Raw genomic sequence first — 137,186 nt, 5'->3', positions numbered from 1 at the left:
ACAGACTTCCAGTGGTCCGAGTTGCCAACAGGATCCTACTGCCAAGTTCTCAAAACCGTGTACAAATAGCCTCAGAGAGAGAGAGAGTTTGCATGGAGAATAAAAGCTTCTGACAATCCGGCATGGACTGTAAAATGAGATTTTGTTCTTAAGCTGCTACTTATTGTGAGATAAAGTAGCCCTAGCGATGAGATTGTTTAAGCGTGGCTCAACATTTGATGACAGATGAGAGTGGGATGAGACACTGAGGTTCTCTCAGTAGAAAAGGATGAACTATCATTACTGTACCCTACAATATTTATACAATAGGCTATTTACTGTTTATTTATTTTGTGTGTGTGTTTTTTTGTTTTGTTTTTTGTATCCATGCAGGATTTCTTTTCCCCCAGAGGTTTTATTAGCTTCCCAAAGATATCCAACAGACATATATTCATTTAGGAAAACTGTCAAACTGTCAAATAAGCTGGTAAATAATCCGTTTTGTGATGTGAATTTGGTGAAAACTGATGAAATGAAATGGGGAAGAATGCAAAGGAGCAGTTCTTTGATGAGTTAGTTGTCAAGTGGAGATAAAACAGCGCCTGGAAGTGGTTTTTATGACGCTGGTGGAGAAGCAGCTTCAGATACTGAGCAGAGCTTGCGTTACTCTGCAGATGAGACAAAGGCAGCGATGATGATGAGGGGAATGAAGGACAGGGTGAGGGACAGGATCAGTAAGAGAAAGAGAAACTGATGGACTCGGGTACCGCCTGCATGGTCTCTCTATCTGGGGTCCCCGCTCTCTGATGCTCTCTCTCCCTCCTCTCATCCATCTATTTCCAGCTCTCTCTGACAGCCTATTTGGCCCACACAGCCTTGTCATCCATTCAACCTGTCAGTCCTGGCAAAGGCGCCAGGATGATCTTGACTGTGTTTGCGGCCGGAAAGGCAGGGCCCACGGGAAGAGCATCCACGCCGTATTTAACAATCTGGCTGTTCAACTTACTTATTTTTCACTTTTATTTTAAAGTTTTGTTTTGATTACTGTTAGTGTGTAATAAGATTAAGGGCATATTTCCCCCTGTAATTTCCTACAGAAAACTAGAAAAGCACTCAGAGAGCGTAAATTTCCACTCCTGACTAGCTTGGTAATCGTTTGAGCTCCTTCCATGTTGTACTCGCATTTATTGTTCATTTTAATCAGAGTTTCACTCCATTCATAAATGTCTTTTTAAAAAAAAGCATGCATGTGAAAGTGTATGTTGTCTCGTTGTAGCAGGCTGAGGTTGAATTCATTTTAAAAACATATTTTTGTTTTTGTTTACAGATTTGCTGTTATATCAGTCCACTATAAACGACATGGGTCAGAACTTAATTTCCCTAAATGGAGAAACATTGAGAGGAAGTATACACGTGCATGGCAAATGTATTTGAATATACACTAATGAATAATCATATTTGTTTGATCCACACTATAGCTGCACTTGGTGCACATATTGCAAAATGACATCATTCTGACCTCTGGAGGTTTTAGAGTAAAATAAAAACATGCGAAGTATAGGCAAGATAAAACTCCAACCTGCCTGTGGTTTCCAGTTCTAGCGTCCTCTCATAAATGTAATAATTGTAGTCACCATAGAGAGTCTATGTGAGGAGATGGGAGACAGATGAGCCGCTTACCTGCGGAATTGTAGAAAATTGTGTCCACACGGAAGCAGGAGTCCTCTCAACCGCTCCTTAATGTGGCTTCACATCACTGACAACAGCGGCAACAGCATCCTACTGAGACCTCTCCTCCTCCTCCTCCTCCTCCTCCTCGATCGCTCTCCCTCTCTCGGGACTTGGCCCACCTCCCCAGAATAGCGCTCCGTTAAACTGACGGTAATACCCGAGATTTACCGGCGCGTCCGAGCATCCTCAAAACCGAAACGCCCCTCATCAGCACCATCGCCGTCCCCGATGGAGCTTCACTATTGTGTCTCTCTGATCCGTCGTCTTTGTCTCTGTCCTCGCAGTTTCCTCGTCGTGTCTCCGCCCCGCGGCTCGGATCCGCAGCCCAGTAAGTGCGTCCTGCTCGGGAAGAGAAGCGCATCCATCATCCAGGACAGGAATACGGGCTGAGCTCCAGGGAACGACCAGGAACAAACCGGGATGCTGGGACAAATCGGGAGAAACAGCAGAAACCAGTTTCAGGCAGCTCAAAAGCCCAAACCCGTTTTCATCTATCTGGTTTAGTTACACAAACGAGTTAATATTGTAGTGACTTGGCAAAATAAGTGTCAAATAATGCCACATTATACTACGGGAGCCGCAAAGTCTAAACTCTAACGATATCCTTGCTGCAAATTACGTTCTAATGTAAGTGCAGCTTTAGATTTATTCTGCTGAGACAGACAGTATTTTATCCAAAGCTAATTTCATTCGGCATTAAATGTATTACTGCGTGGATGCTATAGAGAAAATAAGGCACGCGCATTAAATACATCAATTTATTAACACGCACGCACCCAAACACTGTCAAAACAACCGGATTGGGGCAACTAACAAACAGAGCGCATCAGAATTCGCGCATGCGCAGTGTGAGACTTTCGCCCGTGCAGCTTTGATTCAAACCGCACACTGCCCCGGTGCGCTAACCGGAAATGACAGACGCAATATTTGACGTCATTAAAAAATATCTGTAAATATATTTTAGTTAACGATTTAATGCGCTCAAGGTTTCATTTAAATGGTAGTTAGTACTTTTCTTTACATGTTACTCTCGTAAGCCCCTCCCCTTCCTGTATTTAGAAAGTCCGATCATTTCCCCTCCGTTTTTATTTTACATTTTTAAATTACAAAACGAGATTGGAATCTTTTGTTCCTTCGGAGGAAAATTCAACCAATAATACATAAATAAAAACACTGATAAGTATAAGTAATTCGTTACCGGGGTTAATCAATCAATCCCCCAAACCCCTTTTTTTGTCCACCTACGTTGTACATAGTATGTGTTTTTTTATTTTTAATGTATTGTTATTTTGCAGCAAGTTAGTATTTTAATATTAGTTTTATTTGTATTGTTAAATGTCAATGATTTATGTACTAAGGACTTTCAACGGAAACAAGACTGCAAGGGCTTTTTTGAAATGCTCCTCTTAGACAGGATGTTTCACTGTACTTGTACTGTAATACATGTTACTATTTGACTGTACTTGTACTCTAACATTCTATCTAATACATATATTCATCATCATCATCATCATTGCATAAACACTTTCTACCTTGATCAGCGAATGCTGAGGTTTTGCGAAACGTATAGTGTTCAAATATTGCCCATCATCATCAGCCACGTCAAGACATCTCTTCACGAGAAATCAGGTAAGTCTACATAATTATTTACCTATATTTTATTTCTTATTTTTATTTATTTGTATCCTTTACTCACGACACAGAAAACTGTCTTTCCTCCTTTTGACCACAGGGTGGCGACAGAACATCGCAGATTGTAAGAGCTGTCCGCCTTGTTTTTTTTTAGTTTTGGTTTTCCTTCTCTGCTGATTAATGCATGTTCTCATATCTGGGTGTTACATTATCTCACCAACATAACTGTCACGCAGGTAGAAAGACTCTTCATTTCGTCCACTTTTTGCCAAGAAATAACCTTTTTCTTTTATTCAAAATCTTAAAGTCTCAGTTTATTTCATTTTTAAAGCACAGCATTCCAAACTGTCTCCAAGATGAAAGGTTTGACATATATTAAGCCTTTAACAACATGTTTTTAAACTGTAAATCATACCAGTCTGGAATCTAAGCAGGTAATTGGCAGATAGTTCTCTGTGCCAGCAAAGCGTTCCTTGCATTCGACCCACTGCTTGAGACTCTTTACTCTGATACAGATAAATCATTGTCACGCTTTGCCTCTCTGCTAAAATCTAAAAAAAAACACGCAAACAAAGAGCGTTAGTGGATGGGGAAAGGAGATATCTTCCTCTTCACTTGTAAACTCTTTACAGATGACGGATGGAATATAAACTCAAGCAGTTGGCTGGCAATGCTAAAATCGCCCTTTGTGTGCAGACAAAACCACAACATCTTCCAGCTGATTACTCACAACTTTCCCAAAACAGGCTGCTACAAACAATCAATGAGATGTCGGACCTTGACGGTGTCAAAATCTGCAACATCTCCTGCTTTCTGTCGCGGTTGTTTTGAACTCAGGTTTGTTTGTCAGCATGTCAAGAGGGATGTTTGATGCAGCTCTGCTTTTGTGATGGTTGACTGCAGTGCTTCTCAAACCGGAATGAGGCCCAGGCATTTTTTTTTTTCCAGAGGGCGTCCACACGGGAGGGGCACCGGTCCGATTGAGTAATGCTGATCCACAATGACTTCCGCAGAGTGAAGCCCGAATGCTGGCAATGCTACGTTCCATCTCCTTAGCTACATGCCACAGCTTTTATTTCTGGCTCTGAAAAGACAGAGACACATCTGCTTTACAGACCGAGCGAGGACATGAAACAAAAGAGAACCAAATTCTCATCCGCAGCACGAGGCCAGAACCCGTGTGCGCCAAAATGTTTTAGACGCTTGTTTTAAGCTGACATATTTGCAAAGACATCGCTCCTTCTACACAGACAATAGAAACAGAATTTTTATCCATAAGATTTGATCTAAAGATGCCGGCGAGGAAGTTTTAGAAACAAGACATTTGATAACTGGATATGTTTAAAAACATATTTATTGTTACTTTTTGCAAAGATCCTAAATGTTGTGTCATCATGGGAAAGTCAGACAAGTCATCCAGATTGTTTTTCATTTGCTTGAATGGCCAATCTTAGTTTTTATATCCCTGTCTCTCTATACGGTACGTATCTACATCCCACTAAATGATATGTTTCCCCTTGAACTTCCTTTAAGAAGCTTTTCTGGATGCATCATAAATCCCAAGATCTCATTTTTACGGCTGCAGCTTCACATTAAATAGAACATTCAAGGTGATGTGTTTGCCTTTTTTCCTGCATTTCCCACTGAGTCAGAGCGAGAATAGCACAAGGCATATCATTCATTCGTTCATTTATCACTCTGCAGCACGGGGTATCATAGCACAATGCAAGATTCAGTCAATTTATGTTCCTCACCAGAATAACAATTATATAAATGGACTAATATGCCAATTTAGTGAGTCAATGCAGAGTCTCGCTGCGACAGCACATTTCTTATTTGAAGGTTTGATATGTATTTAGGTTAGGTACTAGCGCTTGTGAAACTGAAATGTTTCACAGCTAAAGGTGTACAATCAGTTGAACAAAAAAAAAGTGGATCTTCATTCATAGTGAGCCATCAAAGAGATATTTTGAGGTATACGATCTTTACACCCATTGCAGTATGTCAAAATACAAAATGATGTTAGCTTTAATGTGTTAAAGGTTCCTCTATTTAAGCAATGTGATCATGTTTAAAGGAGGCGAGAAACAGAATGCCATGCAGGAAGAAGACCATTCTAATACACACATTAAACACCTTCATATAATCATTTTTGAATATAAGACACAGATTCATGTGACGAGCTGAGCACAGATGCAGCTGCTGTGCAGCTGTTTTTCATGCTATAACTGAAACCCCCCCCCCCCAAAAAAAACCATCATCTGCAACTGGATCATCTCCTCTAACTGGATTACATGCTGCAGTCATGTAAACAGCTATGCACATCAACTCCTTTTGCATGTAAACACATACTGCGGCCCACTTCAAAATTCAGACCTTCTTTGATCGGGCTTCAAAGGATTATCCATCCGCGCTCACCATGGAATCGTATTCAAGGATAAAACACGCCTCCGTTCTAAAGTCTGGTTTTTGTAGTTTAACGGAATGTTTTGCAGGTCGCCGCCAACTGGCCCCTCCCATCCACGCCACAAGTAGAACAGGGTTGACTTAAGGCTGATGGAGGAGGGAATGAGATGGAAATGTGCCTCTCTCCACTCTCCATCGCCATCTTTCTTTCCTTTTGCTCCTGCTCCTTCCTTGCAGACATCCGTCACATCTCTCCACACATCCTCCACGCCGGAATAACCGATGACAGGGACGATTTGGCATCTGTGTGACTCACATGGATTCAGTGATAATCCTCTCGGGAGCATCCCTGATCCTGTTTGGGTGATATTATATGGTGTTAAATGTCAGCCGTTCGATGCTGGACCACGTGAAATCATTCAGAGGTGTGCTCTTTCGGGTCGTAAAGGTAAACAGCTGCACTTTAGAGATGGGTATTTAAGGCCTGTTTACCTCCGGGAGGCCTCAGTGTTGTCCTTTCCAGTCCAAATTCTTTAATAGTCTAAAAGATTAGGTCTTAAATCAGCACTGGCACACCTGCCTTCACTCATCCAGTCACGCCTTAAGGAGCTGCCATATTCCATTTCACCTCACCAGCATTGCACAGCCCTGCAGAAGAACATGACGTCGCACCCCTGACGGGGGAAAGGAATAAACATGATCACAGCTGTCATAAACTCTAAGAGTAAACCAACAGTTTGCAGTCCCGAAGGGAAGCGGGGAAAGAGCCATGCAACGTTACCGTGAGACTTCCGTTGGTTTCTCCACAGTCGCTGTTAAGTTGCTTGTTGTCGTCTTTGACGTGCACATATCCGTGTTGAGCCAGGCATGTGCTGCTCGAACCTAGAAAAACACATCCTCCACTGTTACGCTTTCAATTCAGCAGGCGGTTTCTACTTTACTGCAATGATCTGACCTTTACCTTTAATACTTCTTCATACTATGCCAAACCAGCTGGGGACTGAAACTGAGAAGAAAAAAGCTTCTGACCTGTAAATGTTAACGGGGTTTATTTTAATAGACTTTATTGCATTTTCAAATCCCACTTCTCTATTTTAATTTCAAAATGTACTGCCCTTAATAAAATTAACTTAATGCCACTCAGTTAAAAGTAACTAGAGTAAAATATGTACCAGTGAATTGCCACAGATTGTCCTCTCGTCACCCGGGAGGATGCTTGACATTCAATAAGCTGTTTTCCCCCCGGTGTACGGTCAGACAAGGCAACGTAACGTTGAGCAAAACCAGAATTTGTTCGGACATATGGAGCGTTTTAAAATAATTTTTCCGGTCAGAATAAAATAACAAACTTTTCCATGCTGGTCTTTATTTTCTTCCAAGACATCTTCAGTGAACTTCCATCACTTTGCGCTTCGGTGGCCTCACATTCATGACATATGGATTTGATCACACGTGTGGAAGTCTGACCCCTCAATCCACCAGCCCCCAGCACAACACAGAATGAATCTGTGCTGAATTTGTACTCGGGTTTGAAAACGAGAGGATATCCTCCAACTCCCATGTGATCACATGTCAAAAACCAAGGTGGAGGAGATTACAGCTTTCTTCACACTGACTCAATAGTGGGATCCCTTTACACAAAGGAACAGAACTGATCTTCACCGCATGCAACCTGAGATACAAAAACACTGGCAGTCTCCAATAAACCCAAAACATCAGGATGTTCTACCTTTTTTATGGGTGATTTTGTTATAAAAAGACGTGAAATGTTCAAGACTGAAAATAAATTTTGCGAATAAAATACTGGAAAACATATTTTTGTTGGTTAATACAGATCTATGCATCATGTGATCTTCAGTTTTCTTTTGAGTTGTTCTAAGAATAATTCTGAATTTTAATCGCATTGATCTCATGACCTTCTGAATAAATCCAGTCTCATCTTTCGTCTATTATTTGGATCCGATTTGCAGAATAAAGCTTTGCTCAGTGTCATAGAACTTCAAATCACCAAATCACGAACCATCAAAAGCAGATTTGAGCATTTATTTTTATTGTACACTTACAAAAATGTCAGGTAATAAAAAGTAGTTGCTATTCATCCTTAAAAACAATATAGAAAACATTGTGTTTGCCATCAAAAAATTAATTACAGTATTTTCGTAAAGAATAAAGGCACGTGTTGCTCCCTTGATGACCGACGGCTGTATTTACACAAGAAAAAAAATAATTATTTTCATGTGGTTGTGATTTGTTTTATTTGGTTGACACCCACTTGTGTGTATGTACATGTACAATAGCCAGGACCCACTTTTACACACATGAACATATGCAAAAAAATAAAAATAAAAATAACAATCACATTTTCACTCTGGCAGTCGCACAGACATCAAGCACTACCTCTGTCGCTTGCAGTAAATGAAACTTGAGTAGCTTTTTACAGGGACAGAAACAAGATTGTGTTACATTAAACATCTATACTCAATAATGGAGCCAAATTTTAACCAAAGGTACGAGCGAGAAAATTTACCAATAGGCAAATTATTTCTATATACATTTGACTGAAAGTAAACTCTAATGATATATGCAGATGATATTATTTTCTATCTTTTAAAGGTCTGAGTTGTGAAGCTGTCTAGATGGGGCAATTGTTTCACAACATTGTTTTTGTGCTTGGATCCCAACCTGAGACATTTATATTTACCGTCTGGATCCAAAGTAATTCATCGTTTGATAGAAGGGACAAACATTCTCGCATAATTATTGATGGCCAACGAATGAGAAGAGCGTTTGTTTGTCTGTTATGGGCTCCTATAAAAGTATAAATGCATGGGTGTATGTTGTTTGGAGAATAACTTGAAAATCTGAGCACGTGATAACTGATAAGTGGCTTAAAGTTCTTCAAATTTTCAAATTACAGATACCAGGGCAACAGGATATCAGCACCACCTGTATGACACACATCTTTACTTTAAAGAGCATCTGCTCAGCTGGAAAAAAAAAAAGAAAAATCACAGCTCTTTGTTCTCCATCTTTATTTTTAACCCCCTCCCCAACCAAGTCCATTTTTCCTTCTCTCCTTGCTTGCGCTTCCTCTCTGGGATTGTTTCTCAGGCTGGGCTAACAGGAAGTGAGCACAATGTGTCGGCTCGCAAGAGAGATAACACGGACAGGAAGGGGCGGGCACAGCGCTCCAGATGGACAGGAAGTTGCCTCGGCTGTTTGGTTTAGCTGATTAGGAGCAGAAAAAGCAGGACCCTGCTTCTGCAATACGGCGAGGCAAACCAGGAGAGAAGGAGTTGAAGGAGAGTGAGGTACGTAGGAACCCTGGTGGAAAGCGTTGAGAGGGCTTCCAGCAATTGTATCCAGTTATCAAATGACATTCCAGTCAGGCCACCCTTTTTACGGAACAATATCAACAGAATAAACTGGCGATTAAATAAACTATGCCATCTAAACTAACATGAAATTGCCTTTAAATAAACAGATAGACACATTTCCGGAACGTTCATTTGCGCACAGAGCCAACATGTCTTTGATTCAATCTTGTTTAAATGCAGCTGAGCCATTGACGGATTGATCTTGTTTGCTGCCGGTCAAACAATGCCTAAGATCAATATCCTCTCTAGTGTCAGAGGATGCAGCTGAAAGTCATTCGTTTCAATGCGCAATCCTGGCAAACCGTACAGATGATTGCAATTGGCTATATTTCTAATCAATTGTGTGTTCTTATTTTGGGACAATAGATGGAAACCAAAGCAACAGTCTTACTGAGATGTTGGACAAACTAACTGAAATACACCTAGAATTAACAGATTTGTTATTTTTAATTAATAAATCAATGCCAAATCAATAGGTCTATGCAAGTTTGCCTTATTCTGGAATGATGTAAAACTTTTAAAGAAACAGTTTCAAGTCAATTAAAAGCCAAATATGCTTATAAAATCAACCAAATGTAGGATTACAGATTATGACCTGACAGAAGCCAAAAGGACGGGAGGTTAAAGTTATTCAGGCCACCTACGAGCCATCACAGCTGCCCAACGAGCTGCCGATACCGCGCACCGTTTCCTGTGTTGTCTGAATGACTTTTGTTCTGGTAGGCCTCTGAGGATCGGCCTTTCATCTCAACAATAAGTGGTGATGATGGGTTCTGTCAAATAAACCCTGGGAACACGCCGTAAATCTGTCTGAGCAACAGTGGTGTCATTTCCCTTATGTCTGTCTCTTTTCTTTTTTTCTTCCCCATAACAGAAGATAACTGTGGAAAATGGGCAAAACAAGAAAATTGCTCCTCATTTTTCTTCCATGGTTGGTTTTGGAGAAGGTAAGGGCTTTTTTTTCCCTTTTCAGGTTTCTATCTTAGAAAACCAGCATCAGTGCTGAAAATAAGCAGCTGCGTTTTATATTTGAGTTTTTAGTTAACTTTGCTGACTAACAAAATAGGGTTTCACAAAATAGCACATCACAAACTGACTGGAAGTGATCATGGCCCAGTTTTTGTTTTTTAATCAATGTTAGAAGAGATTACAGGCCATAAATATCAAAGAAAATACAATATAATTGTCAAAAGTCTTCGATCAATAGTCTTCTGCTTCAACAAACTCGACTTGCAGAAATTAGCCACTGTGCTTAAGTGATGTTTATCCCGATGAGGATATTAGCCCAAATAAAGTCTTAAAATAAAGTTTTTAAACACTGCTTTTGTTGTACATGCTTGGTTATGTAGTTGTGCACTCAAATGACCAATTTGTTAATTTTACAAAGCTTTAAATGCAATATAGTAGGTGGAGCTACAGAACGGCGCTGCATAAAGCAGCTGAGACATTTCTAAATTCATAATGGAATCGATAAAGCATTTAAATAACTGAGCAGCATTTCTGGCCAGCAGGGAACAAATGAAATCGGAGTAGAGTTTTTTGTTTTTACCTTGATTCGACTTCCATGGTGGTCGAGGGCGGAATGAAAGGAATGTGCCGTACTTGGAAATTCATTTCAGTATTTCAGGAGGAGGCAAAGGGCTCTGTACCTCCAAAAGGTAAAAGAGTTCTGAAGCTCTAAATTACTGACTGGTATTGAACATAGCAGGGAGGCTCAACACGCTCACCAAATCACACTTGATAGCCGGCGAGTTAGAAGCAATGAAGTCCTTGGATAAAACGTGATTGACTGCTAGACTGCTAGACTTCTTGTCCATAACAGAAAAAAACAATGAAGCCATCAAAGCTCGGCTCTGTGTGTGTATTTGTGAAACTCTTTTGGCATTGTGTGAGTGTGTGTAATGGCTATTGTTGATGTATGTGTGTGTGTGTATTTTGGCATCTTTACACGCTAAAAAGCAAACAGGATTCATCAGTATTGATGGTAATACTCCGGTTCGTCGACACCGTACAGTTCAGCCAGGGTCCTGAACCTCGGACCCCAGTCGCTGAGGAAGTCGTAATCCAAGTTTGACCCGGTGGAGGAAGTGTCCAGGGAGCTGAGGCTTCCGGCTAAAGACTCGGGACCCTCGTAGCCGTAGATATGGAGCGTGTCGTATGGGAAGCCGTCTCTGTCGTGATCCGCCTCGTCTTTCTTCATCTCGATCATCACGGCCATGTCGCCCTTACATGCGGTGGGCTGAGACTGATGGGGGGGCTTTTGGACCATGGCGTAGAGAGAGGGGTGGGCGTGGTGGTCCGGGTGACGGAGTAAGGAGCCATCTTGGCAAGCGGAGGACAGGATTGATACATCATAGCTGAAAGAGGAATATTATCCTTTAAGTCAGCCGTTAGGGGTACAGATTTGATCTTTCTCAACAGAGAAATCATTCAAATATCTTTCAATCTGGCACATGTTTAATTGTATGGGAATGGAAATGTCAGATTACTTTCTGCTGCTTGTCTAATCCTTTATTGACTCTGTTTTACCTCCTGGAATTTGCAAGTGTTCATTAATTCACACGAGTCATCACGTCTTTCAGATCAAATTAAAATGTAATGATTTATTTGGGAGGAAACTGGGTCGGCAAATTGATGGTTACGGCAAAGAAAATACTGCACACGGGGAGAGTTGATGGACCGCGTAATTCTTAATGAGGTCTAAAGGGTGCAAAATCAGTGGAACATCGGCAGGAAGAAAGCAAATGAATGTGTTTATCAAGATTCATGCAACATAAACAGAAATGTGTAAATAATTAAATAAGTGCGTTTGCTCTTTTGCTGATTAATGATTTCACCATTAATGGCCTTAAATGAGTTCTTACTTATCAGAGAACTAAGCGGCAACAAGACCATCCATGGCCCCACATAAAGCCCGAGTGGGAACGTAAAATGTAGAATTCATTCATCCAAAGATAAAGGTTCACATGACTTCTTTAATGGGGATCCAGGTTCTGAATTTCAATTTGTTGTAAATCTTTGAAACCCCGGAAAAGTGCAAAATGTTGTGTTTTCATGTCACCGTTGGTTTGTTTGTCTGTCTCAAGATAACTCAAAAATGTTACTGCAGATCGATGATATTTTCAGGAAATGTTGGGAATGGTACCCGGAACAGATGATGATCCAGAAGAGATCATGGATTCTGGACCACTTTGAAATGTTCATTAACATTGCAGTGAGTGGAGCTTAAAATTAGTTCCCAAATTTCTCGATGGATTATTGACTAATGTTGATGGGATTTGACACAGTCGTGGTGGGGGCCTCTATCTCCCCACCAAATTGCATCTGGATTGAATCCAGAATGAGGTCAGAAAAAAATATTTCATTTTAACATTGAAAACTCTATTTACGGGTTCAGAAATCAGTTAGAAATACAATCCAGATCACAATGTGGATGGTGTAAATCGAATTAGGAGGGGAATGAGCTGCTTGGAGGAGGTCTGTGCTCTCTGAGTGCTTTCTTCTTCTGTACGTACCCGTTGGTGTCCATCTCGCCTCCTCCCTCCTCATCGTAGGTGACCAGCTGCTCATGGATCTCCCCGCTGTTCTTCATACTAGCCAGCGAGTTCTTCTGGTAGCGCTTCCTCATCACAAACAGGATGACTATGACTGAAAGAAAAAGCTGCTCTTAGGACGTGTTCATTCTGCACAGCTGTGTGGAACAGAATTGGACAAAGCCCATGCATTCAGGTTACATGTAAGCGGTGCACATCTTTTCTGGTCAAGATATTAGTGGTTGTCTGGAAGATTTTAAACACAGTCGCCGACAGAATTCCTTGCCGTCTTCCCTGCTGAAAGGAAAGGAACTTCTATGAATTCAAAAAACCTGAGAGTAAAAATTGGCTGGGAGAACCACAACGGTATAAGAAATGGGGCTGGAAAACAAGGGAGGAAAGTGAAGCGCTAATGAGGGACTGAGACTAGAAAACATTGCAAGGAAGAGTGGCTGTTTAAGGTGCCTGAGATGTTTGCCTCAAGCAAGAAATCCTCAAATGAGGCCGCTCGATCAGAGACGAGCCGAGAAAAGAGAAGGAAAAGGAAGTCTAATAAACAGGAAGAGAGAGACTCGAAGAGCATAGGAGAGGAAGTGGAAACGAGCGTAAGAACACAATATGAGAAAGGGAGGAAAAGGAAGAAACATTGGACGTGGGGCGGTTGAGGGGAAACCGAGGAGAGGAAGGAAGGACAATGTATGGATATGAGTCTTTGGACGTGGACTCATTCAAACATGCCCAAACGCCGATTTATTCAACTTCAGGTATCTCTGTGAGGATTATGGATTATGTCCGCCAGGAGAAAAGATGGAAGAAGGCTGTGGAAATTAACTGGGTCGTTGTAGAGGGTACGCATCGCTAAGCCTCGATCAAATCAAATGAGAAGTAGTCGTTTCTTAAAAGTACGGCCACAGGTTTACAGCAGAGGAAATCACACTGAGCTAAATCGGGAGGCCGAAAAGTGATCATGACCCTCTGAAACAAACACACAGCGAGCAACAGGACGTCAAAGTCGTAAAGGTCAAAGCAAGGTTAGATCTGTCTTGATGCCAGATGGCGACCATTGAATGGCAGACAGAATATATGAAGACGGTAGAGATAGTTCAATGCCTTTGTGTTGAGTTTTTTTGGTCTAAGAAAGAAAGCGAGCTGAAAGAAACAGACTAAGGTTGTTCATTTAAGTGGTCAAGGTTGTGAGGAAAGGTGACCAGGAAGAGCGAAAGAAAAGAGGAACAAATGAGGAGCGCAGCAAGCAGTTTAGGGAAGAAGGAAAAGGAGGGAATGGGAGAAGTCGGGGTTCTGGAAATCAGGAGAGCAGACGGATAAGGAGGAGGATACGTTTGACATTAGATTAGGCCCCGAGCCTCGGTCCCGATATGACCCTCTCTCTCTCTCTCTCTCTCTCTCTCAGTGGACAGGCAGCATTAGCCATGCTTTTTTGTCGAGGGCGAGCGCGACTCATTTAAGTTTGCCTGGGAAACCGACAGATTAATCTTTTACAACATATGCTTCACAGTTTAATAAGCTCCGGCGATATCAGACTTAGAGGGAGGAGAGAGGAGGGGAATAAAAGGAGAGACTTTCTTTGTACGAAAACGACTGAGAAAAAATTATTTTCGTGTCAAACGGCGACTTTTTTTTTTTTGTGTGAGAAAATGCATTGGTGACTTGGGAGGGCGGTAAATTGCTTTGGGCCCCGGCAGATAATGGCAAGTGCATTAAATAGTTAATCGGGTTTGCGTTGGAGGGGGGTATTTGATAAAGAGCAAGAGAAACCAAAAGGGGGAGAGAGGGCGGCGAAGAGAGAGAGACCCAGAGGGAAAGAGGAGGAGGAAGATTGAGATGAAGGAAAAATGGAGGGGAAAAGACGCGATAGTGAAGGAGTGTATTAATAGTTAATAAGTCGAGTTTTTTGTGGCGTTTGATAAGCAGGCGGCACCTAAAGACCCGATAAGCTCTCCTCATTACCACTCCTATTCTTCTGTTGCTTTTCCCACAATTCTCCTCTGTAGCCTGTTTCTGTCTGGCTCTGTCACTCATTCCGCCTCACTTCTCCGTCTCGCCAGCATCTCGTCTGTCTGCCTGCTTCACCCCCCCCCCCCCATAAGTAAGACTAGATAAAAGTTTCTGCCACACCGCCTCCGTCCCTCTCAGTCTTTTAAGTTTGTCTTGTCTTTGCCTTTCTGCCTCGGTACTTCTCATCCCAGATCCCTCTTGTTTAGCCAACTATCTCTGATGTTTCTCCCACATAACTTGACAAGTGTCTCCCCCCAAAGTGAAAAAAAATAAGGAGCAGGGGGCGAACATATCAAAGAGAATATCAAGCTCACACAACCGCAGGCATCATTTCTACATCCGTCATTGCATTATTCATAAAACCAACAATGAAGGGAGGAGGAACGCTCCGTATGAAACCCCATTTATCACAAAGCAGGGACAAGCAGATCCGTGCACATGCCCCGATCATGGCTGGCTTCCTGCTTCATGCCCCGATCATGGCTGGCTTCCTGCTTCATGCCCCGATCATGGCTGGCTTCCTGCTTCATGCCCCGATCATGGCTGGCTTCCTGCTTCATGCCCAGATCATGGCTGGCTTCCTGCTTCATGCCCCGATCATGGCTGGCTTCCTGCTTCATGCCCAGATCATGGCTGGCTTCCTGCTTCATGCCCAGATCATGGCTGGCTTCCTGCTTCGTTGAAGCGTCACAATTTCCTCTTGGAAAAATAACTTTGGAAATTTTTCGCTTTCTTTTTTTTGTACCTGTTGATAGGCTGTAAAAGATGTCACCTAAATATCAACAATTAATATTTCCCTGTAAATGTCAAGCAAAAAATAAAGCAAAAGACGCCATCAGTTTAGGATCCCTCTCCGATTTCTTCAGACTCATGCCGAGCAGATAAACGATGATGCAGCAGAACCTTTCCCATTCTATGCATTCCTTCGACTCAATAGTCATTAGCATCAACATTAACCACAATGAGACTTGACCACTGTGTCCAGCATTCAGATGCAATATGTGGGCTAATGTAGCGAGGCTGCACGATGAGCGCGTTGCGAGTAATGAACGTTTCCACCAAAGACACAGGCTATGGAAGAACAGAAGAATAAGTCCATGAAAGGAAGAAAGAGAAAGAAAGAACCTCCGAACTCACCCAGGATGGTCAGAATGCAGAGCAGGATGGCTATCAGTGCGTGAACGCTCATGCCCATCCTCCGGGCGCCGGCTTTACACTGCGTGGCAATCCGCCTGGCGTCACACCGACATGACTGCAACAGGGAGTTCGTGTTATTTCACACACAACGAAGGCTGAATCATTGTTTGCCAGACATTCCCTTTGCCCCGTCTCCACAGATAGAAAGCTGGGGCTCAACCATACTTTGTCTCTCATAGGATGCAGATGCATGCGGTGTTCTCAGAGGTCACCATGACACTCCCTGTACTCCGTTTCTTCTGAGCCCGGGTGTGCCGTATAGAGCCGGTCAAAAAGAGCCGACCCTCATCCAGACTGTGTGCGTCAGTGAGGCTGGTCAGTTGCGAGTTTGTCTTGGCTCCGCGTCCCGGGTGAGATTGGCGTATTTAAATGGAGGCTTAGACAGGGCGGGGTTGGCTACTCCAACGCTCGGTTCCACGTTGACTGGGATGTACGGAGGAAATGTGCTTGGGTTCATGCGTACGCACGGTTTCATACATCTGGATTTTTATGTGCGTACGATGTTTTCGAGATTTGAGCGTTCGCCATGTTCCAGTAGGAAATCCACGGACGTCTTTGTACACGAGCCCCCATGTGTTCCCTCTGGGTGTTCAGGGGGGGTGGAGGGGGCTGTGTGGCGAGCACTTGGTAACAGGTCTCTCACCCAAGAGGTTTATGGATAGTGGGCGTAGTTTTGCGCCCATAATGTTTTGCCGCTCTTCTTAATGCATTCTTGATTTAGCAACTGAGAAGGGACGAGCAGTGACCCACATTTGCCTCCGAGTCATTCCTCATCCTGCCACGTTACTGCCATTGAGTTTTTCTTTTCCTCGAGAACATGTATGTATCCTATAACACACACTTGTTGTTTTCTGTATTATTACTTTATATAACATGCTTTTATTAGTTTGATCAAGATTGATCAATGAAGAGGAACACTCCCTGTACTCCGTTTCTTTAGACAGATAACGGGCAACCTGCACTAACGCTTCGTTATGAGATACAGTGATGATTGGATGCTCTTTGTCCTCGTATTCCTCACGCCCCTTCCTCATCTGTTAACGTGGCTTTGACAAAAGGATAAAGAAAACTAATTTTGCGTTGCATGCAGGTCCTAAAATAATCTCAGTTTAGTGCACAACCCTCACACAGACCTTTATTGCCAGTTTGGTGATGCTGGTCTGAATGGGCCTTCCCCCATCAGTGATGCGCACGTAGATGCTGTAATCCTTGGGGTCGTCCAGGCTGAATGGCCCACTCCTCACAATGATGTCCGCTGTGTTGTCTGAAAGGAGAAGCACGTCAAAACAATGGGCGGTCGTACAAAACGGCGCTGTCGATCAAGAACAAGTTTTACCTCGCCTGCCTCCCAAAATATCTGTCTAATTTGTGTGACTCATCGCTTCATCTCTCTAAAGCTGGTCTAATGTTCACCTGCTTCATCTTTAAAGTGTATTTATAAAAGCGAGCGTCTCACAAGAGTCGTTACATAACGGCGGACGGATCATTTGCCATTATCTGTCAGCGTGGTGCATTTCGGATTCGAGTCCTTTGAGATAAATAAATAAATAATGGCAACATCATAAAAACATGAATTTGTGGCATCCTGAACAAAAACCCACAAATTTGCCAATGTTTTATATAAAAGCACCGGCATCCCGTTCTCCCTGTCGTGACTAGGATTGCCCAGTCCAGAAACAACATTCCCCCCCCCCCCCCCCCCCTGTTGATGGCAGTGTATTAAAGTCAAGAAACAAGATACCAATAAGCGAAACATCCAAAAGAAAGGAATGAGGGAATTGAATGAAACGGCGCAGAACAGAACAATCCCTCTTCAGCAGAGCTGACCAACAATGCAGTCATTAGTCAAATCCTTGACAGGCACAGGTTTCCTGCTGAGACGCCGGGGAGAGCGCCCCCCCCCCCCCCCCCCTCCCCCTTACATCCCACCGTTGGAGGAATTTCAGAGAACACAATGACAGGAAGGAGTTTTGTGAACGCGCAAACATACCTTCGAGACGCTCTGTTGAATGTTCAGGTTTAATGGAACATTTAAATAAAAACAGAGCGCTGCTGACATTCAAACACAAATTATATCGCCGTTGGTAAAGTGTCTAAAAGCCAATCTCTTGGCAGGGCAATTTAATCTATCCTGGGGCCTGTTTTTTTTAAATTAACTCCATCGTTGAGGCCTTAACGCATAACGGCTTAAAGGGATTGCTTCTGTGTAACTTTCTCACCAAAGTTGCACAAAATATGTTTTATTGTTGAATTTCTTCATGCATCCAATTGTTTAAAGGCAGCAAAGTAAAAATCCGTTGTTCATTCATAAGCTAATAATGCAAAAAGCGCACCCAGCCAGTGGAGGATTGATGTGTTTGTGGAAAGTTGTCTGACACTTAAATGAGTTTTCATATATCAGGTCCCCACCTAGAAGACAACTTGATGCCACAGAGGCTCTATGTGTGGGAGGACATGGCTGCAAATGCCGCTTATCTGACTGAATAAAAGATGAAAACAGCTTCTGTTGTCCTTCATCTCGTCCCTCCTCGCCGCGTCCTGCTCCGTCTTTGTTTGAATTCATTCGTCATGGGTTTCTGTACATTTCTCACTGTCCTCTCTGTGCTTCTTTTGCCTCATCTCTCTCTCTATCTCTCTCTCCCTCTCCCTGCATCTCATTAGTCATTTTGTCTTCATATCTTTGTTTTTCCTCCTTCTCCTCTCTCTTGTCTGTCTGGTATTAATGCGGCGAGCCTTGTGTAGCTGCCTGGTCTCAACACAGAGTCCTGTCACTTCGCTGTGCAGCTACACTGGACTCCTGGAAAGTGTGTGTGTGTGTGTGTGTGTGTGCGTGCGTACTTGCGTGGTCTGTTTCTAATGAAAGCATTTTTTTTCGACAAGTTTTAAAGAGCTGGTAGTTGATGAATATTTTAATAGCCCTCACTTTGCAGCTCTTGTTGCGCGCGCGTGTGTGTGTGTGTGTGTGTGTGTGTGTGTGTTAAGTGGTGTGGGATGCTGTCAGATGATTTTTTTCTTTTGGAGGGGGGTACAGGCCCACAGGAGACAACGGAGGTTCACACTGACGTCCAGCACTTAACAAACAACTACCCACCTCCTCCTTTCCCGCATTCCCTTCTTCACCTCTTTTCTGTGCCGTCTCTCCCCTGTCTCTTTCTGTTTTCCTCATTTCGAGCTTTCGTTTGTTTGATGCCACCGTTGCTCGTTTTGCCACTCGTTCTTCCCCTTCTCTCATCTTCGTTCCCCTTTCCCACCTTCTGTCGAGCCTTCACACCTTCATCTTCCCCTGTACCCCTCTTTTCTTTCTATTCTCAACTGTCTCGCGCTTTAATATTCATCGCTCGACTCCTTTCAGTCGCACTCTCAGTTTCTCTATTTATTCTCGTGTTTATCCTCTCTCGCGCTTCATGTTTGCTCCATCACCCATCTTCCTCAATCCTAATCTCTTCATCTTGGCTCCTTTCATCTTTTCTTCCACCTCTGCCTCGTCTGTCCTCCCTCAACCGTCAGCCCCTCCAGGCATGAGCAGAGGAAATAGGCGAGGCAAGTTTCTGCCTTTTTACCATCTGTTTATCTTCCTTTCAGTATGTTTCATGTTTCACTTAAATTAAATAGCAACACTTCACCTCAATCTTTCATCTGACTACCGTAGGCTTTCATCTACCCCCACTTTTAATATTTGACTAGAACAGTTGGTAACACTTTTCTCCGGGCTTTCATTTATTATAAGGGCATGTGATGATCAAAAATTAAATTAGATTAAAACTGTTTTATTTCTGCCCCTTTTTTGTTCTGTTCTTAAGTTGAAAAACCTAAATAGACTTTGGAAAATCTGACGTAACGGAGGACCAACCTTCACCTAAATATCAATGTCTGGATCAAAGTAAATGACTGTAATAAGTTGCACATCGTTGTATCTGTCATTGTCTTTTCAAGTCTCTTTTATTTTTTTCAGACTTTCACTTTTATATCTTATATTTACTCCAACTGAATCTGTTGACTGGAGATGCTGTTTTGATGACAGAATAATTATAATAGTACGTTTGCCTTCACATTGATTATGATGGAGCTGGCAGCAGCCGGTTGCTATGGTGATAGATTGAAATATAGCTTTTATCTGGGCATCGCTGGCTTTGTGCAATTGCGGCTTCCTGAAATGGCATGCGAGACCGCCACCATAATATATGTAATCAGTAAACAGAACAAACGGTTGTCTTAACCACGCTAACAATCTCTCAGTCGATCCACCGCTTTGGCCTATCCAGAAATGGTAATATTGCTGTGAAGTTTTTCATTTATTTTCCAACAGGGGATGAATCAAAATGATTATTTGGTGATCCTTGGAGACTTTAATCTATCACCCAAGGCTGCTCAGAATTAATTATTCCATTCAGTTATTCATGGATATGTTTCAGGATTCACCACACGTACATCTTATTCAGATATTTATGACTCACTATGGCGATGCATGAATATTTGTTCTAGTGGCCCCATGGTAAAACTTGCCTTACGTGCTAAACATCAGCACATTAGCATTGTTATTGAGAGCATGGTAGCATGCTGGCATTAGATTTAGGCCAAAGCACCACAGTGGGCAGATACAGCCTCCCAGGGCCGCTAGCGTGACTCTTCACTGCTTGTACAGACAAACACATAACGGCCATTATCGGTGCTGGAGAGCAGTGAACTACCTGTAATTAAAGTACTTAAAGTGCCTTTTATAGCAGTGTGTTGGTAGTTGGTAGAGCTAAATATTTGCACGGCAATTTAATTAAGCGAATCATTTTATCTGTAGGAACTGCAGAAATTGTTGGGCCATTAAAGGAGATCAACGATTTCCACTTTCATTTCTTTTCAACAAGCGCCGTACCTCCTTCCATTCAGCCCGACGGCAGTGAAAGTAAAAATTTATTCAAACATTTAGATCTATGTTCAAGTCAAAGTTCAACGACGCGCCTCCTTACTAAATGGTTGACCTCTTGATGGATTTTTTTTAACGCACTACTGTCCTTTATTTAAAAAAAAAAAAAAAAAGCCTGCAATAATGTGCGACATCCTCCTCTAACATTCTCTGCAGGGATGCGTTTTGAGCACACAGAGGAGCATCTGTGAGTCCACCGAGGCACTTGCTCTCATTATTCACAGTATGTGCCGTTGTACACTCGAGACAGCACTTACGGTCCCAGACAGGCTCTCTAAATCCCCCCCATCTGGCCTGGAAAACCAAAGCATGCTTTGAGATGTTAAAATTATTTCAACTTTCAGCAGGAATGCACTGCCCTCGAAAGATGTTTCAGTGGTTGCATAGCAACAAGTGCTCAGTCCAGCAGTTCCCCTCAGCAGTGTTCAGAGCAGCAGCCATCAAAAAGGAAGGTAAATCTGTTTTCGGTGGACACAAAGACTTACTGCCATAGTCTTTAATGGAGAAGTTGGAACTCTCACTGCCCAGGCTGAAACTGAATGAAGCTGGCTGGTCGTCTTTATCTGCAGCTCTCAAGGATCCTATCACCTAAGGAGGGATGAAAATAAAATGAGTCCATCCCAGACACAGCCTTTGTTCATATCGAGAGCAGAGTAAATACATTTAGCATACATTAGCATACATTGCATTTGTATAAGCATTGTCAAACGTCTAGCGTACAGTTTGAGCTGGAGATTGTTGGCCCTGGATCAGTTTGCATTTTTTCATTTTCCTGTACTAAATATAAAAACAGCTACAGGTCCAGGTTTGAAAAATGCTTCTATGTAACAAAATCAACGTGTTTTTGTTACCGTATTAGTGACGTCGTTCTCACACAGGAAGATGTCATCCACGACCAGTTCAGGCTTGTTATCATTGATGTCCTGAACTGTGATGTTAACTGTCGCGAATGACTCCAAGCCTACAATGTGTGGAGAGAAAAACATCAGCCGCAGCGATGGGAGCTGGTTACAGGAGCTTTAGAGACTGCAGCACTTACTTATCTCGAGTCTCACATTGTGCTGACAGTGGAAAGAGTCAAAAGAAATTGCTCTGAAGACACCTGTAGTGTCTTTAGAGCTCAAGTACTGGGGAATGGAAAAGTCTGTCTGACTCATCATGTAACTTTATTTAATGCATAATGCAAACTGGATATGGAGTTGGAATTAATCACCCTGTTGGTTTTTTTATATGATCTTTGCACTTATACAGTCACACAGCTGCTTATCTTTTATTTTGTATTTGCGTCTGACTGCTTTGCCGCGATTCAGATCAGATCTGTGTTTGCTCAAACTGATTAAGGTCAAGTGACGAGAGAGATTTATATTTGTGAGCCTGTGTTTGACTTTTTTTTTTGTCACATTAAAGCAGCTTTGCATTTATTTCAGATCAGTGATGTGTTTCTTTTGAATGTGCATCTTTTGGATGAATGTGCGGGTCTCTTGCCTGTCTCCCGTGTTGAGGTACTATCTTTAGTACAGTACATGTACTGTATATCGGGGACCTTGTCAAGCTCAGGGGAGCATTGTGTTCCTTTAGCATCTTGACAAGACGCTAAAATAGATGTCGGGATTTCATTCATTTCTGGTCTAAATATACAAAGTTTGATTTCGGAGCTGCGAGTGAACAAAAAGACCCACTAATGCGATTTTCAAGCGTGCGATCTCTCATCCTTGTGTGAATCACCCAGGTGTTGTGGCAAAATAGTAAAGCTATATGAATTCTTATTAAAGCCCGACTTTCGATAAATACACAAGAGCTGCACACTTGACGAGGGAACACAGTGTTTTTGGGCATGTGTTTTGCTGTTACACACGTGGCATTAATTTTAAAGGAGGTTTGATTGCGCAAAAGAGCTATAGGATTAATAAACCACTGCGTGACCTACCGCTTGGCTCCTCCTGTGCCTTAACTTGAAACACATGTGTGGCCTCCAGTTCCCTGTCCAGCCTCCTCAGGGTGGACAGCTGTCCCGTGAATGGGCTGATGCTGAGCGGACAATCCTTGTCCAAGATGGAGTACCTAACCGGAGAAAGCGACAGGATCGGTACAACAGCTGTCTGTTAACGCTATTCGTTCTTTGCGGACGTCCAGCATCCTCGTACCGTATCCTCGTGTCGGCTCTATCGGGGTCGCGGGCTGTGACTGTGCCGATGTTGTTCACAATGCTTTCTTCCACCACAGTAAAATAGTACACGTGCTGCGTGAAGACCGGTGGCTCATCGACATCCAAAACGTTGATGTGTACCTGTGAGTTTTCAAATATTCATAAGAAGAGAAAGACAGGTTTGGTAATCAGTGGGAATATAAATGGAATGGAACTTCTTTGTTCTTAGTTTTGCAATTAGTGACTCTTAAATTGGACGTACTTCAATTTGACTTGTGGCCGTGGTGCAATTTGTTACTTGCTTTATGAATTTAATGAAAAGTAGGATTCTATTTATTCCTGGAGGGAGACAGGAAGGCTGCAGTTGTCCTGGCTGATAGTTACCTGGGCTGCGGTGACGGCACTGTTCATATTGTCAGCTGGGAAACGTAGATTTTCTCGCACCTGGATGCTGAAAGTGTAGCTGCTTGTCTTCTCGAAGTCCAGAGGCTGTCGGTAAAAGCAATACATGAATGTGAATGCAAGCCAAAACACGCTAGAATTAGCAATTCACTTGGCTTTTCATTTAAAAGCGAGCATAAACCACAATTTTTGAGTTCCTGTGGGGCACAAGTGAACTCTTTGGTCATGATGCGGCACTAAATATACTATGATGTATGATGATCGATGGATTATGTGGAAGGCTTTCCCTTATTAACACCATGTCTTTGAGCCTTAATGTCTGGACTGTGTGATGCTGAGGTGTTTCCTATTAGGATTTATCCTCAGACCTGTGCTGTACTCTTGTTTTTAGTATGGAGGCACATTTGTACTTCATTTTCTCTGTGCTCAAAACATCTCCTGTCCTTATACTCACTGCATTTACACCTGCATCACTTCACCGAGGACAGCCGTTTCTGACAGGTGTAAAAAGGCACTAAATTTCACAACTCAGCTGGAGCAACCCTGGTAAATTCCTACTTTGGATTTGAGAAAACATTTAAATGTCTTTTTCCCTCCATTTAAAACATGTTACCAGGCATGGGAATAGCTCCTTGCTTTCACCTTTTCAGCATTGGCACGTACTCAGAATTGTAAAGTGATGTGGACACATTTTCCATTCAATTAATCTGAGGCAGCAGGCACTGCCTTCTGTCAGTTTGCCACTTAACATTCATTTCCCCTGTATTAGAAATAACCTGCCGTTCAGTTAAATGTTTCTTTGATTTATTTTTTATCTGTTGACGGTACACCACAGGTAGATATATTCTTGTAACTGGATTACTCATGGTAACAGGTATGCTCAGTCGCAGTGCATCAAAGGCATGTTTAAACAGCTTAACAAGAATAAGACCTTAACCGAAGTGTGGCTGATAGCTGGCTTAGTCTGTGTGTAAACACAGTTGGCAAGAAAGAGGAGAGGGGCTGCAGAGCAGAGAGATGATTGGTGCATTCCGGGTCGGCGTGGGCACAAGGTATTACAGACCTAATTTCGTGAAAATACATTTTTCGTTCTCTGATGTTGTAAATACTTTCTCTGAAGAGCACAATCAGTAAAGCAAACCTGTGAGGATTGCATGCGCAAATTGCTCAAACAGCTATAAGTTGTTAAAAAAAGATTTTGAGGCGCAAATGTCAGGGGGGGTAAATGGAGATACAGCCTGGGTTTATACCTGTGGTGTCAATTTACCCCTAACAGCTGTGTAAAATACACTAGGCTTGAACCTACTTCTGATATAAAGCAATCAGCGTTGGCATAAACAGATCGGGAATATCTGATGGAGATTGGAGGTTGACTAGATAAGCTACAGACCAGGATCTGTTTTCTGTGAGAACCGAATGGCACTGATTTGTGCCAAAAGTGGCCTTCCACATGTATTTCGTGTTAAATTATAGCGGTCCATTTTTGCTCCCTCAAACACATTCATACCTCCATACATGGGCAAGGTGTGAAGTGAGGCAGCTAGCACCTCAGATTGAGCAAAGTAGCACACAGGTTGACGTTGCTGCCGTTCTATGTAGAGATGTTGTACTGCAATTTTTAAAAAGTGCGCAGTTGAAGTCCGTTCATTGCTACAAATAAAAGCCAAACAAGGAAAATATTATATCTAACCATAAACAAAATGCTCAAAAATGAACTACCAATCGAAACGGTATATGATTAATAAGGGAAAACCAACACAGAATCTTAAGCATCACCGCATGTCACTGATTAAATCTGACATGACCTCAGTCTGGTGTGATACCTTCACCAGATGTGTTGCGATTGAGCTTGTTTCAAAAAGTAGTAGTCAGCAAGCAATAAGCTAAAAGTTATAAATAAGTGTGAAATGTCCTGTCTGCCACTTCTGAGGTGAAGCTGCAGCATGAATAAAAATAGAACCAAATATCGAACAAAAGAGGAAAGACAGAAAGCCGAAACACCAACAATTCCACAATAGAAAAGGAGCAAATTGATTCATGTATATGCCAAAGATTGATAACAGCCGGTGTTCTCTGCTGCGGAATAATGAAACCATCACATCTTCCAAAGAAGTAAAACAAACAGGTATTTCAATCCATTTGAGGAGGGGGCGCCGAAGACAAAACAGGGTTGGGAGCCACCGATTGGGCACAGCAAACGCGGCAGACAACTCGCTGAGTGTGGAAGAATAAAGCATCCAATCAATATTCTCACACAGACGCCAACAAATGCCAGGGAGCATTTAAAAATACAAAAATGTCTCGATAAAGAGTTAGCCTTCTTTACCAGCAGAGCCTCCTACCTTTTTTAGCATGAGGTTGCCGTCCTTGATGGGGCTGAGTTCGATATCAAACATTTTGTTGATGTCGCTCGGGATGATGAAGATGGGTTCTTTGTTCTGGACCTGGTCTCTGTCCTCCAACTCCAGAGTGCCTATCTTGTCATTCACCTTATGGTCCTCTGGAACATGTAGTTCATACGTTCCTGCATATGTGAAACAGATATTTAGAATCATATACAGTACTGTATATATACAATAAGTTTATAGCAAAATGCAAAGATTTGATCCTTTAATACATTTTTAGCATGCAATTTCTTACGTCGGGTGAAGGAAGCTATGTTGTCATTGGCGTCGGCGATGGTGATGGTGACAGAAGTGGTGGCCGTGCTGCCAGAGGCCATGCCTCTCATGTCCTGAGCTTTAACCACAACCAGATACTGACTCTTGGTTTCACGGTCCAGAGTGTTTGTCTTGCATCTGATCACACCTGTGGACAAACGGTAGTGAGGCCGCTACCTGTGAAGTCGGCTGAAAGTACCAATCGGCACATCTAACACCTAAATTAACACGAGAAAGTAAATGTTGATGCAGGGCTACGGCTCGGACGTCCTACCTGTTATGCTGTCGATTTCGAAGGCAGAAAGGTCGTGGGTCAGAGAGTACCTGAGCTCTCCATTAGCAGTGGTGGGGTCATCAGCGTCGGTCGCCTTCACCTCGATTACTTTGGTTCCTGGTTAAGGGTAAATGCAAAAGGGGTTCTACATCATCAATAAACACCAAGCCACAGTATAAATCACGATTACGTGCTCAACACTCGTCTAAATCAGCAATGCACCTTTTCTCACAGATGGATGTGCTAATGAATGCGACAGGTGCTGGCAGGTGTTTCATTTTCCAAAGACCTTTCACAGTCCATGTATTTTTAATGGAAGTCATCACTGGGGACTAAATTTAAAATGTGTTCTTGCAGTGATGGAAAAATTTGTGCAGCAAGTATTTAATTTTGCATTTATGATTTTGGCATTGCAATTTGGAGTGGTTTGACCACGATGACTTTTCCACCCCTATATAGACCACCATACAACACATACTGCCTGTGATACGCTGGCGACTCACCAATCATTGATCTCTCCATAACGGATCCATTATATGCTCTTGGGAAAATTGGAGTGTTGTCATTGATATCAGTCACGTGGACGACAAAGTCTCCAGCGTCCTCTATCAAGTTGTCGTTCCCATCGAACATGCTGGCAGTCAGACGGTATGAGCTCTTCTCCTCTCTGTCCAGAGCTCTAGAGACAAACAGGTCGCCTTTGCCATCTACCGTAAAGATGGTGTTGGCTCCTTCGCCTTCTATTTGGAAATGTTTAACCTTCAGTGTCTGGCTCGACTTTAGCTGTGAAAAGAAAGAATAGAATAATAGTGGCTCCTATCTTAACTTGAATTTTCTGAACTGAGTGTGCCATCAAACATGCCCAGATTATTTCACCTGCCGGGTTCAAAAGGACTGCTGATGCTAACCTACCCGTCCTATCTTGTAGGCAGCAGGTGCAGGTTTTTCTTCCTCCACGTACATAAAGTTCCATATCCAGTCCCTCTTCTGCCTGAACAAGATAGGATGAGACTCCTTCTTCACAATCTCAGAAGGGTCTCGCTCTGCTGCCTCCACCACTGGAGGGACAGGATCTTCAGGAGTTGCAAAAGAGATGGGCAAGACTACAGTGGCCACGAGCCCCATAGTCCACAGCTGGAGCCAAGCCATTATCTAGAACAGAAGGGAGCAAAAAGAAACTGGTAAAAACATGAAAAAGGGTGAGGGAAGGAAGAGTTGAGCACAGAATAAGTGATGTGAGGAATAAGGCATGAAAATGGAGTGAGAGGAAATGAGAGTGGAATCAAAAAAAAGAAGAGCGAGGAGATCACATTAAACCCACTTATCAGTCATGGACAGACTCCTTTGCTGTGCCAGGGTGAGACTCAGAGTGAAGGCCAAGGACTCTCTGTCCCCACGCCGCCAGCTGCTGAGCTTGAGTTCTATAGCTATCATTTAGGAGCGGGGCTCTTAAACCTTTTCAGCCCGGGTCCCTAATGAAACATTTCTCATCTTGGGACCCGGGCTGAGGAATACCACTACTGTGGTCACATGGGAATCTATTAAACATGGGTCTGTGACCCATTTTGGGTCCTGACCCACCGCCTTAGCATGAGAGAGAAAGTCAGAAGCAGAAAGAACGAGACAGAGATGGAGAGAGGAGCTGACATTAAAACCACTTAAGATGTCTCTCTTTATCATCCATTAAGAAAGGCCGTTTGTCATAAAGGGACGATTTGACATTTTGAGATCTTCGTTGGTATTTCTTTTCTCCCATTGAATACAGCTCATCAAATTGTAGATAAAAGAGAAGGAGTACAACACAGTGAGAGACTTGTTGCTGATAGCAGTTCTTGAAATCTAGAATAATTGGGTCAGTTTTGCATATTCGATTTAAAGTCCCGTTCCATCGTGCTCTGATAGACGCTAGCAACTGTAAAAACCAAACCGCAGCTTCCTCGTGCGTTTCAAATGCATGGCTGCATTTGCATGAAGATGGCTCCAACACAGCCAGCTCTGGCAAATCCAGTGCATGCCTTCATTAAGCAAGAAAGGTTTCCATTTGGCTCGGTCTAATGCACAAATCTGGCAAATCTTATTCCTAATGGAGCAACTGAAATGGAAGATGAAACGCTTTTTGATAAATGGCTGTGTTTTAATACCAAATCTGTCTTTAAAATAATCGTTTCTTACTCCAAATGCGTGTTTGTTAGTTTGTTTTTGTGGCAGTGCTATTTTTGCTCATCACCATAAATAAATAAAGAGACAAGACTAAGACTGTGCAGCCACATGAGCGTCTCGGTAAGGCTATAATTAAAAGAACGCTAAAGAGAAATAAACCAACGTGTTGGACGAGCTTAAATTCAACCTGATAGCGTGACAGCAATCACCAAAACCGACCACACGTGGAAACACAAGGGATCACCAAGGTCACTAATCAAACCTCGGTCGCCCTCGGAAACCCTGAGCTTTCCAACCATTTCTAAGTGTCATTTATATCACACTGCACCAGGGCCTTCCTGAGGCTGGGTCTTAACAAGGATCCCTGACCCACACACTGAAAACTTTAACTTAACAATCCACTTTGTTGGAAACGTAAAAAATGATGACATGCCCAAAACATACTTCGATGTAAGTTGCCTTGCAAAGTCGGCGCCATTGACAGACACCGGTGGGTGTTGGGCCATAAAGAAAATGTATGTGGTTCTCCGTGTAACAACGAAAACAAATCAAGCACCAATTTGATGGAATCGCAATTTAAATGTCAACGAAACTTGCACCTCTTCTGATTCGTTGGCAACGAGTTCGATGTTTCACCGCCTTGCATCAGTTGCTCCTGCCTGCAAGCCAGCTCTGCTTGACCAAAACAAAATGCATGTGACTGCCTTATACATTGTCATCGCCCCCCCCCCCCCGTTCTATCTAATAAAACAGAAATGCCAGGGAATTAATCTTCCAAACATTTTAGTCTATCTGTTCTCCAGAAGATATCTTAGCGCAGCCCCATCGACAGATTAGTGCATTTTATTGTCTTCCAACCATTGGGGCGGGGGAGAGATTACGATGAAGGGATTATGCTGGCACACTGTCCTCCCTCTAATGGCCTAATCTCGTACTCATCTGACCTCTGGCCTCTTCACACAATCAGATCAAACAAGAACACAACAGCGTTTTTCTCCGTTTAGTCCATCTCCTTTCGTTTCGGTTTGAATTTATTGTATATTTCTTTCCTTTGGTTCGTTTCAGGACTAGATTTATGAAAAGAAAGAAGTACTTCAGTAGCATTTACTCCTGAATGGCAGGTTCAGTGGGCACAGATAGGACAGCGCTCGGAGATATATATATATTTTTTTTTTGTGGACTAATACCTTGATCTCCCTTGCCTCTCTCACAGCAACACATTTTTCTTTGCAGGAACTTGATAAATAAGCACTTTTTGACATCCATTTTTCATATTGTAGAATTTAAACCTTCATCTTGTCTAGATGGCAGAGATGTAATTGAGCCGATAAAATGATTCGCTTTTTTTTACTCTACAGAAACACAACCCTGAAAACCATAAACTGGTTAAAGTGAATACTGAAATGTAAAGGAGAAGGATTTAAAAAAAAAAAGAGTTTTCTTCTTTTCACTCAGATTCACTTTGTGTCTTTAAAGTTAAAATATACAATGATCAAATCGATACTTTTCTTGAAACTAAGGCCAATTTGGCTTCTTCAGGCTCTTCCTGTGAGCTGCTTCTGGCCACGCGTGTTTCCTGTCAGCATCCTGCGCCGTCCCACTTTGTTTTAACTGAGCACCAACTTCTATCCTTCCTCTCAACGTGAGCTGCACATGTATGTCCTCACGCAGTGAGTTCTGAAGACGTGTACCCACATGAATTCTTTTAGGACTTCTAAGGAAAACAATGATAGATGAGCAGAGTCTGTGATCTATGTTTATTGAAGATCTTTAAATTCATATGCGACAAGCCTTTTGTTAGTGTTAAAAATTTGTATTTCATCCAAACCGAGACCTTCTTATTTTTCTTTCGGATTGTCCCTTCAGGGGTCGCCACAGCACACTTCACCCTGTCCTTTGCATCGTCCTCCCCAACACCAGCCACTCATGTCCTTCACTGTCCCTCCGCCACCTGTCTTTTCCTAAAATAATTAGACAAAAAAAAGCAGCCTAAACAAATTTACATTCTCATGAAAGTCGCTGAATTTGCACTGGAACAGAATTGAAGCTGGCCATTTATCATGCATGCAAGACCTTCACGGTTGATAAGATGATCATGAAAGAACAAAAATAACAGGCACATAAATCTATTAAGCAAACGTTGGCTGTCCCGGATAAAATATTATGTATATAGTAAAATATGTCTGTAAGGATAACGGTAACACTTTGACGAACAGCTTGACTCAGAATGTCGCCAACGCTCGCTCCTCGCATGTACGATAACATCCTATGTTTGGGTTTGCACGACATTTATTTTTGTAATGACAAATCCATGGAGGGTGTTTTTCCCCCAAAAAGGGCATTTTTTCAAAAGTGCATTTCCTCCTTTAGTGAGCAGCATCTTACTCCCTTCCTTTTATCAGTGACGGGAAGCGTAAACACAATGCCTTCTGGGAAATGCCATCAGCTCTGCTAATGAAGGGTCATGATTAGCGCGCAGACACGCCCTTCCTGGTATTCATCTCCCGACTGCTTGAACATCTCACTTTGTTTTGTCCTTTTTTTCCCTTTGCTGCGATGGCGTCCCTCGATGCCTGGCACTCTATCTTACACTTTGTCATTCTTTTCAAGCAAGTCTTTTTTTTTTTTCTTAAATGCATCCACGCCTCTCTTGTCGAATCTCTCAAGGTGAAAACTGCATCTTGTATTCACACAGTCTATTCCAGTCTCCTGTCTGTCATTCCTAGTTTTCCTCTTCTCACCTTTTCTTCTTCACCTCTCTTTCTCTCTCTCTCCCATCCGCCCCTTAAAAGCAGATTTTGCACCATAATCATGGTGGTACAGAGGATTAATTGACTGATGCAGCTGGACTTTAAAGTCAAAATGCAATTCTAGCTTCATGTTAAAATCAACAGAGGCTGCAGAGGATGATGTATGGAAAGTGACAGGGGCACTGTGTGTGATCAAGAAGATGTAAATTAAGTTTAGACTTTTCTTTATACACTTGTTAATACCTGTCATTTTTATTTATGCCGTATTCGTTATGTTAATCACCTTTTAATTCCCCTCTCTAAACAGCGAGCGCTCTGCGTGGAAGTTATTTATGGCATCATCTATCAAAAGCCTCTTTCAGAGTTACGAGGAATAAATATCATTCTGGAATATCAGTGGATCCACCACACATTGGCCCCCCCAGGCGAGGGAGTGTGCGAAAGAGACAGAGGAGCAGAGATATATAGTTGTCATTCTCAGGAATGTTTTGTGACTGGCAGACAGGTCTGACCCAATTTCACTCAACCAAAGGCTAAAACATGGAAATGAGCGAGCAGAACTTTATAATGCCGGCGGTTCCTGAAGGGTGGTTGAAGTTCACGCATGAGGATGGTTGCCATTTTATGTTCTTTATAGACAGAAATAAAAATCCAGCTCAGCCTTTCATGGTGAAATCCTGAGGACGGACAAGGTCTACACTTACTTGTTTTTTTTATGATCTGTTATTATATCATACCTTCAAACCTGATCGTCATCTCCTTGACCAAATAATACGCACCTGATCCCACAATAACGGAGAATTTAGCATGAATGAATACGTCTCAGTACAACATACATGTATGACCTGATATGGAATATCAAGCTACAAGCTCGATCCCTGCAGAATGAGTCTTTTTGGACAATATTCTCCCTACAGATGTCAACATTTCAAAAAAATAATTGTAGGAGATGATAGACTTTATAGAATGCAAGCCATTTCTGGAACCATTACACTGGTGTGACAGGACGGGGGGGGATGTTTGCTGTGCGTACCACCAATCAGGAGATTAGCAAAGCAGCTAGTAGCGGTTAGCAGCTAATTCCATGATGAAGAAAATTAACCCTAAAAAAGTCACTGCTCATCCTTTGAATTTAAGACAAGACCTCCCCCCCCACCCCCACCCAACAAGATTCTATTGTCTGCTGTCTGTGTAAAAAAAAAAAGAGGCTATTCTTAAAGCCACTCATGGTCCCCTGGGGAAAAACCCTGCTGACTTTGGTGGTCACATGACCTTGTCTTTAGCGCCGCTCTTAAATTTATACATGCCTGCCGCATAACGGAGCAAGACCGACTGCCCCAATATCTGCTATTACTCCCCGGAGGCAGACCGTGTTTAAATTTGATGACTTTAAAAGAGCCATCCAGAGGTCACATTCACAAAAGGCAGGGCTGTGCGAACAACAAGAAGAAGTCACGCCATCCTTTCTTGTCAACAAATTAGTCCCTGTGAGTGCAAGAGGAGCCCGGCCAAGTTTTGATGAAGAAAACAACTGTCTCAAAATCCAATCCTTGACAGTTCAAACCCAACTGAGGTTACTTTTATTGCGTTGTTTATTTGTCTGTTGGTGCACAGGAAGTGATTCCACAGCCTCAGATCTCTGTTCCACTGCTGAGCACTATTGTGTGTCTGTTGTTTAGATTAAAACAGGTTTAATCACTGAGCAGCGAATTCTAACAATCTGTCTGCCAGCCACACCAGACACTGCTACCACACACACACATGCGCACACACACCCCTACACACACACACACATGCTGCAGTCCTTTCCTGTTCTGATTGATGCTTGTGAATTTTCTAGTTCTAGTATTTTCTTTCGCAATCACATAAATCAGATTTTATTAAAGCAGGCAAGTAACGGATGATGTCGGCCAGCTTTAGAACAGACAGTAACGACATTCATCTGAAACTAATTTAAAGCCCGGGGCGTTTTCCACATCGGTTTCGGCTCAGCTGTCAGACCCTCTTTCTGCTGAAGGCTACGTTTTCAGCAGCACCCCCTAAAACTGAACGGTTATAGGATTCGAACCATGAGGGACTATTTTTTCCTGTTCTTATAGAACATTCTCAACGATGGAAATGTTTAAATGCCCCCCCCCCCCCGCCTATCCCCTTAGGTAGCGTCACCATCTTCAACCAGCATATCGCCGAGTTAATTGAATTTTGTTAATCAAGGCAGTCTGCAGCAAGCCTCACTTTCTCCATATTGAGCAGAGACGGGCGGGGGGGCAATCAGGTTAGACTTCAAGCACTTAAGGCTATACTAAAGCATTCAATTTCAATTTCCAGTTAACTTCAATAGGATGATTCAAATATGCAAAGGACTGAGAAATCTGTTGAGTTTAATAAGAAAGAAAGAAAGAAAAAGCAATCATTCAACATATTGATGGAATTAATTAAAACGTGCTAAAATGCAACAGTGCATTCTGTGAAATGCAGAATACAAGTCGGTCACCAAAAAAAAAAAATCCACACTGGGCTTTTCACATGTAATCAGCGACATCAGCTGAGCTCACATTGCCACAGCCAGAAGGCTTGTCAACCACGCTGACATATATCTGAATGAATGGCTCTAATCAGTGTGTGTGTAGGTGTGTGTGTGTGTGTGTGTGTGTGTGTGTGTGTGTGTGTGTGTGGTAGGCCGAAGTCTCCCAGATGGCACCCAAAGGATTTTCCCTGATAGCTCCCTCTCCAGGAATTAGACCACTGGGTTTAGTTGCACCAACGGCTTTCCGATGTAACGACCGAATCAAATCACCTCCGTCACCCTGAGCCGGAGATTCCGAACCACAGAGCACAATCCTTCACGACAGAGACGCTATTGTCACCAGCACAAGGCAGACAAAATAGCAGCAACCCTTCACTTGTGTAATGGAATCTGGGACAACTTCACTGCAAACTTTAAAAAAAAAAAAAAAAAAACCTCTCAAACAACATCTGGACAGATTTTGTCTTCGCTTAAAGAGGTCGATCTATTGTGGTTTTACTGGAAGATGTTGCTTCACACATCCTGCCTGCTGTTTATTATGAACAGATGGGGGAGAATAGATTAATAAAGCTGTGTATTTGCAGCAGAAATGACATCAAATGACTATTTTAGATATTTTAAATGGCGCCATCAGTATTTTATAACCACTCCGGCTTGACATCAGTTTGGCAGCTGAAGGAACAAAATATTTTTCGGCGCATGGTACACGAGCACATGAAGACCTCCTTGTGGAATTGCTCTGCTTTTAATTTCGCCCGCCGCCATCCACAGATCATTCTGTATCGCCTTAATGGCCGCAGCCGTCTGTCTGCAGGAATGACAGTCCAGCCGCTGGGGGTATGGGTGGGGGGGGGGGCTCGTGAGGAGGGGGCTGCGCTCAATTACAGCATTCAAATCTACGCTGGGCTGTCTGAGATCATTGGCATAACATATGTGAACAGTGACGGTGGTCGACAGCCAGTCCTTAAAGCGGTAATAACCATCATTTCAAGTTATTTTGGTACTTTCTTCTTGACAGTTTGTCTGGTATTCATGAGCGTTTCGCCCCGGAGTGACTGAGAGAATATAGCCTGGAGCGTTTTCATCAAAGATCTGGGTTGGATTTCCTCGCTATGCTGCTGTACACCGCTTTTACCAATTAAGAGGAGATGCAAATTCGTACACTCCCGCTTGCTGAAAGGCACGGCTGCATCCGTGCTTTTCTAGGTATACACACAAACACACCTGTGCATTTATTAATGAATCATTGGGTACAAAAATAAAACTCACCACACTGCAGACACAAATTCCGGGTCAGGCAGAACTGTTCAGCCCAAATACAGTCGGATGCGCTGCTGCTCCCTTAAACAGGGGCTATACTTTATTAATGTGGCAGGTGAACGGCTGGTCGGGGTCGGGGGGGGGGGGGGGTCCTACGCTCCACAAGGACTAAAACCACCTTCTGACTCAGCTTTGCTTCTTCCAGACTCTCCTTTCTGTCCGCTGACGTTGAAAGAGAGAAGCAGGTGTTGTTGTACAGGCAGGGATCAAGTCCCCTTCTGCGTCTATGAAATATGGGTTCGCTCCTCTCGAATGAGAAAGTATCCCACTGTTGGGTCTTCAAAAAGGGAATTTCTCAGTCCGGAAAACCTAAGAACAAAAATGTCTTTTGTTCCCGGCAGGTAACCGGGGCGATATCGCTGTTTTTCTCCAACAGGTAATATTTCTGTATTTTTTATTTTTTTTATGTCCTTATCGCCTTGTCTTACCTCCTCAAGTTGACGAGCCTTTTCTTCTGGAGTCCAACAGGTTTTTAAATCTGTCTTGGTCGTCTTCCTCTTGCCTCTGATGTGGTTTTTGTCTCAACCAGTGGTCAAAAGTGCTGAACCGCAGCCCTCTCTCACACAGGTCACTGCCCACTTCCACTTCCTGTTATTGTGGTCAGTCTTCTTTGCTGGTGCTCCCTGCTACCGCTCCTTTTCCTGTCCTGACAGAGGAAGGCGAGCGCTCGAGAGAGAGAGAGAGAGAGAGAGATAAGTGGGATTGGTAGAAAGAGAGACAAGAAAGTGGCGTGGAAGCAAGGAGGGTGCACATATGTCAGAACGGCTCAAAGACCCTCGGCGAGGCAGAGAAAGCAGCCGGCTCATGTTCAGGAGGCAGATGGAATGAATGTGTGAGAGGCAAGAAGGGAGGGAGATGATGGGGAGCAAGGTGAGAGAGGCGTCACTTTGCAGAGAGGGAGGGAGAGAGAGAGAGAGAGAGAGATTCATCATTCATGTGTGCGAGATGAGGATTAAGTTAAACAGGTTATTGGGGATAATCCTGAGAGATTTCTCCACATGAAGCTAGTAAATATTTCAGCCCTCAGTGGGTGATTGTGTGGACGCATGTGTGTGTCAGAGAGGGATCTCGTCTCAGCCAGTATATGAGATGAGTCAATCGGCACTTGCACGCACACACACACACACGCACACACACACACACACTCAATCCCCTCCGTGGCTGAACTGGTCGTCGGTACTGAATTGGACAGGGAAGCCGGCTGGGTGTTTACAAACCAAACCTCTGCAGTCTTGTATTTCTCCTTCACTTCCATCCCTCCCTGCTTCTCTCTCTGTCTCTCTCTCTTTTATTATTTGCAGTTTCGGTTCTCTTCTTCATACATTTTTTTTATTGGAGCTGAGAGCAGCAGTGTTTACAACGAAGCCTCTTGTCTTTGTTCTGTCGCCGTGTATCTACAGAATCTCACTTTCAGCAGTGGGATTCATCCGGGTCACGGTGTTCAACAAAATGCACGATTTTTCAACACAAACACTCCAAGGAACATAAAAGGTGTTTGTCAAAGCCCTTCCAAGCCACCGCTAGAGGCCGTGGAGTTTAGGATGAATGCACATGCATGAATCTGTGCATGTAGGTGACGTGTGTCCATCCTTAATGCTTCTTAATGCATCCTTGTAAACTCCACTTTTCTAAGTGTCATCTTGTTTTTGACAGAGAACTAACATTCTACTGGAGGGAACATCTTTAACTTTTGTGTGTGTGTGTGTGTGTGCGCGCGTGTCTGTCATTTTTGACAGATAAGTGAGAGCAAAGTTACTCTGATATCAGTTGAACACCAGAGAAAAAGAAAAAGCCTGAAGGACAGTGACTAAAAATGAACTTCCATCCATCAACATTATTCTAATCAGTACTTACTACACCCTAATTAACATTCTGCGCGTCGTGTACATTTCCATCACGTGCAATACATTTTGCACATCGTATATGCCAATAAATAACTGTAAGTTAAATCTAATATATAATCTGACCAGCAGAGACGGTGATGCATGTGTGGATTTGTGTGCAGAAAAGGGAACAGAGACAAAGAGAAAGAGAGGAAGAGTATTTGTGTCAGCTGTCTGTTTTCTTTTAAAAATCAATGACATGGGAGACATGTACATGAGCGATGGTTGTCCCGCAAATAAACAAAGCAAAGCGTCACAAACATGATGGAAATTCTCTTGCATCCTCTCCCCTCCTGTGGTTCTCTGTCATAACGTCTTTTCAAAAATCCTCATGCTCTTGGCCTACTTTTCTGCAAAATAATAAGAAAAAAAATCCCATTGGCACTAAAACTTGCAACCCCCCCCCCCCTCCACTCATCATGGCATGCAAAGAAATAGCTGATATCCCCCCAACTGTGTTTTTTTTTTTTTGACTGGAGAAGCATCACGGGGAACCAAACATCGAGGATGGGAAGAACGAGCGACAGAATGTCTAGCGTGACAAATCTTCTCTGCTATAACTGCCTTAAGGCGCCGCTTTCATCGTTAGCACCTCCAATGCTTCTGTCATAAGCATAGAGAGGACAGGCGGTAGTAGGACAAGGACAACAGCAGGTCGTTTCCTACATCCGACCCCTGGCGCTGGATCAATGAAGGCATTCATCAGCTGAAAAGGGGAGACAAAGGAGTGGTGTGATATTGGAAGACATCCAAACTAAGAGTCCACTTTTTCCCCTTAATAATCCCTTAATAACCCCCGCCCCAACCTCGAAACAATGTGAAAAGCCTTTGCCATCTATGCCTTTGTTTGGTCAAAGAAATGTGAATAGTTTTTTTAGCTGAAGAATTCTTTTTCTATTGATTGAGACAAAGAAAGAAGAGGGAGCAGCGAGTATCATTCCGACTGGGTTGTAATCTACCAAAGACGTGCCCCCGGTCTCCAGCTGAATTAATACCTCTGCATTAAGGACATATGCCACACTGCAGCTTCAGTCACCAAATGCAAACAGCAAACGGCAGCAATTACCATTCCACACATTATCTAACAGCACCAGGTGGCAAAGCCTGGTGTAATCAATACTGCAACAGCCTGCAATGGTAAAATATTTCTATCAAGTCAATTGGTATATTGCACCGAATTAAAGCGAACCTTTAATGATCCAAGTCTCAGTTTTACCGCTACTCTGTTTCCAATTGACTAATCAAAGGCTCTGTATTTCCTCACCTAATGTATCTGATGAATCGGAAAACAAGGAAGACCAAAAGGTTTTGCTGTTTCCTAATTGTCTGCTCAGTTTCTCAGTCTGATCTGGTAAATCGAATGATTCCAGCTCTCGGGGCTGAACTGCGTTTTTCTTGCTGCCGTTTGGCGTGAACTTGCATCATCATGACAGTGGGATATAGAAGCTTTTCATGCTTTAGATTAGAATGTGTCTTTGATAAACAATTCCATTTGACGTGCAGGCTACTGTTGGCATTTGAATTTAAATGCCAGAATTGAACTCCTGATGACGCTATCAAGATATTTGTTTTGTTTTGTTGCATCTTAAATAGTCCGCCAAATTGATCGGGCGTGATGATGACGTGTGAAGAGGTGGTGCACGTGTGCGTGTGTGTAGGTGTGTGTGTGTGTGTGTGTGTGTGTGTTTGCAGGCTTCGCTCCACTCATTGTAAGATAATGTCTTATGGAAATTCAGGTTGTTCCAAAAATAATTCTCTTCGTTTGACTTTTCTTGTCCACCACATAAATATCGCACAGCAGCTGCGTATGGTAGACTTTGACCTTGCAGTCTATGATTTTAATATTCATGTCGATGACCTGCGTCAGTAAAGAACTGAGTAACTGTGGACTGATTTAGCAACAGAGCCCACACACCATAATCTAGGCATTTCCCCCGCACCGGTGTTGAGATTTATAAGGTTGCCATGACGGATGCTGATGCTGTTGGGGCTCTCTTGTTTTCTGAGCATCGCTGCATTTACTTTATTGTGGGTATTTCTGTGCAAATGTTTAAACGGGCTAAATCACAAAATGGATCTGCAAGTGAAAACATGATTATTCATTCAGGCTGTCTCCTCCGCACTTGTTCCTGACTCGGTCTGAATCCATTTTCTAGTGGATAATTTCATCCTCAGGTAAGAAACGAGTGTCACTGAGAAGTGCCACTTTGGTAAATATTGAATAACAACAAGAGTGAGAAGCTGAATACAAATACAAATGCGGAGGGGGGAGGGGGGGGGAGACAACTCGGCAGGTCTATTAAAAACAGACGTTAATTAAGAGAGACTTTGCATTTTTAATCTCAATCAGATAAATTCAAGTCAGATCCTTTTGCCTGACATAATAAAAGCAAAAAAAAAACCCCACAAACAATAGTAATGAATTTTCTTTGTGTGCGGTGGACAGGCTGAAAATCCCTCCTGAGGCTATGCAATAAAACATGAAATACATTTGTCTTGCTCTCCAAGCACAAAGCTGTGAAAACTGACAAGCTTTCACTCCCTCCATATCAGCAGCAGTTACTGCGTCCACTCGAATGCACAATACAATCTTAGCCCATCAACTATGAAACCTTGGAAGAAATTGTGCGGCATCTGAAATCCTTCTCCTGTGACCTTGATATTCTTAAGTGTTTGAACTGCAAGGCACCAGATCTTCTATACAAATAATCAATACGTGTCTGCTTGGGCGCCCTGAAATTATGTTTGTCAATCCATTCTTTAAAAAATGCTAACGTTCAAACAAGCCCAGCAATAGACGCATTAACGGTAAATGAACAATCTCAGAGAGAGTTAACAGCGCGATGCTGCTTTTCTCTCTCCAAACTGAAAACTGCGCCTGCCTTCAGGGAGGTCGTCAAAGCTTCCGCCACACCACCCATTAACACCCGTCCTCAGCAATCCGATCACAGGTGAGCAGCTCCGGGTGCGAAAGCGAACGCACCCGAGAGGCGTCGAGGACACATTGAGAACCGTCAACGCGGTTGAAGAGCACTGAAGGGGCCGTCCGCACAACCGCGGTGTCGTCTGTAATTACCGATAAACACGCAGTCGCATTTCTTTCGGTTCGCTTTAACGCAAATTATGTCTTTGGGGTCTTTTAACTGTCGAGGTGAATCCTCTGTTCAAAATGGTTTCAGCTATGGAACAGATACGGCAAGATCCCTTTTTGATTAAGTAACCACCAGAGCAGAATGGCCGTCGCGGAAGTCTTCCTCCGACATGTTGGCTTCTCCCGCTGGTGCGGCGGTTAGAAACGGCACATTTGCTCGTTGCAGTCGTGAAGATGCACGTGTTTCGTCTGCATGTGTTTCATCTGCACGTAGAGCATCTTTGTGAGCTCCTTTTCACTCGTGGTCACTTGAAAAACTTGTGGAGAAAGTGTGATATAGCTCCACTTGCGTGATGACGTCACACAAGTATCCACGTTGATATGAACAGCCAGATCAGTAGGTCTGAGAAAGGCCACAAGTCGGACTTGAACCCCGTGACCTTCCTGCTGTGAAGCAACAGCGGTTACCGCTGCGCCACCAGTTTGCCGTTTGAATTGGCTGTAAAGACTTGCTTGTTTTCTTTTATTACATTAAAATGCCTTCCCATATTCTCTTGAGCTTCTTCTGTCCTCTGTTTTATGGCACTTTTTCTTAATGTCTCATTTGATATTGTGTAATCGCACTACCTTGTGCCTTTTTTGTTTTTCCCGTGCACCTTTTATGTATTTTACGAATAACTTTATTTTCCTTCATCTGTATTCTTGTCTTTCTTACATTGTACTTTGTGAATCCAAGGTTAAGCGCATTATTCTAATGAACTGGTTGGGTAAATTGGTTTGTTTGTTTTCACCTTGAAACCTTTTGCACTCGACGTGCAATTCATCCAAATTTGAAAAAAAAATAAAAAAAACCTGTTTTCTACATTTAAGACTCAAATTTTATGTAAATACGGAGAAGCAGCTTTAATTCATGATATTCTATCTACACCCACCTGTTAATCTGATGGGACAGATTAACACATCAATCTGATGGGGATTTGATAATGAGCTCCAGCAGGTAAAAACCACTACATATAATAGAAAGAAGAATCTGCTAACAACAAACCATTTATATTTATATTAAGGAATAAATAAAGTGAAAGCCTATAATGGCTCTGTGCAGCATCTTATTTATATCATTGAATATATGACAAAATCTGAACTGAACTGGTTCTTAGAATTCAAAGCACTCTGGAAATGATGTGAAATGGAGTCATAGAGAAAGAAAATATTTACAAAAAAAAGTCATTTCACTGTTAATTGTTACGACACACAGATCCAGAGAGATGGGACATTAATCCATACCGTGTGTGAATACTTTAGTGTGAATTTGCAATGCTTGCTTGTGTGTCTGTGTGTATGTGTGTCTGTGTGTGAGCGTGTGTGTGTTGTGTTAATAGACAAATATCCCTGAGGACAAATGACGAGGAGATGATATCTTGTGAAGTGTGCCCTTTAAAAATAGCAGGGTCGCTGTCCACTTTACTCCGGCTCTTTGTGTGTGTGTGTGTGTGTGTGTGTGTCGAGGGGAGGTGTTGACACTCCTGCAAATCACTGTGATGCATGTGTACATGTATGTGAGTTTCCTGCGTGCGTGTAAACAGGTAACATCCATTAGTATCTGTCATAATGCATGACTCAGTGAGTACTACATGAACTGTGTGTGTGTGTGTGTGTGTGTCTCTAAATATGTGTGTCTGCAAACAGATATTAGGAGCATTAACCAAAGCCCCTGTGACTGATGCACATGGTAATGTGAAATACAGCTTCAGGGTGACACAGACAGAGAGAAAGATAGACCGTCTAATGCTAATAAAAGAGATGATGAAAGAAAAGAGCAGTATGAAACAAAGAGCATGCACATTCATTCAAATGGCATACATATCACGTAACCTAATTCATAATCTTTTATGATTAAAAGTTAGTCTTATACCCCCAGGCCATCAGACTGTTGAAAGTCTGTCTCAGTCTAAGTCGCTCTACTTGTTTGGAAACTGTTAGCATCTCCCGGCAGTGGCGTTGTCGTGTGTGGCGTTTGTAAAAAGAAAAAAAAAGGAAGCAATGGCATTCTATATTTTACTTTATCTTGTCTTGTGCTTGGAGGATAAGGAGTTTGACTTCACATATGTGAAGACAATGTCTGTTAATTTTTAACTTGACTACTAACTTGACTACTAACTGCTGCTAGTGAACACATCGTATGACACCAGAACATCACATCCTGCATGCCTCGTGATTAAACGGAGGCGAAACAGCCCAGACCCCCCCCCCCCCATCACACCTTCATTGCATTAATAAAGAGTGGGTGGAGGGAATACAGGTGCATCAGTCGAGTGCTGAAGAATTCGACAATGTTGGCAATGTCATATTAAACACACACAGTTACAACATTAGCTTACATTTTCAATGCCATGTTGTCACTGTTTTGACTCTGTTATGACACTTGCACGTTGCTCCGATGCTTTACATTACGTAATGATAAAATGGATTCAGAGGATGGCCACCATTCAAGTGGCAAAGCATGACCTGAGATGAACAGGTAGGCCACCATCAGGCCATATATATACATATACAGTATCTGATGAGATATTTAAGTCTGGACTGAGAGACGTTGTCACCTACACTGTAAGAAATCACTCAGATGACTGTAGATAAAAGATGGCGTCTGAGTAGAAAGGAGACGAGAAGGTGCAGAACATTTGAAAGAATTATGGAGATGAAGAAACTCGGAGAGAAGAGAGGAGCAGATAGGATGAAGGAGTCGCTGAAGGACAGGCGGAAATCTCTATTACACACAAACACACACACACACACACACACACACAGAGACACACATTTCATATGCAACACCCCCATTAAAATCTAGAGATAACGACCTACAAATTTCTCCCAAATGGACTCTCCACCCTGCTGCCTCATCTTGTTTCACTCCCCCATCTCTCCTTGTCTCTCCCACCTGTCTATCTCTTATTGCTCCTCTCTTTCATCACTCCCTCCGCTCTATGACCAAAGCCTATCGGAGGTTGAATCAATGACGAGATGTCTGAGGACGTCTCTGTGTGTCTTTGGGTGTTTTTGTGCATATAGCCTGGATCTGTTCATTTCCCCCCCACATTATGCAGATATTTTTTGATTGGGTGGTTTGATGCGCTCCGTCTAGCTCTCTTCTCAGTATTTCATGTATCATAAAATGGGGGAGCACATTCATAGTGAGACTGTGCATGTGTTTGTGTGTGTGTGTTTCCTTGAGGATGCTAACTAGTGGATGCTAAATAATGCAGCGTTCTGCTGAATGCCTCTCCTCCCTAACAACATCCCCATTAGTGATTCGGGGTTTGAAAATGTTAATGCTTTTTACACAGTCGCTCCTCATTCACGTCAAACTGGAGTAGATACAGATACCACGGATGCCGCAATGCATGCAACAAGATATGCTAAGACACTCAGACGAACATGGACACTGACACATACATGTTAAAATATAGGCCAGAAGCACAGCTGGCTGAGAAAGAGGCTTAGGAGACGGGCCTTTTAGTCTTTCTTCATTGTACTCACAACTGTCTCATCTAACAATGTCTTGTTGATTTCTAGGGTGCGTTTTTTTTGTTCATCATCAGCAGCTCACACAGGAGTACGTCCTCATAGAATAAATGTTAAAGGGAAAAAAAGAAAGAAATGATCGATGGTTATTACAATCTCAAGATTCACAATTCCCTGAGTGTTGCAAGAAGGAAGTACACAAACCCGATCCTTTCCGCAGCGACTGTTTCCGAGCGCGGCGTTCCAACGATCACACCGAAAAGTGCGGCTTCAAAAGATCTGATCTCACGCCAACTTCCCCCTGCCGGCAAAGCCCGTGAATGTGTTATGAGATTTTAGTTGAAACAGTTTCACTCTTCACTCCCCCATTAACCTACATTAAAATACATTTTCACATTACAATGACACATGTGGCCAGATTTCACTATATGACAATTAAACTACTTCACAAAGGGTTAATATTTACAGAGAAAAGCTCGTTTCATGTGTGAGTGTGTTCTGATCATTAAGTCTATGGACCTTGGATTCTAATGTTGATTTTGTTTCCCGTGGTCCAAACAATTCAGGAGCAAAACTGGCTTCCTTTTGGGAATCTGCTCCAACGGGGCTACCAGATGATTTTAGTATTACACTAAATATTAATATCCAATAATCACCCGTCCAACATGGTGGCATTTAATCAAATGTGGAGATGTTGCTTTACACAGGCAGCATCTAACAGCGGCGAGAAGCGCAGCTCGGGAACTGTTTGCAGGCAAAGGGAGCGATGCTAGGCTTCCGAGATGAGGCAAAAGAAACCCGACTCACACTGCTGCATCGAGTATTAAAATGCAGCACCGTGAAACTGGCATTCCTTTTATTCTCACTCGTTTAAATTTTGGGCAGCGCTCAGCTCACAAGGTGAAAAGAAAGAGCCCCTCATTTTATATTCTGATAAGAAAAAAAAGAGAAGCATAAGAGGAAGACTTTATTTTATTTTTTTCAAATGATTGAATTGCAATGAACTCACAGTGCAACAGAAAATGTGTGCAGTTTAAACTGCCTGAGGAGGAAAGGGAGAAATAAATATGCTCTGCACGCCTCCTTTTGTTTTTCCTCTCCCTCATTTGGATTGGAAATGGAGCATCTTTAAAGGACTTCTACATGTCAATGACAGATTCATATATATAAAGATGTATGGCAAATTTGTATTGCTTAAAACACATTATTTATTATTTAATATGCACTATAAGCTCAAAGCACGATGGCCTGCAATTCTCATTGATCTGTTGTTGCTTTTAAACCGATCTACAGGTGTAGAAGCACCGTGGTTGTATTTCTGGGAGCGATGAGGTGCTGTCGGGAATCACCGCAGATCCCTCTGGATTGCACCATCTGCTAAATGTGTCCCGAGAAATTCTTTCATTTTCAAGGTCGCCACACTGTCAGATTTCCAGCCATGCGGCCTGTGATATAGAAAACATCAAGGTTAAACTGTTTTGATGGTTTCCGTAGGTGATCTCCCTCTCTCCTCGTCTCTGATGATGCAACCTTTCCTCACTCCTTACCAAATGGCGATAACTACTGCCCAGACTCTGGCCCCCTCTCGCATGTCTATTTTTTTTTTCTCTTCTTCCCATCTTCATTGGGGTGTTTTTCCCGCTGCATGGAATCCAAATGCCCTCCCTAGAAGCGAGAGGAGCACTGCCAAATGCAGGCCAAACAAATCTGACTGAGTTGTTTATCGCCAACGCTTGAATGTCATCTTGGCAGAACCTGCAGCTAGAGCTGTTGTGTGGAGAGGAATGAGAGTAATTACACAAACTGACAGACATAAACACACACACAAAGATCGCAGGAGATGCAACAGCGCAATCAGAGACGCAAACACGCCCTCCACTGTTTTCCTAATGATAAATAGACGGAGGCGATGCTTTCATGTCCTTTTCATGTTCTCTCTCCTTTCTTTTCTCTCTCTTTCTTTTCTGCATCCTTGCAAGTTCTTGTTTCCTCTTCCTCCTCTCACCTTTCCATCTTTTCCTTACTCACTGGTTCAATGATTGGAGACAAATTGCAGACAAGTTTCATCATAACCCCCCCCCTCACTCTGCATCTACTGGCCTTGTTGCCTCCTGCCAAACACATGTAGGCGCACACGCAACTTGTAGTTCGGGGTAACTAGCAACCAATCCGTGTCAAGAAGAATGAGAGCAAATGGAAGGGAGAGAGAAAAGGAAGTTCACGGTTCGTATTCGTGTATATAAATGTTCTCATTCTGGCAGCAACCTGACAACGCTTCGCACAAACACAACTTGAATATCTGCAAATACTCATTTCAATCCAATTTAAGATAGTCGTTCCAACATTTAAACACAGATCTCCTCCTTGCTTTGATGAATTGCAACGCAGCTTCGATTCATCCGTTCATCCGCCCAATCTGATTAACCGGCTGGTCTCGCCAGTGAAAAGTCCTCCTAGATGCGAGGAAAGCGATGAGTGTTATGCCTCCGAAAGTGGCTTACTTAAACAAACACAAGATGCTCTGAATTACCATCTCCAGTAATGTCTGCTACGGCTGAAGGACATTCAGAGTCGCACATTTGGAGTTTGTGCAGACAACAAGCTGGATGTTGTGATCAAATCCATTCTGAGAGTTCAGAGGGGACAATATTCACATGGCTGATATTTTAGAACTCAGTGGATGAAATGAGATTCGTGATTTTTAAGCAGTTTATGCGATTCTTAAATTATACGGTATCTGAAGCTGTAGGAAAAAATTGTGATTCTGCAAAATACAGAATCAATGCGATGTATCATCTTGGGGGGAAATGGGCAATAATGTGTTATCTCACCTTCGGAGACTATCTTGTGAAATTATCATGGATTAGTGCTTTTGCTTTTGAGGCAATACGTGTTTAGACTTTGTTCCGTATAGACTTTGGAGAAAAGGTTCATCCTCTGAGGAGTTTCAAATACTTTCAAATACTTTTTTCCTTTTGACATTTGAAGTGTATGTCAGTTTGTGTACCTCGATGTACCTGTAAATGGAGGTTGCCTCTTAAAACATCATGGGTTGTCTTCCCGGGACCATGAATATAATAATCAGATTGCAGGAAAATCTTCACAAACCACCGTCTGACCAACAGCTGCGTCCCAGACACTCGTTCAGTCTACTCTTTCATGTTACCTGCGAGGAAATTGGTCACAACGCTGACGCATGGTGTGAATTCATGTTGCGACATTTACTGTCACACGCTGGTCAGCCGCTATCTTTAACATGTGACGCTGCCAGTGAGCAAACGTCAAACGTCACTCCCATAAAAGGATATCCTCCCTGGTCACATCACTGTGTGTTTGTGTGTGTGTGTGTCTTAATCTCATCTAGCCAATCCTTAATCAGGTCTCTCCAGTTTTTCCCCCGGTTTCCTTAGCAACAACCTCTCACCATTCAGCCTCACATCCTCCAAACTGATGTGTGTATGTTTGCAGACATGTTTGTGTGTGTGTGTGTGTGTGTGTGTGTGTGCATACTTGTAACCATTGTCCACATTTCCTGTTATTATGAGTTATGGTACATGTGTGTTTTCTTGCATGTTGGTTTCACCAACTGTTTCACTCTGAATTTCAGGAGAGTTTTATGCTGGAAACAAATTCTACCTCTTTTCTGTTTGCCATTGGATTAAACATTTTAAATGCAAAATCTGCATAAAAATTAATTAGATTTCATCTACCTGAGCCTCCCTCACCTTTTGCTCGCTTCCCAAGCATGAAGGAGAACCAACAGTGACAAAGGCCCTCTCTGTTTGGTTTGTTCCTTCTGGGCTCCTGTAGAGAACATGGAACTCGATACGCCTATGCACTGCATACACTAATGAGTACATTATGAACGTTACACTCCACATAATTAGGACTTTAATGGCTGATAGTTTATCTTGAGGTTTCAGCAGATCTTATGAAAAGTGACATAATTAGTTATTGTACGACCACAATAATCAAAATCAATCAATTGCAACATGACCGAATAACATTTATGAAAAGCTTGAGCGTAGTTGAACGTGACTCCAGCATGTTGCCGTGCACCATGTAGGAGTCTTTACAGTGAGGTTTAAAAAAGCTGCTGTCCGACTGGTCAGAAGTTTCCATCGGTTCAACAGGAAGGCAGAGGCTACAGGCCTCGGACTCCGTGCACGAGTGTGTGATATATTCTGCTACTGTTTCAAAGGGAGGAAGTTGGAATGACCCTGGACATTAGAGGGATTGCTCTGCTCCCAGCTGCAAAAAAAAAAAAAGATCAAAATATTCCTGATGGTCACTGGTGCCAGTAAAGGTTGCGTTTCATCTTGCTCAATTCACGTTATTTAGTTTGCATGTCTCTGCTGCTCAGTAGGGGTGATTCACGAGGGAAGAATGAGCAGCGGAGTCATCCCAATGAATCCTTGGTGAGGGGAACGTTGCAGACTTTGATCTGCTGACTGCAGCAAACTGCCAAAAGACGTGGAAAACGTTGCGGAACATGCAGAGGCGACTGAACTTATACAGGCAAAAATAATAATCAGCAAGCAAATATAATATTGTTTAAAGTGAAAGATGGACATTTGAACATTTGATCGACTGATTGACATTTGGCTGGGGGGTGTCATTGCTTCGTCTGTTTCTCTTTTGCATTTAGCATTAACAACGTTTCTATAGTTGGAGAGCAGCTCCATCAGTTTTTATGCACATGTGATTCCAGATGTAGGCATTGGTTCTGATCAGATTTCACTTATTATACTTCAGGGGACACTAGTAATTGGATCAGGACTCTAATCGAGATCTCATTAGTAAAATTACCCAGATGTGATCGGGTCACAGATTCATTATTAAATATTTGATTGAATTAAATCACCATGAATGAATTTTTTGACCCTAAAACATAAATTGAATAAAAGCAATGATGCCTGTATTAAATTATTAAATACTTGTCCTATAGTGCCCCTGTGAAACGAATCCCCCCCTCCTGATACTTTCTCTTCTTCTTTCTTTCTCACTTCTGTTTCTCTAAGAGATGATTCCGCTTTGTTTTTCTTCTGTGAACTTAACGAATTCAGGTCAGGAATGCTGAGTTTTTCCTTTCGATGTGTCGCTGGATTCTTGCTCTCTCGTGATTTGCCAGGTCGAATGCTGTAAAATAAAACAGGCTTGAATCTAACGGAATACAATAGATTCATTGGATAAAAACAAAATCCATTTCTTTCTAATGAAATCTCTGTATCTATTTGCCGTGTCCTCCTGTAATGTGATTGACTTTCTCACGTGAGAGTCAGAGGAACAGAGCCAGTAATTTACAGCCGACGAGCGGACCAATGGGATTACATGCAGCTGCAGATTTGAAAGCTCCTTCAGTTTCACACTGCATAATCTCTTAAGGACTCATCCAAGCGCTGGAGGACAGATGCATATTTCTCTTTCCATTCTGTTGTTTTCCTACCTCCATTAAATTCTGCATATGTTGCTCGTTTTTAGCAGCTTTGATTGAGCCGCTGCCATAAAAGTTTCTAAAGAAAACTAGAAAAGCACTCGGAGAGCGCAGACCTCCGCCAAGCAGCTCACTCCCCTCCTAATTGGATTTACCCCGTTCACTTGGTGATCTGGATCATCACCAAAATGTTCTAAATTGTTCTTGGTATCTTTATACACCAACCATAAAAAGTAAAAGTGAATCAGAGTTTATGTGTATTTTATAACAGATTTTTGAATCCATATAATAACGATATAATATTGTGTTTTGAAAAAGCCTCAATTATAAGTAAATGGAAAAATCTGGATCGCGACAGTATCTGCAATACGGATCTAATCTGGATGAAATTCGGTAGTAAAATAGAGGTGGTCACCCTGCAGCAGGTGAGAACCCAAATACACGACAGTAGAGGGAAAATCCAGAAACTGAGATTTATTGTCAAAAACCGGGTAGTCAGGCAAAACGAGCAGACGACTCAGAAGAGCGGCAGGCAAAGGGGGAGTTCAAGAAATCAGGCAAGGGTCAAAAACCGGGTGACATCAAAAACAGGCAGGGCAGGTACACAGGAGTCCGGATCAGGATCAGGATCAGGATATGGGAATGACGGCGCGAATCACGACAATCTGGCCAAAGGTGTGTTGTCTGAGCAGAGAATATGTAGTGTCCAGTGAGCACAGGTGACTGATTGACTGATTGCAGAAGGAGGATGTCATCTCTGTCATCGTCTCTCTGCCTTTTTCCATTTTTCCATTCATGTTTATACTCTTTTTATTACTTAATTCTATTTAGCATGCTCATTTTGTTGTTGTGTTACTCAGCTCAGTTAAATTCCAGTTAATCATCTTCTTGTATTATTAGAGTTCAATAAAAATAATTAACTTAATGTTAGACACACCCCTCACAAATGTCTGTCTGTGTTTGACTTCTATGAAATGCAACTGAAACACAGCGGCGAGTAATTCATTCTGATGGGAAGAAGATGTAACTTACCAAAATGCACAAGTTCAGAGGGAGTCCACAAAGTTTTGGTAAGAGTGAGCAATCATTCCTCCCCCTCACATCTGTCAATGTAAATAAAAAAACGGCTGCACAAGAAGCGACGGTTAAGACGACCACGCACTAGTTGCCTGAGAAGGTTTGCAATATAGGGTGCGTCCAGATGGAGTTGTGAGAGGTGAAAGGTTGCCTTCTGTTCATGCATGCACGCCATGATTTGCTGGTTTCGGGAAAACTGAGACCAAAAGTTCACGTGAGACATGATGTTACCGATGCAAAGATAAAATGCTCCGTGTTTTATAAACGCATCACAGTTTTAATATGAGCTCTGGAAGACAGCGAGCAAGTCTGTCTCTTTAAGTATTGTGTTTTAGCCTGTTTTGATGCTGGGTGGGCTTCGCGAGTCCCGAGGGGTGTATAGCAGGCGACCGGCATGGGTCAAGGGTCACTTCTGAAAGACGCACCCTACTCTTGTTTCACTTTCCCAAAGCAAATATACACTCAGATGTCGAGTAACTCGACGATTATCCTTGCGATGTTTAATTTTGTTTAGTTTGGTTCAATGTTTAATGAATAATTTTTTTGCTGAGTAATCGTTTGAGGTCATTAGACTAATTTGTCAGGACTCCAGGTAGTGAGGTAAGCCTGTGTTCTACGCAGTACACAACATGAATGCACACCACTACTTGAATGATGCGTTTGGGTGTCTGCATTTATTTAAGGAGCGTCACTCTTCCCCATCGCCATGGCTACAAAAAGGTCAGAAGAAGCCTGCAGGTACGATGATGACATCCAGTCAAAATCAGAGGGGATGGGGGGGGGGGGGGGGGGGGCTTTACCCCAGGCGACAACAGCATCTGGAGTGTGTGTGTGTGTGTGTGTTAATCTGAGCAGAGTGTGTTTAAAGCACATTGGGATGATCTGCCCTCATAGGGGAGAGGAGATGAGGGGGTGGGCTTAAGCTTGTTATTAGGAACACCAGTCAGATCCTCTGAAGGGACAGGAAATCCCTTCGTGTCTCCGTGATTGTCCCTCCATCTCTCTCTCTAGATTCGGCGTGTGTACCCCCCCACCCCCACCCGCAGCCCATCTAACTCCCTCCACCCCTCCAACTGATGTAATATAAGCAGCACTCCCCAGAAAGCAACAGAAAATTGATTGTGATAGGGTTAAGCCGGTGGTAATGTCCACACACACACAAAACTCCTCATCCAAAGGAATGGGATTATTATAAAGTGCTGCATGAGCTGTAAGACCTGCTCTGATTTTCATTATCTAGAGACATGGGATTCAAAAAGCAAACAGTGAAGAGATTTTAAGGTTAAAGGACAATTTCAGCTTTTGTTTGTTGTTGTTGTTTTTTTACTCAAGCCTATCACACTATTTGAAGATACCAGAAAATAAACTTGTAAACACTTTTCTCTCTTGCAAGTGATTGGAACGACCATCTGGAGTAATTTTAACAATACATCTTTGCACACCGATGCAATAAGAAGTGATTATTACAAGCTTCAACAAATGTCTGTCCTCCAGGTGACCTTTTCTCACAAAACACAGTAAAAACTAATGAAAAGACAAGAAAAAGATTCTAATATTATACGGACGCTGCACAGAAGAATGTTTTTCTTTGTTCCAGAATGCATTTCTACATCTGTCCAGTAAAAGCACAAAGGGGATAAGAACATAGCCCACCCACAACTGCCTGAGAGGAAAGGAAAACACGGTCGAAAGACGACAACAGAAAGGCCTTGTATATTATAATGTATATACCAGATTGTTTTTACTTTAATGACCTCAAAATCTTTGCAATTGTTACTTTCTTCTACGAAACGAGTCATTTTTGTTTTTACCACTGAGACAAACAGAAGTAAAAAGACAACAGGTAAAAAAAAATGCTGACAATAGAATAAAATAAAAAAGAATGTAGAGAGGTACAGAGGCCAAAAGGCAATATTCCCTTCACATAAAAAACTATTTTAATTAGCTGCTATTTGCAACAAAGCGGCTCACAGCAGAATCGGAAGGATTTGATTTCAGCTAGTGACTGAGCTAAAGGCTAATCAGACAGAAGAAGCATTCAGGCATGACGAGAAGGGAGAGCAACACACACACACACACGTACAGGGATAAGACTTCAGTAAGTAGCTTGGGGCAGCAGTCATATTTGATGCACGATTAACAAATTAATCTGCAGTCCTACTCATTATGGATTAATGGGCTATAAATAAGACATTAATCTTCCATAGAAGTAATAACATTAGCATCATTAAGAGGATCTCCATAGTTAGCATCATTTAGGCTTTTGCTAGTCCACTGCCCACTGTTTGTGTGTGTGTGTGCGTGTGTGTTTAAAGTGACGGTCGTTAGTTTGGTGTGATTAATTGCTTACTAGAAAGTAAGGTATAAACGGCATGATAGGAGGTTTTAAGAGTTAATACACGAAATGTCAGGCAACTAATTAAAAATGTTGAAAATGTCAACTCCTGTACGTTTCGTCGCAGCAATGTGACGAGTGACGCCGGGTCTCCGGCTGCTGATTCAATGTCAGTTTTAATGATCGTTCATGGATCATTTCAAGCCGGACGACAAATGAATCTGTTTAATGTGTGGTGTAAAAAACGATTCAAGCATCATTTACTTTAACAAGCAATTTCTAGCCAGTTGTCCAATGTCAATTACCCTGTGTGTGTGTGTGCGTGCATGTGTCTTTTTTTTTCTTTTTACCTTGACGAAATCTTTTTTGGAAAATTAGGACATTTGGTGTTTCAGGTCTGGCGTTTGGTGTTTCAGATTTCTGATTGACTTTAATGTCAAGTCAGGTCCTGCCAAATGTTAATTACAAGAGCTGCCATTAATTATCAGCACAATTGTATCGTATCTGACACGGGAGTGACGGGACAGATAGTGTGTTCACACATATCGTAGCAGTGGGGCGGTTAGGCTAACTTAAGGTTAGAATTGCACGTGTATATTGTTACCATACTGCCAGCTCTAAAGCGTCTTGTCTGCACCGTTAGTCCCTCACCTTCCCTAATCAGCCATCTACAGCACACACCGCTTCACCAGCAGTGCACAGCATCCACATTAGTAAATGGGCTTCCCACCATTCCTGTCCGCCTGCTATTGTTTTATTTTACACATGAGTTAATCCAGATGTGCTGCAAGGTGAGAGACGTTGTCCACGGTTTTACTATTCCTTCAGGACTCGTCGGTTTCTTTTACAGATCCATTGTCACCATCTTTATTTGGTTGATTATGAAAGTCTCAGCTTTACATTGATGCATCTTTATGAGCTACACAAACATGATAAACCATCATCAAGATGATTGGCTGTAATATTGGTTGCGGTCCCCCCCCCCCCTCCCCGTCCCCTTATTCTAGTGTCATAAATTGTTTTACAGACAACTGCAAACTGGAAGGGACTATGTTTACATGTTCCCAGAGGAGGTTTGGCATTGAGTAACCAACTAATATGAACCAGGAGGGGATTTATCTTGATGGATTTGTTTTTTTTATGTTGTCTTTTATGTTTTTGCTTAATAATGGGGCTGGAGGATCAAGGATTAGCATGCATGCGCTAGCCAAATCAGGATCGCTGCAGCACAGAGCAGCAACGCTGTAGCAGGAAATCCGCGATATATGAATAAATGTGTTCTGCAAGAAAACCTGCGATAGTGAATCCGTGGAAGGTGAACCGCGATATAGCGAGAGATGCCTCTATGTGCTTTTCACTGGACAGTAATGGATTTTCTTTCCACTTTTGCAAAAGCCTGCTGTGATTGACACAAATAGCATAGCAAACATAAATGATCAGTCCACATCCAAGTCCCCTTATTTTCCTCCCCCAGACTTTTACTCTCTACCAGGCATGAAGTCTCCTCTGGACTGACGGCTTTTAAATCTGCTCTGTGGTGCAAAATGTCAGAAAGAGGAAAAAAAGAGCTCTGCACATTGAATTATTGATTTTCAAACCTGACATTTGTCTGGTTTTGCTTCGATTATTACATAAAGGAAAAAATATGAAACTTTTGGCCACTTTTCTGTGGGAATAAGAAATATGTTCTGCGATAAATAAGAAAATAGACCCCATAATGCAAAGCAGAAAACATATTCCAGTGGAACCCTGAGAACAAAGCGGTGAGGAAAAGGAGGGATGACATGAAAGAGAGAAAAATAAGAAAAACCACTTAAACACAGGCATCAGTGAAATGTTGAGTCATGACACATACATGAGAAACACATTCGTCCACACCCAGCCGCACACACTTTCACTTTCCGCGCTCATGTTCCCAGTGAAGATCACCCCTCCAGCCCTCGCTCTTGATCTCTCTCCCACTCACACATGCTTTTGTTCCAGCTGTGATGAACACAGAGACAGCGTCCATGTCCTCTAATAGAGGGTAGTGGCCTTACACAATCGAGTCACTGCATGTGCAGATTACTTCAACAAATCAAAAAAAAAATTAATAATCCAGAACAGTCCAGAAGAACAAAACTGCAAAACATCAACTAATATCAGCTCTTTTTAAAAAGCGCACTGTGGACTGTCTGTTCCTGAATTCAGATATAAGGAGGAACGTTTTATGTTTGTGTTTTTTCGATAAGTTTAAAAGATGAAACTATAGAAACAAACAAACAAACAAAAAACCTTAAACAATCATTAAAATCCATTTGAAGACCTCTGAGATTCTACGATCACACAAAGCCAACAGACAAATGGTACTGAAAACATAAATTCCTTAATGGAGGACATGAAGAGGTTTAAAAAAAAATGGAGAAAAACAAAATCACCTTCCTGTATTAAGTGTGTGGCCCAGAGTTTCTCCAGAAGAGTGTGTTCTGCTTTGTGCAAACTGGACCTTAAACAGTCACTATTTATTGGTGTGTGTGTGTGTAGGTGTGTGTGTGTGTGTGTGTGTTTATGCTCTGGTGTTAATAGGTTTAATTATGAACAACCTCTAATCAGTAAAACTAGCAATGTAGGTCAATGTTTAGTCTGCATACAGACGCATGTGGCATGACGCACACACACATTCCCTGTGTTTCACATGATCCTTAAATTTCAAGCGTACATGGCACTGGGGTCTCTGAGGCCGCTTAAGCCCCATGGCCATAGAGGGCCTCTACACACACACACACACACACACACACAGTGAGATCATTGGTGAACGAGTGACAGCTCCAGGAAATGAAACACACCTCAGATTACAGTTGAGCAACATTAACTAACACTTAAAGCATGTGGCTTCGCCCGATCGCTCTCTCCACGTCGGCCTGATTGAAACCTTTCCCTCTTCTGTCGGCTGCTCTAACAACAAACAGCAGAGTGAGAAAACGTCCCCCAGAGAACACCCAGGACTTCTGCTAATGGTTGACTGCTTTTCGTTTCTTCGTCATGCATTTGTAGCAGATCTTGTAGCTTCACCTCGCAGTCACATTCTCGCTGTTGATCTGTTGATGTTCGCACGCGCTCTGAACAGCGAGTGACATCAAGGCTTATTTCATGTCCCTTCCAGAGAAACCATCTGCTGATCATTTAAAAAAGAAATCACGTTTCAGAGCCAAGTGTATCATCATCGCAAAACACAAGTTTCCACATCACCGCACGCGATGCTTCTTTTGCTTGCTGTCTCTCGCCGAACATCACAAGAGGTTCGAGTTCTCCAACAGGAAATGCATTGTCTTTAAAAGGATTGTGTTTTCTTGCAAACTTTTATTGTTGCCTCCATGCAGTTCCTGAACGGAGAAAAAAGCTGAGTGTAGGAGGGACAGTGCATCCTGCTCGCATTTCTCCGTGACCCATTTCTAAAATATCTCTCGCGCAAAGACGACATCATTTCTGAGAAATGATTGCCTTTTCTTAAAAGTGATGGTCCATAAAAGAAAAAAGTATTTTATGTATGAGATGGCCTCTTCTAGCGTAAAAGGGCTTGTCTGCTCCTTCATTGAAACAGAAATCTGTGTTTTAGTTGACGGTGTTTACTATGGATTCCCATAATGCCAAACTTTCAAAGCGGAGAAAGTATCAAACCCACTCAGCATAATCCACAATCCCACCAGTCATGCGTAGACGCCGTATGGTCTAAATATATTTCAGCCAGAATTTGGCTGAATGTACTGCCTTCCTCTTGATTTACATGCAGGACCCTGCAGCACAGCCACTGATTTACTGTCAACCAGACACAGACGGACATAAATGGGCCGTACTGATGCTAAGATTCTTTGAAACAAACAAAATAATTGCTGTCTTAACCACAAAACTTGTCACAAATCATGACTGGAGTCCCCGAGTGGCATTAAAAGGAGTAACATTATACTTTTGTCTTTTTTTTTTTTTTTTACATTGGCAGAAGATCATCAAAATAGATTTTAAATGTGTTGGAATGAAGCCCTTCAGCTTTGGTGCAGGATTTCCAACAGTCTCTGGGCTCAGATCCAACAGGTTTGCCTTTTTTGTATGTTTTTTTTGTACACATATCTTCATATCATCAACACAAGAGCATGTCCAGTTTGGGCGATATCATATATTGGCATAAAAGTGCCGCCCAATCTGTCCCACGCCTTGTCCTAAGATGCTATGCTAACTCTGCTAGCGGCTCAGAGGCAAAGCAATGATGCCGCCCTCCCACCACTACCGCTTTGTGACATTTATACAGAACATGGCACAAAACAACTGCAGCTGTCCCACCTTGAACGGGCTGAATAACAGGGCTGCTAGTTCCTACATTTCCCATAATGCACCCCCATTGCATCTTTACTTTTGCAGAATTCCCTCTTCTCACTTCACGACTAATGAACAGGCCTGGAGGAGCAAATTAACGGAGCGTTGTCTGGAATTCATGTGCAAAAAAGGAAAGCTAAACATTTGCTCATATTTAGTGTGAAAAACTTCAGAGGAATTTCAGCTGCCTTAAAAACAATATGCTGATGATGGGAGTCGGTAATTGTTCAGCCACAACAGACTGCATGACAGACGCGACTGAGTTTGCTGCAGTAACTTTTCAGAGAAGAGTGACATTAAGTTTCCATCTAAGATTTATTCTGCATTATTTTCACACCATTATAAACATCTGTATTTCTTATTTATTTTTTGCTCAATTTGTCTGTATTTTTCTCCTTATTTTCATCTTCTAACAGAGTTTGGGGCATTTTCGGAAGCATTCATAACCCTTCACTGAGAGGACTCATTTGGCTTTGCTCCCTGAATATATCTGCTTGCAAATGGTTTTTGATTTCTTGCCACGGGTGTGTAATGCGAGGTGGAGAAGGGCAGGGTATTCTACAGGGTTGTCATTGTGTCAACTCTTGGCAGGCTGGTGGTAAATCACAGTGAATGTAGTGGATGATGCCATGTCATATTTTATCACAACATTTTTTTTTAAAATACCAGAATGGTAATATCATGTTAAAATTTATCCTCTGGTGTGTTTGTAGCCTCTAAATCACCAAAACAGTCCCTGTGCTTTGATCTGAGACGTCCCTCGGATTCTGTTTAAGTGAATGAGATTATAGATGTACTGGATCACAGCCCCAATGATGCCTGATTTCATTGGTTTTATCAAATTAAGAAGAAATATGCAGCATGCAGATTTACGTATATAAGCTTTCCCACACCCACCAGATAAAATCTTCTCCTCTCTCTGTCTCATAAAGTCCAGATTATTTATTACAACTCATCCTGATAATCCAACTAATTATTTGCCTCCAGTTACAGTATGACATGGCGCCTCTCATCACAGCACAGGAACACGTCCAAGTTCACAAACAAAAACTCTTGTTTTTTTTGGTTTAACGCCCCTTCAACATGCATCACATGTGTATCTGTGTAAAGATGTTGCAGAAACCTACAAGAAACCAGTATGTGATATAAACCCATGCATGCAATTTATTCCCTTCATTACAGTTATTAAATTATGTCTTTGACTTACTTCCTACTCATGATGATTAGATGATATTAACTATAATGTATCACTGCAGGCTGTTAGACAGAGAGAAAACAAATTTGCTATTTAGCGACGTGACTAATCCAACCCGTATGTGACCCAATATGTTTGATATTTTACCACAGTAAATACACAAAAGAATTAAAACATGAAATATGTGTTCAGACTCTGCATCTCCACCTAATTAATCTGTTTGTTTTGTCATGTTGTTGCATGATAGCTCAGCACGCATTACCCCCCCCCTGCCCAGAATAACCAGTACAGCCAGCTGCGCAACATACTGGCTGCGGAATGAAAATCCACCCATTTATACAACCAATCTCTGAAAGTGTTTCCTGTCACTTTTTCTGTCAGATGTTTCTGATTTTGTCTGAAATTAACCCACAAGTGCACAACATTTTACTCATTTTGCGAGTCCACCTTTTCTGTGGTCGTGCTTCCCCCTGCTGGACACAGTCCGCAATTACAGCATGTGGATTTCGTACTCTGGCAGTAGATGTGCTCAATGTAGACGTTTGAAAAAAATATTAGATTTAATTCATTCATTGCAAGACATATTTTCTTATTACGCTGTGGTAAAGCTGCTGGGTTTTAATGTGAAGTTCATGGTGGAAGTGGATGACGGTGAAGCGATTTTCCTGTGAGAAAAAGGAAGACAAGGAGATTTGGTGGTCCAGATGATATCCAGGGTGGAGGCATGGAAATATTAAGGAGAAATGACAATGGCGTTTCATAAATCTGATTTTTTTTTAATTTAGTAAAACATTGGAAACTGAGAGGATTCCTGAAGCGCGTGGGAGGAGGAGGAATATGAAAAAGCACAACAGATGTCAGCACAGACTTAATGTTGCTAGAGAGGGAGGAGAGAAGGCCAGAAGAATTTGTAATGTGTGTGGATTTCGAGAACGCTCAGTGTGACGCTCTGACGTGTGCAGTGGGAATAGCAGATGAGTTCAAGGCGGAGGCGGGATGACATCCAGGATCGGTTATGAGACGTTCCTCCTCTGCAGTGGTACGGGACAGGGTGGTGGATGAGATTGGACAGGAGTCTTCATGGATGATGATGTTTGCTGATGACAATGTAATCTGTAGCGAGAGAGAGTTAATGTCAGGTTCAGACTGACATTAAAGGTTAAATAGTTCAACCAAAAATGAACCCATCATTGCCTCTTCACTCTTAATTCCCCTGTTTCCTACTTCATAAATTATTTACAGAACTTCACTAAACAGCATTTCCCTGAACAGCTGGCAAAGCTTCAAATTTTCAACATGAGATCTGAAAACCAATTAATACACCTCCTTTATATAAATTTATATACAAGCCTTTTTGGTTTTTTTAAACTAAAACCTTCACTGCAGCTGCTGGGCTCACCAAACCTTTCATCAGCATGAAGGGTGAGCAGATAATGGATGCATTTTCATTTTGTGATTAATTAAAAATACCTCAAAGCAATTACCTCTGGTCTCCCGGCGGCCACACGCCCCAGGACGGTTTCCTGTCTTGATAATCTTGACTTGATTAAAGTAGGCACTCTGTTAACCCAAAGGATTGGAGGGAAGCTGGGTCTACTGAAAGCAGGCGCGGTGTTTTTGAATGCATCGCAAAGACAACAGAGAGGTCAGAGGACCATGGCTCATTTTGAATGATGGCTCTCCACAGACTCTCCCTGCATGTAGTCTGAGTGGCTGCAATATAAAGCCTGTTAATCCAGCATCACTAAAAGCACGCCTCAAAAAACATTCTCACAGTCCGTTTCATCTTTGACATTCAACAACGAATATATAAATTAGCATTCTGCAATGTGAAACTGCGCAGACCTGCAAAGCAAACGTCTTCAGAGACTCTCTATTTATGTCTTCTGGTCCCTCTGGATGTTGTCTGACTGATGAACTCTGACTGCGCGACGTCAGGCCATCACTCATGATGTCATAGCTCCCAGAAGTACAAAGGTCACGGTCTGACCTCACAGGAAACGTGGAAGATACTTACTATGTCTGTCTCTGACACACACGCTCCTCAACAGGAGGGCAGTCAGAGGTGAGGAGATATTACCCGAGTTCGTCTGAACCCTGGAGGCAGAAACAAGCTCATGAACTCTGAGACAGAGTGCAGAGAGATTCCATTGGTTCCTTCCTCAAGTTGTGTTCTTTTAAGATCTGATTTTATGGGTTTAATTTGACTTTAGCTGAATGTTATGATTAATTGCTCACCAAGACTGTTATGAATGTTGCTCCTTTTGAAGGTCATGTTGGGGTGATTTTATTACCTGATACACTTTTATTTCTATAACAAATCTAAAAAACAATGGCACACTCGTGATACTCGTTACACATTTCTATGACATATTTCATATCAACTCGGTATGTTTAGATTTATTTTTTATTTTGCAGGCACTTTCATTTCACACACAAAAACAAACTAAGCAATTAATCACATCCTTTTCACGATCATGGCATCCAAGTATTTTTGTACAGATGAAAAGGTGAGTTTACGAAACAGACGGGGTTCTTACACACTCCTGAAATAAAAATCTGCTAGCTTTGTGAAAGGCTGACATTCGTGACAGTTTGTGGCTGCTTCTGTTTGCACTGCGACACACTTCAGTGCTTCAGATGTAAGAACAATGAAATAAAGCAAGACAGTATAAATACAAGTCTAATCCTAGGCTTCACAGGCCAGTTCACAACTATCATAAATATCATTAATTCACTTTAGTAAAGAAATATAAAGGCTCCGTGGGTTCTTCCTTTGTCTTCCAGAAGTAATCCAGCTAAAACAGCAAGGCCGATCAGACTGAGTAGTGCCAGTTCTTCTGTGTTTAACTTCTATTTCCTTTCAGACAGGAAGCATTTATTACATCTTGGATTTACTTCGTGTTCATACAGCTTATCCGTGCACATTTTGACACTATATATTTCAACGCTAGATGAAAATCTAATTTCAAAGGCTGGGGACAAAGCACATTGATTTGTGGGATCAGAAATGGTTTGAAGATATCCTGGTTTGTTTTTCAGCTTTCAAAGTGAACATCATCTTTCGATGAAAGCCCGTACATGCAAAGAATAATGTTCACACTCATTTTATAATACTCTGGGGTTAGCCATACGTGGAGTTTTAGCATCAACCGCTGCCTGGCATATTTATCTATGTTGAGGATCTCAATCCTTTACAGAACCAGCTCCTCTGAAACTCTAATCGAATCTAATCTACAAGTATGAAGCAGAAAGTAAACACTAAGAACGGGACAAGCTTTTATGTGATACAAGCAGCTTTCAGCACTACAGTGAGGGAATGACGGGGAAAGAGAGAATGTGCAGATTGAGATTATAGCTCATAGGGGTTATTTTACATCCTTCAAGAGCTCTTGGCTTCAAAGTAGGTCTGTTCGATTCGCCTGCAGAAGGAGAGCAGGTTGCTGTTGCTCTTGATCCTCTCGGCCAGCTCTGTGTTGGTCAGTCTGGTGGTGAGTATAGTGAAGAGGTGACCGAACACCAAGGCATCCAGTTCTGTAGGACTAAAACACAGACATTCAAAGACAAAGATCTACTTTAGTTAATTAGTTGAAAAAAATGCCTTCACCCACTTCTTCAAGAAGTTAAAACTGCAACCGTAAAGAAATCACGACATTAATCATCTTAATGCATAGTATGCAACTAAATCTATTTTCTACAGAAGTTTAATTCACAGATTGGAATGTCATAGCTGTTTCCCACCTAAAGGTGGTGCTAAAGTCAAGGTAAAGTAGTTGATTTTTGGATTGAACGCTCACAATGTCTGCTGCAGAGCTGAGGACTCTGAAGAATCTCCCTCCTCACGATGCTATCGTGATCTATTGTAATTCAGCTGCGATGGCAGACTGAGAAAAAGACACTGGATAGATAGAGACCGATACGTACTGTTTGTTAAAGAAGTATGGTTGTGTTCCGAGCCTCTGGGAGAGAGCCTGGCAGCACTGACTCACATTCTCATAAACCTAAAACACACAAGACAAAAAAACAACTTTGAATGATGCACCTGGAACAGCATGACCCACATTTCTGAAGCATGTCAAACATGCTAACCTGCTCCAATGTTTTTCCTCCCCAGCCAATGGCGTTCATCTTTCTGCGAACCTCCCACTGTTTCTGATAGGCCAGGATGTTACTGAGAGGCCATGAGTAAGGGCTGCTATATCTGGGGCGGGATATCTAACGAATAAAATTAAAAAAAACACATACGGTACATACGATTAAGGAAAATAATACAAAATCACTGTCAGGTTTTAAGAAGCTCAAGATAAATATGCTCACCTCAGCAGCCGTAGCGTCATCACACCACTGGATGTACAACTGAAGGGGGAGACTTGAATTAGAGGATATCAAGGAGAACTGTAAACAGCTACGTTGAGGTTCTGCATCTTAGTTACATGGTACTGAGTGTGTGTGTGTGTGTGTGTACCTCAGCACTAAGCAGCATGTTGTTGACCAGCTCCATGTACGCTTTCATTTCAGCTCTCTGAACATCATCTAAGCCGTCGCTCAGACAATGACCCTGAGAATGCAAAAAAGAAAGAAATGTAGCTTACTTCTCATCTTAAATCAAAGCTTTTATTTTCTAAGTAAGGAGTCGGCTGATTCACCCACATGGGTAATAAATCTAGAAAATGACATCCATGCTATAGGCTGGTAATAAAAAGTCTTAATAGATGTAATAAAGCACACCTTAGCTTTGGTGAATTGTACTATTGGCCCCAATTCTGAAACGACCTGGTTCCCTACGTGGATAAAGGGAATCCTGCCTACAATGATACAACAAAAAAAACCATTAGAAATCCGGCATATCCGGTCAAATCATAGAATTCTGTGTCTCCAGGGAAGCACGGCAGGGAGGCCGATCAATAAACATGGACTGAGAAGTTCAAAGTCATATTTTATAATACATATATTTAGTTATTATTGTCAATACATTTGGCTTTAATTCTTTTTGCTATATGATGACATTCACTCATTGAAAACAACAATAGCGCAGACCGGAAGGTGACATGTATTCAGCATTTACTCTGCTGACCACCCGCACAGGTAGGCCGCACATCCTGAGGTAGGCCTGTACAGGTGAGACAAGGTGATGGTCAGTTAGTACTGCCAGTATTCATTCATAAGCAAGTCGATTAACTAATCTAAAATCCATTCAGTCTTTTAAGACGCGTCATTAAATTTATCCGAGTACAGAAGGTCACCTGAACAGCAAGAGATGACGCGCAGTCCGACAGTAGAATCTGATCCTCTGTCAAATACAGAAACAAAATAACGCACATAAAAAACAGTCATTTCATTATAGCGGCAATCCAGAATCTTCCTCCATTTTGGAAAAAATATTCACTTACCCTTCAGGGGTTGGTACAAGGTTGCAGTTTCCGGCCAGGGCTCAGCAGCTGTCAATGTCAAACACAGAAGGGCACAAGTCCTGCTATTTAGCCATGCATAGCTTTTCTACTTTCAGTTGGGTTAATCAGTGCCTGACAAATTTATAGCGATTAGATTTTTTTTTTACATCCATGATATGCAAGTAAACTCCATACAGCCCGTTTTAAAAATCCAGTCTGGCATAAATGGTATTCTATTTCCAAATGTACTGTTGTTGCTGATGGACGGGAGCTGTCCCACGACGGCCTAGAGTAGTTTTACCAGGCTGTTGTTGTTGCAATACCCCTTCGCGCCACTGGTAGCAGCCCTGAGCATGTTGGTGCTGACGAGCATTCATTGTTGAGAGAAGAAGAAATGGCTAGAAGGCTAGTAGCCACATTTCATTTGAGGACTAAATAACTCTAACTCGGAACCACTCTTATCGATATGACCCCCCCCCCCCCCCCCCCCCGAACTGATCCTTCTTATATTTTATACCTTCTTGTTCTTGAAAAATAAATCCGGTAAACTATATTATTAGCGTTAGCCTTTATATAATCTAAACGCTATGTTAGCCATTTGGGAAACATAGCGAAACAGTAGAAACAGAAAAAAGGTGGACAATCACGGCACTGTTAAATGGCAACGAGGATGATATGCGTTGCTGAAAACAATAGCTGATGTTAAATGGCTAAATGCAGCTAAAATACAATAATTGAAACACTGAATCCAGTCGACGCTTTACCTGCCATCTGGGACACGAACGCCTCTGCCGCAAGAGACATTGCTCTGGTGAAATAGCAGTAATAATAAGACGAGGTCGGGTCCACCGCATTCAAGTGTAAGGGCAACAGCTTGCTCTGCAGACACCGACTGGTCCGACCGCGATTGTTGTCCGGAGGAGTAAGTGTGTCTGAGACTAGTTCCTCTTCAGCTGGTCATAGGTGGTACATTTGTCTGAGCTTTACAGCGTGCAAATTTCTCTCCTGTTTATTTGTAGGGTGATCAAATATATCGTTTGCCGACAGGAAGAGCCCATCGTGGAATCTGGTATAATTTAGACAAAGCGTTAAGCCTGAAAATATAGGCTCCTGAATTCAGGGATCTCTCTTTTGTAATCTTGCAAACTGTTAGAGTTGGGCAGGTATTGATCATTTACTGATACGCTTTTAATGATATATTCACTTCACTCGAAATATTATCATGAAGATTGTTATCCTGATCCTGTTCTAAAAGAATAATCCGGAGTTTTGTCTTCTGAGCTGCGGTACTTACTGCCATCAGCAGGGGGCGGTCTTGCTTTACCACTGGTAAACAGCACAAAAGGCAGGCGGTGATGTGACGTCTGAGGCAGGCAGACATTAAACCCATCAAGATAAACATCTCCATCATGTTTACCACACAACGAGTACAAGTCGCAGTACACAGCTGATGGCAAAATATTATTTTAGTTTATTAGCTTAGTTTATCTTAGTTTAGCTTAGATATTAATTAATTAATTGATGAATTAAGTAAATAATATATAGATTCATTAATTACACATTTATTTATTTATGTATATATGTGTGTGTGTGCGCGTGCGTGTGTGTGTGTGAATAGTTGTTGTTGCGCACATCAGGCCAGTTGCTGCACATTTAACCCTGTCTCGACCGGAAGTCACCGATGAATGCCTCTCATTTCCCCTGCCCTTAACCCCACACGCCCCACCCCCACAATCACGCACAAAGACAAAGAGAAGGATTTATTTCATAGAGGCAGAGTAAGAGAAGTCGTCCCAACCCTGTGCGTAACCAACGCGTAAAAAGCGCGCATAATTAATAAGATCCGGCGTGTAATGCCTGCTAAAACAGCCTTGTTCTGAACACCAGCAAGACCAAGGAGGTCATAGTGGACTACAGGAGGTCCAGGAAGACTGAACACGCCCCCCTGTGCATACGAGGGGAAGCAGTGGAGCGTGTAGAGAACATTAAATTCCTGGGCATCCACATCTCCTCTGACCTCTCCTGGACACTCAACACCAGACACCTGGTGAAGAAGGCCCAGCAACGGCTCTTCTTCCTCAGGAAGCTGAAGCGGGCTGGACTCTCCTCTGCGTTGCTTGCAAAGTTATACCGGGCCACGATAGAGAGCATCCTGTGTCTCAGTGCGACCGTGTGGTACGGCAGCTGCACGGCGCAGGACAGGAAGGACCTATCACGGGTGGTGAGGACAGCTCAGGGGATTGTGGGTCACCGTCTGCCTGATTTGGACTCTGTTTACACCTCCAGAGTCCAGAGGAGGGCCAGACGCATCTCCACAGACCCCACCCACCCGAGCCACAGACTGTTTGTCCCGCTTCCATCAGGGAAGCGGTTCAGGACAATAAGAAGCAGCACTACGAGGCTCAGAAACAGCTTCTTCCCCCGAGCTGTGAAAGCAATCGTTCCCTTGTAGCGATCTGGGACACTTTATGCCGGCCCTGTTGCTGCTGCTGCTATTTTGCACTTTATGCCGGCCCTGTTGCTGCTGTTGCCATTTTGCACTACTGCCTGTGATTCTCACAATCTCTGTGTGTATATATATTGTTTCTTAAGAGAGAGAATTTAGTTTGTTATGATGTGTGCCTTAAGCCGTGGGCCTTCTCACGATTTTATTATGCTCGCATAATGACAATAAAGTATCTTGAATCTTGAATCTTGAATCTTGAAAATGTATACGTATGTAAAATAATTTCACACAATATAATATAATCTTCTCCGCTTCTAAATGTCTACCGATATTTGACACACATCGCGTATCAAATATTTTCTGCCTTCAATGTTTGGTAATCTACTTTTATTCAAATATTCTTATTTTCCTAATTGCCGATCTTTGAGGCGAATGATTCACCACTTTACATTTCATTCACGAAACATGTTCCGCGTAATTCTGTACGTCACTTCCGTTGATAAATTCACAACAGACACAGATGGTGTGTGTTTGTGTGTGTGTGTGTGTGTTCGACAGAGTGAGGGATAGAGACGACAAAATAATTTTGTTTCGGTGTTTGAATTATTTTCCTTTTTCATCGTCTAAGCAGTTTATTAAACATTTCCACATATAAAATTCTTACGTGATTTTTTTTCGTTTATTTTAAACACATATGTAAAAATACAAAAAAGAACAGAAATGTTGCTCACTACAAAGTATAAAATGTTCTTCTAAACAACAGATAAAAAAATAAGCACCGGCGTAGGCTGGAATAGAAATCATGCGCATATTATTACATATTCTTAAATGCAAAAAGCCATCAAGCTATTTCAGACGGGATCAATTCAAACCTCTCGTTGCTGAATCAAATAGTAAACGTGTCAGAAATCTTAGTTCGATGAAACCCTGTAACCCTGAGAAAATATTTCCGCGTCTTGCATCAATAAAAATTACATTTAAAAAAAAGGTCTGATTTGACATTTCCTGTAAAAATGTATGACTTCCTCCCTAAATTATTTAGAAGTTTATTCATACTTAAAATAATTTGGAAAAAGAAAGATATGGCTACTTATCCTATCATGTTTGGATGATCCTTTATGTACAAAATTAAAGCTAAAACGTTATTTGTCAAACCATTCCGCAATTCATCCGCGAGCAAATCCAGCTCCTCTGTTTGTCCTTTTAAGCGCCAGTTCGTGGAAACAACTTTTTGGTGATGTGCATATTTATAAGTTATAGGCTTTGTCATCTTTTAGGTATAGCTATAAAACCCTGTATATGTTTACCCTGTAAAAATAAAACCCTGTTTTATCCAAAAGACGCGATCCGTTCACCACACAGGGTGCCGTTTGCAACTATAGGCACTCTTCTGTTGCGCCTTTAATAATGGCTGACTAATAAAGAAAGATTTTCCTAACGGGAAATTTCTCTAAAAACTCGAATACATTCATGAATTAAATATTAGAATTGGATGCAGCCTCACAACAAAGTTTGGAAAACCAAAAGTTCAAATATAAGCATAATAAAATTATAGATAATAATAAAATAAAAACTCATTCAGGCTGTATGTTTAAAGCTGTTAAATGTTTCATCCTGGACCCGTTTATCAGAACCGCTCTCAGCCCGTTCTCACCGCCCTCCCGCCGTCGTCGCTGTGAATGCTGTCCGTTGTTTTCTTGTTCTTGCTTTTCCCTTTGGTGTTCGGCAGCTTGTTGTCTTTCTTCCAGCGCATGCGCCGGTTCTGGAACCACACCTTCACCTGCCGCTCGGAGAGACACAGCGCGTGGGCCACCTCCACGCGGCGGCGGCGCGTCAGGTACCGGTTGAAGTGGAACTCCTTCTCCAGCTCCAGGACCTGCTGGCGCGTGTACGCCGTCCGTAGCCGCTTCGGCTCCGGGCCCACGTGGTTCGGGTTAACTGTTAAAATCAAGAAACGAGAAAGATATTAGGGAGGGTATAAAAGGATTGTATTTTATTTTCAATAATAATTACTATATTAGACAAGTGCAATTACACAACTGTAATTAAATTAGAATAAATATAGCCTAACATAAATGTCCTGTTCGTACCAGAATATAATCTCGGTTTATTTTAACGTTATTTTTCTTATTTTTTTATTTAATAATGAGGCGATTATCTCCATTTGCGATGCTCTGGGAAAAAGCTCTAAGAAGATGTTTACTTTCATGTTTGCTGGCTGCAACGGTGCACATGCACTAACGACACGCAATTTCTCTCTCGCGCACACGCGCATACACATGCGCCGTGGCGGGGCCATAAACCTTTATAGGGGTTGTAATTCTCCCTGACTCTCACTAAGATCATAAATAACTCAACAACAAAAACGGTGCTCACAAATGGACAAAAGAAAGAAAGAAAGAATGGAGGAAAGAAAGGAGAGAAAAAAAATAAAACTCAACATGCACCATCGGGAATCAGATCAAATGAAATGATAGGGAGATTAAACGATTTAAACGGTTGAAGAGCTTATCTCACCGTGAGCGATGTGCACTTTCTTCATCCATGGGTAGACAACAATGGGCGGCTTGTCTCTGCCCTGACAGGCCGCTTTCCTCTGCACCTGAGCGGCTTTTGGACAGGTCATCCACGCCTGGCACTGCAGGTCCCCCACAGAAAGCCTGTCCTTGCAGGGCGCGTCTGGCTCCCTGCAGCCTGGGAAGGACGCACCTTGGTGCTGCTGCGAGGGGACCTCTCCATCCTCCCGGCGGTGGCCCTGCAAAGAGGGGGGACACCCGGTTTGTTGTGGCGCGTATGGAGGTGGAGGGGGCTGCATGGGCTGATAGCCTCCTCCATAACTACCGCTGTCCTGTGGGCTGTTGTTGTAATACCCCCCTTGGTCACTAAAATTACTGTAATCTTCTTCACAAGGCGGGAACTGCGGCTCAGCATATTTACAGCTCACCACGTAGGACTCCATGATTGATTTATAGCGAGGCTGGTCGGAGAATACTAATTTTTCTTCTCTCCCTTCTCTCTGTCTCCTTTTTTCCCCCTCTGGCATCAAGCCATCCTGCGGCTGTCAAATAGACGGACGGTCGCGCGGGCCACGTGACCCCGCGGCTAGCCAATAAGGTACGACACTTCGGATTGTTTATGTCAGACCTAATGGGATAATTTGAAGGAACAAAAGTGTTCAAGATCGAGCTAATGAAGTCTGCTGCAGGGAAAATGTTAAAATGAGAACAATTATTATTTATGGATTGTTTATTTTACTTTCTATCTATCTATCTCGCCATCTAGCTCTCTGTCTGTATGTCTGTCTATCTAATACCCAATAGATTCGGTGTTATAAATTATATTGGTTCTTTATGGCCCCGCCCCCTCCCACACGCAGCACCTATTGAAAATCAATGGCTTGTAGATTTATGACTTTGGCTGAATGGCTTTCACCCCCACACAGATGGCCGGAGCTGAAAAAATAATCTGGTCCATATTGAGGGGCCGCTGGTCCATATTTGGCCTTGTGGGGAGTCAAAGGTTGGACAACAAAACATGGCCGGTCAGAAAGGCCTCCAATAAGAGAATGAGATAAAAGGTTCCCAGACAGTGACTAGTAGTTGGCTTTGTTATAGGCTGGGGTCAACCTGAGGTGTCCCGTTCCCCACCACCAACACAGCTTTAAAAAAAGGGGAGGGGGGGCACGGCTTGTCTTAAAAAATGATCTTAGATTAAACTGAATAAGAGAAAATGAGACAAGGCTGAAAAATGAAGGGGTAAAAAAAAACTGAAAATTGTGAAGGAGATAAGTGAGAATATGCTAAATGCTAAGGCCTCACATGAAGAAAGTGTCATGGTTTTGTTCCCTGAGCAAAAAAAAAAGAACTGTTTTGTCACCCCCCCTCCCAAAAAAAGCTACTTCCCAATTAAATAATAAAAGAAATCTCAGCAGTGAGGAAAGATAATAAATCCGTGTTACATCCATGCATGGGATTTCATGAGGATACAGCTGCTCTCTGAGGATGAAGATCTGACTCGCCTCCAAAACAGGTTAATAGCTCTAATAGAGAGGAGGGGAAGAAAATTATTTTGCTTGGCTGGAAAGAAGCTCCTGCAGAGGTTGCAATGGGTTTGAAGATTCTGGCATCGCTGATAGAGTGAAACTGAACTATAGCTTCTGTCTGGCCTCATGGGTCATTCCTTCAGATGAGCTCATCATGAATTGCTGTGAAGGCGGATATACCAGATCAGTAATCAGGTGGAAAAATGTCTTCTGTTTTTGGTCAGGTTTAGCATCTTTCCCTTTGTTTCCTAGACAACCAACGTCCACCCAGTAAGATGCAAAAAAAATTCATGCCGGGAATATTTGCGTCGATAATTGTATTTGAAAGAAAACAAAGCAAATTTGATACATTTTTTCCCCATCAATAACTTTTAATCACTTTATAACTAAAGCTCCATTTGAATCCACATAACAACACGTTTATTGTCTGCCTTGAAGTATCACCAAATGCAATCATTTATGATCATATAGAGGGCAGCAGGAGTAAAACCTTCATCGTGTACCCAAGACTGTGTTTAAACTTATTATGGAGAGCGACTTTTACATTTTTATCATTTGATCAATAGTCAATTAAGCAGCATTCAGCTTGGTGCAGCCAGAGGACTTCATCAGTGTGATCCTATTGAACGAATCATCCTGCTCCGTCTGTGCCATCCGATTCGGCCGGTTGCCTTAATTGAATGTTTGCATCAAAAGGGCATAAAAGAGAGCCAAAGCGTAAAAGCGAAACACTCTTTCTCTTCTCCTGGCTTTTGATCGATGGTTAGTCATCGCCCATAGACTCCCCTAGAACCCAATCTGTGACTGAGGCAGCTCCACACACATTCGGTTCTACAGGGTATATATAGGCGAAGGCTGACTTCACGGCCGGCTGCTGATGACTTCTTTCTGTTGCTGACAGTGATTTACACTCAGGCGCTCACACATTTTATCACGACTCTGCATCATAATACAGCCAAAGCCCCCCCCCCCCCACACCCGCCCCTTCGACCAGTCCTCTCATCATTTTTTATAAAGAAGGGCATGCAGCCACGTCATTGTTTAATTTATTGAAACGATTAATGGTGCTGTAACGTGTAGGCTTTCGACATCGATATCTCATTAGGACACACTACATTAATTCTGATACATAAGTGTAATTACTGTACGCACACAAGGCCCTCTCCCAGGAGGCTGCATGGCTGGAGGCTGCAGCGGTGCACACTGTTGGGACATCTGCATGAAATCTATCTGGTGCCGCGGCGGCGGGAGTGATTTACAGGATTCCAGGAGGGTTAGCTTGCTCTTCCACTGCAGCTAAAGTTGAGTTATTATTTTACACGGTGTAACAAGTGAGTGAACAATGACAGAGGACCAGCATTAGCAACAGCGGTGGATGAGGAGTGTAAAATGTGTTTGCACACGACTCTCGTGTCATAATTCATCATTCTGCTCTGCACCACGTGCACGCGTGACCTTTGGTGGGACGAGCACCCACGAGGAGCCGTGTTAAACTGATGGCCTCCTGTGGTTTGAGTCTTGAGTTTGTCGTTTCTGTAAGATTTGGAGGGTTTTCCAAAGTTCGGAGCATTTGTTAATGACCTCCGGCGTGTAAAAGCTGCAGCATAACAGTTTCTCTGTCGCTTCTCCCCTTACTACAGCAATGTGTAACTTTACTGTCGTTTTCAAACGGCTGTACAAGTAGTAGTGAAGAGTTGCTTTTGAGGAATGGACCGTCCATTTTGAGCATGTGACGTGCTTTTGCAGGTTAATCCTTTGCAGTTTGCACTAATTGTTTTGAGAAATGCTGTGCAAATGTTGATGTGAGAAAAGCGACTGAGAAAAACTGGCATCGAATGGCGATTTGTGATTTTGGCACCTGAAGTGAAAATTCATTTAGATCTGAAATGAATTTCTAACAGTCCCACAGCAAGAAGTGTTAGAATTCATCCACCGTGCAGCGTGGAAGAAATGAAATAAAACGTTATCAATATAATGGATGGATGGATAGATAGATAGAGAGCTCTTTTCTGCTGACTGCGTTCCCAGGCTCGGAGAAAACCATTTGTTGCTAAACTAAAGCATTGGGTTGCTTGGACAGAGAGGAGCAGCTCAGCTTTCAACTCAAGTGAGAGTGACTAAATGTTAAACAAGAAGGATGAACACAAAGGAGCATTTTTTTTAGCTTCATTATAATATTTCTAATAGATTGGATTTGAATAATGAAACTGAAGGCACCGATCAGCGAAGCACAAATGGTCTCAAATCCATTCTGTCTGAGGACGATTAATTCATTCATGTCTTGACTAAATAAAAAAAAAAGGGGGGGGGGGGGGGGGGACTTTGACCTAAAAGTTTCATTTTTCACAATTATTCCAGCCTAAACCCTCCCGCTTGAATGGGGCTCTGGAAACTGGAATGATTAGCTCACACCTTTAGAACTGATCCCTGAACTTTGGCGGACTCCTTTTAGGGACAACAACAACAACAACGACTGAGAGACGCTTCGCTTTCTGAAAGAGCATTCTTCTCGGAGAATGTAGCCTAGCTGCCATCAGGTCGGGAGAGGGTCAATCAGAAGCGTTGACCGCTGGTTCACCGTTCCATTAGTCCTGGCGCTGGACAGGGCCACGCAGGGCCACGCAGGGCCACGCAGGGCCACGCAGGGCCACGCTGGGCCACGCAGGGCCACGCAGGGGCTCGCGCTGGGGACCATCCAGAGTTCACGCGAGCCCATTGTTTCACCGCTTCTCTCTCTCTCTCTCTCTCTCTCTCTCTCTCTCTCTCTTCTGCAGATAGATATGTGAAGGCTATAGTTTGCAATTAAAGGTTTGCGTTTAAACATTACTTATTATCAAAAATAGCGAATCGATACGGGTTTTTTTTTTTAAAGAGATGAGAATAAATGTTGATTATTTCTATTTACGACCGTTTAATCACGTCCCTGAAAGCCTTTTCCATTATTGGTTTGGTATCGACTCACGAATTTTCCTATTTGCTAAACAGCGAATGATTTCTGGATATTTCAGCAGGCGTGCCACATTTTGAATCTATTTTATGGGGCTTATTTCTTTCACGTTTATCATTTTTGACCAATCGATTTCTCGTTTCTGATTCCAGCTCAGAACTCCGACCACAAACTGCAACAACCGTTCACGTAATCCCTGAGATTAAAATGAATCCGTCTCTTTTCCAGAGCTGCATGGGTCGCTGATGTAAAGCCATTCAAATGTGGCTTTTCTTTCTCAGGTCGTTTCACTTTTTCATCTTAGACAGGCTGACCGCTGGATCACCCCTCCGCCCCCGGCCCTGTGTCGGGTCAAAGCCGAGCTGAGAGCATCTTTAACCCGGTTTAGACATTAACTGCGACCTCCAGCCCTGGGAACGCGCGCTCACGGTCTCGGAGTGTCCGGAGCAAAGCGCGGGGAGAAACGTGAAATTCTGGTGGAAAGTAAGCCAGATGAGAAAAATCAACACAGAAAAATAAAATCACGACTGCAAATATTTTAGAATTTATTCGCATTGGATTTCACTATTGTTGCAACAATAGTGAAATCCAATCACCAATTGTGTCGGTAATTTTAATGAATTGAAACTGAAATCTGGAAAAACTATACACCAGCGCCGCGTGTTTATGAAGGAAAATTAGATACGTTTAAAAAATGATAAAAATAAAATTAAAATAAATCGAATGGAGAACGTGTTATTAACGGGGTATTTAGTTATTCATCCGGCTTCCTATTTCTGACGGCAATCAGGCAGCTATACTAAAGATGAATATTTCACTGTGATCCCCGAAGGCGCTGGAGAGGATCCGTCTTATAGGCCAAATTCAAACTTTTGATTGTCACTGCTCGCTGCTGGGCTTCAGCATTTTAACCAAATAATAGCTTTATAACTGTCCCCGCCCCTCTTTCATTAATTTAGCACAATAAAACAAGCTTCACTACCGCAAAAGCACGCGTGTTTATTTCTTTCCCATCTCGTTTTTGCTCAAACCAATTAATAAAATCACAATACCTGCCTCCAAACCTGAGATTTCCACATGAGCCTCTGAATATTCAGATGGTTTGAAGGTTTGATGTCGGTGCGGGTCCTGGATTCTTTTTTTGGGGGGGTCCCAGCTGCGACTTTAACCAAAATGCTCTCCCTGTCATAAACTGCGTTATTACACTCCCTGCTCGCTTCTGTTTATACCAGTGGGGCTCGTAAAATGTAATATGTGAAGAACGCGCCATAAATCCCCCAGAAGTGTGTTCACATATACAAACATCCATTATACTACCGGGATAGGAAATCACTTTGACTGCGGCAAACAACGCCGAAGAGTCGAGACTGTATCTCTATAGGCCCAAGTTGTCAAAGCAAACGCGCACTGAAGGCGGGCAAGAACCAAATCTAAGATGCTACAATTTGTTTCGAGTTTCCTCACAATGACGCAGCTCTTTAAATTATTTTTCCGTTATAATTGTATCCTTCTTAAAAAAATAGAAAATACCAGCGATGGCAGAAGCATGGACAATCCTCACACAGACGGATTTAAAGAATGTTAGCAGTGAAATAATTCATTGGGATCCTAAATGAGTGTAAAATTAATACATTTTTTTCTCCATCTCTGACGACAGTTATACATTATTTTTGACTGTTTGTGATCACGTTGCATCTGACACGAAAAGGTCGATATAAGACCCAGAAAGGAGTGAACATGTTACCACTAAAACACGCTCAAAGCTCAAAGAAGGTGGCGTCCGAGTGTCCAAAAGAAAAAAGAAAAAAGAGAAGGACCTCTGCGTCGCGTTAATTAGATTATATGTTGTGCTACAGGTGGATATCTGGAGCCCTTCACTGACTTCAGCCGGGGGCCCTTTGGTGCTCCCCGGGCCACAGCTTTAACACACCCTCTACATCTCCCCCCCCACAATTACCCATTGGTATCATAACTCCATATGTGTGCCAAATATGAAAACAACACACACTTACTGTTGGCGCGCTGGTCTTGCGTTAAAGCACGAAGCCCCGCGCTGTAAAATCCGGTTGGAACGGACCGAAGCTGACCGCTGGAACCGTCTCCGCCGGTTCTCTCAGCGACACGAAGCGCATTCTGTTGATTTCGGACAAATATCAGCCACCAATCCCATCTGGCCGCCTGTCGGCTATTCTGTCTGAGTTATATTTTGGGGCTTGTCAAGCCGCAGGCAATAAAACACACTTTATTACCGTCACGTGTTCGGTTTTTTCCCCGCTACTCCCACGCGGGTTTAATAAATTATTAGTGTCCTCCAATGAGCGTCTCTTTATTTTTATCTCTGAGGGTTTTGTCCTGCAGAAAATAAAATATATTTTATACTTTTAATATCCTCCACCAGGTGTGCGATTTGTTTATTTTTTGTTGCGCTTTCGGTCTTATTTGTTGCGCTTTTATTCGTTTTCTGTGATTTTAATCGAGTTGTTTACTTTCTCTGATTGAACCTTTTCTGAGTTTGACAACAAGAAAGGCGACGAAACCGTTTGAATTTGTGTGCGTAAAGCAGAAACTCCACGTGGGGCGCGCCTCGGGGTCGTTTCGAGTCTAAAACAAATAGAGACTAAACGCTCTGTGCGTTTTCCGGATGTTTCTGGAATGCTGTTTAGGCGCATTTGTTTCCTGCTTTGATTTCCGTAAATGGGGCGCAATAAAGCCATAAAGCGGCTCTGTGAAAACACGCTGCGGCTCCGTGTGTGCGTGAATGTCTGTCAGCTCCGCGGCTGTTGTGCACATTCAGCCTATTACGCATTTAAAAAATACATACTTTGCGAAGTCATAATAATAATTTAGGAATGTTGGTATTTAATTTATTAATGCACATTAATTTGGTCTTGGATTTTACCAGCAAAATTTATTTATTTATGAAATGATTTATTATTATTATTATTAGTGTTGTTGTTGTTGTTGTTTGTTGTCTTCTCATTTAATCTGAGCTCATGCATGGAGTGGTTTTAGTATGAGTTGAATTTAATTTAATGTTATGTCTGATGTCAGCGCGTTTTTGGAGACGCTCCACGTTCAACAACCGCAGAGCAAAGCAACCCCCCCCCCCCCCCCCCCCCCCCCGTGATTAACAGAGTGTCACCGCCGTTTGGAAACCACAACCCACTTGAATCTGTGATTTACGGCGCGTTGTCTTGGCGTCCTGCCGAATAACGCCTCCTCGCTACTGTAATATAAAACCAGAACGCCCGCGGTGCATTCACGGTAACCGGAAGAACAGAACTCTCATGACGTCCAGTTGCAGAGTGAGGGAAATCCAGGCAGAGCCTGGGTTAAACCAAACCGTGTTTAAACAGGGGTGTAAAAATGCTATCACTGAATCTGTAGCGCCATCTAGTGCTCAAAGAAAGACAATACAGCTGTAACAGCCAGTGACGTCAGGGTATTAGTATTAGAATTATCTGGTGACGTTTGTGGTTTCTAATGGACAAGGAGGTTTAATTAATTTAAATTATTACTTTATCCAATGTAGTTTGTTTGTCTGTTTGTTTGTCTGTTTGTCTGTTTTTTGGCAGGATTACAGAAAAACGGCTGGATGGATCTTGATTAAAAGATGTGTCTTGGTCTAATTTAGATCCCATTAAAGTTTGAGAGCGATCCGGATACCTTTATAGATTAAAGAAATAATAATAATATCTTGTAAAATATGCATTCAATTCGCTCACCAAAAATCACAGTCATATGTGCACTATTATGCGGTGCAAATGGGGGGGAATGAGCTACTTGGCGGAGGTCTGTGCTCTCCGAGCGCCTTTGTCGTTATTGTTTGACGCTCATTATGATTATTGTTATGAAGATGTGCGTCTTCCTGCATGTTCTAAACAATAACAAAACAAAATTATTTTCAAATGTATTTAATGTTTTGGTTGAAGCAAAAAAAATAATTAAAAACTGCGACTGCAGCAATCAGCAGCAGTCACCGATTCTTTTCCTCCCCCTGGTGTTTCCTAATGGTATTAGCATTGTTGACAAAAACAGCAAATCCCGGCACTCGAATGTCAACCGGTTCATCCAGTAAATCACTTTAAACTCATATAGCCACAAAATCCCAAAATAATTATGTGACTATTTTATATTCCACGCAGTTAACTTTGTTTTATTCTATGTATTTCACAAAAATGTAGCTTTATTGATAAATTGTCATTCGAAGTGTTTGTTTTTCTGTTTTTCTATAATCACCTTTTGCTGATAGCAGCAGCTTTACTCTGGCTTGAACCCTCACGCTGTGATACTTCTGAAAATCAAACAAAATCAAACAAAATCAAATAAATAGCCGATAAGAGAAACAAACAAGAATAATTAAACATGCAGTGCTCAAACAGGAACGATCGCTCTGCCAATTTCTAAATTCTACTTTACTTTTCAGTCTTTTGGTTATTTTCAAATCAAACCAGCTCATATTTGCTCAATAAAAAAATCAGGCTTTTGGGACAAACCTTCAGGGCAGTTTTCCTTCGTTAATGTCGTGATGAATTTAAAGTCTCCAGACAATCCTGCAGGGACAGAGATAGAGAAGCATCTTTTAAAAACGCAAAAGGAGATTCGAACACTTCTGTCTCAGACTCCGTTTCTGTCTGTCTGCCTTAAATCTAATGTTCGTATAATTCTCCACGACACTGTTTATCCCTATCACCTTTTGTCTCTTTGTCTCTCTCTCTCACGCATATTGACACATAAACACACGCACGCGCACGCGAGAACGCGCGCACAGATCTGCTGCTGCATTGCAGTGGGTTGTAAATACTGAGTGCGAGTGAATACTGTCTTTGTCTCCTTCTATCTCTCTCAGCACCTTCTGTCCTCACAAGGGAAGAAAGACATTCAGAAAAGGGAGAAATAACGTCTCTCTGTCTCTTTGTGTCTCTGACACTTCGACTGCCCTCATAAAAATCAATGTCAACGAAAAAAACAAACATAAATCAGTGGAAAGGCCATCTGTCCAAGTGCACGGAGGCGGGTTCTCAGAGAACATAAAAGTTTTCATATTAAAGCCGAGTGAGGAAATTATTTATTTATTATATAAATAGAAGTTTATATGAATTTGCACTTTGAGAAATGGTTGCATTAACTTGCCTTTATCTAAGCACAACACAATACATTCTTTAATGCATATGTATCTATTTGGAGGGGAGGGCATCCTATAGGATGGTGTTCTGTTCCATTCCCCCTTTTAACCCTTTCCATTCGTTTTATGACTCCATTGGATTATTTGCAGTCAAAGGAGAGCTCTCATAATTAATGCAGATCTGTTTGTTTTATTTAATCTGCAGCTGAAAAATACAATTCTGACCGACGAGAAGTTTGCAAACTGGGAAGGTATTCCAAAACCATGCAGGCATTATGGAATAGAATATAATAGAATAGGATATAATAGAATAGAATAGAAGAGCACTTTATTGTCATTGCACACGGTGACGCAATGAAATTAAACAGGCTTTGCAGTGCAAAAAGTCACGCAGTAGTTTGTCAATTTAGACATTTATACTTTTATACATTATGTAAAACACAATTAAAACCTATATGCTCCGTGGACATGAATAACACAACAACCAACAGCACGAGTGTATGAATCCAATCTACGCGCACATCCATCTATCAGGCGACGAGCGGCTGCAGTTCAAATGTCACACCTCACGTGTTGGTACCTGATGATGCAGCAGCCCGATGGACTCCATTTCCCGCTGCAGCATCCGGAGACACGCAAAATCAAACTCGAACACTCGAACCGACACGCAATCATATTTTTCTGCGTGAAGTTTGGAGGCCGGTCGAAACAAAAGAGAAGATAAGCGAGGCAAAACAAACGCACCTTCACGTTTCATGTGTGTTACAGTTGAGCAGTTTCTGTACGTATCAAAATTTAAAGCATAACATTTAACGAATAAATTATGACAAAAATTAAAAAAAATAAAAACGAGATTTTAGGAGGAATCGCCTGAACCAGAAAGGAAAAAATAAATACGCAGAGAAAACCGAGCGAGTACCGAGAAGCAGTTCTGGGCGACGGGAGCGCGCGAGGCAGGACTGCCCGTGAGGTTACGCGCACACATGACCGTCAGCGGCCAATGGCTGGCATTGGAGCCTCGTAAAACGGTTTTATGACCTCTCCCAGTGTGTGTGTGTGCGCGCGTGTGTGTACGTGTGCGTGTGTTTGTAAATCACACAGACAGGACGGGAATCGGTGAGAGCTGCTCTCAAGAGAAAACCGAAAGCTATTTCCAGACAAACAACCGGGTTGGAAGCGCGTGCGTTCACGCGGTGAACGCGTCAACCTGAATTTGAGTTTTTTTTTTTCTAAAGGCCAGTTTTGTCTGTTTTGCTTTTATGTTTTTTGCAGACAAAGTGCTATTTGAAATCCAGGCCACACCAAAAACGACATTACTAAATGGAAAACATTATTTTTTTTAAACTGAGATATGGGGAGTTTTTACTCATGATCTGTTATATATTTGCTACTTGAGATCGATATCAGCTGAAACAATAATATAAATGTGTTTTAAATAAGAGAGAGCAGGTTTCTTTCGGCCCAAACCTCACGTTTTCACCCTAACCCCCTCACGAGCTTGAGAAATAAGATAATTTCATCCTTAAAGTCGACTAAATAATAATGACACAGAACAGTTTCAGCTGCAACGTCAGTAACTATTTTTATTCCTCTCTTTATTACTACGCAGAAGCGTTTTGGCTTCCTGTGGCGCCCAAACTCCCACCGGAGTCTTGTGTAACTAAAAATGTCCTGGAAGCGCGTCATGTGTTTAAAGTCACGCCTCTTCTTCATGGGATTAAAAATGAGCACGTGGGCTAAATAGAACGGGTCGGGTGACGTAGACAGTGATGCTAATTTATATATATGTAGTTTTACTAGATTTCTATATATATGTAGTTTTACTAGATTTCTCTATATATGTAGTTTAACTAGATTTCTATATATATGTAGTTTAACTAGATTTCTATATATATGTAGTTTAACTAGATTTCTATATATATGTAGTTTAACTAGATTTCTATATATATGTAGTTTAACTAGATTTCTATATATATGTAGTTTAACTAGATTTCTATATATATGTAGTTTTACTAGATTTATATATATATGTAGTTTTACTAGATTTATATATATATATGTAGTTTTACTAGATTTTGGGAACCCACAACGTGTTCGACAATCTGACATGGTGATGACATGTTTTATATTTGACCTTGATCAGCTGATTTGGAGTCGCGTATCATTGGCTGCTTTCTGTTGGTGATGACCAGTTGATGTGGATCGATTTCTACACTTTCTTTTTATTATTATTGGGTTTTTTTTTACAACGTTTCCCTGACAACAGCTGCCTGTTGCGGCCCAAGACGATGAGAGCAAGCCTGAACCAACGCAGTAAAATTCATTGTATTGTCATTTGTTGCGCCGCTGCCTTAAAATACACCTTCTAAGCATAAAAAAAAGATGTAACTTTTGTTTGTTTTAATATTCGCCCTTCTTTCATAAAGAAAAAAGCTAATATTGATGATAATCCAGTTCTTTTTTTTACATAAATAATCGTGTCAAAGATATAATCATTTCGCTTTTCTGCGAACTCAAATTCACATTTAAATTATTGACGCCTTTTAGTGGCTCCACTCAAAGAAGATGCTTAAATAAACCGCATACTCGGAGAATACATCATTTACCTGCATTAGCACAAATTAAATCCATCATTTAGCGGATATGCTGTCATTAAACTCATCTTGAGTGTTGCCCAGTCTAAACGGTCATCTTCAGCCCCGTTCCTAAATGTAGCCTCCATTAAAAATTCGATTCTCACTCATTTCCATTTTTATGACAACCATATTATTTTAGGGCAACGTGTTGACACTAATTCAAGTCTTCTATTTATTTCATGCCTGCTGAAAAAGATACGGTGCATATTCTATACTTTACCCTTTAAAATACTAACGTTGTATATCTATTTTAAAATATTAAATTTTCTTGACGTGAGGAAGGCTCGAAATAAAAAATCTAATAATATATTCATCATCATCATCACTTATATTGTACAGAGAAGAGGTTTTTCCCATTCATTTTACAGCAGTTTGTTGCTTTTGTCGGGTTAAGAGCTGATGCTTTAGCGTTGTGCTTTTATTTTGAAGCGTAACATCGAACACAAAACGCTTCACGCACCTTTTCGAGCTGAACTTCCCCGCAGACGCCTGTGATTTTATTTGAGAACGCAGATTCTACTGAGATTTGATTGGCTGCAGCGTTTCACTTGCAGCGCCACAGCTCCCCCAGGCGGACAGAGTTAGCAACTACATGGAAGAAACACGCTGATTCCCGGTGTTGGTTTCGAGTCATCCTGCGCCCCTTTGAGACAAATAAACAGACTCGGGTTGTGGATTAATAAAAGTATAATCAGGCTGATTTTGTTCCACCGTTTCTCGTTCATTTTTTACCTTTAAACGAGCCGCGTATTATTAAATTAATAACAGAAGATTATCATTAGGTTTGTGTTGCTTCCACCTATAATTAATCAGATATTGTCTGCATTTGCACGGAATCATTCTGCAATCGTTATTTCCTCAGGAAGATAATCCACGTTACCCGTTATTATTGTTATCCTGTTCTGACTGGCAGCCTCCAGTACCACTGTGTATTCATTTTATGTGCCTGCAGACGTTTTATGAACGGCGCCATAACAATAATAAATATCCTATTTAATTTGCTCACACAAGCCGACTATTCCCGAGCGCGGGCGTCCTCTATTCCATTTGCCGATATGTTTTGATTTCTGCTCGTATTTTCGGAATTTATGAAATGTTATTCTCTTCCTTTAAAATCTCTACAATTGTAAATACACCTTTATTTAAACTAGACTCATTCCTGTAGAGCATATTTAAAGATTACATTTAATCTACTTTATTCTGAATCGTTGCTACATAAAGCCAGCTATGGACGTATTTAAATCGCGCAATTTCTGCAATAAACGGGGATATTTTTAATTAAAAAAAAATCTGAATGGCGCACTTCAATAAAATGCAAATCTTCTTTTTTTTTTTTTAGAATGTTGACGCATTTTAGAGCATTAACCTCAGTCTGGTTTTTAAGACGTGGCCGTTTACACCTTCCTGAAATAAACAAAGCTTTTCCAGCAAATGTGCCTTAAACATTCACAAAACCCCGTGTTTTGACATTTCCTGCGCTCCGCTCTCTAGAATTTGCGATTGAGGCTGTCTGGTCTCATCTTCAGACAATGACTTTAACATTTAGAAGCACCGTTGAGGCCCCGAGGCAGGAAAGGATGTACAATAAAGCCATTTACCCACGATGACTGTCTGGGCTAAATGACTTTATGGCACCCCTCTCTATGTCTCTGCGCTGTGAGTGTGGGGAAAGTCACGTTTATTCTCCAAATGCACGCTGTTGGTTTATGACCCTGCAGTATCTGAGCGGATTATACGGCCGCAATAAATGAGGGAAGCTACGAGGCGCTGCACTGACTTTGACAAAACCGGCAGGAAGGGGAAAAAAAAGAAAAGTCTCCTCTCGGGCTCAAACTCTGTCGACGCACCTGAGATCGCGTGAGAAACACCTTGACGTTGGAATAATATGATCCAGATTTAAAAAAGAAAATAAACAAGCAGTAAATATTACTGGAAAGTAATCCAGCGAGATGTCAATTATTATTAGACAGACTTTTGTAAAAACAGACAAAACTAGGATAGGCGCTCGGGCCTAAATAGAGGATAATTCTCCGTGATCAGAACCACCGTAAATATTATTATTATAGTAGTTATAATTATACTGCAGTAAAATATAATATTGGCAATCTCCTCTGTTCCATTCTAGAATATAAATAAATGTAAATGTATTTTTATTATATACACATTTATTATTATTATAGTAGTAGTAGTAATAGTAGTAGTAGTAATAGTTTTTTCCTCTTCCATTTTATTATGCCTAAAAGGATCTAGCCGTTCTTAAATTGTTTATTATCGTTATTATAGACAATTCGTGAATTCAGTAGGACTAGTATCAGTAGTCGTATCAAGTGGTATTTATACGACGATAATGTTTTACAATTATAAAGGAAAATACAGATACTACAAGTGTCGCTATTAAAATGAAAGATGCAGATGTGGATGATTTTAAATAATTAAAAACGGATCATCGTTGTGTTATTGATACAGCTACGTCAACAAGTATTATCAATATCAAGTAAAATCTAAAAACAGCTTAATATCACGTGACAAGGGAATCCCATGAAAACACCAACGATGCTCCAAAAAAAAGAAAATAAAAACACTCGTGAAAATATTGATTTAACAATGACGTAGATAATATTTTATTTCATTTTTTAAAAATCCACCAAGAGCAGCACATTTCGCCTGAACGAGCGGATGAAGGCCTCGTTTCATTTCATCGCACGTTGACTCGAGTAGGCTAACATAGCCTGTTGTGTTTCTCTCCTCCCACAGACAACGTGTTGTCTTTGAGTCCATCGCTTCCGAGAAGAAAAGCCGCTAATTTGCATTTGACAGGCCATTAATATATTAACACCATGTTATCCTACGCTCTTGAATGCACCTTAAAGTGTGCGTTGTTTCTTTAAGTATAGTCTTACAAGGACAGTTTATTTGTACAGAGTGTGTGTGTGTGTGTGTGTGGGGGGGGTGATTAGAGGAAGCACAGGGTCAGCCTATAACTGCACATCAGACCCACAGCAACAGATACATTAGTAATAAACAACAACAACAACAACAACAACAGGACACATAGAGCTACATGCACAGGTAATAAAAAACAGCAAAAACAAAGAAGCTTCTTCTGTTTTGAGGAAGAAAATATTTGAAGTTCCTTGTAAATATTATTTCAAGTGGTTTTAACACAGATAACAACTCACCTAACAAACCTCTCTGACAGCCAAGGCCACAAATTAGATAATTGTGAATGACTAAAAAATACACAACTTGTATTTTTTATTGTACTGACTTCATGGTTTCACTTCATTTTCATTATTATTGTTGTTAAACTCAGAATCCTGGCGTGAATTTTCTACACAAATCGGAAGAAAATGAAATCCACTTTGCGTCACACCTGCAAGATGCGGGTAATCATCTCTCAGGCCCTGCGCGTACACACAGCGTGTAGCAAATGTACTGAATATAGATATCTTCTCCTGCGTGACCTTGGACGGCTAACAGAAGCAACCTTTTCGCCACCCTCCCCTAATTTAATGTTTTTTCTTCTTCTTTCTAATTTAAAAGAGCATTTTCAACACAGTAAACACAAAAAAAAAAAAAAAACATTTAACGTGTTAGAAAGTCACATTCAGTGATGACGTCACACAGAGGTACACGTGGTTTCCTTATATCACATGTGTGAGAACAGCAATTGCGCACCTAATATTTTGCGTGAACTAAACTTCTATGTAAAGTATTTAAATCTATAACAAAATTGAAAGCTCAACATAAATTCTTCATATTCACATGTTTTATATAGATGCTACATCTTAAACACAAAACCTATAGTCCTTGTTTGATGTCGTCTCTTCCGCTTGGAGTTTATTCTTAAAGTCATGATAAACACTGTAAATATTCTTCAGGCCAAACAGACAGCTGCTCAGCGATATACGATCGCTCATGGGATCTATATATTTCTCGGTCGCCTCGCAGCCTCATCTGGCAATCTGAAAGCAGTTTTATGAGGACAATCGTTTTAAAATCATAAAACACGCGGTTTGCATCTTGGCTGAAAGCAGAGACGATTTATTTGACGTCAACTATGTGCCATTGGTCGTCTTATATATACCTATAAGCAAACGCAGATGTGTTTGAAGAAGACTGATATCTATCTATTACGTTTCGTTAATTTACGCATTATTTTGAGCATTATATTTACAAAAGACCCCCCCCCCCCCCCCTCCCCTCCTCCCCAGGTTACGTTTTTCACCGTCTTCATCTGACGCGCAGATGAAGCGATACGTGAAAAGGAATGACGATATCCACTGGAATATTTTTTAGGAAAAAAAAAGGAAAAAGAAATGTCCTTCAGGACGTTTAGTCCCCTACAGATTTATCAAGGCAGCCGAAGTTAGCGCCAAAATCCATTGCTTAATAAGAGCTGACTGTGCGCCAGCTGAGGTCAAAGTTGTTGGACATCCTTGGAGCAGCTGTAATTCTTCTATGAGCTACAACCGCACCTCCTCCATGCCTAAATGCCCCAGCCTCATTTATTCATACTCCTCCTATCCCGGGTCATCAGCTTCTTCATCTTCATCCGTCTGTTCTGGAACCAGATTTTGACCTGTCTCTCCGTCAGATTTAAGAGCGCTGCCACCTCCAGGCGCCGGTCCCTGGTCAGATACATGTTGAAGAGGAACTCCTTCTCCAGCTCCAGGGTCTGGTGTTTGGTGTAGGGGCATCTCTTCTTCCGTGTGGACTTGGCGTAGATCCAACTAGCTGCTGGATTCTCTGCTGAAGAGCGCACAAAGGTGGAATAGATGATTACTTTTACGCACGCTGGTGCGTTTTGCTGGTTTTAGTGCATCCGACACGCAAATATCCTTTTAGCTAAAAATGTCTGGATTATCAGGAAAAAAAAAAGTAAAAGAGTTATACATTCATTTTAAAGCAACATTACTGATTAAAAAGGTGTAATGTTATTTATCCTCTGGTTTTAATGTGCTTTTCGTGTTCTGACATGCGCGCGTGCACCTTTCCATGCACGAGGAGAGGAGGCATCAGTGTTACAGCAGAGGGTGTCCAAGAGCCCGAATCTCTTGACTGAGAGCAGAGCAGATAAACTACCAGACCGAGTCTCGTTTTTAGAATTATTAAAATGCAGCTGGGGAGAGATACTCGAACCTTTGACTTTATTGGCCACTTTAAAAGCATAAAGCAGCCAGACAGGGCTGTGAAATTATAGTAAGATGGACAGCCAGCAGGGAGCAACAAGTATGTTTGGCTTTGGTATCGTCGCACAGAGAACTGCTTCATCTTCTGAGTTATTGATTTGCTGATGAAGCCTTTAATCCCACAATAGATGGAATATTTTATAATCTGACAGGAAAGCTCTGTTGTGTAAATATTTTAACAATGAACAAACGGAGATATTTCAAATACAACCTCATGATTATTATTATTATTATTATTATTATTATTGGCTGTTTTACTTCGCCTCGCCTCGCTCTTTCTTCTTCTCATGAGTTCAGACACAAACACTAAATCCTGCGCATCCTGGATTACGAACCAGAAATCTGTGTCGACGTTAATCCAGCTGGAACCGACCCTTATTGGAACCATGCGGCGCAAAAAGCCTACCTGTGTATTCCCTCGAGTGACAAATTGCTTTGGCTAAATAACAGCAATAGCACCTTAATTATTTTAATGGACAATAAAGTTTTATATTTTGTCGTTTACAAGACATTTATAGGGCTATAAAAGTCACAGACACTTACTTAGGCCACGTTCTCCCTCTCTGTCACGCACACACACGCACCTTTTTGCACAAGATAATAAACATTCATTCGGTTTACCGGGGTCGAGCTGCGTTGGTCTCTCCTCCTCCGCCTCCTTCTTGGGCTCCGGTTTTCTTCCCAACTCCTCCACGGTCCCGAGCCGCTCGAGAACCACCTCGTCCGGGCTGCCGAAGCTGGAATCCGTCGGGCTGTCGCGCGCCGGCGGCGGCGAGCCGTCCGGTTTAACCTCCTCGAACCTCGGGCTCGGGTTCGGGTTCGGGAGGTCGTTCTGCGCGGAGAGACACCCCGGAAAGCCGTCGGGGTTCGGAGCGACCCCCTCCCAGCAGCGGACGAATCTGCTGACGGAGGCGGCCGAAGGGGCGAGGTGCTCGGCGTGGGTCTGGCTCTGGGCTCCGTAATACTGGTGGTGATGGTTCAGCAGGGGGTGTGAATGGAAGAGGCCCCCGCTCGACTGCAGCTGCGGAGACGAAGATGAGGAGGACGTGGAGTTGGACCAAGGGAAGCCGTTTAAGCTCGTTTGCTTGTTGGAGAAATGGGAGAAATCCGGAATGTGTGAGCCGAGGGTCGCCTCCCCTTCCTCTGCTCCACGGGCTGGCTTTGCGCAGCTGGCCGTCGAACCCTGCAAGCCTCCCGGGATGAAATGCGCGCCGTACGGCTCCTCGGCCTGGAGCCCCATCATGGAATAATAATTCGTTAGCGACATACTTATTTTATTATTTCAATAAAAAGACACTTAAGTGCGACTGTAAAAACGTTAGATGGGCTGTTGCTTACATCCTCCCCTAAAATGGTAGTATTTTTTTTTCTTGTCTACCTTTTTCTCGGCTGCCCATTGGCTACGCTATGGATCACGTGGTTAGATTGTATTTACCCAGTATGGGGAATTTAAAAAAAAGCCTTTGTGCTCAGAAATGTGATAATCCTGGGTCTGAGTGGAGAATAAAGCTTTTAAAAACTCGGTTCTTAAAACATCATTTTACAACCTGAATAAAAAAAAGTAGCGGGGAGCCGTTTACAACCTCGTTTGAAGTCTCTCTCTCTCTCTCTCTCTCTCTCTCTGTGTGTGTGTGTGTGTGCGCAAGGGGACTGGATAGAGATTGGTTGCTTCTCTCCTTCGTCTTCATTTTGTAGTTCAAATCAAATTATTGTCCATGACCTAAATTCTCTCTCGAGGTTCACGTTGAACATTTATTTTTTTATGTGCGCAATTACGCACGGATTTTACATTCTCAGAAATTCCTTCAAAGATTTTTTTGTTGTAAAATATGACAATCGGCCCATTTCTTTGGATTATATGAGAAGCGCAAAGTCAGGCGGGATGTTGAGCTCTTTATGTTTAGACCCCCCTCCCTTGTTCAGTAGATTGGTTCAATCCTGTCCTATTAAAGTTGTGTTTATACATTTGTTTTACACTAAAATATTGAATACTTTTGCTTTAAAAAATGTGGAAGTATATTTGCCGCCGTGTCGGTTTATTTACAAGCTTCCCATTCAATCAGTTCTAGTGAATATGCAAATGTTTCCAAATAAAACTCAAAGTGAGTTGATGCTAATTGAATTAAAGATCAAATCAGAGCCTCTATCTCACTAATATAATAAAGTGAATAGTTTACATCCAGAATCATTGAACTTTGAACTCTATAAAGGCCTGTTGGGTCAGTCAATAATTGGGGGGGGGGGGTTAAGGTGTGTACACAAATCCTCTATGTGGGACCTATTCTTCCAATTTGTTATAGAATATTTCCATTTGATCCTGGTTGAATTTTCCGACGGGCTGGTGGAGTAGCAGTCTGGTGCCGGTTGTAGAATTGTTTTTATGATTTTATATTGACCGTCAATGTCTCTCAAATAGTCTGGTGGCTGACTGATGTTTTTTGTTTGCTTGTTTTGCTTTTGTTTGTCTGGTTATGGTTTTGTGTTTTTTGAGCAATTAAAATAGAGATTTTTTTGAGTCTCAAAAAAATCTCTATTTTAATTGTCAATATTTCCTTTTCTGATATTTTCTTAAAACTGCCAAATCCTGTATATCTATATATTTTCTCTTTTGTGTGTGCTCTGTAGCCATTGAGAGAGAAAATCAGAGCAAAACAAAACAGCTTAAACACCATCATTGTGTAAACTTAAAAGGACATAAAAAGGACAAAAGAAAAACTTCTAGACTGCCTGAAACCACCTGGGACAGAAGTCCGTGTTTGACGACATTGGAAAACCTGCTATATTAGCAGTGACGGACGTCCAGCAGCAGGACATGCAGATTTACTTTCCTTATTCAGCACATTATCACACAACTTTGTCTGGAGGTCCAATTGCCTCCAAAACACATGCAACAGCACTTCCAGTTTAATTGATCCGGACCCTTGGGGGGGGGGGGGGGGCTCGGGCCAGATGGATGTTGCTTCACTGAATTCCTTGAGGTGGCAGCGTCTGTGTGAGCTCCTCTGGTGGTGGTGGGGGGGGCAGAGTGCAACCTGCTGTTCCAGAATCTGGAGTGTTTGGTGCGTGTTTGTGCGACAGACTGCCGCAGATATCATCCTTGTAAATGGTGCTGCTCCTTGCACTAATATTCCTACTGCTGCAAATAGCAGCACAACTACTTCTAGTATACTGATATACTTCCAATGCTGATGCAATGCTATTCAGAGATTTCCATTACCGCGGTTGTAAATTATTAACGACTCTTTAATTAAACCTATTAAATTACACTGTTGCTGCTTCCTCTGCTAGTTTAATGAAGGGAGATTGATAAATATGTGACCTAAGGTGGGACCTAAATTCAGATGCTGTTTGAAACAATGCACCAGAAGGTGTCACACCTGGCCTGTAAAGGGAATGGGAGTTGACACGGTGCCTTACTTTGTGTCCAGATTGTGCTAGCAGAGCAGCAAGGCGGCATTTGTGCAGTCGCCATCTACCTTCGTCACCCAAGGGGTGTGACGGCGACACTATAGGCGTGTTTGGCCTTACAGGATGGAGAAGAAGCATTGCTGCTGAATCCAAATGTGGCCCAGAGACCTTGGAAGTTGTCTTTCAAAGGCCTGCAAAATGTTCACACTCACTAAGTTGTACACGATATGAGCATCGTTTGAAGATGCAGCTACTTTGACACCAGATCCAAAACCATCTGAAGGAGGTTTAGCTAGACTGTTGATTAGTGGCGGATCTTATTCCTGATAGCTCAAGGCATATCTTAACGTTCCGGAACATCTGGGTTCCATTTATGTGAAATTTGCACGCACACATCGGCGATTAAAACTAAAACAAAACTTTTAACAGTTGCTGTGGCGGCTGCACGGGAAGGCTAGGAAGAAGAAGAATCCCAAAAGGGACCTGGCAACGGAGCTCAATTCCTAAATACTAGTTAGTCAAAGAGAATCCAAAGTTCTGAGGTTGAGTTTATTGTAGGTCATTAGGTTGAATGCCTTTAGTTCAAACCAGTAACACAATCTGTCCTTTCATCTACCACACACACACACGCTGCAGACTGTCTCTATTGCCCCAATAAAAAGTCATCAGGTTGAGGAAATGACGGCTGTAACAGCACGCGGTTCAAGGTTCATTGCAGCCTTGGACTCATTGTCTGTTTCTGCTGTCTGGTCCAGTGTTGTTCAAAGTCTGGGTCAGAACAGGAGAGAATAAATGGCAAGACGTTCAATTATTTTTACAGATTGGCACTCCTCACTTTTGATCATTCATTATATGTGATACTTTCCTGGGGCTGCAGTCTTCTGAATATGCTTCTTACGTTCATTTGTTGCTGTTACTTCGAACCGACTCAGACAGCACTGCAGCAAACCTGCAACTCGTGTTTCATGAGTGCAATTATTATTATATTCAGGGACATTTTTATTTCTAAAATAAATTTGTCTGGACTGCTTTATGACAAAGCTAAGAGGCAGTAATTAAAATGCTAATGTTCCTTTTATGTTTTCCCAGTCAGACTAAAAGTAAATCTAAGAAGAATTCAGCTTGTTTTTTGTTTTAAAAGGTTGAAAAACGTTGCCGATTTCAGAGTGGCACAGGAAAGCCTTTTTAAATCTGATTGTCAGATGAGAGAATGTCAAAAAAGATGTTGATTCAAAATGTAAAGATTAGATTTTTAGACATAATACAATTTCCAAACCAAAACAAATCAATGGTTACATTGCCAAATATTTTAGAGCTTTGTCTTCAAGTGTATGAGGTATAGAATATGAAAGTATAATATCTTAAACTTTTCTTTAACAGTCTTTAGTTTTAAGTTGAACATTTATTTCCCCCTATACACACAAACACACACACATTGATTACATTCCACAACAAATATATATTTCTTATTGAGTTTTTATACACTTTTGCAGTAGAGCACATAAGGAGAGAGAGAAAACGATACGAACTTCACGCATATCACAATAATGAGGCGAACACTGATTGGCTTTGCTTGCCTGAAATCACATTGTAAAACTTTATGTTGTGTTAAGTATCTTTAGTTATAAACCCCGAGCAGCTGCAGCAGTCTGGCTTAAAGAAAAATAAATCCGAGCTCTGATGCAGACTTTTTTAGAACTGAATGAATGGCTTTCCAGAGTTTTGTGTCAATGGATGGAAGAAACTTCAGAAGTTGTGGAGAGTACGACGATTTTGCTAAAGTTATTGATCAGGAATTGAGCATGTTGTTAAATATATATATTATTGAAGGAACCCAAAAATATTTTAAAGCCTTGACTTTTTAACATTGTTCAAATAATAGGAACAGAGCTGACGAGTCGAACCAGAACCAGAACTGTTATGTTCTTATTAGTGTCCTATTTAATCAAAGCACTTCACTTAACCCTGAAGTTGAAGCTGAATAACCCGGTGGGGCGGGGGCAATCATCCTATCCTGCACCGTTTTATTTAGCATGACTGAACCATAACTGGACCAAAATAGTTCCGTTGCAACAGGGTTCCTGTGTGCCCCATCAGATCAGCCGCTTGTATTTAACTTCTGCACGAGTCAAGAAATAAGAAACTGGATCTCTATATGTACAATTATCTATGTGTGTGTATGCAGGATGTAAATCCACAACAGATATCTGGAGCTAATTTTTTCTTTTGAACATTTATGTGAAACCAATTGTTGCCATTAAATGTCCGTATGGAGTAAATATTTTCAAAGGTTTTCCATCTCTGAGATCTTCCGTTGTGTCGTTAGCACACACACACTGAGTCCATTGTAAAAATGAATGAATAAGAAAGCCGCTTGTTGTCTGATTTGATTCGCCATTTCAGGCTAGAAATGAACACACGTTACAGAATGGTGATGTGTGGTAAAAAATAATCTGCCGCCAATGGCATCACGGTACAACAGTGTCAGAATTACGTCAAACTTTTACACACATCATTTGTCATGCTCAAGTTCTGTCTCTGCAGCAATTACATCTCTGAAGACTATTTCATAAAAGCATTGAAAATATTTAGATCTGTTTATTTCCATAGCGAAGCATTAAATAGATCAAACGTTGTGACAACTATGGCTATAAAGTCGCTTTAAACACTTTCAGGGATCATTAGACAAGTTATGAAACTCCATAATCAGATTACCATTAGTTTTCTACACATGAAATTAATGTCTCATGAATAAAATATATAATTGCACCGACCAAGTAAAAAAAAAAGTACTTTGAGGCTCTTCAGAGAAAACATATTCGCATTTCAAACTCAACTTTCCCCAAAAACATAACCTTCAAAACTCCTAAAAACAAAGTCAAAGTAATAATTTAAAGGAAGGCCTCAGGACGAGGAGATGGACGCCTTGTCTCTCCCCTCTCCTCATTATTTGGCCCGTAGAGCCTCATTACCTCATCACACTCTGCAGGGCGAAGACAGCAGACACCAGGGTGAGGAGGGTGATGCTTGCTGGATGGCTACCATCTTGTTAGAACATCCTTTGCCAGGAGTGTTGTCCTTGAGTACGTGTCCACTGTAAAACTTTGCTGTAAATCTACAATGAAATCTGGACAGCATTCTGCTGTATTAGTGTCAAACTGTGACATGCCGTAAATGGCGCGGCATTCGTGCTGTAAATAATACATGATTACAGCACGTCAGGGCAATTTAGTTATTTCTAACTGTGTTATTTGAATGTATACTTGTTGTTTTTCTGCTACTATGTAATATTGTTATCGTTGGTCGTGGCAGTTTTGCAGTTTGGAGTTACTATAGCTCAGTAGACGATAGTGCATTTAATATTTGAATAGCACAGTAATATAATTGTTCTTTATTTCAAATACAGTTTGCATACTGCAAATGTGCAGTTTTTTTGGAGAGAACTGAGTTGTAAATGTGTAATAATTAAGTTATCAACTGCTTTCCTTATTTCCAAAACAGTATTTTAATTTTTGAAATACATTTCAGAAACAATACAATATACTTTGCGGGTGAATCTGCTGCCATTGCAAATTTACAATCAAATATTTACAGTGTAGGAAATATTTATATCCTGGCCTATAGCGGTTAAAGAAATATAATGCAAATGTATGATAATGAAGTAATGCAGTCTGGTAATGTCCTCATATAGGCTCTTTTTCCCCACACAGGAGACATTTTGAAATATCACAGGGGTAAATAATAAAACGGTGTCTGAATTTGAATCAGCTGCTTGGGATTCAGGGCATCCTGCTGGCTCTGTCACACTGGGACACTTTAGCCCCGAGCCATCATGAACACCTGAGCACAAAGACTGGAATTTTTCTCCTCTTCTGACCAACACTGTCTTTGGTTCCTCAGCAGGCGCTTGATAGGCTGGAACACAGGAAGTGTCTGATGCTGTCACAAATACAGTCTGCTTGTTTCTCTCATGTTCATGGCTGCTTCTGATCACAGTCGATGGTATCATCCTGTTTACATTTAACCAAAAACAGGTACGGTATTATTTATGCCAACAGATTCTTGGGTGGGTTAGTTTGAGTCTGGTTACATTTTTACTTTATGAGTGGCAGAAAATTACAGATGTAGATTTAACATGACTGTTTTTTTTAGATTTAGGCAGATGGAAGTACTTTCCAGAACGAGGCTACACCAGGAAACCCTTGGGCATCCTGCATTGTAAATACCAGAGGGGCTTTTCCCCTTTATTGCATAATAAATATTTATGACTTGTTAAAACACATTGGCCTGATGCTCAGCACAGCAGCACCTGAATGAAACTTTCAGGATGTATTCGGCCTGTGTCAACAATTCCTCCAATATTTGGTGCTACTAAAGGCCCAGACTATAATAATATGTAACCATACTGTTAGTGACATAGTCAGAGATTTACACTTCACTGAACACATGCTCTGTAATATGCACATTTTTTGTACATCAGCTTTGACTGCTCTGTTTTCTTCAACAATGCAGGGTATGTAGAGAATAAATGAGTCAAGATGAAACCTTTGCTGATATTTTGCTGGATTTTAGAAATAGATTCAGTCCATATTAAAACATTAAAGGTACATATTAAATAATATATTAAAATAATCTACATATAGAGAAAGGTTTATGTCTAGGCCTGCGAAAACTACGGATAAACAGACCTCTAACGAGAGGAATAACAAAAATAAACAAACAAATAAAAACAAAAAATAACATTTACGTGTGATATATATTTATTTTATGATTTTCTCTGCCACTGAAGTTTAGAACCATTATTATTATTGTTATTATTATTATTATTATTATTGCTGTTGTTGTTGTTGTTGATTCTATTAATCATAATACAATCTGTTTTATTAGTTTTTATTACTGTTGCAGTTGCAATAGTGACTGTAAAATAATATTATTAATGCTAATAATAATAATAATACAAATAATAAGAACAGTAATGGCAACATCATGAGAGTAGTTTTTGTTATTATTATTGTAATTACAATAGTAGATGTAACAGTAACAGTAATAGTAAGTATTATAGGCCTGTATTAATGATATAATCCCAAGTTTATTTATGTTTAAGTGTGCAATAGCTCAGGTGGACTCGGTAATAACTTATCCTTGCTTCCTTGTCCGTTCAGATCAAAATCAAACCAAAAACCTCCCCAAATATAAACCAATTAGATATGTATTTATACATTATTTCCCTGTGTGTGTGATACACGTCATGACGGGCTAAATAACTTCCTGTAATCAACACCGGCTCCGAGTTGAAAAGGACCTCTGTCCATGTCTAAAATTGTAAAGTTGTAACGTTGTTACCCTCAGACAGTAAATAAAGCAGTTTAAGAGTAATCCGTCATTATATTAATAAATATATTTGCACGGGAACATTTTCATTATTATAACAAAATCTTTCCGTCAATAACTACAAATGGAAATAAGATAAAGATAAAAGCGTGTTCTAATAATAGTCAAATCGGAGAAACAAATAATCTCAATTAGATTTTTGTAAAACCTAAAATCAATATGCTGTATCTGCGGCCTTGAACAAAATTGTCTGGCAGGTTCAGTGACGTTAAGGAGGCTCAAAACCTGAAAATCAATCCGATTTAGCAAATATTTATTAAGAAATGCTCATCAATGTAATCAGATTGTAACCCCAAAACCTAAAACAACTCTAGGATTCAGAACGATTTGTGTCTAAATTAAACCTCCAAGTCTGCATCTGGCTTGGGATGGGAGCAGCGAAACGACTGAGGGGGGGCGGCGGTAACGGGGCAGCGTCGGTCCGTTCTGCGTGCGCGCGGCTTCTGTGATCTCAGGTGTGTCGGCGGAGAAGCGAGGGTCCCGCCTCAACCGGATTGCGTCCACCGGGCTGATTTGCAGATGAAAAGTGGCAGAAATATGCTGCCGATCAGTTTCATTTCTTGATATAAGGGCGAAGATTTCGAGATGTTTTTGCGGTCCCGCGCGCGCGCGCCATCCGCCTTGACTGTCCGTTTGATTTAACGGAGAAAGGCGACGCATGCGTCTCTGGCATGGTCCGAGCGGCGGCTGCGCCACCAGGGGCCAGAAAATAAACTTGGCACATCGTTTATGATATTTGCATGCAGCTTGCTGAAGGCTTTGTTTTGTGTGTGCGTGCGCGCGTGCGTGTAGGATTTGAAGATGCAGGCCTGTGTCCGCTCATGTAGGCCTCTGCAACGAATTTTGCTCATATTATTTATATATATTTTTTATTTTGTGGAACAGATTATCAGTCACCGTTGTTTTTTTTTTTTTTGCGTCAATTAAGATGGACTAATGTTTCTAAAGACACGGGGAGCTTTGAAAAGAAACAAAACATTATTTGATTTAACTTTTCATTAAAAATTAAAGCATCTGGCTGGTTTAGAGGGAAAGTTTAACGCACCGAATTAAGGCATATACATAAACTGAAAGGAGCAAATAAAGATAAGGGCGCACACATAAACTGAAGTACGGGTGAGTAAACCAGCGCCCACGTATTTTGTGATTTAATCACTGGATAGTGAAATAAAACAGAATCCCGAAGAATGATTAGGGCTTACCTTGTTAAATTAATGGGAGGCCGAGCAGTTGAAAATACGGAGTTTACAAGTTGTGCGTCCCCAAATCAGGTGTTTCCTATTTTGACAAACACAAACACTGACTTCCAAGTCCAATAAAGGGTCTTGGGGCGACGGTGGCCGGGCTGGCCTGGGCAACGCAGGTGGTTAAGCGGGTCGTCCTTTGACCGAGAGGTTGGCGGTTTGATTCCTGGCTCTGTCGTTGTGTCCTTGGGCAAGACACTTCACCCACATTGCCTGTGTGAATGTTGTTGTGAGATGTGGATGTAATGTAGTGAATGTCGGTGGTGGTCAGGAGGGCCGATGGCAGCCTCGCTCCTGTCAGTCTGCCCCAGGGCTACCAGTTCACCAAGGAATGAATGAATAATGCGCAATGTAAAGCGTCTTTGGGTGCCTTGAAAAGCGCTATAAGACCAATGCATTATTATTATTAACGCCCCAAACGAAAGTGTCTTTGAACTATGTGCCCTCCACTTTTTTCACATGGAAATATGTGAGGGGTTCATTTTATATCAACACTAAGATCGTCGTGCAAACTGACTAATACCAGGGCTATAATATATATATAATATAATATGCATGTAAAAAGAATACATCATTGAAAGCAATATAAATTTTCTTGTATAATGCATTTTTTTAAAATAGCAAAGTATCAGTTTTCTAAACAAACTCACCAAATGATTAAATACAAAAAAGTGAAAACCCACAAAACCGCATCCGTCTAAAAACACTACGTTCACCGTGCGTCAACAATAACAACAACAACAAATAAAAGCACACATAAATCAATTTTGTTTTTCACATTTCTTGTTGTCACACACTGAATTGATGCTATCCCATTTGTCCACTATAACGCGCGTGTCTGTGCGCGCGTGTGTGCGCGTGTGCGTGCGTAAGCCACTTAGTGCAGGATAAAAAAAAAAGGCTCTTCTTTTGATTTTCATTAACCCATAATTTATTAAGGGTTAATGAAACCGTAATATCACCGGCATGTGGATTATTCATCAACTTTAATATACATCAACATCAAATCTTATCTGTGTGTGTGTGTGTGTGCGCGCGCGTGTGTGCGTGTGTGTGTTTTATGCGCTCGCGGGAGTGTGAGCATGCACGTGAGGGAGGGAGGAACGAAGGGGGGGAGTTTTATTAGGCCTATAATTCTTTCGAGTCCAGAGGAAGCTGCAAAGCATTAAAAAGGCAAAATCTCTGCACATGCACTGCAGCCTTTAATGTTTCACAGTTTCTACAAAAGTAGCAACACTGGGATACCGCAGGGATGTATATACGTGTCTGAGGAGTTGTGCTGAGCTGCGTGCAAATCTGTGACGATGAGATTCAGCCGCACACTCGCACACTATTATTATTATTTTTGGATAAATAAGTCACCTTCACTCAAAGAAAAAGTACAAAAAAAAATAATCGAAACTTACATTTTAATGCATGTGTAAGATTTGTATTTGGATTCAAATGCCCGGCCTATACCAGAAAAGAAATAATGTCCTTTGAAAAGTGCAACACACTATATGGGTCTACTGTATTAGAATATCCATATCTAGTGACATGAATAATGGCAAGTCTGCCATCGATTGATTAAACATATGTCATCTCAACACAGCTTGATTACAGCCCAATAAAACCATTATTTACCTGTACATCTTACATTAACGTTGCTTTTAGAAATCACAATAAAACAGCGACACCTAGTGGGGAAGACCTTCCGTGCACCGTGACGTTTCATGATTTCGCAGACTTTCATAAAAGGTGGACTAGTTTAATTGATGCTTTTGCAAATTCACTTTTCGACTTCATGCTTTCATTCTTAATGACTAACTTTCTAATATTCAACTCATATTTTTTTTTTTTCGAAAACCGGCCTTATCTTTATTTGAATGTAATAACTGTCTTTTAAATGATAGCAGCGTGTTTTTAGTACTGAGTATTTCCATTCATTTGAGGTAAATCGTTTGAATGAAAAATGCGTCAACATGTTCACATATCGACACATGCAACGCTTGTCTCACTCTTAGCACTTAGCACGTCGACGTATCCGACTCGTTTTTCCCAGAGGCCTTTGCATTGTAGTCTTTTTAAATTGTGAAACCGTGCGTTGAGATGGTGCATTTCCAAGATTAACAAGATCCACTATGGCAAAAACATATCCTTCCCTACACTGCGTATGATTGGATAGTGTTTTTGTGTTTGTCGATTTGAACGGCTATGTTTAGCTGTAAGAGGTAATGATTGGTTAGAAGACGTAGAGACAGACTGTCTGCCAGCCAATCATAGTCTCGGTCGCGTTTGTGATGACGTCGCCATAGTAGGATTCATGAATTTGGACGCATTGAGCTGCTCGTTTAGATAACAGCTAGCTTGGGGGTAAATGTATGCTTCTGTGCTAGCTTGAAAACATGACCACTTAACAGAAAACGCCACTTAATGTAAGTGCATTCGAGAGATGTTTAACTTTCATCATTTCGCCGGTGAAGTAGATACTAGTCTGATAACAAGTCATTGATGCTGTTACGCGTTGTTTAATTCACGTCAACGTTATTAAATTCAGGCTTACATTACTCCATTGTTGTCGCTGTATAACGGTACTGTTGCTCGCTAGCAGTAGCATGCTGCTGCTAATGTTATGACGGAGTAGCTAACATTAGCCTACATTTTGTTAAGCTAGCTTGAAACATGATATGGCCAGATATAGTCTAAAAGTATATACTGCGTGCTGAATGGTTGCTCGCTGTCACTGTCGGGCTATAGAGCCCTTTGTTTTGCTTACAAAGTTTAGAGCTATGAAACTTTCTACTTTAAGTAATGTAACTCACTGAAATGGTGGGAGTTAAATAAAGCACACGAACCAATAATAGCTACGTCGAGGCAAAAGGTGAGTCATTGATGGGTAACATCACAACAACAACAACAACTATTGTGTAAATGTCGCTCTTTAAACGGAGATATAGAACTAGAGTAGTTCAGGATCCACAATAACAATAGTTAGCATTGTGTTCAGTCATTCAGGGTTATGTGAATGGATCATAGCTTGAATGTGGTCATTGCAATCAGCGACATTAATTGTCCAACTGTTTCAACAAAAGTTATTTTTTTTAAAATAAATGTATTATTTTCTTATAATCTTTTTGATCCACAGTGGAGTAAAGTAATCAAGGAGACAGACGGCCGCTGTAATTTACAGATATGGGCGCCGTAATTTCTCGATGGAAGGTAAGTGGATGAGAGAGGAGGAAGAGTTGAGTCAAAAAGGCACAAAACGTCAAGAAATGAAAGTAAAATGTAGGCTGATTTAATATTACACCATGTCAACAGAAATAAGATAAAAATTAAGATTATTTGCCTTCTTTTTAAGAAAGATATTAGTTGAATAAAAATGTATTAAAGCAGTGCAGGTCTTGGTTTTGCGTTATATTCATACAGATGTAGATAAATGGTGCATTTGATTATTGCTGCATGCTTCTAACAGATATTCAATTGTTCCTAGAACTTACAGGTGATGTGTATTTACAGAGAAAGGGTTGATCTTAATTTTTTTCTCCAACATACCTGTCATTGACTGCAAATGATGCGCAAACGTAGAGTCTGTGGCAGTGTGAACTGTTTAGACAAACCTGTTAATAATTGTTTTTATAAATCTTCACTGTCAATCTAGACGAAGCCAACAACAGTTGAGCAGCTGGAGAACCTTGACAAGGTACTGAAATCAAATTAAGCACATTTTATATACCGGTACTCTAACATTGCTTAGAACCTAGGATATTCACAATATGTCTTTTTTTTTAGTCATAGCTTACATTTTGGATTACATAGTGACAATACATGATACAATACAAGCTGAAAAGGTAACTGATGCTGGAGGCCGATGACAATTAACAATATATTTCAAGTAATATTGAACCTGTGCATTTCCGTTATAGGAGATAAAAGATTTGGAAGAGTTCAGAGCCAAAAATCAACGTCTACAAAAGGTAAAGTTCCCAAAACAGCCAACACCATCATCTAGTTACATTACTCCTAAGTTGTGTGGTCTTTTTCCTCATCCGTGCTTGTGTGTCTCTTTCTGTAGCTGTGGGTTGGCCGGTTGCTGTTCTACTCCTCGGTCCTATACCTGCTGACGTCTCTGATTGTTTACTGTCTTTACCTGCCTGAACAATGGCTGCAGAGGATTGTCATGGCTCTACCTTTCTTCATATACCCTGTGCTGTGAGTGGCAACATCCAACACAAGTGTCTTCAAATAGTTAAAACATGGACATGGACGGCTAATGGACATGTTTGAATCTCTCTTTTTCTTCCTCATGATCAGCGTTTGGCTCATCAGGAAGATGTTGATCTTCCTTTTTTCCAAACGCACAGAGAGAAACAGTGAGTTCTCTATCAGTTACTCTCCAAGCTAACTTAATCTCTTTCAGGCCTGTGTTGAATCGTAGAACTTCAGCTGTGCGGCGTTTCAAGAGCAGTAAATTATCCTGTCAATAAAATAACAAGTAACTCCTGTGATATCCTAGTTTGCTCTAAAGATGTAAATAACATCAAGGACCTATGTCTCTAATTATCTGAAATTCATCACTGCAAAAACATACGTTAATAGTACAATTTGCTAAGTATGCTGTACTGCATGACCAAATGATTAAAATAAAGTGACCGGCCCTAATTTGTCTTTTTCCTTTTTAGATGATAAACTAGAAGATTTAAAAGCTTCAAAAAAAAAGATTGTAAGTTTCCACTCGTGTCTTTTACTGATGGTTTAAAGATGGTTTTTATTTTTACAGTAGGAAAAAATGTAGTCAAAATTATTTATTACATTTTTCATTTCTTTTTTTACGGCATGAAATGTATTTTTTCTTGTCGATGACGTGACTCCTTAAATAAGAGTTTCTGTTCCTCCATTCCGGCTTCTTCCCAAATTAGCTTTGTGCTATCGTGTCCATTTTCAAAATGTAGATTTTACTCTGAAATAAACCATTTCATTACTCGAATCAAACCTGAAAGTTAGAATTAAAGTCTCCACGCTTCGTGTTTCCAGCTCGAGGACGTGATGGAGACTGAAACATACAAAAACGCCAAACTCATCTTGGAACGGTTCGATCCTGAAGCGAAGAAGAAATCTGTGAGTTCTCTCTGTTCGGTTTTAAATGGGTGCTTGTCCAGATTTTCCTCTTGATGCTTGTTTTCTTAGACATGTAATGGCTTTGCTTCCTGTGGTGGTGATGTAGGAGCTGGAGTCCACTCCGGTTCGATCACAGATGACCCCAAGGCCGGGTCAAGGTACGACACGTCACACTTGCTGGAGCTCACCTCAGAAATCTGAAAGACGAGAGATGATGAATTTCTCTCCTGTGCAGAGATTCGACAGAGAGGTGTGGCAATGAGACCGTTGCCAACGGGAACCCCGCCCGCATTGGGAAGGACTCTGGTGGGAGCGCCGTCCCCGATGGGCCCCGGTGGCACCCCTGTGGGTAAGGGGCCGCAGATATATGTGACCGTGATGTAGAAGTATGTGGCTGTTTTCAGTTGTGTCCGTCCTCGCTCAGCTCCAGGAGGACCGCCAGAGAAATCTGCTCTGTCTCCGTCGGTGCTCCATGGAGCAACACCCAGGACCCCCTGCTCCCCCATCCCAGGTGTCGGTACGTTGTAAATCCTGTCGATGTATCTCGGCGTTCCAAAATGCTGCTGTGTTAAAGAAACGTCTGCTGTTTAAACTCCAGGTTTGTATTTACTGTCCTGAATCCACAAGTGGCTGTTTTTTGGCTGTTTTTGCAGGTATGCACCCACCAGGCCCCCCATTAGTGAGACCTATTCTACCCAAAGACAGGGGAGCGGTGGACAGAGTCATCGAATACCTCGTAGGGGATGGACCACAGAACCGGTAAAGACTTCTGAATGTAACTTCATCTGGCTGCGTAGTCTGCACTTTTTGTCCTAACAGGAACAAAAGTGCTGAATTTTACAGGATACTACTGAACACTCTTTTTCTTCCTCTTTCTCTTTCTCTCCATCTGTTCCTCCTTTCCTACTTTAGATATGCTCTGATCTGCCAACAGTGTTTTTCTCATAATGGAATGGCTCTCAAAGAAGAGTTTGAATATCTAGGTAACAGCAGAAGCACCATTGCCTTTAACGAATCATTGCATTGCCATCTATCTATAAATGAATATTGTTTCCCTGCCCCCCCCCCCCCCCCCCCCAGCATTTCGTTGCGCATATTGCTATTTCCTGAATCCTGCCAGGAAGACGCGACCCCAGGCCCCCAGGCTCCCGGAGTTCAGCTATGAGAGAAGACTGAGAGCAGAACCAACTGCTCTGTCTGGGTCTGACACCGGGGAGAGTGCGCCCCCTTCTGGAGGTATTGAAAAATACAGATAAATAGACTGGAACCAACTAAGGCCAAAACTATTTTGCCTCAGATTTACTTTACAAAAAAGCTTTAAATTAATTTCACGCAAACAACTGCCAGGCTTTTGTCTGTCGACAGATGGAGGTGTAGGGCTAGCAGCATGAGGCTAATTAGCTCTTCCTTTTTTGTTGTGCTTCGTTGAGAGTTGTGCAAATAAATAAAGACACATTTCTACTTCAGTCACAAGAGATCATTTCAAGTTGGTGCCGGGTAAGAGTCTGTCGTATTTTACGTGCTACAGTACTTTGTTCTTGACAAGCTGACATTTACCCTGATAGAATTAGCTGTTAGGATAAATGAACAGTTTCTCTATTGATTTCAAATTAAAATCATATTCACGTGGGCAGAATGCCTTGATCTCATCAATAACTTCATAACACACAAGTTGTGTGTAAGCAGGAATCTGGTGATACAATACTTATGATAAAGATGTTGTGATCAAGTATATACTGCAGTACTCTGAGCGATATTTAGGGCTGTGTACTGTGCTCATTGTGTTTGCACTGATGTTGTGCACCAGCATCTTCCTGGTCTGAGCTGATATTGTTTGACCGAGGCAACGAGTAGGAAGGGTTAGAAATACTGAACATAAGAGATCCACACACACACACACACACACACACAACTATCTGTACGTCTTTTTGCTGCCTACTCTGTCCTAACCACTTGAGTTAAATCCTCTGTAGCCCATTTCTCCTGTTGATCTCATTTGTTTTCATCTGATTCTTTTCCCCACTTCAGCATCAACGTTTTATTATATTAAATTAATAAATTGTTAGTGAGCAGCAATCCAGGAGGAGGAGACACCACCACATTTCGTTGTCATGGTAGTGCAACACAATCTAACGAGTAGCTAAACCAACTGCAGATAAAAAATACAACTAAATAAAGCTAGTTAGTTAATTTGATTCTCATCATATGACTTTAACCAAGCAAGTAGAACAAAACAGCAGAATAAATGGATGAAATAATCCCAGCCAGCGTCCTGTTGGTTCTTCAGCACAATTCCTCCGACCGCCTTGTGAGTGGGTTTAACTGTGATCTTGCCTCTAGCCACGGCTACTGCTCCGTGGAATTTGGTCCACAGTTTCCAGATCCGACAGAGTCCAGTGAGCCCTGAGAACCAACTTCTGCAGAGTTCAGGTTCCCCTCCTCTTCCCCCTGCAAGGCCTAATCTGGCTCGATCTCAAATGATTTGATCTAATTACCCAAGAATGGCTCAAATCTCTTCACTTTTAAATCCGTCATTTTGTAGAAAGCAGATCAGTGTCAATCACAAATCAATAGCTCCAATCAAACTAAGTATCCTGAATAAAAATGATTGCATCCACTGCTTCGACCTTCTCTGTTGTTATTCCAACCCTAGTTGTTGCTAAAGCTGTGAAATGAAATGTTCATTAATTCATGGCTGATTTTTAACTCTCGACAACCAATCATTTGCCGAGTTGCACACTCTTCACGTTACCGCTCGGTCTCGCCACCTTGTCATTGTCTCTTACGTACTCATCCTCTCCTCAGACGAGAAAGAGTTGGGTGAAGAAGAAGCAGCCCGCGAGGCTCCGTCAGATGAGCAGCCCCGGCGGCGGCCGGACGAGGACGAGGGAGAGGAAGTCGTGGAAGGAGAGGAAGGAGAGGAAGGAGAGGAAGGAGAGCAGAGTCGCAGCTCTCCGTGCGAGGCGGAGTCTCAGCCGTCGATCTGATCGCTCCGGCCAGTGTTGACATCCAGGTCGTATTTCAAAACGGTATTAGTGGGCGAGGACCGTCAACAACAAAAGCGCGTCACTGTCTTTCTTCCTCGCAACCGAAACCTTCATCAGTCTTTCGTGTTTCAGTTTCCCATTTCTTTCCAAAACTAAATTTGACGTGATTTTTCATGGTCATGAGAAAGAGGAGGAAGTTAATGGGGGAATGTTCATCACATTTCATTGTACAATTGTCCAGTGATTTTGCTAAAATAATAATATGATGGCCTTAATCATTTCATTGGTTACCTGGTGAGGTGTCAAACTGATGATTGCAGTTTGAATCATATTTATTGGATGCTGATGAGTCTGTTTGTGGTGACTGACGGGATTCTATGATTTACTCGATAATGTTCTTTAAGATTTCAAGTCGTTGGGCTGCTGCGTGATTTTGAAATGAACAGAACTGCAGGTTCTGTCTAAAAAAATTGTCTTCAAATGCAGGAAAATTAACTTTCTTAATTCTAAACCCCACTTGGTGTGCTTTAATTACATTTAGATCAATTTCAGCAAATTCAAATGCATTTTTCAGCGACCCACCGTCTCATTCAAGTGAATCTGAGCTTGCTGCTTGTTGGTTCGTGTAACTTACTCGCATGAATCCATGGAACATGCATGTCAAGATGGTTTTTAACCTGAATTGAGAACATTTATTTCTTAATGCATTTGAACAGACCTTTTCTGCAAGGAACAAACGCTCCATAGTCATAGGATAAAATAGGTTGCTGGAAATGTTGCGCTCTCCGGATCCAGGATGAACCTTGTGGCTTTGCTTTATGCTCTGCGTTCTAATTTTCCAAGCTTTTGTCTTGTGGGAAAAGAGAGCCTTTACAATGAAATTGAAATGATTGTTTTTATAAAGTCCTTTTTCGGACAATAACCTTTTAGACAGGACAGCATTTAATATTGATTAGCAATGCGGTGAATGAATAAACTCAGCCATTAAAAAATTAGGTGAGGAACTAAAAAATGATGGAGTTAAGACTGCCAATCTATAGATATTATTATTGCCAATCAAAAGGTGTTGATATGAATATCTTTGCCAAATGCGCTGCTGTTTGTGTTTGAGTTTCTCTTTATTTATTTTGGCCATTATGTGTTTTACTATGTTCTGTTCTGGCTGCACTGTTGGTTTTTAAAAAACGAGATACATATTATAATATCACTTTGTCACCACTGTTTTAAAAGTAGAAGCTTGCTTGGGGGGGGGGGGGGAGGGGGAGCGGGCATCAGATCCCTGACCGCTGTCATCATTTCTGCTTTAGTCGAGTTTGTGCAGCTCCTGCAGCATTGTGACAGGTTTCTTTATGTTTTTGAGGTTTAGTGGACAAAACGCGTTTGCAAAAATTGATGCCTACTTCAAACTGTCTCTGTTTTTAATTGACTTTGACCTCCTTACAGTATCCCTAAGTCCTGTGGCGAAGCCATAAAGGTTTGGGCTCACAGAAGTGGGAGGCCGTATGATGGATTTATATTAACTGACACACAGCTTGATATGTGGTTTTACCCCCCCCCCCCCCCCCACCCCTGCATCAACCCGCTGATGGAGGGTACAATGTTACCTCTGTGCTTGGTTTTTCTCTGTTTAACTTGTCAGACGTGCTGGTTCTCATACTCACACAGCACGTTTAATAAAATCTTGAAACCGTAAAGTAAGGTCATTGTTTTGACTTTATTCTTGTATTGCCCAAATGTAGCCTTCTGTCTCCTGATCAAAATGTAGTGAATGTTTTACATGAAGAAGTGCGATCATTTCACAGTCGGAGCTCGTTCCCCTCGCCGTACACGACGACACAATATGGAATAGCATTCTTTTATTATTACATCAAGCTTGTCATAAGAAATCACAGCTGCAAAATCAATCAAGTTGCCGTCAGCTACCTGCTGTAAAAACGGGCAACGCTGCACCTGTGATACTTACAAGCATAAATGTCAATGAAATTGCGGCATCCATTGCTCGACAAAGCGTGCGCTAAATGAAGCTGCCCAAAACACAATTCTTAACAGTGATAATTACTCGTTTTACTAAATTAGAAGCAACCGTTAGATGCATTTTAATCGCTTACTGGCAGAAAATCACAGGAAAGAAGTGAATAAACGACAGAGAAGCGCTGAGACGTCGTCAGAACAGAAATCCTCTAATGAACTTTGTTTCTTCCTCAGTTCTAAATTCACCAATACAGACACAAATGTCTCGTATAATTCTGATACATTTTCACTTAAAAATGCGCGGTTTCTTTTTTACAATCAGCGGATCGGCTTAACTTGATTTTCAAACCGTAGTCCTTCACGGAGATTGAAAATAATTTATCAGAGCATTTAAAGCAACAATCATATTTTAAATGTAATGAGTCCTTGACAAACTCGCAACTGCAAAAGAAGGAATTTATACCCGTCGGTAATAAAATAAACCATCAATGATGCTTTAATGTTCACACAATTCACAAATGAGAGGTTTAGAAATCCAAAGAGTACCAGGCAAAACAAAACAATAAAACTTCCTGGCAGGAAAATATCTTGCCTTTCCTCTAAGTCCAAGACTATAAATATTAACCAGATAACTGTGACTTAAATTCTGTGTAAATAGAATGAAAATATTACGTCTTTAGAACGAGCTGAACACGGTAAAATCCACATTGATGTTCACTATAAGACCTCAAACTAATAAAAGTTTTCTATTCACGCAGTGTATTCTCTAAGAATGATAGCATCTATTCTGACCCAAACCTTAAATCCATCTGCCCAAAACAAAATCAATTGTTGCTGGTGTATATGTAAGAATAATAAATTACACTCATAGGACCCACCGGAGTGAATTACAACAATAAAACAGTAAAAATAAAAAATAAAACATTAGAAAAATTGTTGGTGACAAGAACAGCTTCAAGTATGATCCATTGGGATTGTGAGACACAAACTCTACAGCCTTTAAATTCAACGCGAGGTGCGGTGTTTAACAACCAAGCGTGACCTCTATCCTCGTAACCCGCGATTTACTGGTCGGCCCTCTACAGCGTGTTGAGCTCGATGAGCCTCCCGGCAAAGACGGCGGCCGTCCCGATGATGCACACGGCCATGAACACGCAGAGCAGGATGTGGTCCAAAACCATGGCAACGAACTTCCACTCCTCTGCTGCCTGGATACGACAATGACACAAAGACGTCTGACTGCACAATCTGGGTATTTACTAATTAACAAGCGGCATCATAGGCCAATTTCCTGGAGATGTATAGTTATACGCATCTTATTTCTTTAACCTACATAAAACCAAAATGTACTGCAGAATGACAAATTGCACCCGGGCGGGGGGGGGGGGGGGATGAATGAAAACTTGACATTGAAAAGTCACCAAAATATATCTTATACAAACATTTCTGTTGCTTTTGCTTCTGATGCTTGAAAGAAGAAAATACAGGTTCAAGTAATTTTTGTCTTTAACTGCATTTTCTATTTTTAAAATCTGCATGCCGTCTTTTGCGCAGCAACACTTCTGAGTTTTCTTTTTTACTGTGCAACCGCTTTTAGAAACGCGTGTCGGTTTATTCTCACATTGTTGGACTCCTCGTCTGACTTCATGGTCTCTGCGATGTACTTCACCCCTTCAATGGCGCTGCGAACATCAGGGTTCTTCACGATGGGAGACTGGTAGGTGACGCTGGTGGGGGTGGGGTTACCTGCAGAGGAGAGGGCACATTTATGGCATCTTACTCCATGTGTATTTCACCTTGTAATCAATACGTCATGTTTTACTTTGTGTGTTGGTCAACTGACACTATAATCCTGCATCTTAAACGAAATATAAATTTTCTCTCTGGATACAACATGCACTTTTTGTCACTCATAGCCTTGCCTGAAATGTCTGAGATGTCCATGTCAGTAGGAAATAGCCTCTTCTGTCGGATCTCCTGACTGGGACGCTTCATAGTTGAGAAGAACATCAAGTTGGGAATGGTTTCGATAAAGACCTGAGAGACGGATTGATGCAGGCATCGATTACATTCCTTTAAATCGTTTTTTTAATTATTTTTTTTGTGGTCACATATACAAACACCAAGATAGTCAACACAATGCGTAAACCTTGCGGATCCAGGGCGGCATGGTGTGCGTGCTCGGAGAGCGGTGATGCGTGTTGATGACGATGACGGTGATGATGATGGAGGCGATGACAAACACCATTGTGAAGAGCATGTATTTCCCTATGAGAGGAACGGCGCTGGACGTGGACGGGATCAGCTCCACGATGACGAGCAGGAAAACAGTCAGGGACAGCAGGACAGAGATGGAGAGAGTCATCTTTTCACCTGCAGAGATGGACACAAGGACATTCCGTTTCAGTTCTAAGCTTCAGCGCTGACTGTGGGCCCATCCCGCTTTGCCTCCGCCAAGGAGGTTATGTTTTTGCTGGCGTTAGTCTGTCTGTCTGTCTGCCTGTTAGCAACATAATTCCAAAGGTTACAGATGGATCTTGCTGAAATTTTCAGGAGATGTTGGGAATGTTAAATTTTAGTGATGATCCAGAAGAGATCCTGGATTCCAGATTTTCCAAATAGGAATATTGGATTTGTTGGATGCCCCATATACAGTACTTCAGTAGGAATAAGGAATACCTGTAATAAGGTGTAAATACTTCCCCCCGCTACCAGGATCTACACACCTGAGTCCGTTGGCAGATAGAAAACCAGCCCAGTGAGGAAAGAGAACAGCATGCAGGGAATGATGACATTGACGATGAAATAGAGAGGCAGCCGCAGCATCAGGAAGTGGTAGGTGATGTCGAGGTATGGCGTGTTGGGACAGCAGGTGTAGTAAACCCAGTGTTTCCAACTCCTGTAGTCCTTTAACACCCATTCCCCCGACTCCATGAAGTTACTCAGGTCGGGACGGTCACTGTCCTAAAACACAAACGCATATTCAGCACAACCGTTTAGCCACCAGCGCTCGCTGTAACGCCGTGAATGACACCCACTGGGTTTATGACGACCAGCAGGCCGTCGTATGTCCAGGTTCCCAGTTTCATGCTGCAGTTCTGCAGGTCGAACGGGAAGTGGAGGACGATGATTTCGCAGTAGCTCTTAAATATGGCCGGTGGGTTCCAGGTTATCATCCCAGTGTGCTCCAACAGGACTTTCGTCTCGTGAATTATGGCAAAGTCGCCGTCAGCACTGCAGAGGAGGAGGTGAGGAAGAGCATGACCGGCGCTGGGAGATGGCTGACATGCCAGACAAAGTTCTAGAAGCAGGGCATGCAGGCTAACTTGTTGTAGAGCACCAGGTCAGGTTTCCATATGTCGGTGGAAGGGACTCTGATCTTCCTGATGCCGCCGTAATCATCCGGATTCCAGTGCAGGTTCACGTCCAGCCATTGCTGGGGTGAAAGCATGTGGGAGATGTTTATGTTGATTTGCATTTTTGATGTGAAATGGTTTGCAAATGATTTGTGTCATGACCTCCAGAGGCGCGTTCACCTGCTTGAGACGGACATTGCTGGTCACAATCTGGTTAACTTCGTCCTGACAGAGGCCAGTAAAGACAAAGATCAAAGAAAGCCTTCAGACAAGTGACATTTAGCTGCAGCGGTTCTTGATGGATAATTTTGAAAGGCAAAAAAAGGTTCTGAAAATGACAGCAGCTGGTAAAAATACCCCAAATTAATTTTATATGTTATTTGCTAATAAAGATTGATGATGAGCTTGGGGGTCGAACTGTGCGATGGTTCCTAATAAGAATAGGAGTGACTTTACATTCACACAACATGCAGTAAATAATAATAGTCTTCAATGTCTTTATGTAAAATGCAGGAATTGAGTCGCACGATCTAATAAAAGGAAAATCCTGAGCTTAATTTCCTGCCAGATTTCACCCCCACCCCTGCGACAGGGACGCATCGAATTACCCATCTGTCCGTACGTCTATCAGCACATAAGAGATTTCTTTCTTTTTAATTTGGACTCTAGCAATGGCATCCCTTACCACGTTGATCAGCTGTATGAGCTGCAGTCCCACGGTGACCACCACGGCCTCGCTGAAGTGGTCCACAGGACGCACCACCTTGTTGTAGCCACTAAACAGGTTTCTCACCAGACGAGTCTCATCCTCTGAGCAGAATATTGGACCTAGGATATACAGAAATGCAATCAGTGTGAAGAGAAATGTTTTCACAGCGACAGGACATCCTGATTCACGCACCAGACAGTGGCCAATCTAAAACCTGAACCTCTTCTGTGAGAGACTTTATAGGCCAACATGGAGACTTCTCGGATGAGAGCGTGGCAGGGACAGGCGGAAGCAGAATGCTCATCAGGAGCTCGCATTCTCTACTCCTACTGCTGCAATCAAAGTCTGCTCTTGTGTAAAACCTCGGAGCGAGTCTAATTTGAGTGCTGAGATAACGTGAAAATCTCCTCACTGCCAATTCTCCTAGCATTGAGTCTGGATCAGTTAGAGCTCAAAGCAATCAAGCCTCATTAAAACCCTCTTCAGGCAAAATCACTTTTCAGCTCGCAAACCGACGACATTTCAGCTCAAATATTTACAAACACATCGATTATGCTATTCTCCGCCCCCCCAAAAAAGATTTTCCACCCCGATTCCAAAAGTATAGTGACACTGTAATAAGTTCCCTAGTACAGATAAGTTTAAGAAAATAATTATGGAATTATCCATCCATAAAGCTTTCTTTATTTTATCACTCTATTTTGTATCCTTAAGATTTGAACTGAAATCTTGAGTGAGTGGCTGTAGCAGACTGTCTGGAGCGCCGTGGGTTTTTGGCAGGCAGCCTCTTCCTCCAAAGTGGAGACATAATAAGTCAAGATGTTTAATAGTGTTCAGCATCCAAACATGCCAGCGAGCTAAACAAGCAACGTCAGTGCGCTGTGAATTACATCAGATAATGGCTTAGCGAGTGCATTATTGATGCCCAGAGTGTCTGGAAGGGTGCGCTTGATTTATTGTTCCCATCCCTGTTGAATCTGTGGCCTGTCTTGTTATTCAAGGCGTGTCGATGGATAACAACACAACTAAAGGGGAAGAGAGAGAGCACACACACCTCCGACGAAGCAATTCACCTGGATCTACTCCTTCCTGCTTGTCCGCCGTGTGGCCAGCCAAATAGCACACGCATTTACAGACATAAGGTGTGGGCCGTATAGAATCCGACGGTGGGCCGTGATTGGCCCGCGGGCCCGACTTTGGATATGCCTGCTTTGCATAGTCGCAGTAAAATGCATCACTGTGCTTTGTTATAATGACACAACAGCTTGACATAATGCAGTTGGCCAGGCTATGACCTAAGACACGTCCTTCCAATGCTATTCCTGGAATCCGTTAGCGATCCACACCCAGCCTGAAGCAACGAGCACTCAGGGGTCTTGTTTCATTTAGCCAGCATGGCGTGTGCGCGCACACACACACACACACACACACACACACACACACACACACAATTCTTTTTAGATCTTTCTCCAAGATGTGTAAGCTGAGCATGCTGCTGATCATTTGGTTGGCTGTCAGCCATTGTGTCTGTCTGTCTGTCTGTCTGTCGCTGGCTTCCTGTTGTCCCGCGAGCACGCTTTGATCTGGTCTCGTACCAAAAATAGAAGGGAGGAGCAGAGCAGCCACTTGGAGCTGTCAGTCACGGCCCACTGCGCTCCGAATCACAGAAGAACCAGCACTGCAAAATAAAACTCGGCTCGGCCTGCTTTTTTTATTTTGTGGGTTTATTAGGCGGGTCCTGCAAACAGGAAATCCATTGCTGTGTGAATGTTCATCACTTTAGATGTTGACCTAAAATTTGAAAAACATATTTTCTCCATTCATGCATCATCACAGCCCGCCCTAACGCACACACATACACACACACGCACACACACACTGTCAGCAGCTGACAGGTCCTCCTGTCGGGTACAACATCTTAATCCGGGGTGTTGTGTTACATCTAGGCTACACAGCATTCTTTGATACTCTGTTTCTTCCAGAGCCGGACGTGGCCTTCTGGAATCCATTCTAAACTAGACTGGGTCACTTTCCTCTCCTCCCCAGGTTGTTCTGGGTGAAAGGTGCTATGGATGCTGATTGTCCCCTTGATTTAAAACGTGTGCCTCTCTTGTCAAATGTTGAGTGTATTTCACTTAAAGCAAAATAATGTTTCAGCGGCAGAGCGGAGAAACATCTGGCGATGTCGCTCTGAGTTAGGAGAAATGACAGAAGCACATACGGCAAATTTAAATGAAATAAATCTCGAAGAAAATAACTTTAATGTACAAAGTTTGGGTTTGAGCTGCATGGACATGGTGTCCATCCGTTTTCATGTCACGTCATATTGAATCTAGCAGGCTATTTATGCTTAACAGAAAGCCAATAAATTCATTCTTAGTTAATCTTCCTTGTTGTGTTTCCCCAAATGACAATGATGTACATTATTTATTCTGCTAATTTTAAAATACTGCAGTCTTAAGTCATTTCACTTTTGTTAGGAATCCAGATGTCATTACGTTAGGATGATAGAATAATCTATTTGATAAACTATGCTGCATAAATTGATGTGCAGCATCAGGGAATAAAGACCTTCAAATGTTTTACACGGCGCCGTTTTCATTACATTTCTGCAGGGATGCCGATAACGTCCAACTGGTGGCTGACAGGCTGCATCATTTATCCTTGCAAGCTGCCTCTAACCGGCCATCACATAAATTTGTCGCCAGCATGTTTAAAAAAATAATATGCCAGAAACCAAATCACTGAATTGAAAATGACAAAAAACTGGAATTTATTTTGAATCCAATCTCCTGTTCAGACACAAAAAGGCTGATATCGTAAGTAAATGAAATTAAACTCCTACCATATTACTATGGTGCGAAAAAAAAGAGAGGTAAATAATGAACTGGGTTGAACATAAAACCCTTTTCTTGACTGCTGACTAAATTAACTTCTATTTAATGCCTGTGTGTTTTGGGTTTCTGCAGTCTTGGGTTTTGTGTTTGATTATTTCCTGTTTTGTTCTATATTAAAGTCATTGTGTTGAGCTTTTCTTTCATGTGTTCAAATCATTTGTGTTTTCCCTCCATTAAAAACAAAAAACCTGAAGCTAAACCTTTTATTTTGTTCAGAAAAGGACTTTTTAAATATATCAGAAATTCAATGCTTCAAATATTTGTTTTCATTCTACAAATGAAACCTAAACTCAAGTTTAATAGTGTAAATGGATCTCTAAAATTATGACAGTAAAAGTGATAACTCTGTACTTTTACCCAGATTTCTTTTAATTGACGTATTTTGCAAAATGTAGCGTCACACCAAATGTTTGACCAATTATTTTCCATGAAAATCGTAACATTTTTAAACACTTAAAATAGAGATTATTTCAATAAAAGCAAGTGTGTGTGTGTGTGTGTGTGTGTGTGTGAAAAGCTAAATATCATTCCGTGTGTAATTTTAAGTACCGGTAACCAAATCTCTTTAACATACGGTACCACACAATGACATTACATCCACCTTGTCAAAGGGCAATAAACAACTTTTGAGAATACACGTACGCTAAATTTGGAAGATTGTATGTTAAAATAAGTGTCAATTTATAATTCATATTTTATATTGTCTGAAATAGTATATTTCTGTAATTATAATTTGTTTAAAATGAAAATGTAAATTTCTAAAGACCCGTAAAGATCTTGTAACTGTACATAAATCCATTGTTAAATTAAATTTTAATGTCTTTTTCTAACTGGCTGTGATCAGATCAGACCACCAAATAGACAGTTTGGAAATCAGCAAGACTTTGTCTTGTTCGGGTGACCTTGAGTAAAGACACTAAAACCAAACCCACTCACTAATAAATAGAAATCACTTTTGACACAATTAGCATATTAGATATTGAATATAGCGAGGAACGCTAACAGTGCAGGGCTGCCATTTTTAGGCTTCCTCAAGGACAAATGTCAACACGCTCATTTCTAGCAGGTCTTTGAACGGGTAGTAACAAGACAGAATTACACTTTTGATTAATAATTGTAAACTATAACAGAACACCCACACACACACACAGGACTTACCCGCAAATACAACGAGAACCCAGGCCAGAGAGATCTGGACCCGAGAAAAGTTCATATCTCCACCAGGCGTTTATGAAATCAGTCCTGAGATCTGCGACATCCGTTATAATGTGTCGCCAACCAGTTGACAGGTCATGAACTAACTTATGAACTGCTGTTACAAAGACACAAACATCTACACAAAAGCTGCAGCGACCACTTTGGACTTGCTGTGTGAAGGTTGGGCTCGCAGTCAGTGAGCTCTGGTTTCTCCATGTCACCTCCCCCACCCAGCACATCCCGACCTCTTGGCAGGCTTCAGGGACATGGAGGACAGCTGCTGCTGGTGGTGTGTGTCTTTTTTTTGTATTTTGTGAGTGTGTTTTTGTGCCCAGCACCCCCACCAACATGCATGACATCCGGCAGTGTATAGTATCAGACATATTTTACAAGGACAACAGTTTAGGAATTACATTTTAAATCATTTGCATCCTAAAAAGACAACGACCCGCTCAATCCAAGCTCCTTCAGAACTACGAGCCTTCTGGATGCTACAATTTTTAGCTAAGATTTTTGCTACATGATTAGAGAACATGCTCCCATCAGTGATATTTTCAGACCAAACAGGTTTTATTAAAGACAATCTTCTTTTTTTAAGCAACATACATTCATTGTCTGTGGCTAAAAAAAATAAAATAATTTAATATTATTTATTCTACCAGCCCAAACCCTTGTAGTTCTAAATTGTCAATATTGATGCAGAGAAGGCTTTGGACAGGGCTGCATCCCCTTTAGCATGCAGACTGATTTGGAATTTTCCAAATGTCATCTTGGCTATGTTTAAGCTATCACACTTAGCCTCCCCCCCATTATACATTCTATTTTTTCAGGTTATGAAATATTTAAACCTTTCCCCATCTCTGACATTGTGCATTCAGGAATTCCTTAACGTGTCCTTGAGGAAGGGATAACTTTCTGAGGAGATGCAAATGTGAAAATATCTTGAACGTACAGAAATACAGGATTTTATTCTTGATTTTTTAAAATGCAGAATCAGGGTAAAGAAACAAAGCAGATTAAATAAGAGGAACAGAATAAAGAGATGAGCAACTTCCCTGGAACGTGCATTCCACACCTTAAAACCACAGTAAATAAAAAAAGATTCCGTTAGAGATCCTTTTCGTACTCTTTAAATGTTAAATGTGTACAGCATAAAACATTTATTTCAATTATTCATGCTTCTCAATCTATTTTTTATGTAAATAATCCATGAATATTTAAACCCTCGTTGTTTTTCGTTCATCCATTCTCAAGTCTTTCAATGAGTACCTGCAAAGTGAGGATGTGGCAAAAGTGTGTGAACTTAGTGTTTAAATGCACAAGCTTGTAATACGCAACATTTATTCCCCACGGTTGTCTCAGTTCTCAATGAAACAACCGCTGCCTCCACTAGGGGGCAGTAGAAGAGTGTGAAAACGTAGCATGTCAGAATTTCAGTGTGCAGAAACGTGATCAGATGCCATCTAAAAAAATCTATACTGGAGATGATCTAGACCACAGAGGTGATCAATGCTAATAAAGATATTAAAGTGGCCAAAAAAAAAAAAAAAGACTTTCCCACAGTGGTTGCGTGGAACCAGTGAGTTGAACTTTGATATTTACTGGTTCCACAGGTCAGGAACTGATTACCACAAGAGAAAGTAACTACAAACGTAAATAAATTTCGTCCTGTTGTAGTTGCTCCTTTTTTTTTTAATGTTTTGTCCCTTTCTTGAGTGTCTTGCGTTTCTCTGAGTCTGCATGTGTTGCTCCTGTAGGAGGGCGTGGCTAATGTTAACCCCCGCCTCTAGCTTCTCCACACACACCTGTAGGCAATCACCCCAATCAAGACTCAGACGTCCTCACAGAATTGAGACCCTGGCTGCTTTCCTGAGATTCCACACATTTTCAGAAGTCTGACTGCTGAGTTATTATTATTTTTTAATTTACCTGTTTAGTTTAATCTACCCGTTTTATCGGTCAGCTCCGTCAGATGATTTTTGCGCTCCGTGTTGAGCTGTCGGTGGCCGTTCAGCTTGGTCCACCTGTGCCTGTTGCTGGTAGCTTTTATCAGGTTATACTGCTAGCATGAGAATAATGCACGTATTATTTTCCTTTTGCATGGACTAGTGAATGGAGAAGACAAATATACATCGTTGTTGTCCAGAAAACATCATTTTTGTTACTTGGAAGAATCGCTGAAGCCCGCATCTCAACCGTGGGTCAGGTTGTTGGTGAGTTAACGTGGTGCTGCTTGGTTTTAATTAGCCTGTTGCTAAAGCTAACTAAGCATGATGTCTAATAGATTTGTAAGCTGATTTCCCAAGCTAATATAACCGGGCCCTGAAAAGCACCACACATCTACCTGTCGACACATTTTTCTCTTGCGCACAGCTCTCCATGAGATGAAGGCAGGGGGGAAAAAAGGTTTTAATGAACTGCCTTTATTCAGACATAATTGGTCATAGGAAGACCTCTCTTCTGAAAATGCCACCGTTAATCTTGGCGGATGTAGAAGTCCGCAGGTTAATGCACATCTTATGGTAGTGACTCACAACCGCAGCTCCGTTCTGCCACAGTGGCCGTGAACTGCTGCCAAGTGTCCCGATGTTTGGGCAGCCTGTATTAAAGCACACGTGATGTATTTCTCAGCTTGGAGTGGATACATAGGATATATCACAATATAAAGGGAAAGTAGAGGGACACTCGGTAGATTAGCTCAGCATGTAAACGAAAAGAAACAATCTAAAAAAAAAGTCTGACATAAAAAAACAAATACTACTAAATTTTAAACCCCTTAGCGCTACAGCTCTTTTAGGAAAAAAACAAATCGTCTATGGTGTTTTGTTCTCCTTCCAGATGTGAGTGTGAACGCTTGTCCGCCTCTCTGTGGGTCGGACCTGCGATGAACCGGTGACCCGTGGAGGGCGCACCACGCCTTCCGCCCAGCGACAGCTGGGATAGGCTGCAGCCCCCCCCCCCGCCACCTTTCAAAAAGGGTAAGTGATTATTACACAATGCATGGCTGGACATTCACACACAAACAATATGTGTAATCCATGAAGCACACAATCAGACCACGCTCTGGCAAGCACTCGCATTGGGGGGGTGTAACCTGTGTATAATGGGGTTCTGACCCCTCCAGCCGCTGTGGAGAACTCGTTACTGGGGTCTGTGCTAAGTACACCTGACAGCGCTGGTACACTCTCCCTCTCACACAGGCACACACAATCTTCACACTTGCCTTTTGCAATAATCACACACACGACAAAAGATAACGCACGCAAAAATAGTTTTATAGCAGATATCGGAGAGACATCCTATTTTTCACTCTCGATCATTGTAATTTTGGCTACGTAGCGGGAAGGGGCAGGGCTTTACAGGACTTATCAAGGCTGCAAAATTCAGGCAGGAAGTGATGTCACGTTGGTGAGCGACGGATACAAAGTGTGATTTTTGGATGAAAAGTTGGAGCCCATCGAGCATTTCAGTCACGCTCTGAGTTGTTTTGGGCAGTTGCTTGTGAAGGAGCAGCTCCCGTTCTTTTTTTGGAAAGCGCTGCAGCGCACGGAGCTGGGAAATGACAATCTGGATGCAGAGCTCCGCTCAGCAAAGCTCGACTAATGGGCAAATCAAATGGGACAAGTTAGAAGTCATGATTGGAAATCTCAAAGTAAAGTGAAAACTTGTTTTCATATCAAACGGCTTGTACTGCTAATGTCCTATGTGCTTGATAAGAATGGCAATGTGTGGGAACATTTAAGGATGGGAATGACAAAAAATGTTGGGCGCTAGATGGGAAGAGACAGAAAGGAGAAAGAAAATCTGTTGATTGAAGTGTTGAGACGTTGTGAAACCTCACCTAGACACGAAACCTCTCTGGGGGCTCGGCTCTGCTCGGGCGGACTGTTGATCTATTTTTGTGCATCCACCTGTCTCTATCTATTGGGTCTCTAAGGCGAACTTTAAAATCAAACATCAGCGTGTAGCCAAGGCGCTGTCTCGCTTATGATTCCAGATCAATACCCACATTACATATTTGGGTAAAAACATAATCCTGTACATGTTGAATAATAAAAAGAGCTGCTGAAATCGTGCCTGCTTTAAAATGTGTTCCAGAGCTGGTCAAAGTGCTCCAAATAAAACCTTTTAGATGTCCGTTAGCTGGTTGTCCGCCAACAAACCGTCACTTCGCATCTTTCCTGATGGCCTCTGAGGTCCGCAACCTCAGTGTTTGGCCTCAATCGCTCTCGGGGCCGACGCAGACGGAGGATATGCTCATGTCGCTCTGGCAAACCATGCCTCATCTTCTGTAAACAGCTGGAAGCTGTGGGGCTAAATACTGCGTCACCTTGAGCAGTTTGATGCCAGTGTTGTGCATGTCTCCACCCCTGCAGTGAGCATAATTTAACCGATTTCCCCCGGAGCACATTAGTGATGCGTGGCGGGTCAGTTCATTTGACCCAAGCTGTCAGACGAGCAGCGTGCGGCAAAGAACCAGAGGAAAAAACTCTGAGCAGAGACAACAAATGGCAGACGGGGAGTGATCTTTTAATCTTGGTGCAGAAAAACTGAAAGCGCAAGCGAGAGAACAGAGATGTTAAAAAAAAAAAAAATGGACTAAAAGGGTGGGGGGGGGGGGGGGGGTGATGAGAAATTAAAAGAACAGAGGATGCAGAAAGCACAGCGGTAAGCAGAGCAAATGTAAACTTCATCTGAGCATCAAAGGACAAAAAGATGGGAGAGAACAGAAGAAGAGTGTGTGCTCCACTCTTCTGTGTTCTGGTACGACGAGAGATAACACCAGGGAGAGTGGAGTCGATGGTTGTTAGTGGCAAAACCGAAATCCCGCCCGTTTACCCAGAAAGCGATAATCTAAATCTGGTCGTGTGTTTAAATTCCTGAAAAACATCCTTGTTCGGAAAGAGGATTTAATCTGAAAGCAGCCATTTGTGATTTCTCTGGGAAATGTGCAGCCGGTTTTGAGCCGTCGCCTCTGATGTAGCGGTGAAGGGAAGCAATCAAACCCCCAATCTCTGGTACAACAGACTTGCCCCCGTCAGGCCGTGTCGTGTGACTTCCTGTAATGCTCGTTCCGTCTGCTGCAAATGATGTTCCAGCAGCAACCGCGGTCTCTCTCCCAAGCTCACCCAAGTAATCCCCAGAAAATCCCAGTTTTTGTCATGACTGCTTGGAAGATACCTTCCGGGAGCTGTGAGGGACCCCCCCCCCCAGCTGACATATAACTGTTATCCCTGAGTCGTTCATCACCAGAATCAAGGGTAGCTGAAAGAACCCCCCCGCCCCCCGATGCCTTTAAACTGTGCTGTCAGCATGGGTTTTAGAGGATGAGTGGGAAAAACAGGAACGCAGTGTTCTTCTAGCGCAACACGGGTGGGGCAGATGCAAAGTAACTGGCGATATGATTAGCCGAGGAGAAGGCGGGAAACACATTTTCTGCCACTTAATTTGACAGCAGCAACAACGGCTGTTTAGCGGATCAAATATGGCTCGCCGGCACAATTTAACGACACGGAGTTGTCGGATGATTTAAGTCAAGTAAGGGAAATTAATGAGCCTTTTTTTGTTGTGAGGGGAAACTGATGTTTCTCCTTAATCTGCATGAGAAATGTCAAACCTTTGGGTGTGGATAAACGGAAATCAATCTGGCATTCAGGAGAGCGGCAAATTACTGTTTTCTTTTTTCCTTTTCTATATTATACAAGTTAACCTCTATAGTCTAAACTACCTGAAGACCTATAGGAATAATGCACAGATTCTTAAAAGTCTGGGTTGTTTCCATTGGCTGACCTTTTCATTCTAAGTGTACGATGTCAGAACTTTAATGGCCTTCACCTTCCGAGGCTGAATGAGACTCACGGAATGCCATTTCGCTCGTCAGAGACCTTCAACAGAGATTTATAAGGAATAAACTGTTTAAAGCCTCTTTAGAATTGGAGTTGAATTGGTGGAGTGACACCGTGCTGCAAACAAGTGCGTGATTAAGGTGGGGAAAACATAAGCCATGGTTAAAACGCCTTCTCAAGGTTATACGATGTCTAATCTTATCGGAATACGTATGTAAAACTTTATGAAACTGAAACCTTTTTTTTGTGATGCAACTGCTGAAGTTTTTCATATTTACAACCGTTTCTTCCATTGAAACCTTTTCAATGGTTTTTATTCTCTCCCCCTTTTCGCTCATGCCGTTCTTTCTCTATGACCCGGTGTCAAAATGCTTTCTGATTGATCCGGTCACGAGTGGATAGTTTGAAGAACAGGAGGGTATAGATGTGCAACACCGACCGCATCATGCAGATCACACCTGGAGGAAGAGATGCTGGAGAACTCACCGGAATCCCACAAACACAGGGAGAGCATAAAGAACCCAGGTCCAAGGCTATTTCTCTGTCTCATTGGGTTTGAGTTGACAGAAATGATGCGTCAGCGAATATTACACATTAAGTTCCTTTCTTTTTTCTTTGTGCGACCCGTTGTGACGTTTGTCTAAGATCTTCACGCAAGGCTCATTTTAACATCGGGTGTGAACAGCCGGACTTAAAGCCGCCGGGCTTGAAGAGGCTGTCTTCCGTTCCGTCTGTCCCATCTTCTCACTGTCTGTGTTCTAATCTCACTGTCAGTCATCTGTCATGGCTGTTCTGAAGTCTCATTTCCTGCCTAGGAATACATTAGCGGAGGGCTGCTCTGCTATTACCCGCTAAATTACCAAGCTGTCTCTGCCGATTAGCTTGGAGACCAGGGACGGCGGCCTGCGGTGGACATGGCCATCCTGACAACTGGCCGACCGAGACGGTCACACGGCAGGTTTAGACGTACTCAAGAAGCTTTCTGCGAGTGTTTGCTTTTGAGTTGGCATTGTTAGAGGAGTCTAATCTCTTCAGCGTTTATTGACGGCGTGACTGGTAGGTCTTTTCCGGCAGCCTGCATTTTCTGGAAAGATTCCGCCCTGCTGGCTGATGCTAGAATGTCAGTCAGTCGATCCATATAGTCTGGATAGTCACAGTACTCCATCGGTGATTCCAAGTGATGCCACCAAGGCAAGATTCTCTAGAATGGAGGGCAAAGTTAAACGAACTGCTGAGCCCCATTCAGTGAACTGTCCTGATCCCACTCTTGTTCTACCGACATTGCTGATCACCTTTATTGATATTCATGCCCACACTAGTATTTGTTGTTTGCTTGTTTTCTCTGGTGTAATATCTGATGCTTTTAGAAGCACCAAATCTTTTATTATATCACCTAGATAAATTGTTTTTCTCATGCTGTCCTTTTTTTCCGAAGATGCATTTTATCTTAGTATAATTTTGCATCAGTGAAAATCAAAAGCTGAGTGGTCTAGCAGATCAATTTTAATACCTCTTTGAATTTCTCACAGTACCTGAGCCAACTCGGAACGAGGTTCTGGCTGCGAAATAGTTTTTAATGCATAGGTAATCTGCAGCGTTTATTGAACTCTCGCTTGGGACACAGCGTTCAAACGGATGCTGCGTATCATTAAAAGTAGCTTGGGGCCCAATTCTGCCTCCCTACCCAGGCAGGTAAAGCAAAAACTAAAGCTGTTCAAAGATGGGATCTTCAAGATGGGACTGGGTGGCTGACGTGGACCTGACATGACGGGAGAAGTATCCTCTTTCTGCGTTTCAAAGACAACCAACCAACCAAGGGCCAAGAGTATGAGAAGTCTCGGAGCGCTGCGACAGAGGTCATTCTCAGCCAGCCACGTCCAATTGGCACGCAGTCAGTCGGAATCCATTCCCTTAACATCAGCTTTGAGATACATCATACTGCGGTATGTACACACACACACTGACTCTGTTTCGACTGGAGACGTGTGTGTGTGTGCGCACTTGTAGAGGGGGACACTATTTGTACTGGTTTGGTTGTCAGCAAGGGAAATAAGAATTTTCATCATGTTGTTGTTTCATTCCTTTTATAAAAATGATATCAGGATATCATTAAGAGCCTACTCATTCTATTCTGTTCTACTGCATCCAATCGCACGACTTCAGAGAGATTGATGCTCCGAACGTTCTTCTCCGTTAGCCCCCCCCCCCCCCGTCCCTGCATCCAAATTACACTTCAGGTAAAGCAAAGGCAATGGGGTCATCTTGTAATCTGCTAATGCATAATCACTCTCATGCATAATAAAACGTTCCTGCAATGTAATAACGCAGACGTGGAGATGGCTAGTTGTTCAAGCAATCCGTTATTTGCTGCAGACATTTCCATTTGACGTTTATCCTGAGGTGCTTGCAATAAGGACAGAGGCCTAGCGACGCCTTTTCTTTTTGCCGTCGACCTCCAAACCTGCTCAGTAACTACTTTATGCTTTTATTTTTTGTATTTGTTATGTAGCGATGTAATGGTTGAATATAAGGCTACCTACAGTTCAGGAAGGAGGACTTTTATTCCTAAAAACAAGTTTTCCAAATCATATTCTCTTCCTGAGTAGAGTACATTCCTCTTGGATAATTCCATTCCTCCTAATTCACTGTATGTGTACGCATGACGTGTGTTTGTCTTGGTTAGTACACGTCTGCAGGAAAGCTAGTTATTAGAGCTCTTTCAGGTGGATTACAACTATTGGCTGAAAACATTGACGTCAAAATCAAAGAGAATATTGGCACTGAAATACTAAATACTTGTATTGGCTGTGAAGCGGGTACTGGGCAGAGAAAAAATAATCAAACACTAGAGAATAAGCAGACGGTCCAAACCGCCACCAACGCCATTGTCATTAAAACCTCAACAGGGAAACATTGCCTTTATTCATATTTCCATGTACACCACCAAGGTACAGAGTCTTCAGGTCAATCTGGGATTTGAATCACATTCAGAGTAAAATACACACTACACAACTTACAAAGACGCACAAACGTTGTACATGGAAAATGGAGACTGTGTGCGGCTGATTGATCTTTAACATGTTTGTTACACCAGCCATAAATAAATCATCCTGCAGGTGAGGCATTTGAGGGATTTAAATAAATATGGATGAGATGTGTGCTCCATAGGTAGCCGTGTCATTGAACTGGGTTCAAAGATCTCCCAATATCCATGAGACAAATAGAATTTTGAAATAAGTACGGTGGGGGAAAAAAAAAAGAATTGGCCTGTACTCTGTGTGCTCGGCCTGTAGTCACTTTCACGCCTTCACGGAGTATCCCCAGTGAGAAAATGACCACAAACAGCTTCCAGAAAGTAGAAAATCAATCCCAAGGCATAGCAGAGACTCTAAAGGTCTGTTTCCCGACATACAAAAGAATCATTGACAGCTTTAGATTCAGGCTAAACTTGTGGTGTTGGTTTTTTTGGTTATTCAAAAGAATGTTATCCTGTCCAAAGACACACGTCTCCCGTTGAGGACTCTGAAGTCTCTGAACTGGATTTTCTTTCTTGTTTTTCCCAGCCATGTCTTTTCATGTGGGTGTGAGAGCGAATCAAAGCAGAGTGCTCCACTCCCAACACAATGTTCAGTGTTTTCATAGAGACCCTCTTTGAAGCTTTGATGGGCCTGGTGTGGTGGGCTATTATTATCCAGAGAGACGGAGTGGAGCGCAGATAAAGAGACATGGAGGAAGGGAGGAGGTGAAAGCAAGTCAGTGGGTGGCATGTTTGCAATGGCTTATCTGAACTCAAAACCACTTAAACACATTTTAGCAGATGAGCCAAATGTAATTTTAACTATATAGCTGTATAGCTATCAATTATTTTAAGACCAGAGTAGCAGCACTCCGAGTGAAGCTGGTCTCGGACAGCAAGACGATCCTTCTGCTCTCTTTGATTAGACCGTTCTCAGAGAAGGTTGGTGTCGGTGGTTTTCTGCAGGTGTAGGACAAACCTTCAACATTGTAAATATGTGTGAGTGAGTAAACATGCTAAAAAAGAAAAGTACATTTAGTATTTTGCCAGTGCATTCTGCTCGTCGTAACGGCGATTCCTTGTCGCTAAACATACATTTCAGAAAGTCCGTTATATTTAAGTCGTTGAGTGAGGACAGCCTGTAGTGATATTTTATTATCGATGTCGGAGGCCAAATTGATCCAGCCATATAATAGGTAGGAACATTCTTTCAGGTGAGAGGTCTCCCTGGACAGAGGGAAGCATTTTGGTGCGGAAACCACTCTGACTTGTCGTGTTGATGAAATGTTTGACTGCAATGACATTTATGGATTCTTCCATGCAGTAAACTGAGGAAAAGTAATGAAGTAAAGGATATTCTGACGGTCGGACTCCGTTGAGTGCAGGATTAGCCGCTGCTAATTCTACCGTGAATGTGGCGGGAGACGCTGCAGAAGTGTGACATTTTGTCTGGTAGTGTGTCTGTCGGAAGTAGAACCAAGGCTCAAAAGATTGCAATGTGACATTCAGCGAAGAGCTCAGTGCCAGTAATGAGGATGAAAACCTTTCCAGAGTCTGACAACCGGCTGGTTGTGTTACAAGTGGATGTTTGTCTTGTTGTCTTAAGTCCTGCAATAAAATACTGAACTGTGTGATATTCCATATTTAATAGAAAAGTAAAGGGCAGAAGCCTCACCTTCATTTTATAAAGTGACAACTGAATGCATAACAAGCAACTAGAGGCAGGTTCATGCAGAAGTCTGTTATAAGTCGAGCGCTACTCAGTGCAAGTGTTGTCCAAGTAAGTAGTTTGCCCTTTTTCTTGCGCTACAAGGTTGCGGTAATTGGGGGGGGGGGGGTTTCACCAAAAAGCAGCTAGTGCTATTATTCCAACTGGAGTGCTAAAAAAATGACTAAGTAGTACTTTACATAATGCATAGTAGGGAAAAAATACAAGAAGTGTGAGACTCTTATCTGAATGAACGGCGCTTACCGTGTTTTTTCAGCCTCTGAGTATCATCAAGGTCAACAGCTTGATAAATGTCTTTAAGGGGGATTTTTGCTCATTTCATGCAAAACTCTTGTCTTGTTTGACACTTTTTAACTTTGACACGATTTTCTTATCACCTGCTACGTGCATGTTTATTGAGCACAGTGCTGATGGAATGTGCATTTAAAAGGAGCATTTAATTTTTTTTGTATCTAAATCCTGCCGGATCATTGGAGGTAGTGTGGGGCGGCTGAGGAAGACCCAGAGCTTTGATGGTGGGATTATAATCTCATCTGTCCTGGGGCCGCCTCTGTAAATCCCTGAGGAACTGGAAGGTGACGGAGAACTTGATCAATGCTGTGTGAATACGCAATGTTTTACAGGGTTTTGGATAATTTTTATTTTTCATTTTATTTTTCTACTCTTTACAATAGTTAGGCGCAGTAAAATCGTACTTTCACTGTGTTCATCCTGATCTAAAGACGCACACACATGGCCTCTCCTCCAGCCGGTAATCTCTCCTTTCAGACTCTCCTCTGTCCAATTATGTGAGGATTTTCCTTCTGATGGGAATTCCAGACGCAGCCACAGAGAGAGGCAGTCTAATTATCCATAGATGGATGACTTCCAATACAAGTAAATGAATAAAGATCTGCGAGTGGACAAATCATTTTAGCTCTGACAAGAAAGAGGACGTCCGGTAGTGCTAATCACAATCACATCCCTCCCCCATAAGGGGAAAAACGTGTCAGAAGGCTGTATTGTATGCTTTTAGGAATTTATTTCTCTTCCCTCTGGTCTTTTCATGTCCGTCCAAACGGTTTATAAGGCCAGGAAGGATTTGTGTTGCTTTTCTTTGTTGTTGTTCACAATTCATCAGGACTGACTTCTGAATTCGGATATCTGACAGTTGAGTTTTGGAGCAGGATAACGCGGCTGTTTGCTGCCAAGTACTACAGCTGATTGTAATGGTGACTACAGAGCAAGCTCTGTGTTTTTTTCCACAAAACATATTAGTAAAGGTTTGGCATGTTTAAATCACTGCAGGACGGAACTGTTAATCATTTATTGCGCAGCCTACAGTGATTGAAATCATCAAACATTATTTGGATCCATATGATTCACAAAATAAAACCACTGCTGTGATTCTGCGCAGCTAATGGGCAAACACTGTGATTGATTCGGAAACGTGGGGCAATGCTTTTATCGGATAGATTTTTTCTGCATAAACGCGATGCTGAGCACATTAAGACTACATGCACATGTCCGCATGCACGCGCACACACACACATACGCAATGGTACAAGGCAAACTAAAGGCAAATACTTTTACCGACTCTACACAGCTTTCTCGTTAATTTTGCATTTGTTGGCTGAGATCGATGGTTGTGTAGGATAATGGTTATAAATGCGAGAGCAGCAAGACCTAATCAGCCAGACGCACACACACCTTCCAACCATAATGCAGTGCAGCGGTGGTGAATGCTACGCTCTTCCGATTCAATTTCCTGTTGAATTTCATTTCATTACTCAGTCATGAAGCGTCATATTTACAGACCAGCGTTTCATAACACATACTGTAAGACTGGGATCATTTATCAAAGCAACGCCGTACATTTGTCAGACTTGGCACAACATTTGGTTAAAGTAATATTTCATTAACAGTCGCCAAAATGTTAGTTGAGCCTGTGTTAACTTTGATGCATGAGCATGCACGACTTTTAGATCATAAATCTTTGTATTTATTGCTCTAATCGATCGGCCAGCATGTTTTCTACTGATACTCTTAAACTACTAAGAATGCAGAGATGAATCTCAGCAGTCTGTTATCTGCTTATCCCCAAATACAAATCCGCTGCTTTCAAATGTGAATCGAAGGAAAAATGTATTGCTCAAAATACTACAATACCCCCCAACCTCATCTGTGGCACAGCTGGATTTTTAATATCTGAGTTTTGTTTGCATGTGTAATGCCATAAGCTCATTGTGGAAAGTTCAGATTAATTTCCAGGCTTACAGAGCAGAGGGTAGTAAAAAGCGATAAAGAGGGAGAGACAAAGCAGACACAAATAAAAGGGCGGGACATGGGGCAAAGGCATCTTATTGGCTTACAGGCACACGGCGCTCACCGCTCTTGCTGTTGATGGACCAACAAACTAGGCTCGATGCTAAAACGTAAAGGTCACATTGTACGACGTACATGGTGAATATGTCACACCTAAAACTTCACAGGAAATGTCAGGATATTACTCTGACTTCCAAAAGCGGCGGTAACATTCTTTATACGACCACTGTAATGTGCTATCATGAATCCGAACCGGAACTAGCCTCGCATCACGTTTAATCAACCGTGTGTTGTTGTGCTGAACAGAACCACAGACACACGGCCTTGTGCCAAAAGAGACGGGGACGATTCCAGTACAGAGTTTTACTGACGGATTATGAAGTCTGCTTATTAAATATACAGACTAATCGTTTTCATCCGAGGAATGAACATTGATCCTGGAGAATAAGTCAAACTGAAAGCGGGTTCTACTCGTGCCGTTCATAAGCAAACAGAAGGTTGTACTTGCTGTAAAATGACTTTAGGGTGTGGTTTTTGTATTTATTATATTTTCTTTCTAAAACCTTTTTAAAGTATTTCTGCTGCTTCCGGGCATTTTAAGCCACTCTTCCTTTTATTATAACTGCTGATCTTATCCTGTTTAACATGGCCACAATACCAGCCAGGATGATTAAATACAATACGTATAATGCCCTGCATGCGGCACATATTGGTTATAAAAACAATCATCTCTTGTACATGAAGCGTTAATCTTAAGTCATTCTCCTGATGATTTGCTGTAATGCTGACACGCAGCCCGACAGTGACTGATGATGAGGATCTCCAGCTGTTTGTTTTTAATCCTATACATACTTGATTTTCATGTACATGAGAATATTATTATTATAGTGTACAAAATTGATTTCCTGACAACGGTTTCTTAGAATCCCTCCATGAATATAAAATAATGCACAGTAGCAGCAATAACGGTACCACACGGAGCATTCACTGATGTGGCAACAAGCTGAAGATCACAAATCTGTCTGATGGGAGCTCCTTTTTGTTGAAGTTGATATCTTTTGTAGCTGCAACAAGAGTTTTCAACTCTCTAAGGACGCCATGCTGAGGAACTGGCTGAACATTAATTTCTTATTGGTTTGAGTTATCCGTTGCATATCAAATCACGTCTGTTAAAGAAGTCATGGCTAATCAATCCAGCTCTATTTCTATTTCTCATCTGGGGGGGGGGGTTATGACAAATATGTTTTGCACTGTTTCACTGATACCAGATATCATTGGAAAAAAAAATCTTCAAATCATATTTCTGTCATGTCTAATGATTTCTAGCTACAAAAGCAAAAAAAAAGTGTCTTCCTTTAAAACCATTGAAGCAAGACGGTTTTGAAAGTTCGGGTTTTTCTTTTTAACTCCGTATTAACCTCATCGTGTCATTGTGACATTGCTGCAGAGGCGATTGTTATTGGGTTTCAGCACCTCATGGCCATTCTGATTGTGTTCTGTAGAATGAAGTAGCACTGAGCGGCCATGCTGGAGACGAGGATTCCCAGTGTAAAGTCGGGAACATGTCTTCCTCCGCGGGGGAAAACATCAGGTGTCGCAATGACTTTCTGAATTAGGGACATTTTTTTTTTTTTTTTCAGATTGTACAAGCGCTCACTTCACCATACGGAAATCGTGTAGCATGAATTCCTTCAGCACCAGGGTCAACTGCAGACCACTATGACCTGCAATGTCACTCATTTGGTTTGCCTTTGCAAAATAGAATAGTTTTGTAGTAATCAAAAAATTTGCCAGCTTGTAAGACGTCCTTGAATTTTGTGTCCTCCTCAAATGACGACAAATTGTCGAGGCATTCCATGCATATTATATCCTGCATGTTTGTATATCTTTGCTCCCTTGTGTGAAGTCTTCATCTCTAAAGAGGCAACTTTTTATTAGCTCTGAAAATCCTCCCTTCATCTGTGTCAAACGGTTTATTAGGAAGTATGAGGAGTTCCTCAGCCGGTGAAGGAGCCACTTCATCATTCAATTTATTACGGTAATTCAAGTCAAATAAATACCCACGTAAAGACTCGCGTACTTCCACGACTGCGTACCGGGCCCTTTCATCAAACCCTCTAGGCTTGCTGAGGTTATGGTTTATATACGGGACTAATGAACCATGAACGGCGCCGTCTCACCGAGCCTGGCAGTTTGAATTAAAACGCAGAATCAAGAAATGAAAATCGCAGCGCTAACCTCATCTGCTTTCGGGGATGGTGATTGGTTGCCCTTGACCCATCTACAACAATAATGCCCTCTTTTAATTATAATAGCAGGTAAAGGCGCCGATGCTAATCACTGCCATTAGCAAACATATTTTTAAAGGTATATTGTTTCTGAAAAACTGAACAGGAGCGTAGTCCGGATTTGTGATTTTTTTTCCCATTGATTTTCATAACGGAAGGTTTGTACACACATTTGGTATCCAATGGTTCATCAATACACGTGTATAAAAATTAAAAGCTGGACTATTTTCTGCTGTTGCAGCTGTGATATTTCTGAGGCCACTTTCCTCTGCACACTTCGGGACACTGGTCAGTGTAATTAGACCCATTTAAATTAACTAACTTTGAAGAGCCACGGAACAAAAACTCTTGCTGCTATTGGGAATCATCCATCTTCCACTGCAGCGAGATCGACTTCTGAGGGGAGAATTCTTCTAGCTCAGGGCCTGTAATACATTTAGGCGCACACCTTGTTCTGTCTGCGCAGCAACATCTCTTCTGTGATGAATCCGGCTCCTGCAGGTATCTGTGGAAAAGTTTATCTGGAATACGGAACGGATGTTTGATTTAATGATTCAACTTTGGCGGCTCACATTAAATTATGGTACATGAAACTTGCCTGTGTGAAATGGATAACAAAACATTACTTGGATAAAAAGCAAAGCGTTTATGTCTGATGAACCTAGATTAAAATACTTCATGCTGTAACAAATCTGACATTTGTTCTTGTTCAAACCTCCGGACATAAATGAATAAATCTTTAATCGGAAGCGTGCGATTGCCAGTGGCGTTGGAGCCGCTGCATAAACATTGCGTGTGTATTTTGCATGAGGCTTGTGTTGATATTAGACTGAACGGCTGTGATTTACAGCCTGTGATTAGCTGATGAATCAGGCGCAGAGTCGCAGAACTAAAAGCCCTCCAGCCAGCTGGAAGACTCAAGATAATCACATATGCTTAGCCGTGTATTACCAATACCAGTGAATACGAATTTCCTCATCTGGAAAACCAAATGGATGATGAACAGCAAACAGCAAACCCTAAAGGTAGAGGTCCTCCCATCTGCTACCGTTCTCTGTTCCACAAATTGCAATTGTTGTTATTTGTTCTCTTTTTTTCTTGTCTTGCTGTAAACTCGTCGTCGTTGCAAATGGGGGAAACCTCGGTGCCCTTCGAGTATAAATAAAGGTTTGAAATTAAATGTAAAATTACGGTGCATATTTGGAAAAAAGGCATAAAAGGGATGGATCTACAGTAGACTTTCTTTTCAGTGTCCCCTTTATCTTTACACGGATATCAATTTTCAGAAGCACCGGGTTGTAACAGGCAAAAGATATATTCCTTAAGAACAGAGGTATATTTTTTAATTGGCCGGCAATGCCGACTGAGGGTAACATGTTCTAATTAGGCGGCAATCACCATGGAAACTATCAAATGATTACATTACCTATTTCTGACAATTTAAGGGGCTATATGTTTTAATTAGCCGGTAATAGAAGTCAGAGGATATGTTTTAATTAGCGCCGTCTCGTGCGGCCTTAAGGCCTCCGGGCTTAAACTGCAGGTGGAAAGTTAATCAAACCTGCAGAAATGAGACTAATTGTTTTCACATAGCAGTTCTCCCGTGGCGCGGCTGAAATAATCCTTTTGCATCATGCAAAAAAAAAGTCAGTTAGGCCCAACTGTTGTTGGTTGGCCTACTTTCATCTGCTCCGAAGGGACCCGTGTGCTTAAGCAGGTGCACATATAACTCCATCACGCATGACTGTAAAACTGTTGCATCCTGTTTTTGAAAATTGTCCTCCTTACCTCGTGACAGTTTCCAAAAATATCAAGATAGTTTCTGTGACTCTGAAGACAAGGAAGTACACTCTGAATGAATTTAACTAGCTCAACTGAGTTGCTAGGCCAAAAAAAAAGGGGGCATAAAAAGGGGAACGGCATAAACGCAGGATCTGACGAGCTCCGGCCTTTTAAATTCATGAGAATATTATTTTACAGTCACATGTTTCCGTAGGTTACATCACGTTGCTTGTAGTTTTAGCATCATGCATAGGAGTTACAAGGCATGTCCCCGAAGCCAGTCTTGGCAGCTAGTCTCTGGTCTGATTCACTTTGCTCTGGAGCCTGATGGTTCCTCCTGAGGCTGGTGGGCCCACTGGACGATGACCCATGTGGAAGTTTAGGGTGAAACCCAGCCGGACCGCGTAGGTTTACATTCTGACAGAAGGAAAAAGGAATCACGTTAGTCTTAAATAATAGGTCAGAATATACAGAAATAATTCAAAATCACCGGCTTCTTGGAAGGTGTAAGTAAACACCAGTAGAAATTAGGAATGCAGTTTGAAATCGCTAGCAGTGAGGTTTCTGATTTTGTTGGGCCTTTAATTTAAACCTTTCATTCCTGTGAAGACATAAGATATAGGAAGTTGAGCCTCTGTCTATTTTCACCTGGTTTATAATTCAGTTTGTGTTCATACAGTCCACACACATTATTATCACGTAAAGATTGTTTGGTCATACATGGCTGCTCTTTAACAGCGTGTGCTGTGTGTTTGATGGGTTCCACACACACACACACACACACACACACACACACACACACCGTTTCTCTCCTGTTCAGCCAGTTACATTGATATCACTTCCACCGAGCCAGATGGTGCGGCTATGAGATTGAAAAATGGAAGGGAAAAAAAAAAAGTAAGAGCAGAAGGAAGGGTGGAAGAGATGAGGACATTAACAGAAGTGTGGGAGAGAGGAAGTCATGTGAGGAGAAAAGAAAACATAATTTAAGGAAAATATAAGATAAAGACTGGTGTCAGATTCTGCTCTGCCCCCATTATAAAGGGCAAATACCATTTCTGATTGGATTTCTTTCAGCAGTGTGTGTGTGTGTGTGTGTCTGTGTGTGCGCGCGCACATGCGCTCAAAGGGACCATTCATAAATATTAAGCCCAGTAGTCATCTTCATGCCCTGCAGTTATTGCTTTTGTTTAAAATGTGAAACTGATCAGCGGTCGACGCCTCTTTCCAATCGGTGTCCTTCCACCTTGCCAACATTTATTTTCGGTCTGTAATCTGTAGGGCAGGTGGGGGTGGAGCCTATCCCAGCTGACTTTGGGCAGGAGGCGGGGTTAGGATCTGGGTCAGAGGAGACCATACTACTACAATGCCAAAGAAAGTCTTTCTCTGTCTCTTTCTGTCTCAGGAGACCGGACTAGAAGAAAGAGGAGGAATCCATCAGGGTTGGCTTCCTCTCTTCTTCACGCAGGGATACGATGCGTAAATTAAGAAAGTAGCTAAAATACTAAAAACTGCAGTTTGGCAAACTTTGAGGCACACAAGTTAAGACATTGCCCTTTTTTTAACAAAGGCTAATAAGGCTGGCTAATTTGCTGTCAGCACATAACTCAACATATAGACGGATGCATTAATCAAGAACTCACTGAAAGTCTTTCTCTTCATTGCTGCCGGTTTGAAATGTTACCAAATGATCGCAGCCTGTTGGCAGCAAAGGTCGTGATGTACGTTTGTACGAGCCGAGTTAATTAAGTCCAGTCTTCCCCGCCGAAGGGCCAGCTAGTCTTAGCATCAGCCAGATAATGGCGGCATGGCCACGTCTTCGGAGAATGCGCCGACGAAAAAGGTTGCGACAGATTACTTATAGCGTCGCACGTGATTAATTTTCTACTGCGCAATTTTGTTTGGCTACAATTAATCAAAATGGAATATTTAATCGTGGTTGGGCGGCTGCTATTTGGGCTAACATGACATTATCACAAACAGAATTGTTAGTATTACGCTCGAAGCAGACTCTGTTGTGTTGCAATACGCGGCTCGGCAAAACGATATCGAAAAATACCGCCGTTGCTAAAGTTAATAATTTCAATAGAGGAAAGAAAACAAATATCCTTTTTTTCATTAGCGGCGGACACAAATGATGATGAATGATGGCGAGGGTTGCGTTATCCATGGCAGCCGACCTTGTTGCTCGGTTCAGGGTGTAATAGCAGGGGATAATAGCGTCTCAATTATTCATGTTGCCCATACACTCTTTAGAGAATACTGTCACACAGTCGCTATATGTCTTCATCCAATTAGCAGAAGGAGAGACGGAGCAGGCAGAAGAGAAAAGAGACGGGGAAGGTAGGGAAAGAGACGAAAGAAATCAGCCCGTGGACAGCTGGAAGCGCTGGAAATCTCTTCAAACGGTGTTTGCTGTGGCGTACTTCCTGAGTCTACGACGGTGTGTCTGCACAGCTTCAGCAGAATGTTGATGTGTGGGTTTGTCCGTGTTTGCATCCGCCGGTGGAATATTCGTATATAGGCTACGTCTCTAGTGAAATGTAAAGTAACTTCATCGTCTTGTTAAAATCTGATTTTTTCCTTCCTGCTGTAGTTCCTGTGTCAAGAGGCCAGTAATTAAAAACTGACAGACAGATTTTTTTCTTTTTATTCGCATTCCTGACGAGCCTTTTTGTCACTTTTTTTTATTCTCCCTGAAAAACAAAGAGTTCAAACAGCAGACTTGTTTTTAACACACATCCTCCACTTTGGCCTTTTCACGCATTCATTAACATTTGGTTCCTTTTGAACTTGCCCGGGATGCATGTTCACAAACCCAAAAAACAAACACAAATGAAGTCTGGAAAATAAAAAATACAAATCTGGAAGGAAACTTTGAGGTAGAACAGCTTTGATAGTATTGTCAACTACCAGAAAGATTTTGACACTGCGTTCCCTGACAAAAGTAAAAGGGATAAAAAAAAAAGGAGAAAAGGCATTAAAATGCATATGGTAAGTATTGGCCAAGGAGAAACTTGACAGGAATCTGGGTTCCAAAAATAAAACGAGAGGAGCTAAAAAGATTTGGATTTCTCAGCCTTCCTCTGCATTCCTGAAAGATGAAATGGAATCCAGAGGTCTTAATTGTCAGTCATCCTGTAGCCGACAGCGGAGCTTCCGCTTTGAAGTTGTCTTCTTTTGCATTTACATGTTTACTAGGAAAAAAAAACACACATCCCACCTTTTAAATAAATAGGACACTTGCATTATTCTCCCTGATTTCTATTCTACTCTAGCAGTGAATTCTATTCTAAGCCCTCAGTCCCTGCTGATAAATGAAACGGCCAGTCAGGTTATGCTAATTGATGTCTCCTCCTTTGCTTCCTTCCTCTTTTCTCCAAAGTTCAATTACACTCATCCAATGCCATCCATCATCGGAATGAAGCTGGCTGCGGGGCTAAATTAAATGTGCCAATTTCAATTAGCCATGCAGCGTGAGGCAATGCAGGGGACAGAGGTGACTGTGGTGGAAATTGGTTAGGCGATGGGGAGTCAAAAAAAGGGGGGGGGGGGGGGGGGGCAGAAACGCTCTGAAAAATATCCTGCTCTGTTTGTTCTGAATATTTCATTCCTGCGGTTTAGGAATTAATGCAGCTTGTTTTCAAAGAGTCCCTCTAACAACGGTAACGAAACGGTAGAGGAGCCGCAAACGTCCCACAAGTCGGTGTTTGAGTGTCACGTTGCCATGTTCGATGGGTAATGATGTCACTTAAGAGTGCTTAAGTGTGTTCTTCACCCTGATGTGGTATATTTATCCCTTTTACATAGAATAACAAACAGGGCAAGTGAAGAATTTCTATCTTGGGGTCTCATTTAAGGGTTTTGAGAAAAAAGGAGCGAGAGATGGAGATAGTTTGGTGGCATTTATTGGACCTTCGTGACGAAGGAGAAGGAGAACAGATCAATGATCCAACCCTGATTGGTTTACGAACTTTAGGCGGCAACCGACAGCACGATGTCACAGATGAGGCCAAGATGCGTTTTCCCCTCTGTAGGGTTTGGAGCTCAGACATTTGGGGTTCTGAAGAGAGGTACACTTCATTTCCGCTTGCATATAGAATGCAGCTGAAACCAGTTGCTTGTCTGAACGCCTCAGGCCTCTTTACCAAGGCGAAAAAAATAATATTTGCCTAAACAAACTAAACCCTTAAATTAAAATGTCACCGACTCCCCCCGACTCCCACACCTGTCAGCGTGACGCGGCACCCCGGATCCTTTCCCAGAAATAAAATAGAACTGTCTTTACCTGCGCTTCATCCGTCTCGTCACAGAGGCTTGTTTAATAAGCAGCTTCTTTGTTACCGTCTTGTGATTAAACCTGCAGCGGCATGACGACAACAATCAGAGGACTTTCTTTGTGTTGCTGTTAGAGTGCCTCTCGCATGATAACTAGAACTCTCTGCGCGCCAGACAGGAACAGCTGATAAATAATCTCCTCACTAAGGACTGGCTGGCAGCAGGGAAGAGGAGAAGTAATAATTTCCATTCTTTTCTCTCCGTTTCCTCGGCGACAAACTTGGCTTTAGTCACGGCCCCCACTCCCCCCCAGGCTGAAACAGGCTGACACTTTACAGAGAAGTGATTTCAAACTTTTAAACGGTTTTTCTGTGACTTGTATATCCTCTAATTGTTATTCATAGCTCTGTCAGGAGAAGAGGAGGAGGAGGAGGAGGAGGAGAGGAGAGGGAAAAGGGAGAATGAGAGGAGGAGAGAGGAAAGGAATGGAGGATAGACGGGTGGACAGAAGAAAGAAATGCGGGAAGAAATGTGAAGAAATGAAAATGGACGGTTTCAGATTATGGGGTGGGGGGGGCTGGTACAAGGAGGAGGAAATTACAGGGGAAAGAAAGAAATCAAGGCAAGAATTGGTTCTATTATGGATCCATTATGGCCTGGTTATTTCAACCAGTCCATAATAGAGCCACTCCATAGAGCAGACCATCTCAACGCAGCAGCCGATGCCATTCATTTCTTTGGTGAACTGATTGTAGTGCACTTTCACTGATTTCCCCCATGAATCCGATACGGCACGGAGAAGAAGGGCCGGATACAAAACCAAGATATTCAAGTGCTGCTGTTGCTGTTATGACCCCCAATGAGTCGGAGCATTTTCAAGGTGTGGAGGGAAAGATCTGTAATCCATGTCAGTTTAACAGTGTCTAATCAGGATTATAAAGGTCGTGCCTCACTACTCGGCTCTGTTTTAAGAGCACTGACTGGGATGATTGCGAACCTCTGAGCAGGATGAAGTCATCGCCCCCAGCTCGTTCCGTACGGATTCTCCGTCACACACTTGTGCGTCTCATTCAACGCGCTCTTTGCCATCTGTGGCGGATGTGCAAAGCCTTCCTGCCGCAAATACTTACTAACATGCACTTAGCATGAAATTGCACATTTTAAGTGCGTGCATAAATGCATGCGGTTGGGTTTATGAAAAGGCCGGTGATGCTTTCACACAGCATGGAAACTCCTGTCTCCTCTGTGAATGTGTGTGTGTGTGTGTGAGTGTGTGAGAGAGAGAGACTCACAACACAACCATGAACTCCACCCAAAGAGGGATTTTTCTCTCGGTTTAATTTCCAAAACACACATTTGCCTCCTGGTTCCTGCTGCATCAGACTCAAAGCCAACTAAAGTGACGGAAGCTCATGTCACCAGCGTCCTCTTCTTTTCCCTATCAAATGTGATGTTTCTTTTGTGATATGTGACCATAAAAATAAGTACATACATGCAGAAAAGTACTTTTTTTAGCAGATACATGGATAAATCCCATACATGCAACACAACGGGATGCCTGGAATTGAAGTCCCACTGAAATCAAATCATGACGGAATACCTCTTCAGCCCGGCGGGACACAGCTCAAAGGACCGTCTTGTGTATTTTCATTCCATTCTTAACGCATTCAGGAGTTTTCCTTTGACAATTGGTGACGTCTTAACTGCAGTTACTGAACTGAAGCTTCCATTAGGTTCAGGATAACCGGTCACATCAAACCCTCTGGAGATCAGTATGCCCTCACTTGATCTCTCCTGGTAAAGGACGATTTTTCATTGCTTTTATTGCTGTGCGGTAAGGAATGGGGTGCCTCGGATGATTGGCCAGTGTAAGACACTATAAATTGTTCCCCGCATCATATTTGGACTTGATTACATGATACACGGTTGCGAGTGCAGAGCCAACTGTACAGCTACAAACATAAATTAATTTCAAAAGCCCATATCCATTTGTTATAGC

General features: G+C 41.9%; 6 protein-coding genes and 1 long non-coding RNA gene across 7 annotated transcripts; 1 reads left to right on the top strand and 6 right to left on the bottom strand.

The window, feature by feature from the left end:
* Positions 1–11,097: 11,097 nt before the first annotated feature.
* cdh5 (cadherin 5) lies at positions 11,098–27,420 on the bottom strand. Its single transcript, XM_068741455.1, has 14 exons — positions 27,184–27,420; positions 26,775–27,054; positions 26,272–26,388; positions 25,978–26,145; positions 25,680–25,861; positions 23,320–23,424; positions 22,934–23,076; positions 22,717–22,850; positions 21,641–21,750; positions 21,275–21,377; positions 17,005–17,135; positions 15,812–15,926; positions 12,641–12,773; positions 11,098–11,482 (listed from the first exon to the last, which is right to left on the bottom strand). The coding sequence occupies exons 1-14, from the start codon at positions 27,418–27,420 to the stop codon at positions 11,098–11,100; spliced, it is 2,343 nt and encodes a 780-aa protein (XP_068597556.1).
* Positions 27,421–60,311: 32,891 nt separating this feature from the next.
* On the bottom strand, positions 60,312–64,103 carry mtx2 (metaxin 2). The gene is made up of 10 exons (XM_068741032.1): positions 64,064–64,103; positions 63,300–63,347; positions 63,153–63,199; positions 62,947–63,019; positions 62,638–62,714; positions 62,375–62,467; positions 62,227–62,265; positions 61,999–62,124; positions 61,834–61,910; positions 60,312–61,451 (listed from the first exon to the last, which is right to left on the bottom strand). Exons 1-10 carry the CDS (start codon positions 64,101–64,103, stop codon positions 61,292–61,294), a joined length of 780 nt encoding a protein of 259 aa, XP_068597133.1. The 3' UTR covers positions 60,312–61,291.
* A 3,281-nt stretch (positions 64,104–67,384) lies between these two features.
* Positions 67,385–68,704, bottom strand: LOC137896116 (homeobox protein Hox-D4b-like). The gene is made up of 2 exons (XM_068741644.1): positions 68,263–68,704; positions 67,385–67,683 (listed from the first exon to the last, which is right to left on the bottom strand). The coding sequence occupies exons 1-2, from the start codon at positions 68,702–68,704 to the stop codon at positions 67,385–67,387; spliced, it is 741 nt and encodes a 246-aa protein (XP_068597745.1).
* Positions 68,705–76,895: 8,191 nt separating this feature from the next.
* Positions 76,896–78,773, bottom strand: LOC137896232 (uncharacterized). Its single transcript, XR_011105573.1, has 3 exons — positions 78,440–78,773; positions 77,231–77,287; positions 76,896–77,028 (listed from the first exon to the last, which is right to left on the bottom strand). It is a non-coding gene; the product is annotated as an uncharacterized lncRNA (long non-coding RNA).
* Positions 78,774–84,999: 6,226 nt separating this feature from the next.
* Positions 85,000–86,954, bottom strand: LOC137895929 (homeobox protein Hox-D9b-like). Its single transcript, XM_068741456.1, has 2 exons — positions 86,309–86,954; positions 85,000–85,244 (listed from the first exon to the last, which is right to left on the bottom strand). Exons 1-2 carry the CDS (start codon positions 86,952–86,954, stop codon positions 85,000–85,002), a joined length of 891 nt encoding a protein of 296 aa, XP_068597557.1.
* Positions 86,955–98,078: 11,124 nt separating this feature from the next.
* lnpk (lunapark, ER junction formation factor) lies at positions 98,079–105,502 on the top strand. Its single transcript, XM_068741730.1, has 16 exons — positions 98,079–98,144; positions 98,855–98,928; positions 99,371–99,412; positions 99,636–99,686; positions 99,785–99,921; positions 100,024–100,082; positions 100,392–100,432; positions 100,744–100,827; positions 100,934–100,985; positions 101,063–101,176; positions 101,252–101,344; positions 101,481–101,586; positions 101,740–101,810; positions 101,908–102,063; positions 103,168–103,257; positions 103,633–105,502. The coding sequence occupies exons 2-16, from the start codon at positions 98,902–98,904 to the stop codon at positions 103,812–103,814; spliced, it is 1,305 nt and encodes a 434-aa protein (XP_068597831.1). The 5' UTR covers positions 98,079–98,144; positions 98,855–98,901; the 3' UTR covers positions 103,815–105,502.
* Positions 105,503–105,520: 18 nt separating this feature from the next.
* On the bottom strand, positions 105,521–113,960 carry chrna1 (cholinergic receptor, nicotinic, alpha 1 (muscle)). The gene is made up of 10 exons (XM_068741729.1): positions 113,906–113,960; positions 109,827–109,969; positions 109,322–109,366; positions 109,112–109,221; positions 108,824–109,019; positions 108,512–108,749; positions 107,935–108,158; positions 107,708–107,822; positions 107,407–107,531; positions 105,521–106,993 (listed from the first exon to the last, which is right to left on the bottom strand). Exons 1-10 carry the CDS (start codon positions 113,958–113,960, stop codon positions 106,865–106,867), a joined length of 1,380 nt encoding a protein of 459 aa, XP_068597830.1. The 3' UTR covers positions 105,521–106,864.
* Positions 113,961–137,186: the final 23,226 nt, after the last annotated feature.

The sequence above is a fragment of the Brachionichthys hirsutus genome, chromosome 7 (genome assembly GCF_040956055.1).
Source record: "Brachionichthys hirsutus isolate HB-005 chromosome 7, CSIRO-AGI_Bhir_v1, whole genome shotgun sequence".
Taxonomy (NCBI): domain Eukaryota; kingdom Metazoa; phylum Chordata; class Actinopteri; order Lophiiformes; family Brachionichthyidae; genus Brachionichthys; species Brachionichthys hirsutus.
Note: the sequence above shows the minus strand (reverse complement) of the source record. Positions and strands in the feature narration are given on the sequence as shown.

Bases quoted from the DNA above. Each gene is read 5' to 3' on its own strand.
- chrna1 (XM_068741729.1), bottom strand. From the start codon at position 113,960: ATGAACTTTTCTCGGGTCCAGATCTCTCTGGCCTGGGTTCTCGTTGTA. The intron at 107,823-107,934 runs GTTTACGCATTG...TCCGTCTCTCAG, and splicing joins TGCCGCCCTGGATCCGCAAG to GTCTTTATCGAAACCATTCC. The intron at 107,532-107,707 runs GCAAGGCTATGA...TCTCCTCTGCAG, and splicing joins GGACATCTCAGACATTTCAG to GTAACCCCACCCCCACCAGC.
- LOC137896116 (XM_068741644.1), bottom strand. From the start codon at position 68,704: ATGGAGTCCTACGTGGTGAGCTGTAAATATGCTGAGCCGCAGTTCCCG. The intron at 67,684-68,262 runs GTGAGATAAGCT...TGATTTTAACAG, and splicing joins GAAAGTGCACATCGCTCACG to TTAACCCGAACCACGTGGGC.
- LOC137895929 (XM_068741456.1), bottom strand. From the start codon at position 86,954: ATGTCGCTAACGAATTATTATTCCATGATGGGGCTCCAGGCCGAGGAG. The intron at 85,245-86,308 runs GTAAACCGAATG...GCTCTTCAGCAG, and splicing joins ACCAACGCAGCTCGACCCCG to AGAATCCAGCAGCTAGTTGG.
- lnpk (XM_068741730.1), top strand. From the start codon at position 98,902: ATGGGCGCCGTAATTTCTCGATGGAAG. The intron at 99,922-100,023 runs GTGAGTGGCAAC...CCTCATGATCAG, and splicing joins TTCTTCATATACCCTGTGCT to CGTTTGGCTCATCAGGAAGA. The intron at 100,083-100,391 runs GTGAGTTCTCTA...TTTCCTTTTTAG, and splicing joins CAAACGCACAGAGAGAAACA to ATGATAAACTAGAAGATTTA.
- cdh5 (XM_068741455.1), bottom strand. From the start codon at position 27,420: ATGGCTTGGCTCCAGCTGTGGACTATGGGGCTCGTGGCCACTGTAGTC. The intron at 23,425-25,679 runs GTAGGAGGCTCT...TTTTACCGACAG, and splicing joins GCAACCTCATGCTAAAAAAG to CCTCTGGACTTCGAGAAGAC. The intron at 12,774-15,811 runs GTGAGTTCGGAG...TTTTTCTTTCAG, and splicing joins CTGCATTCTGACCATCCTGG to TCATAGTCATCCTGTTTGTG.
- mtx2 (XM_068741032.1), bottom strand. From the start codon at position 64,103: ATGTCTCTTGCGGCAGAGGCGTTCGTGTCCCAGATGGCAG. The intron at 63,348-64,063 runs GTAAAGCGTCGA...TGACATTGACAG, and splicing joins GTTCGTGTCCCAGATGGCAG to CTGCTGAGCCCTGGCCGGAA. The intron at 62,468-62,637 runs GTGTGCTTTATT...TTGCATTCTCAG, and splicing joins TACAATTCACCAAAGCTAAG to GGTCATTGTCTGAGCGACGG.